The following is a 143,460-nucleotide window of genomic DNA, read 5'->3' on the forward strand; positions in this document are numbered from 1 at the left end:
TATCTTGCTCCTTTCCACCCCAGTATCTCCACTTGCACATTCATCTTTTGCACATCTATCACTCCAGTGTTTAATTGGTATATTGTAATTACTTCGCCACCATGGCCTATTTATTGCCTTACCTCCCTTATCTTACCTTGTTTGCATACACTGTATATAGACTTTTTCTACTGTATTATTGACTGTATGTTTGTTTATTCCTTGTGTAACTCTGTTTTGTTGTTTGTGTCGAACTGCTTTACTTTATCTTGGCCAGGTTGCAGTTGTAAACAAGAACTTGTTCTCAACTAGCCTACCTGGTTAAATAAAGGTGAAATATATATATATATATATATATTTTAAATCCCCTTTAAACTCCAGTGACCTCTGTGACCAGGCCACTTTTTTGCTGGGGTCAGGTGGTTGGTAGGGGGCTGGACACCTGATAGTCCTCTTGCCTGCTCAGGTCAGATCTGCCTCAGTCCCTCTCCAAGTGGACATGTGTGATGGGGTGAGTGGACAGAAGTGAGTTGGTGCTACTTTTGTAACTTGTGCATTTACTTTGTACAGTTACAATCTCTGTGTTGTTGTTCATAGTCGTTGGCTTTGTCTTATACAGCCCTTTGCTTATGCCACTATCATTTTATACAGTCAATATTATTATTGCTCTTCCACTATCGTATCTGGTTAACCATGCATTGCCATGCTATGTTTTTTATGTAAAGTATTTTCATTCATAGCACTCTTTGTAGGTTGGCAGTTATTGTCATGAATCTTGTTCTGGAGGCATCTCTGCAGAGTGGTCACTAGCTGGCACAGCCAGTCATAAAATCTGATTTTAAACCTAACCTTAACCCTAATCTTAACCACACTGCTAACATTAACCTTAAATGTTGACTTTGCAGCTGGCCCAGCTAGCAGAAATCGCCCAGTTCTGCCTCCAGCGCAAGATTCATGACAATAAACGTCAACATGCGAACCACGTCCTTCTCATATGCCCTCTGGAAACAAAGTTCCTTCTTGTGTGTAAATTCTCTGTGAGGTTGCCTTGTTCCTCTGACTGGGAAGGTTGTCGGTGAGTCACAGACCAGCCCAACTGGAGAGCCGCTCTATTTTAGATTAGTTGGCGTTATTCTTCACAGGTACTAATAGACAATCAGCTCTCATCTCTTTCACGGTCCCTCTCCCCCTCTGGGCTAGCTGGCCCAGTTTGACAGATTAAGCATTGGTTTCTGAATTAATGCTCCAGATTACATAACTCTGACTAGAAATGAATATACTGTATAAAGGATGTCACACAGACACATATACCCTTAACAACCACAAATCTAGGGTCAGGTTTTACTGTCATTTCTAATCATGGGAGGTGATCAAATGGACTTCTGATCTGCTGTGTGGGGCGACTGCTAGCCAAGCATGGCTTCAAATCCCATATCCTGTCTCTTTCACTATTCTTGTTCTCCTCCTGTCCTTCATCTGTTTCTTGCTCTACTAATTATTTATTGTTTATACCTTTTATTTATTACACAGGTATACAGAACCTAAATAAATAAATAAAAGAACATGATAATGGACTCCAGAGCAGACTGTAACAATTTACTCTATATCTGTAGACATTGATACTGTGTACCTGAAACTCCCTTTAAATGTCCTATATACCCCTCTCTCCCTCCCCCTAATTAATATGCCCATATGGATTTCCTGCTAAGCCCTCACTCCAACAAGAATTCAACATGACCCAGCTATGCCCATATTTGCAGTTCCTGCCAGATACAGACACACCTGATACAGTCACTCCTCTGGAATGCTGGAAATATCCCTCTGTGTGTGTGTGTGTGTGAGTGTGCCTGAAAACTGACAGTGTACTGACTGTTCCTCTCAGGAGGATCTTGTTCAACCTCTTATCTCTGCTTTGCATCTAATTCCCAACATGTCTCACTCCTCCACTCAACCTCACTCTCTATTTCACCCTTTTAGTCTGAGCTCTATTTGTGGCCTCTTCTCTCTCTCGCTGCCTCTTTCTCTCTCTCCCTCTCTCTCTGCCTCTCTCTCTCGCTCTCCTCTCTCTCTCCTCTCTCTCTCTGCCTCTCTTTCTCTCTCTCCCTCTCTCTCTGCCTCTCTTTCTCTCTCTTTCCTCTCTTTCTCTAACTCTCTTTCTCTCTCTCTCTCTCTGCCTCTCTTTCTCTCTCTCTCTTTCCCTCTCTCTCTCTGACTCTCTCTCTCCCTCTCGCTCCCTCTCTCTCTCCATTCTCTCTTGTCCCACTTTCCTCTCTCTCTCGCTCCCTCTCCCTCTCTCTCTCGCTCCCTCTCCCTCTCCATTCTTTCTTGTCCCACTTTCCTCTCCCTCTCGCTCCCTCTCTCCCTCCCTCTCTCGCTCCCTCTCCCTCTCTCCCTCCCTCTCTCTCTCGCTCCCTCTTCCTCTCTCTCTCCATTCTCTCTTGTCCCACTTTCCTCTCCTGCTGTTCTTCTCTCCACCAGAGGATGCCAGTGAACATCTATCTAGTTCATGTAGCAGGATATTCTATTCAGTTTATCATCTTTCATAGGAAAGTCATTTTGCATAAAGAAAGACCTGCTCACAGTTAATGCTGCTTCATTCCTGCACAGCAATGAACAAAGTGTTTTTGGCCAAGCATCATTGTGGTTGTTTAGGACTAGAATTCGTTTTACAGTCAGGAATTGAGAATACAGACTTCAGCAAACAAGACACAATTGATTGATGATGATGGTGAAGGTTGTGATGCCTTACTACTATTTAGGATGATCTTGATGAAGATGGTGGGTGTGATGGTGATGATGATACACAGTGATGATGATGCCCAAGGCTACCGTGGAAGAGATGCAGCAGGTCATTAAGTACTTACAGAACATAAAGACATTCTTCGTTTTATGGCACTTTAGCCTGAAGATACACTAACACTTAACCTAACCTTGGTTGGAGTATTTTTTTTCCTCATTCACACCAAGTGTGCGTGCGCGTGTGTGACATTGTGGGCGTCCCTGTTTCCAGGAGAACCGCCCGCCGCTCGGGCTGCTAGGCCACTCCCGGGGAGCGCGAGACTACACTGTTTCGGGGGCTCTTCTTGGCTCTCTCAGTGTGTATGCGAATGTGCTCGCTCGTGGAGTGTGTGTGAGTTTTCATCATTCGCCCGTGCAGGGGGCCGGTATAAAGCATGTAGTACCTGGATCACCTCGGGGTCTCGAGCCGTATTCCCACCGGGATCAAACGGAAAAACGGATTATATTACCCATTGTGGAATAGTATTAATGGACGCCTAACAGGGATCTAACGGGGGATTATAACGGCTGGAGGGGAGAGAGGGTTTCTCTTCTCGGTAAATGATCGGAGAGGAAGCTTCCATTTTGAGAGAGAATCATGGCGAGCGACTCCCCTGCCCGGAGCCTGGACGAGATAGACCTGTCAGCGCTACGGGTAAAGAGAGTGTGTGTGTGTTGATTGAGTGTTCGTGATAAAATGGAGACTGTATGAATGAGACACGGCGTCTCGAGCTCCTGCCCCATCCCCCGTTAACGACAGCCTCACTTTACCTTACTGACTGTGTGTGTGTGTGTGTGTGTGTGTGTGTGTGGTGTTGGCGTCCTCGAGCCATCTTTAACGGCCATGCACGCGACAACAACCGCTGATCAGATATAATTCATTTGGATCAACCGACGTCTGCTATAGCCTACTACAGCGATGCGACATAACAGCGATGCGACATAACAAGGAGAGGGGGGGTACAGGGGTAAAGAAAAGGAGTTGATGGTTTGATCCTCGTCTCTCCTCGGTAATGGCAACTCCCTCCCACGCGCTTTAGAACCTCGGAAAGCTTTTTTCCTCAACAATTGGAACGTGATGTAATGGAGCCCTGGGCCTGTGTGTGTGTGTGTGTGTGTACTGTAGTATAGCCCCCTCTGGATTTGGGGCAGATGTTCAACTGTCAGTCGTACAGCCTCACGCTGCCCCTGACACACACACACAGCCTACACACACACACACAGTTGAATAATATTAGAGATATCAGCAGAAGCAGTTTCCGCCATTTCGTGACATTGTGGGGAGTCGGTCACAGCGGCCTCATAGCACTAGTGTCTGTTGACAGCCTTTAGTCTTGCTGGGTGAGATGAGAGGCTCATTACAGGCAGGTCGTTACACAAGATGATCTTACCTGCAGTACCCGGATCAAGCCCCAACATGACCATGGCAGTTCTGTGTGTGTCTGTATGTGTGTTTGCTTGCTTGCATTTTCCCTAATATGGCAATGGCTGTGAATGATGCACATACTATGCAAATACATACACATTTGCGGAATACATTTACATTTAAGTCATTTAGCAGACGCTCTTATCCAGAGCGACTTGGACTGTGGAAATCTGGCACATCCATCAGCACACTGACTGATTCATCCTCTCTCTTGAGAAATGTAGCCAAACAATTTGCAGAGCTCTCTTTCTCCCAGCCTGTCTCCCTCACTAGTTATCTCTCTATCTCCTCCATCTACCTCTGATAGATGTATGACAGTTATTACACACACACACACCTGGCCTCTTTCTCTGAGCTCTTGTCCAGAGTCTGCAGCGTGACTGGAAATGAGGTCACAGAGAGGCAGAAAGCTGGGGAGGATTTCAGTGTTGTGCACATTACCCATGATCGATGGGCATTTACTCTTCCTGTTTGCCCTGGTCGGTCTCACTTCCCCTAGACCAGGGATGTCAAGCAAGACCTGATGAGAAGCCCTAGACAACCACGCAAAGGCACTATGGAGTTATTTTCCCTGGTTGACACAGACATGCTCAGGAAAGTGATATCACAGCTTAAGCCTTCTACCTGCCTTCTCAATCCTATCCCCACCACCTCCTTCAAAACTCTTGTTAATTGCATATCTGAAGAAGTGCACGCTATTATTATTATCTGACCCTGCTGGTCGTCTATGAACGTTTGAACATCTTGGCCATGTACTGTTATAATCTCCACCTGTCACAGCCAGAAGAGGACTGGCCACCCCTCAGAGCCTGGTTCCTCTCTAGGTTCCTTCCTAGATTCCTGCCTTTCTAGGGAGTTTTTCCTAGCCACCGTGCTTCTACATCTGCATTGCTTGCTGTTTGGGGTTTTAGGCTGGGTTTCTGTATATCACTTTGTGACATCGGCTGATGTAAAAAGGGATTTATAAATACATTTGATTGATCGTTAATTAATCCCTTTTCACAGGCACTTTCCCCTCTGCACTAAAAGCGGCTATGGTGAACCCGTTCTGAAGAAAGTAATCTAGAGTCTTCAGATCTTAGCAATTTCCGGCCAATCTCCATCCAACCAGTTCAGTTTATATATATTACCCCTTAGTAGCATTATCAGAAAGCACAGCATTGGCCTCCTGAGTGGCGCAGCGGTCTAAAGCACTGCATCGCAGTGCTTGAGGTGTCACTACAGACCCGGGTTTGATACCAGGCTGGTTCACAACTGACCGGGAGTCCCATAGGGCGGCGCACAATTGGCCCAGCGTCGTCCGGGTTAGGGGAGGGTTTGGCCGGTGGGGCTTTACTTGGCTCATCGCGCTCTAGCTACTCCTTGTGGCGGGCCGGGTGCCTGCAGGCTGACTCTGGTCGTCAGTTGAACAGTGTTTCCTTCAACACGTTGATGCAGCTGGCTTCCGGGTTAAGCGGGCGGGTGTTAAAACTTTTTAGGGATAGACCCTTTTTCCCCCAATTTTTGCCTAAATGACATACCCAAATCTAACTGCCTGTCGTTTAGGCCCTGAAGCAAGGAAGCACTTTCAAGTTTGTGGAAATGTGAATTGAATGTGGGAGAATATAACACAATAGATCTGGTAGAAGAAAATACAAAGAAAAAAACAACCAGTCTTTTTCAACCACCATCTTTGAAATGCTATCCAGCACTCTGGTTGTTATTCCGATAGTGTCCACAAGATGGCAGCAGTGTATGTGCAACGTTTCAGATGGATAATTTGAAGTATGAGTGAACTACAATACGTTTAGTGTTAAGTCCTCAGGTACATTTGGGCAAATCCTAAAGGAGACATTCATATTACATTTTTCTGCAAAAGTATCGTCAAATCTGTATACTTGGACTTTGATTTAGCTTTCCAAGTATTAGTAGCCATATTATAAGTTCAACATTTGCAAAACAACCAGTTTTCATAACTTCATAAATCTGAATTAGAGGTCGACCGATTATGATTTTTCAACAACGATACCGATTATTGGAGGACCAAAAAAAGCCGATACCGATTAATCGTACGATTTTATTTATATATATTTGTAATAATGACAATTACAACATGAAAAATGAACACTGATTTTAACTTAATATAATACATCAATAAAATCTATTTAGTCTCAAAAAAATAATGAAACATGCTCAATTTGGTTTAAATAATGCAAAAACACAGTTTTGGAGAAGAAAGTAAAAGTGCAATATGTGCCATGTAAAAAAGCTAACGTTTAAGTTCCTTGCTCAGAACATGAGAACATATGAAAGCTGGTGGTTCAATATTCCCAGTTTTTTAATATTCCCAGTTAAGAAGTTTTAGGTTGTAGTTATTATAGGAATTATAGGACTATTTCTCTCTATACCATTTGTATTTCATATACCTTTGACTATTGGATGTTCTAGTAGGCACTTTAGTTTTGCCAGCCTAATCTCAGGAGTTGATAGGTTTGAAATAAAAACAGCGCTGTGAAGCAAGCATTGCTAAGAGCTGCTGGTAAACGCAGTAAAGTTTGAATGAATGCTTACGAGCCTGCTGCCACCTACCACCGCTCAGTCAGACTGCTCTATCAAATATCAAATCATAGACTTAATTATAATATAATAAACAAAGAAATACGAGCCTTTGGTCATTAATATGGTCAAATCCGGAAACTATCATTTCGAAAACAAAACGTTTATTCTTTCAGTGAAATACAGAACCGTTCCGTATTTTATTGAACGGGCGGCAACCCTAGGTCTAAATATTGCTGTTACATTGTACAACCTTCAATGTTATGCCATAATTATGTAAAAGTCTGGCAAATTAGTTCGCAACGAGGCAGGAGGCCCAAAGTGTTGCATACATATACCCTGACTCTGCGTGCAATGAACGCAAGAGAAGTGACACAATTTCCCTCGAAAATATTGCCTGCTAACATTAATTTATTTTAACTAAATATGCAGGTTTAAAAATATATACTTCTGTGTATTGATTTTAAGAAAGGCATTGATGTTTATGGTTAGGTACATTCGTGCAACGATTGTGCTTTTTTCGCAAATGTGCTTAAATCATCACCCGTTTGGCGAAGTAGGCTGTGATTCGATGATAAATTAACAGGCACCGCATTGATTATATGCAACGCAGGACAAGCTAGTTAACCTAGTAATATCATCATCCATATGTAGTTAACTAGTGATTATGTGAAGATTGATTGTTTTTATAAGATAAGTTTAATGCTAGCTAGCAACTTACCTTGGCTCCTTTCTGCACTCGCGCGTAACAGGTGGTCAGCCTGCCACACAGTTTCCTCGTGGAATGTAATGTAATCGGCCATAATCGTCGTCCAAAAATGCAGATTACCTATTGTTATGAAAAATTGAAATCTTTACCAAAATGAAAAGGCATGCTGTTGTACAAGGTTTATAGCTACATTTTACGATATATACATGGTTTCCGGATACTCCTGTAAAGCCCAGCTCATTGGCTATCTAGCTAGCTTTGTTTGACCCCGATTGGTGCTTATTTGACAAAGAAACAGTCGTTCATGTGATAACCGCCCGCGTCATCGGCGTGCCATGAAGGCGTTGCTCTCTGACCAAATATGATGTCCTATAGGATATACAACACCCCTAATGATATAGTGAAGTCTTGATACCTTCTAGGATCTCTGAGGAATACATACGAACATGATTTGACTCGTTAAAACAACATTTAGGGTGAGATTTTCACAGATTCCTTTCTTTGCAAATTGAACGAGTGGAAATACAAACTCGATCGTGCATGCTATATGGACCTTTTTAGGATATGAAAAAGGATTTTATCTAACAAAACGAACACTTCATGTTTTCTCTGGGACCCTTTGGATGATAAATCAGAGAAAGAATTCAGAATGTACAGTTGAAGTCGGAAGTTTACATACACCTTAGCCAAATACATTTAAACTCAGTTTTTCACAATTCCTGACATTTAATCAGAGTAAAAATTCCCTGTCTTAGGTCAGTTAGGATCACCACTTTATTTTAAGAATGTAAAATGTCAGAATAATAGTAGAGAGAATTATTTATTTCATATTTTATTTATTTCATCACATTCCCAGTCGGTCAGAAGTTTACATACACTCAATGAGTATTTGGTAGCATTGCCTTTAAATTGTTTATCTTGGGGTCAAACGTTTCAGGTAGCCTTCCACAAGCTTCCCACAATAAGTTGGGTGAATGTTGGCCCATTCCTCCTGACAGAGCTGGTGTAACTGAGTCAGGTTTGTAGGCCTCCTTGCTCGCACACACTTTTTCAGTTCTGCCCACAAATTTTCTATAGGATTGAGATCAGGGCTTTGTGATGGCCACTCCAATACCTTGACTTTGTTGTCCTTAAGCCATTTTGCCACAACTTTGGAAGTATGCTTGGGGTCATTGTCCATTTGGAAGATCCATTTGCGACCAAGCTCCAACTTCCTGACTGATGTCTTGAGATGTTGCTTCAATATATCCACATAATTCTACTCCCTCATGATGCCATCTATTTTGTGAAGTGCATCAGTCCCTCCTGCAGCAAAGCACCCCCACAACATGATGCTGCCACCCCTGTGCTTCACAGTTGGGATGATGTTCTTCAGCTTGCAAACCTCCCCCTTTTTCCTCCAAATATAACGATAGTCATTATCGCCAAACAGTTCTATTTTTGTTTCATCAGACCAGAGGACATTTCTCAAAAAAGTATGATCTTTGTCCCTATGTGCAGTTGCAAACCGTAGTCTGGCTTTTTTATGGCGGTTTTGGAGCAGTGGCTTCTTCCTTGCTGAGTGGCCTTTCAGGTTATGTAGATATAGGTCTCGTTTTACTGTGGATGTAGATACTTTTGTACCTGTTTCCTCCAGCGTCTTCACAGGGTCCTTTGCTGTTGTTCTGGGATTGATTTGCACTTTTCACACCAAAGTTCGTTCATCTCTAGGAGACAGAACGCGTCTCCTTCCTGAGCGGTATGACGGCTGCGTGGTCCCATGTTTTTTTATACTTGCGTACTGTTGTTTGTACAGATGAACGTGGTACCTTCACGCGTTTGGAAATTGCTCCCATGGATGAACCAGACTTGTGGAGGTCTACAATTTTTGGCTGATTTATTTTGATTTTCCCATGATGTCAAGCAAAGAGGCACTGAGTTTTGAAGGTAGGCCTTGAAATACATCCACAGGTACACCTCCAATTGACTCAAATGACGTCAATTAGCCTATCAGAAGCTACTATAGCCATGACATCATTTTCTGGAATTTTCCAAGCTGTTTAAAGGCACAGTCAACTTAGTGTATGTAAACTTCTGACCCACTGGATTTGTGATACAGTGAATTATAAGTGAAATAATCTGTCTGTAAACAATTGTTGGAAAAATTACTTGTCATGCACAAAGTAGATGTACTTACCGACTTTCAAAAACTATAGTTTGTTAATAAGAAATTTGTGGAGTGGTTGAAAAACGAGTTTTAATGACTCCAACCTAAGTGTATGTAAACTTCCGACTTCAACTGTAAGTATACATTTCACCTTCAGAGGTGATTTTATCAAACCTATCGCGGTGAAAAAAGTGTTTTGTTGTTAGGAGCTCTCCTCAAACAATAGCATGGAATCTTTCCGCACTAATAGCTACTGTAAATTGGACAGTGCAGTTATATTAACAAGAATTTAAGCTTTCAGTCGATATAAGACACTTATATGTACCGACATTTGTTGTTTCTCTAAAATCTGCGATCTTGACAGAACACCGATCCTGAAGAAGTTCTAAGAAGCCCAGGTCATGTTCTGGAGGAGTTGCAGCGATGAAGCAAGATTTTAATTAGATCGCAATTGGATATCACGAAATTGGGGAGAAAAAGGGGGTAACATTTTTTAACTAAACACAGCATTAATTATCACTGCTACGCAGGTGATACACAACTTTACATTTCTGTGTCACCAGAGGATTTTAGCTCCACGGATAATGATTAGACTGTATTAGTGATTTAAATACTTAGATGGCTCACAACTTCAGCTAAATCAAACCAAGACCGAGATACTTATTGTTGGAGTGAAAGCACAGAGAGACAATCTGGCCACACATTTTCATTTGTGGGCAATAAAGATAAAACACCAAGTAAAAAACCTAGGTGTCCTTTTAGATTCTGAACTCAATTTCGAATCACACATTAGGAATGTGACCAAAATACGTGCTCCATGGCCAAGTGTGGTTGCTTTAAGTTGTGTATTTACAGTCTTTTATGTATCGCCTTGGAATCAACTTCAATTCAAAGATTCGTCCATTGTAGTTTGTTAAATGGCTTACAGAAATGAAGTATCAAAATGTAGACCTATCTTTGCTAAATATGTTAACTTGAACCCATTTGCAGTCTATGTAATTGCATGGCTTCAATAGCATTAGCACTGATATAGGGGCTATGCCTAATGTAAATTACATTATGGCTGAGCATGGACATGCCAAACATTGTCAATAAGCAAGATTCAATTCATTATTAATAAGGCCTAAAAAGAGAACAAATAATTAGAATTAAATTCTAAACAAAACAACTTTTTTTTTAATAGGCTATGTCACACTTACAGGCACCATAATGTCTCCCCGTGGGCATATCATATTAAAACAACGCAGACTATGGAGGATTACAGGCACCATCATTTCTCCCCGTGGTCATAGAATATTAAAACAACGCAGACTATGGAGGATTACAGGCACCATAATGTCTCCCCGTGGGCATATCATATTAAAACAACACAGACTATGGAGGATTACAGGCACCATAATGTCTCCCCGTGGGCATATCATATTAAAACAACACAGACTATGGAGGATTACAGGCACCATAATGTCTCCCCGTGGGCATATCATATTAAAACAACACAGACTATGGAGGATTACAGGCACCATAATGTCTCCCCGTGGGCATATCATATTAAAACAACACAGACTATGGAGGATTACAGGCACCATAATGTCTCCCCGTGGGCATATCATATTAAAACAACACAGACTATGGAGGGTTTTACGCACATCCAAACTTTCACAGTAGCTGGACAAAGATCCAATATAAATAAAATGGGAGAATGTCCACACACCGTTATACTGCTCCCATGTTTATGAACATAATCTGAACCATATTACAGATCAGATCACATTCAAACATCTCCAGAAGTTGCATTGCAAGAGCGCCACGGACGTTGTCACCATAAAACCAGGAAGGGGAATCATTCTAATATGTTTGGTTGTAATAAAATTCAACGAAAAACAAGTATTTTATTTAAAATACATTTAACGACAATAAATACATCTAAAATGTAATGATATCATAAAACCGGCAGGATGAAAAAGACAGTCATTGCTGTTGAACCTTCTTTATTGTAGGTCTAAGGGAGGGCTTGGGTTTTGAACATATCAAACAGAAAACAAGCCATTTTTTTCATGTTATAGATCATTTATAAATAAGGTTCTCATCTCTCCTTTCATGATGGGCATGGACACGTAGCCTACATCATGTTTTGGGGGGATTTATGCATATCCGAAACGGGACCTTGCTGGCTAAAATAATGTGGGGCTGCCTATAATGCATAGATAAAAAAGGGAATGTCAGCTCACTGTTTTACTCCTCTCAAACTTTATATTTTAATAAAGCTTTGATGATGAACAGTTATTTCCAAGCGGTCTCAGGAGCCAAACCCTTTATCAACAGTCTTGACTATACTTTGCGATTGCATTGGGCAGACAAAAAAAAAGCCTTCATTGGGCCTCCAGAGTGGAGCAGGGGTACAAAATAAATCAATCAGCTATGCTTGGTTTTGTATCAAATAATCAAATCAAATACAAAAACTAAAATACCACGTACATCAGGCTACTATAGTTATATGGGAAGTGTACGTCACAGCGGGATAGGCTGCGTTTCCTCTGTCAAAATTCATGCCATAACAAACTGTTACCGCTAAAACCAGATTTTGGTTGGTCTTAAATATCCCCATCAGCGCTGCCTAAAATGACCACTTTGGATCATGTTTTTAAGGACACATTCCAAATATTTCCACCCCTCCCATCTGAGCGTAAGCGAGCTGATATAAGACAGGTAAATTGACGAACCTGGCGTTAGGGCTAGAAAATGCCAGTTTTTACATGATGAAATGTAAACTAACGTGCGTTTGATACTAGAGCCACCTTAAGGCCAGCCGAAAATAGCACCCATAATCTCATATTTATGGTTTAATATCTAATGCTCTCATCTAGAGGGGTTAGTGACTAGGGCCTATGGGACGTGTCTGAGCCTTCACTCCCTGAGAGTTGTTTATATCAAGGGCCATTTAGAGATCAAGGATTAAATGAGGAGACTAATACATGAATCAGCTTCCAGACACCCTCATAACTTGAGTGGTATGAAACAAGAAAATTTGCACAATATTCATATTGACATTGCTATTAACGCACACATACACACGTATATGCATACACACTCACGCCAACCCATGACTCCAATGCTTTCCCCTTTCTCTCTCTCTCTCTCTCTCACACACACACACACACACACACACACACACACACACACACACACACACACACACACACACACACACACACACACACACACACACACACACACACACACACACACACACACACGTGTGAGGAGACATCTGTGTGTGGTGGTGCTAGTTTAAAGACAGAGAGGTTGTGTGTAGATGTCAACCTGTCTCTAGAGCAGTGTTCTAGGTTTAGAAGTGCTTCTGTTTGACCTTGAATAAAAAGGAATGTCACTTTTTTTTTGCAAATCCCATCTGGGAGTATGTGACTGATTTTCAACTCCACTATTCCCTGCTCTACCCCTATCTCTCTCAATCTCTCTCTCTTGCTCTCTTCACCTCTTTCGCTTTCACATACACACACTCTCTATGAGTCTATGTAGTCACAGTGTAGCGCTATAGATCTCAAGTCCTACTTTGTGTGTGTGTGTGGGGGGGGGTCAGATTCCACAGGGTCTGAATTCTTGAGTAAAGTTTCAATGCTTGACTAACTTCTCTCTCTTTTTCTCTCCTCTCTTCTCTCTTTCCTCTCCACTCTCTGCTCTCTCCCTCTCTCCACTCTCTGTTCTCTCCAGGACCCTGCTGGTATATTTGAGCTAGTGGAGTTGGTGGGAAATGGAACCTACGGGCAGGTCTACAAGGTAAGACACACCCCTCACCATACTCTCAACCTACAGCGTGCCTGAGGACGCCTCCCACTTGGGCTCTGCCACCAAAGACAGAAGCTAGGAAGATGGGCACAAACTGCTTTCCAATAGAAATCCCTGATCCCACTTGTAGGCGATGTTATGGCAATGTTGGCTAGCTAAGCTCGTCCGTAGAAACTAGATGTCGGCCGATTATGATTTTTCAAAACCGATGCCGATTATTGGAGGACCAAAAAAAGTTGCTACCGATTAATCGGTCGATTTTAAAAAATATATATATATTTGTAATAATGATAATTACAACAATACTGAATGAACACTTTATTTTAACATAATGTAATACATCAATAAAAATCTTTTTAGTCTCAAGTCAATAATGAAACATGTTCAATTTGGTTTAAATAATGCAAAAACAAAGTGTTGGAGAAGAAAGTAAAAGTGCAATATGTGCCATGTAAAAAAGCTAACGTTTAAGTTCCTTTCTCAGAACATGAGAACATATGAAAGCTGGTGGTTCAATATTCCCAGTTCTTCAATATTCCCAGTTAAGAAGTTTTAGGTTGTAGTTATTATAGGAATTATAGGACTATTTCTCTCTATACCATTTGTATTTCATATATCTTTGAATATTGGATGTTCTAATAGGCACTTTAGTATTGCCAGCCAGATCTCGGGAGTTGATAGGCTTGAAGTCATAGACAGCGCTGTGCTTCAAGCATTGCGAAGAGCTGCTGGCAAACGCAGGAAAGGGCTGTTTGAATGAATGCTTACGAGCCTGCTGCTGCCTACTACCGCTCAGTCAGACTGCTCTATCAAATATCAAATCATAGACATAATTATAATATAATAAACAAAGAAATACGAGCCTTTGGTCATTAATATGGTCAAATCCGGAAACTATCATTTCGAAAACAAAACGTTTATTCTTTCAGTGAAATACAGAACCGTTCCGTATTTTATTGAACGGGCGGCAACCCTAGGTCTAAATATTGCTGTTACATTGTACAACCTTCAATGTTATGCCATAATTATGTAAAATTCTTGCAAATTAATTACGGTCTTTGTTAGGAAGAAACAGTTCGCAAAGAGCCAGGCAGCCCAAACTGCTGCATATACCCTGACTCTGCTTGCACTGAACACAATTTCCCTAGTTAATATTGCCTGCTAACATGATTTTCTTTTAACTAAAGATGCAGGTTTAAAAAAATATACTTGTGTATTGATTTTAAGAAAGGCATTGATGTTTATGGTTAAGTACATTGGTTCAACAACAGTGCTTTTTTCGCGAATGCGCTTGGTAAATCATCACCTGTTTGTCGAAGTAGGCTGTGATTCAATGATAAATTAACAGGCAGGTAAGTTTAATGCTAGCTACGAACTTACCTCGGCTCCTTGCTGCAGTCGCATAACAGGTGGTCTCCTCGTGGAGTGCAATGTAATCGGCCATAATCGGCATCCAAAAATGCAGATTAACGATTGTTATGAAAACTTGAAATCGGCCCTAATTCATTGGCCCTAATTAATCGGCCATGCTGACCTCTAGTAGAAACACGTTATCTGGTCTAACGGTCATCTCACGTCAACATGTTAAGCTGTCTGTCCTGCAGCCTTATGCTGACACACACAGCCTGCACACACACGGTTGAATAATATTAGAGATAACAGCAGAAGCGGGTTCTGCCATTTTGTGTGTGTGTGTTTTGACAGCCTTTAGTCTTGCTGGGTGAGATGAGAGGCTCATTACAGGCAGGTCGTTACACAACATGATCTTACCTGCAGTACCCCGATCAAGCCCCAACATGATCATGGCCGTGCTGTGTGTGTCTGTATGTGTGTTTGCTTGCATTTTCCTTATATTCCTCATATCGTGAATGATACAGGTACTATGCAAACACACACACGCATGCACTACTGGTCAAAAGTTTTAGAACACCTACTCATTCAAGGGTTTTTCTTTATTTTTACTATTTTCTACATTGTAGAATAATAGTGAAGACATAAACTATTAAATAACACATATGGAATCATGTATTAACCAAAAAAGTGTTAAACAAATCAAAATATATTTTATATTTGAGATTCTTCAAATAGCCACCCTTTGCCTTGATGACAGCTTTGCACACTCTTGGCATTCTCTCAACCAGCTTCATGAGGTAGTCAACTGGAATGCACTTCAATAAACAGGTGTGCCTTCTTAAAAGTTAATTTGTGGAATTTCTTTCTTTCTTAATGCATTTGAGCCAATCAGTTGTGTTCTGACATGGTAGGGGGTATACAGAAGACAGCCCTATTTGGTAAAAGACAAAGTCCATATTATGGCAAGAACAGCCCAAATAAGCAAAGAGAAACAACAGTCCATCATTACTTTAAGACATGAAGGTCAGTCAATACAGAGCATTTCAAGAGATTTGAAAGTTTTTTCAAGTGCAGTTGCAAAAACCATAAAGCGCTATGATGAAACTGGCTCTCATGAAGACCGCCACAGGAAAGGAAGACCCAGAGTTACCTCTGCTGCAGAGGATAAGTTCATTACAGTTAACAGCCTCAGAAATTGCAGCCCAAATAAATGCTTCACAGAGTTCAAGTAACAGACACATCTCAACATCAACTGTTCAGAGGAGACTGTGTGAATCAGGCCTTCATGGTCGAATTGCTGCACAGAAACCACTACTAAAGGACACCAATAAGAAGAAGAGACTTGCTTGGGCCAAGAAACACAAGCAATGGACATTAGATCAGTGGAAATTTGTCCTTTGGTCTGGAGTCCAAATTTGAGATTTTTGGTTCCAACTGCCGTGTATTTGTGAGACACAGTGTGGGTGAACGGATGATCTCCGCATGTGTATTTCTCACCGTAAAGCATGGAGGAGGTGGTGTCATGGTGTGGGGGTGCTTTGCTGGTGACTCTGTGATTTATTTAGAATTCAAAGCACTCTTAATTAGTATGGCTACCACAGAATTCTGCAGCGATACGCTATCCCATCATCCAACACACCTCCAGGCTGTGTAAGGGCTATTTTACCAAGGAAAGTGATGGAGTGCTGCATCAGATGACTTGGCCTCCACAATCCCCCGACCTCAACCAAATTGAGATGGATTGGGATGAGTCGGACCGCAGAGTGAAGGAAAAGCACCCAACAAGTGCTCAGCATATGTGGGAACTTCTTCAAGACTGTTGGAAAAGCATTCCAGGTGAAGCTGGTAGAGAGAATGCCAAGAGTGTGCAAAGCTGTCATCAAGGCAAAGGGTGACTACTTTGAAGAATCTCAAATATAAAATATATTTTGATTTGTTTAACACTTTTTTTAGTTACTACATGTGTTATTTCATAGTTTTGATGTCTTCACTATTATTCTACAATGTAGAAAATAGTAAAAATAAAGAAACACCCTTGAATGAGTAGATGTTCTAAAACTTTTGACCGGTAGTGTACATACAAATTAGCGGTATCTTTGGAGTGCGGAAATCGAGAAAATTAGTAACAAAGAAAGAATTTTTCACTTCTCTCATTGACTTCTCAAACCCCAAACCACTGTTTTGTCTGCTTTGCAAGCGTTCCCGGAAGTATTGGGATGTAGCACCTGTGGGTTTACAAACTTCGTGGTGCCACCTTTCACTGACCTGTTAGAGCTTAACAGTGAGGTGCTGATGAGTTTTATTTGCCGACATGTTTTTCACTTCAGGGCCCAGTTGAGAATCAACTCCTGGCCCCTAAACCCAAGCACTTGTGTAGATCTGAAAACACAAAGTGTAGCTAGTATTTCTTACCTCTTCAATCTCCAAGAAACAATGGGTTTGGTGCTAGGGGTTGTTTTTGGACAGGGCCCAGGTATCGATGCACTCGGTTGCACTTAAAAAAAAGATACCTTTTTATTTAACTAGGAAAGTCAGTGAAGAACAAATTATTTTTTACAATGACGGCCTAGGAACAGTGGGTTAACTGCCTTGTTCAGGGGTTTTTACCTGATTTTTACCTTGTCAGCTCGGGGATTCGATCTTGCAACGTTTCGGTTACTAGCCCAACGCTCTAACCACAAGGCTACCTGCCGCCCCAAAAGCACTTGCTTTCTCTGCCAGTGACTTTTCACGTCAAATCGCTCTGATGCACTTGTTGTAAGCTAACTTGTGGGATTACAGCCAGGGTTGGCTGTATAGGGAGTCTTTTGCAAACTGTTTGTCAGACAGAGATGGGTAGGTTGGTGTGAAGCTGTAGGCCTAATTGTTTCCATGTTATCTATCTTTTCCCTGGAAGACAAATTTCTCATAGCCCCTTCTGTCCTTCTCTCTTCCTCTATCTCTCCATGTCTCCATGTCTCGTCTGTCTGTCTCTCTGTCTCTCTCTCTCTTGTGTGTTGGGTCTAATAAGTAGAGTAAAAGTACTCCAACAGATCAGGAATGTGAGGCGTGTCTGAACCAATGAGTGTTTTTATGCCTCAGGACACCTACAAAGGGAGCATTCTGTCCTTTTCTCTCCACACACACACATATCCCTACACACACACACACACACATACATACTGCTACACACACACCCCTACACACACACACACATTACCGCTCTATCCAGTTCAATTCTGTTTTATCCATTTCGATGTCTATTGATTCCAGTATTATTTTATCTGTGTTATACACTGAGTGTACAAAACATTAGGAACACATGCTCTTTCCTTGACATTGACTGACCAGGTAAATCCAGGTGATCCCTTATTCATTTCACTTGTAATATCCACTACAATAAGTGTAGATGAAGGGGAAGAGACAGGTTAAAGAAGGATTTTTAAGCCTTGAGATTCAGACATGGATTGTGTGTGTGTGCCATTCAGAGGGTGAATGGGCAAGACAAAAGACTGTGCCTTTGAACGGGGTATGGAAATGGGTGCTAGGCGCAGCGGTTGCTGGGTTTTTCACACTCTACAGTTTCCCATGTGTATCAAGATTGGTCCACCACCCAAAGGACATCCAGCCAACTTGACACAGCTGTGGAAGTCAACATGGGTCAGCATCTCTGTGGAACACTTTCAACACCTTGTCGAGAACAGAAGAGTCTGAATTTGAACAGTTTGGCTCAGCTTCTCTGCCTTTCAAATACATTCAGTGTGTCTGATGCAATACTAGGAAACAGATACGGTGTCTGTGTGTGTTGTAACCCCAGCTCACATGTCTGCCTGTCTGGACCACAGTGTAAAAATCCCTGTGACTAAACAACGTGCCAGGCCTGTTGCTAGGCTACCTCGAGGAAGTGTTTCTATGTGTTATGGCAGTGATGTGGGAATTCTTCCTCACTATAAAGGCAAACACTCTATCCGCATCTTATCTTACGTGATGTTTTTTGTATTATTTAACTTCCCTACTGTAAAGTAGCTTCCTCTGCTGGCAGCTGATATACAGCAGATCTAGATGGAGCCTTGTCAATGCGCATCAGAGGCAGCCGTTTGGGTTGACCTGCTGGCGGTCAGCCATCTTGGTCAGGCTGAGAGCTGGGTGACAGGCTGTGGCTCTGGGACCAAAACACACACATTACAGGATGGTAATGTTGGCAAAACTGATTTATTTCAGGCTCTCTCGCTCTGTCTTTTTTTCAGGGTCGGCATGTCAAAACAGGCCAGCTTGCGGCCATCAAAGTTATGGACGTCACTGGCGTAAGTCACGTGTGCGCTCACACACACATATAAAGAAAACTATCTCAAATTGTTCTCAACTGTGTTTGTATCACTATAAGGTGTGTGTGTGTGTTCCAGGATGAGGAAGAGGAGATTAAAGCAGAGATCAACATGTTGAAGAAGTACAGCCACCATCGGAACATTGCTACCTATTACGGTGCCTTCGTCAAGAAGAACCCACCTGGTATCGACGACCAGCTATGGGTACGTACGTGTTGGCATGACTGTGAGTTCTGTTCAGTTTGTGTGTTCATCTCTCCGTGTCCCTTTCTGTGTCTCTCTGTCTCTGTGTAGTTGGTGATGGAGTTCTGTGGGGCAGGCTCGGTAACAGATCTGATTAAGAACACCAAGGGGAACTCTCTGAAGGAGGAGTGGACTGCCTACATCTGCAGAGAGATCCTCAGGGTACCACCCTCTATCTAGAACTAATGCAATCAACACATTTGGAATGAGACCTAATGAAATAATCTCTTCTAATTACCAACCTCTCTCTATCTATTGCTAGGGTCTGACCCATCTCCACCAACACAAGGTCATCCACAGAGACATCAAGGGTCAGAATGTCCTGCTGACAGAGAATGCAGAGGTCAAATTGGGTGAGACAGGCATGCAGACAGACAGGCATGCAGACAGACAGGCATGCAGACAGACAGGCATGCAGACAGACAGGCATGCATGCAGACAGGCATGCAGACGGGCATGCAGACGGGCATGCAGACAGCTAACTGTTTAAACGTGTGTGTGTGTGTGTTCCAGTGGACTTCGGTGTGAGTGCTCAGTTGGACCGTACGGTGGGGAGGAGGAACACGTTTATAGGAACGCCCTATTGGATGGCTCCTGAAGTCATCGCCTGCGACGAAAACCCCGAGGCCACCTACGACTTCAAGGTACCTTAGCACACTGTGTGTGTGTGTTTGTTTCAGGGTTTAGTGTGTTTTCCCTTGTCATCTCCTCCATCCCTCCTAACTTCTCTCTCTCTCTCAGAGTGATCTGTGGTCTCTGGGTATTACGGCTATAGAGATGGCAGAAGGAGCACCGCGTAAGTACCAGCGCCAACCACAACACAGGCTGGCACAACACCGTGACATTAGACACTATCAGACGTTGTGTGCGTTGGTTGGGGGTGTTGTGGTTTGTTATTGGGGGTATCTTGAGATGGGTATTGTGTGTGTGTGTGTGTGTGTGTGTGTGTGTGTGTGTGTTAAGGCTCTGGTGTTAACCCTTTATTTTTCTCTCTGCAGCACTGTGTGACATGCACCCAATGAGGGCTCTCTTCCTGATCCCCAGGAACCCTGCCCCCAGACTCAAGTCCAAGAAGTGGTGAGTTACCAAAAACATTCACACTCACACACACACTCACACAAGCATTCACTATGTTGTCACTGTTTGTGTTCAGGTCTAAGAAGTTCCAGTCGTTCATTGAGAGTTGCTTGGTGAAGAGTCATGGTCAGAGACCCAACACAGAACAGCTGTTGAAGCACCCCTTCATCAGAGAGCTGCCCAACGAACGCCAGGTCCGCATCCAACTGAAGGACCACATCGACAGAACCAAGAAGAAACGTGGGGAGAGAGGTGAGACACACAACAGAGGGCTCAGATCCCACTGACGTGTGTTTGTAACTGCTTAATGTGTGTTTCTAACCGTGTGTTACAGATGAGACAGAGTATGAGTACAGTGGCAGTGAGGAAGAGGAGGAGGAACGGGACATGGGGGAACCAAGGTAGGGGGCCTGTGTTTTTTTTCTGTGCTTGTGCATGCGTCTTTGCTTCCAAATGAGATTTACGCTCATCAACCTTCCCTCTCCTATCTCTTCTCTCATTGGTCCTTGTCCAGCTCCATCATCAACATCCCTGGGGAGTCGACATTGAGGCGGGACTTCCTGCGGCTGCAGCTGGCCAATAAGGAGCGTTCTGAGGCTCTGCGGAGGCAGCAGTTGGAGCAACAGCAGAACGAGGAACACAAACGCCTCCTGTTGGCCGAGCGACAGAAACGCATAGAGGAGCAGAAAGAACAGAGGAGGAGACTGGAGGAGGTAGAGCTGTTGGGAAGACCAGCACCTGAACCGTACTCTGCTGCCTCAGATCCTTTCTGTTCACGTTGCCTTTTCCAGCACAGCTCAGCTTGATGACATATCTGGTGCCAGCTTTGAAAACCTATATAAAAAGATGCTGACACTATACCATTCATTCTCTCCCTCCCTCCCTCCATCTCTCTCTCTTTCTCCAACAGCAACAGCGTAGGGAACGTGAGATGAGGAAGCAGCAGGAGAGAGAACAGAGAAGACGCTATGAAGAGATGGAACAACTACGGAGAGATGAGGAGAGGAGGCACGCGGAGAGAGAACAGGTACACACACAGGTAACAAACACTCAGGTGCGCACACACCCACCCACACGCTCTCTTTCTTTCTCTCTCTCTCTCTCTCTCTCTCTCTCTCTCTCTCTCTCTCTCTCTCTCTCTCTCTCACACAAACACACACATTAAATACACACATCAACTAGGATTCACCCCATTCTGCCAGAGCTCTTTTGCAGACCAGATATATACTTACATAGACCAGTCATGAGGCTGACATTTAGGTGTTATGAGGCCAGGTGTAATAAGGGTCTGGGTCAACGATCTGGATGGTTCTCCTTCACTAATGTTTCTCTTTCACTCCATGTAATTCTCACTCTCTAAAACATCTTGTTTTTCTATCTTACACACTCGATTCAATACTAAATACTAAGTCTCTTTTTTTGGTAATGCTGTTTTCTTTTCTTACTGCTCTCTCTCTCACCCTCTCTCTCTCTCTCTTTTCTCCCTTTTCTCCCTCTCTTACCACGTCTCCTCTCTTCTATGTTGGTTTTAATCTTTACTTCTGGTTCTTTCTCTCTTTCAACAAATCTCCTTAATCTGTCCGTGTACAACCTCTCACACTTTCTCTTTGTCATCTTTTCTCTCCTTTCTCCTCCTCTCTCTACGTCACTCTATTTCTGCCTCCTCCGACTGCTCTGATGACTCACATGGCTGCTCTCCTACTGCTCTGATTGGCTGATATCCTGGCTGTCTGGCCTGTGATTGGTTAGGAGTATATCCGTAGGCAGCTGGAGGAGGAGCAAAGACAGCTGGAGATTCTACAGCAACAACTACTCCAGGAGCAGGCTCTACTGATGGTAACCTCTCACCCCTGAGTCCTCAGCCTATCACTGCTAACCCTTCACTCAGTGGCGTATCCAGAACATTTTAAATGGGGTGGCCAAGGTGGGGCACAGACCCAGTTTAGGGGGGCCATAACATTTTGAACCTTAATCAATGCGAGGTGGATTTTTTCCAATATAATTAGGATGGTTCAACACCAGTGGAGGGTGCTGCTTTGAAAAACTGATGAGGACGCACCACACAGACTGCAAAGCTTGTTTTAAAAACTGTCTAAGACAAATCATTTTAACCTAAAACATTTATTAACGGCATTTATAGTAAAATATTATGGGGAATGGGGTAAGGAAAGTTCGTCTAGGGAGTAGCACTGCAGGACAGGCTCATCATGGACGGTGATGAAGAAGAGCTCAGCTCTTCCACTTATGACAGGCCCGTGGGCCTCCCTCTAGACATGCCACTTCTTCACAATGGCTATCTAGCTCTCTACTACTCCACATCTCCGTGTAGCCTCCACAACAACCCCATAGCTCTCTACTCCTACACCACATCTCCGTGTAGCCTCCACAACAACCCCATAGCTCTCTACTCCTACTCCACATCTCCGTGTAGCCTCCACAACAACCCCATAGCTCTCTACTACTCCACATCTCCGTGTAGCCTCCACAACAACCCCATAGCTCTCTACTACTCCACATCTCTGTGTAGCCTCCACAACAACCCCATAGCTCTCTCTACTACTCCACATCTCTGTGTAGCCTCCACAACAACCCCATAGCTCTCTACTACTCCACATCTCCGTGTAGCCTCCACAACAACCCCATAGCTCTCTACTACTCCACATCTCCGTGTAGCCTCCACAACAACCCCATAGCTCTCTACTCCTACTCCACATCTCCGTGTAGCCTCCACAACAACCCCATAGCTCTCTACTCCTACTCCACATCTCCGTGTAGCCTCCACAACAACCCCATAGCTCTCTACTACTCCACATCTCCGTGTAGCCTCCACAACAACCCCATAGCTCTCTACTACTCCACATCTCCGTGTAGCCTCCACAACAACCCCATAGCTCTCTCTACTACTCCACATCTCTGTGTAGCCTCCACAACAACCCCATAGCTCTCTACTACTCCACATCTCCGTGTAGCCTCCACAACAACCCCATAGCTCTCTACTACTCCACATCTCTGTGTAGCCTCCACAACAACCCCATAGCTCTCTACTACTCCACATCTCCGTGTAGCCTCCACAACAACCCCATAGCTCTCTACTACTCCACATCTCCGTGTAGCCTCCACAACAACCCCATAGCTCTCTACTACTCCACATCTCCGTGTAGCCTCCACAACAACCCCATAGCTCTCTACTCCTACTCCACATCTCCGTGTAGCCTCCACAACAACCCCATAGCTCTCTACTACTCCACATCTCCGTGTAGCCTCCACAACAACCCCATAGCTCTCTACTACTCCACATCTCCGTGTAGCCTCCACAACAACCCCATAGCTCTCTACTACTCCACATCTCCGTGTAGCCTCCACAACAACCCCATAGCTCTCTCTACTACTCCACATCTCTGTGTAGCCTCCACAACAACCCCATAGCTCTCTACTACTCCACATCTCCGTGTAGCCTCCACAACAACCCCATAGCTCTCTACTACTCCACATCTCCGTGTAGCCTCCACAACAACCCCATAGCTCTCTACTACTCCACATCCCCGTGTAGCCTCCACAACAACCCCATAGCTCTCTACTACTCCACATCTCCGTGTAGCCTCCACAACAACCCCATAGCTCTCTACTACTCCACATCTCCGTGTAGCCTCCACAACAACCCCATAGCTCTCTACTACTCCACATCTCCGTGTAGCCTCCACAACAACCCCATAGCTCTCTACTCCTACTCCACATCTCCGTGTAGCCTCCACAACAACCCCATAGCTCTCTACTACTCCACATCTCCGTGTAGCCTCCACAACAACCCCATAGCTCTCTACTACTCCACATCTCCGTGTAGCCTCCACAACAACCCCATAGCTCTCTACTACTCCACATCTCCGTGTAGCCTCCACAACAACCCCATAGCTCTCTACTACTCCACATCTCCGTGTAGCCTCCACAACAACCCCATAGCTCTCTACTACTCCACATCTCCGTGTAGCCTCCACAACAACCCCATAGCTCTCTTGTGGCGCCAGCATATACATTGTGTTGTTGCGTTCCTCTCCTTGTAAACCGTGTGTGTGTGTGTGTGTGTGTGTGTGTGTGTGTGTGTGTATCTACAGGAGTACAAGCGTAAGCAGATGGAGGAGCAGCGGCAGGCTGAGCGTCTCCAGAGACAGCTGCAGCAGGAGAGAGCCTACCTGGTGTCCTTACAGCAGCAGCAGCAGGAGCCACGGCCACAAGACAACAAACAGCTGTACCACTACAAAGACACAGCCCCCAATAACGACAAGCCTGCCTGGGCCAAGGAGGTACTGTTGATACACACAGCACTTGTGCACAGGTTCAGGTCATGTGGTTGCACCAGCAGTGTAGTTTGCAACGCTGACATCGTCTCCTACAATGATCTCTCTTTCTCGCTTCCAAAAGCAGGATTGATGTTTTCTGAAGAATTGGAGCCCTGTAGCATTGCTATGTCTGAACTTTAAGATATCTGACAACATCTCTCTCTTACTCAGACACACAGCGTCTCCGTCATGGACAGATCCTCTACTGGTTTATGTGTTTGAAAAGTCTTCTTCAGGTTCTGCCATGGTAATGTGTGTGTGAACTGACAGTATGTCCACCTGTATGTGTGTGTGATGTTCTGTATGGCGCCCCCTGTCTCTAGGTGATGCGTCGAGCCCAGAGTAACTCCCCTCGTATACCTCCCAAGAAGCACCACTCCTTTAACCTGCCTGGAGACACCAGCCTATCACACCTCCTCCTGCTCCCTGGTTACAAACCCCGCTCCCGCCCCCCCTCCTACCCTGCCCAATCAAGTCACTCCAAGGAGAGGCTCCTCCAATTTGAAGGCAATAATGTGACTGTTCCGTGTATACGTGTGTCCTGCGCCTCTGATCCTGCCCCTGACTTCCCTTATCCAATCCTGCATCATCCTGAGGCCAGAAGGAGGAGCCCTGAGGGAAGAGTCCAGGAGTCTAGGGGGAGGAGTCCAGGTCGACTGGTCAGTCAGGGAGACATACCCACTTCCTGTTTGTCTAACACACTTCCTCCCCCTCTCTCTCTCCAGAGGTGGACTAACATTACTCGACTGGTGTGTCTGGGGAAGCTCTCTCTTTTCCTTCCCTCCTTTCTTCTGGACGTGACTTTCCTGTCCCTATTAACAATTTTCTCTTCCCTTGCACCAGGAGATGGACTCCTGAAAAAACCTTGCCTGGAATGTTCTATGTTCTAGAATGGTGGCTGGTGTTTTCTAGAACAACTTTTTTACCTCTCTATGTTCTGGAATGGTGCCTGGCATCTTTTAGAATGGTCATAGATGTACTTTCAGAGACTAACAGACTTGTCATTTCTAGATTATCGTCTGTAACTGTGCTATGAACCCCTTCCTCCCATCTGGCTCTTCATCTAGTCTTTACACCCTGATCGGTCTCCTTCAGAATCTCAGCTCTTCAAACGGAATGTTTTAGTCTGCTTCATGTTCAGGCACCAGGCTTCTCCCAGGGACACACTGCGGCTCCTGATTTAGCCTGATCCAGGCCACACACCACCAGGCTTGCCCCCCAGTGGCCACACACCACCAGGCTTGCCCCCCATTGGCCACACACCACCAGGCTTGCCCCCCATTGGCCACTGTGGGCTGATGTAGGCCAGCCGTGGCTATATCTGTCTCAACACACATGGGTGTATCTGCTTCCCTATGGACACACATACACCGGCACACACACACACACACACACATACACCGGCACGTACACACACACACATGCACACTGTAGTCAAGTTTGTCTCTGGGCTTCTCCTCCATGGTAACGGCTCTGAGGGAAACTGGAGGTTTGACACACGTCACACAAGACACACAAACATACATTGATAAATCAGTCACTGACGGCCAATATAAATGATTGTGCTCTAACTTTGTGTGCGCTTGTATGTGCGGGTGTGTGTGTGTGTGTGTCAGGTGGAAGAGCGTTCCAAGCTGAACAGACAGAGTTCTCCAGCGCTGCAACATAAAGTGTCCAACCGTATCTCTGATCCATCCCTGCCCCCCCGCTCAGAGTCGTTCAGCAGCGGGGGCATACAGCAGGCCCGAACACCCCCCATGCACCGCCCCGTAGAACCACAGGTGTGTGTGTGTGGGGGAGTGGACGTGTGTGGGTGCATGTGTACAGTGTATGTAGGTGCACGTTTACCCTTTATGATGTTTGTTTCTCCTCCTTTCATTTTTCCTTCCCCTCCCCCTCTACTTTCCTCACCTCCTTCCCCTCTCCCCTCTACTTTCCTTACCTCCTTCTCCTCTCCCCTCCCCCTCTACTTTCCTCACCTCTTTCCCCTCTCCTCTCCCCCTCTACTTTCCTCACCTCCTTCCCCTCTCCCCTCTTCTTTCCTTACCTCCTTCCCCTCTACCCTCCCCCTCTACTTTCCTTACCTCTTTCCCCTCTCCCCTCCCCCTCTACTTTCCTCACCTCCTTCCCCTCCCCTCTACTTTCCTCACCTCCTTCCCCTCCCCCTCTACTTTCCTCACCTCCTTCCCCTCCCCCTCTACTTTCCTTACCTCCTTCCCCTCTACTTTCCTCACCTCCTTCCCCTCCCCTCTACTTTCCTCACTTCCTTCCCCTCCCCCTCTACTTTCCTTACCTCCTTCCCCTCTCCCCCTCTACTTTCCTCACCTCTTTCCCCTCTCCCCCTCTACTTTCCTTACCTCCTTCCCCTCTCCCCTCCCCCTCTACTTTCCTTACCTCCTTCCCCTCTCCCCTCCCCCAATACTTACCTCCTTCCCCTCTCCTCTCCCCCTCTACTTTCCTCACCTCCTTCCCCTCTCCTCTCCTCCGGCTCCTCCTCTCTTCCTCCTCTACACCTGCTCCTCTACCTGCCTGGTCCTGATGTATGATCCTGCTCCTCTATCTGCGTGGTGCTGATGTATGATCCTGCTCCTCTATCTGCCTGGTGCTGATGTATGATCCTGCTCCTCTACCTGCCTGGTGCTGATGTATGATCCTGCTCCTCTATCTGCGTGGTGCTGATGTATGATCCTGCTCCTCTACCTGCCTGGTCCTGATGTATGATCCTGCTCCTCTACCTGCCTGGTGCTGATGTATGATCCTGCTCCTCTACCTGCCTGGTCCTGATGTATGATCCTGCTCCTCTACCTGCCTGGTGCTGATGTATGATCCTGCTCCTCTACCTGCCTGGTGCTGATGTATGATCCTGCTCCTCTACCTGCCTGGTGCTGATGTATGATCCTGCTCCTCTACCTGCCTGGTGCTGATCTATGATCCTGCTCCTCTGGTCTTTTATGGTCTGGTCCTGGTCTGGTCTTGTCAGATGGCCCACCTGGTACAGGTGAAGTCCCATGGTCTGTCTGGGTCCCAGTCTCTCCACGACCCTTCAGGGGTCACAGGCCTGTCCCCCTCCCCATCCTCCGGCCGCCCCCCCATGCCCCGCCAGAACTCTGACCCTACCTCAGACACCCCTCCTTCTATACCTCTCCCCCGCCTCGCTCCCCCCCTCGACAAACTGGACCGCAGCTCCTGGCTACGAACGGACCTAGACCTACCTCCTAAGGTCTGCATGACAATGTCTGTTTGTCTGTGGCTGGAATGCAATGTCTCAGAACTTTTGGGGCCCCTTACGATTGTTAGGACATCTACTTTGTGCATGACACAAGTCATTTTTCCAACAATTGTTTACAGACAGATTATTTCACTTTTCACTGTATCACAATTCCAGTGGGTCAGAAGTTTACATACACTAAGTCGACTGTGCCTTTAAACAGCTTGGAAAATTCCAGAAAATGATGTCATAGCTTTAGAAGCTTCTGATAGGCTAATTGACATAATTTGAGTCAATTGGAGGTGTTCATGTGCATGTATTTCAAGGCCTACCTTCAAACTCAGTGCCTCTTTGCTTGACATCAAGGGAAAATCTAAAGAAATCAGCCAAGACCTCAGAAAATAAATTGTAGACCTCCACAAGTCTGGTTCATACTTGGGAGCAATTTCCAAATGGCTGAAGGTATCACGTTCATCTGTACAAACAATAGTATGCAATTATAAACACCATGGGACCACGCAGCCGTCATACCGCTCAGGAAGGAGACGCGTTCTGTCTCCTAGAGATGAAGGTACTTTGGTGTGAAAAGTGCAAATCAATCCCAGAACAACAGCGAAGGACCTTGTGAAGATGCTGGAGGAAACGGGTACAAAAGTATCTATATCCACGGTAAAATGAGTCCTATATCGACGTAACCTGAAAGGCCACTCAGCAAGGAAGAAGCCACTGCTCAAAAAACGCCATAAGGAAGCCAGACTACGGTTTGCAACTGCACATGGGGACAAAGATTGTACTTTTTGGAGAAATGTCCTCTGGTCTGATGAAACAAAAATAGAACTGTTTGGCCATAATGACCATCGTTATATTTGAAGGAAAAAGTGGGAGGCTTGCAAGCCGAGGAACACCATCCCTACCGTGAAGCACGGGGGTGGCAGCATCATGTTGTGGGGGTGCTTTGCTGCAGGAGGTACTGGTGCACTTCACAAAATAGATGGCATGATGAGGGAGTAGAATTATGTGGATATATTGAAGCAAAATTTCAAGACATCAGTCAGGAAGTTAGAGCTTGGTCACAAATGGGTCTTCCAAATGGACAATGACCCCAAGCATACTTCCAAAGTTGTGGCAAAATGGCTTAAGGACAACAAAGTCATGGTATTGGAGTGGCCATCACAAAGCCCTGACCTCAATCCCATAGAACATTTGTGGGCAGAACTGAAAAAGCGTGTGCGAGCAAGCAGGCCAACAAACCTGACTCAGTTACATCAGCTCTGTCAGGCGGAATGGGCCAACATTCACACAACTTATTGTGGGAAGCTTGTGGAAGGCTACCCAAAACTTTTGACCCAAGTTAAACAATTTAAAGGCAATGCTACCAAATACTATTTGAGTGTATGTAAACTTCTGACCCACTGGGAATGTGATGAAAGATATAAAAGCTGAAATAAATCATTCTCTCTACTATTATTCTGATATTTCACATTCTTCACCACACTTCAAATAAAGTGGTGATCCTAACTGACCTAAGACAGGGAATTTTTACTCGGATTAAATGTCAGGAATTGTGAAAAACTGAGTTTAAATGTATTTGGCTAAGGTGTATGTAAACTTCTGACTTCAACTGTACATACAGTTTAGCAAACTTAGTTTGCGATTGAGAATACAGTATGTGATCTACTCAGACACTCTGTGTCCCACTTAGACCTTTTCTAACTGATTTTTATTGGTTGTCTCTGTGTGTGTTTTTTTTTTTTTTTTACTATCGTTGTGGGGACTAGAAGTCCTCACAAGGATAGTAAAACAAGTAAAATTCAGACAAATTTCGCCGGTCCCCACAAGTAAAAGGCTATTTCAGGATTAGAATTAGGGTTAGGGGTTAGAGAAAATAGGGTTTTGAAGGAGAATCAATTGTTTGGTCCTCACAAGGATAGTAAAACAAATGTGTGTGTGTGTGTAGGTGCCCCAGAGGACCACGTCTATCTCTCCAGCCCTGGTCAGGAAGAACTCTCCTGGGAACGGACCTGGGGGCCTTGCTCCTAAAGCTGGAGCACACCTGATACGGGCCAGGTACACACACATATATACTATACACACACTCCATGTTCCTTTGTGAATCAGGCAGTTTAATGTTGTTTGTGTGTGTTGCTGTAGTAACCCAGACCTGCGGAGGACTGATGTCCCAATGGAAACTCCCCTGAAGAGGAAGAGCAGTGGCAGCTCCTCCAGCTCCTCTACCCCTTCCTCCAAGGGGGGCAGCAACGAAAGAGGTACACACACACACACACACACACCACCACACACAGATTTCCATGTGTGTTACTGTAAATATTTCAACCCTTAACACTCTATACAGTCAGAGAGAAGATGTGATTTGTTGACTATTTAGTGAGCAGAATGTGATTGGTTGACAGGGGCAAATCAAGCGGAGGGTTCTGGGGCACCAGCCCAGGAGACCAAAGAAGAAAACAGAGATGTGACGCTGACACGACCTAGCAGGCCCGCGGTAAGTGCAGACGCACAGAGAAAAAACACAACCCATTCTCTTCTCTGAACTAACCAATACGTGTCTCATCTCTCTCATCTTCTCTCGTCTCTGTCCCTCCCACATTCCTTTTTTATTCTCTCCCTCCTCTTTCCTCTCTCTGCGTTTCTCTCCAACCTCTTTAGAGCTATAAGAGAGCTGTAGATGAGGTTAGTGGCATTTCTCCTCACCCTTTCTCCATCTCTCTCACCCATTCACTTCCTAGCTCTTTCACTCATTCACTCACTCAGGTATTTACTCACTCTCCACCCCCCCGTCTAGGGCTGTTGCGGTGACCGTATTACCACCATACCGGCAGTCATGAGTCATGACTGCAGTAAAATTGAGTCACGGTAATCTCCACTTTTGCACTCAGGACATGCGTTGTTAGTACCCAACTCACTAATGACCATCAGGTCCTAATGGTCTGGTCGCAGTGCTTGAGGCGTCACTACAGACCTGGGTTCGATCCCAGACTGTGTCACAACCGGCCGTGACCGGAAGTCCCATAGGGCGGCGCACAATTGGCCCAGTGACGTCTGGGCTAGGGGAGGGTTTGGCCGTGGGGGGCTTTACTTGGCGTTCTAGCGACTCCTTGTGACGGGGCGGGCGCCTGCAGGCTGACTTCGGTCGTCAGTTGAACAGCACATTGTTGCAGCGGGCTTCCGGGTTAAGCGGGCGGGTGTTAAGAAGCGCTGTTTGGTGGGTCATGTATCGGAGGACAGATGACTCGACCTTCACCTTTCCCAAACCCATTGGGGAGTTGCAGCGATGAGACAAGATCGTAATTCGATCGCAATTGGATATCACAAAATTGTTGAGAAAAAGGGGGTAAGAAAGGGGGTAAGAAATATATATATATATATATATATATACATATACATACATATACATATACATACATACATATACATATACATATATATATATATATATATATATATATATATATATATATATACACACACACACACAGTACCAGTCAAAAGTTTGGACACCTACTCATTTCAGGGTTTTTCTTTATTTTTACTATTTTCTACATTGTAGAATAATAGTGAAGACATCAAAACTATGAAATAACACATATGGAATCATGTAGTAACCAAAAAAGTGTTAAACAAATTAAAATATATTTGAGATTTGAGATTCTTCAAATAGCCACCCTTTGCCTTGATGACAGCTTTGCACACTCTTGGCATTCTCTCAACCAGCTTCATGAGGTAGTCACCTGGAATGCATTTCAATTAACAGGTGTGCCTTCTTAAAAGTTAATTTGTGGAATTTCTTTCCTTAATGCGTTTGAGCCAATCAGTTGTGTTGTGACAAGGTAGGGTTGGTATACAGAAGATAGCACTTTTGCACTTGCAAAAACGATCAAGTGCTAGGATGAAACTGGCTCTCATGGGGACCGTCACAGGAATGGAAGTCCCAGAGTTACTTCTGCTGCAGAGGATAAGTTCACTAGAGTTACCAGACTCAGAAATTGCAGCCCAAATAAATGCTTCACAGAGTTCAAGTTCAGACACATCTCAACAATCAACTGTTCAGAGGAGACTGTGTGAATCAGGCCTTCATGGTCGAATTGCTGCAAAGAAACCACTACTAAAGGACACCAATAAGAAGAAGAGACTTGCTTGTGCCAAGAAACACGAGCAATGGACATTAGACCGGTGGAAATCTGTCCTTTGGTCTGATGAGTCCAAATTGGAGATTTTTGGTTCCAACCGTTGTGTCTTTGTGAGATGCAGAGTAGGTGAACGGATGATCTCAGCATTTGTGTTTTCCACCATGAAGCATGGAGGAGGAGGTGTGATGGTGTGCTTTGCTGGTAACACTGTCAGTGATTTTATTTAGAATTCAAGGCACACTTGAACAACATGGCTACTACAGCATTATGCACCGATATACCATCCCTTCTGATTTGCGCTTAGTGGGACTATAATTTGTTTTTGAACAGGACAATGACCCAACACACCTCCAAGCTGTGTAAGGGCTATTTTACCAAGAAGGAGAGTTACGGAGTGCTGCATCAGATGACCTGGCCTCCGCAATCACCCGACCTCAACCTAATTGAGATGGTTTGGGATGAGTTGGACTGGAAAAGCAGCCAACAAGTGATCAGCATATGTTGAAACTCATTCAAGACTGTTGGAAAATCATTCCAGTTGTAGCTGGTTGAGATAATGCCAAGCGTGTGTAAAGTTGTCATCATGTCAACTTTGAAGAATCTCAAATATAAAATATATTTGCATTTGTTTAACACTTTTTTTGGTTACTACATCATTCCATATGTGTTATTTCATAGTTGTGATGTCTTCACTATTATTCTACAATGTAGAAAATAGTAAAAATAAAGAAAAACCCTTGAATGAGTAGGTGTGTCCAAACATTTGACTGGTACTGTACATAAAAAAAACCTCTCTTTTACTGTGATTGATCAATCTGAATAAATTACTTCAAACTGGTTGAAACTGAGTGAAAAACATGGTCTTTGTGGATGTTGTTTAAAAGCATAACAACGAAATGGACAGCGCTTTCAAATGTGATGATTAATTCAAAACACCCATACGCATATTAGAGCTGATGCATAGGCCTATATGTGAGCCCAAGCCCATTAAAATGATGATTGTTCCATTATACAAGACATAGTCTTACAAGACAGAGCCCCTGTGTGTCTGTGTGGTACGAGTGTTTGTCTATCGCTCTGTATGTAGCCAGTTGATGTGATAACCTTCTTGTGGTTTGACAGAAATACTTTCCCCAAAACCTTCTCAATTAAAGGTTAACTGTAAAGTAGGCTTAATTTGCAGGAGTATATCATAATTATATAATTTGTATGTTATATGTTATTTGCAGACTTTACCATGAAATGAGCAGCAGCAGTACAGAACCATCACTAGACCAGCACATTAGATGGCACATTCCTCACTCGCTAGATGTGCAATTAAAGAGGAATTACACTCAATCTATATCTGTTATTTCAGACCCCCAATAAATGGTCTTCTGATGTGATTCAAGCGTTGTTATGGACTCAGAACATCCAATTTCGTTGTTTCTCTGTGAGCAATTGTAATTTTGAAAATCTAAAACCAGGAAAAATAAAACCGAAAACATAATTTGGGAAAATATAACAGAGATTATATAGGGCCCCCCCTTAGAGTTGTTTATTAACCAATATTTTAGCAGGTGTATTGACAGAAAACAGTGTACAAGAGAAAGTAGTGCAGTAAGGATCTGAGGAAGATTTGCAGGGGAGAAGAGTGTGCCTATTTGAAAGCTAGAAAACAATAAGTAGCTCGCGACATGTTTAATTTTTTAAAAGTAGCTCCCGTGCTAGAAAAGGTTGGAGAACCCTGGTCTATCGCATATTACGCACGGCAGAAAAACAGTAACAAAATTGCTGAATTAAGTTGTCTTTGGTGCATAATTGGTCTAGCCTATACTCATAAATTGAACATATTCTTGTTATCGCCTTTGAGTGTGGAATCTATTAGTGTGCTTACTGGATGGACTGGTTACCTTGTGCTATGCTCCAAACTTTATATCCGTGAGTCTGGGAGAGAACGTATAGGCCTAGGCAATGCTTTTAGTTCATTGATTGTGCAGGGCAGCTTACAGAATGTTAGCCTATAGTGAATATGTATTTCACTTTAAATAGCCTAGTAATAAGGTATTTTCATAATAGATTGACCCATTACCTTTAACTACGGAAAATCTCACCGTGTTTCCATCTCCTTCCCTCTCACCTTCATTCTGTTCTCGAGTGTGCAGAGAGAGGGGCTGTCAACAGTTTAATCAAATAGTTTTTGTGAAAACATGCTACTATTGATGTTCCCCAACATATTTCATGTGGTTTCCCAAAAGAAGCACTAGATGGCAGCAGGAACAGGGTTAGAGAGCCCATGCCATACAGAGCACTAGATGGCAGCAGGAACAGGGTTGGAGAGCCCATGGCATACAGAGCACTAGATGGCTGCAGGAACAGGGTTGGAGAGCCCATGCCATACAGAGCACTAGATGGCTGAAGGAACAGGGTTGGAGAGCCCATGCCATACAGAGCACTAGATGGCTGCAGGAACAGGGTTGTAGAGCCCATGCCATACAGAGCACTAGATGGCTGCAGGAACAGGGTTAGAGAGCCCATGCCATACAGAGCACTAGATGGCTGCAGGAACAGGGTTGGAGAGCCCATGCCATACAGAGCACTAGATGGCTGAAGGAACAGGGTTGGAGAGCCCATGCCATATAGAGCACTAGATGGCTGCAGGAACAGGGTTGGAGAGCCCATGCCATACAGAGTACTAGATGGCAGCAGGAACAGGGTTGGAGAGCCCATGCCATACAGAGCACTAGATGGCAGCAGGAACAGGGTTGGAGAGCCCATGGCATACAGAGCACTAGATGGCAGCAGGAACAGGGTTGGAGAGCCCATGCCATACAGAGCACTAGATGGCAGCAGGAACAGGGTTGTAGAGCCCATGCCATACAGAGCACTAGATGGCCGCAGGAACAGGGTTGTAGAGCCCATGCCATACAGAGCACTAGATGGCTGCAGGAACAGGGTTAGAGAGCCCATGCCATACAGAGCACTAGATGGCTGCAGGAACAGGGTTGGAGAGCCCATGCCATACAGAGCACTAGATGGCTGCAGGAACAGGGTTGGAGAGCCCATGGCATATAGAGCACTAGATCAAATGTATTTATAAAGCCCTTCTTACATCAGCTGATATCTCAAAGTGCTGTACAGAAACCCAGCCTAAAACCCCAAACAGCAAGCAATGCAGGTGTAGAAGCACAGTGGCTAGGAAAAACTCCCTAGAAAGGCTAGAACCTAGGAAGTAACCTAGAGAGGAACCAGGCTATGAGGGGTGGCCAGTCCTCTTCTGGCTGTGCCGGGTGGAGATTATAACAGAACATGGCCAAGATGTTCAAATGTTCATAGATGACCAGCAGGGTCAGATAATAGTAATCACAGTGGTTGTCGAGAGTGCAACAGGTCAGCACCTCAGGAGTAAAGGTCAGTTGGATTTTCGTAGCCGATAACTCTAGATAGCTGCAGGAACAGGGTTGGAGAGCCCATGGCATACCGTTTGGGAGGAATATCACTTGTCGCCCAGCGAGAGGCTGCATGGTCCTCCAACAGTGGTTGATGCCTGGAGTGAAATAACCAGAATAGCCTGCATGATTGAAAAACGAACAGGCCATAAAATCGGCCTCCATTTGCTATTCGAGTGCATACTGCTGTCGTCTTTTTTCCCCCTGTCCTTGTTCCTGCCCATTTCATAATGGACCATTCTAAATCGAAACCACTTTTACTTATTAGTAAAGACAAAATTTAATTGAGAATAGTCTGATGGGTGGAAATATGATCACTTGGTGAGAGAACAGCGTGAGCAGCCGGAGGCAAAGAATGGAAGGCAAGCTTTTTTTTGTGACTTTCTCAAATCATCAATAGCCAGACGCATCATGCAGCCCATATGTGTTTTGATTTCTAAGATATTCTAAGGTTTGTATCATTCACAAATAAAGTTGGCAAATAAGTCTATATAACGTATAGGACCTGTTTCAAATGATCACTTTTACTCTCAACATAGCCACTTCATATGCACACTCGCTCCGGAATGGGAAAATATACTTTCTATTTTATTCAGCTAAGTTATTATATTACTTACTATAAAATCATATAATATATAATAATGGCACAGGACTTATAAGCATATCTTGTCAGCTAAATGAACAAGTCTACAGCCTATGGCATGACGCACAGCCAGATAACATACAGTAGACCAACTCATATTCTGTTCTTCTGAAATACACTGAACAAAAAATATAAACGCAACATGTAAAAGTGTTGGTCTGATGTTTCATGAGCTGAAATAAAAGATTCCCGAAATTGTCCATTTTGACCCCCCCCTTTGTTTAGGGACACATTATTCCATTTCTGTTAGTCACATGTCTGTGGAACTTGTTCAGTTTATGTCTCAGTTGTTGAATCTTATGTTCATACAAATATTTACACATGTTAAGTTTGCTGAAAATAAATGCAGTTGACAGTGAGAGGATGTTTCTTTTTTTGCTGAGTTTAGTTGTATTCCCAGTCAAGGTGCACCTGTGTAATGATCGTGCTGTTTAATCAGCTTCTTGATATGCATCACCTGTCAGGTGGATGGATTATCTTGGCAAAGGAGAAATGCTCACTAATAGGGATATAAACAAATTTGTGCATTTATTAGACTTTTTTTTAAATGTAGATGTTCCAAAGGCACACATCAGCGGCTTGTATGTGTGAAGGAATGGAAATGCTAAACATGTTTGTTAAATAACGGTCAGTTAACGTAAGACTGGCAGTCTTTTGCATGACAAACGGCTGACAAAATGTCATAACCGCCACAGCCTTATCTCTCTCTCTCTCTCTCTCAAAATCTTTCTCTTAGAGTTCAAAGGTTTGTGTATCCCTGCAGTAGTTATAGCTTCATTCTTACATCTCTCTCTCTCTCCCCTTTTCTCTCTCTTATTGCCTCTCTTTCTCACTCTCGCTCTTCCTATATTTTCTCTCCCCCTCTATCATCCAGGAGGAGTTGGTAAAATATCTATTGATCCCCATGTGCACGCTCATATCCACACTGTCCCCTCTTTTCACATGCACGCCCAGGGCCGGATTAAGAAATCATAGGCCCCGAGGCTTAGTTTTTTTTTTTTTATAGCCCCCCCTTACCCCTTCCCGGCACACAAATCATTTGGTGTAAACAAGTCTGTGCACCAAGATGCAATTCGATGCGTGTTAAATTTACTGTTGGAAGAGTAATACCCTTTATAAATAAAGCCATACTAACGTTTGCCATGTGGCATAGGCTATTAATTGAGCAGAGGTATTTTTAGGATTACCTAACGAGATTACAGAAGACATTGACTGAACATTTTTTAATACCACACAAATGACAGAAATGAGTGGCTACTCTGACACTGACAAACTGAGATCAATCTGGTCTTTAATTTAAACAAACAATAGCCCAGGTCAATGAAGTGACACAGATTGTACAATATTAGGAGGCAATATACATTACCAGTCAAAAGTTTGGGCACACCTACTCATTCAAGGGTTTTTCTTAATTTTTTACTATTTTCTACATTGTAGAATAATAGTGAAGACATCAAAACTATGAAATAACACATATGGAATCAGGTAGTAACCAAAAAAGTGTTAAACAAATCAAAATATATTTTATATTTGAGATTCTTGAAATTAGCCACCCTTTGCCTTGATGACAGCTTTGCATACTCTTGGCATTCTCTCAACCAGCTTCATGAGGTAGTCACCTGGAATGCATTTCAATTAACAGGTGTGCTTTGTTAAAAGTGAATTTGTGGAATTTCTTTTCTTAACCTTTCTGGCGCAGGCGTTCCGCTAGCGACCCACCTCGACAACATCCGGTGAAATTGCAGAGCGCCAAATTCAAAATACAGAAATAGTCATAATAAACATTCATAAAAAATACAAGTGTTATACATTGGCTTAAAGATTAACTTCTTGTTAGTCCAGCCGCTTTGTCAGATTTCAAAAAGGCTTTATGGCGAAAGCATACCAGGCGATTATCTGAGGACAGCACCCCGCTTACAAAAGCATACAAACATTTTACAACCAAGTAAAGGAATTACAAAAGTCAGAAATAGCGATAAAATTAATCACTTACCTTTGAAGATCTTCATAAGGTTGCAGTCACAAGAGTCCCAGCTACACAATACATGTTCGTTTTGTTCGATAAAGTCCCTCTTTATATCCCAAAAACTCAGTTTTGTTGGCGCGTTTTGTTCAGTAATCCACTGGCTCAAAGGCGGTCAAAACATGCAGACGAATACATCTTAATAGTACCGGTAAAGTTCGTTGAAACATGTCAAACGATGTTTATAATTATTCCTCAGGTTGTCAATTGTCTAAATAATCGATAATATTTCAACCGGACAATAGCGTATTCAATAGAAAGGAAAAACAACAAGGGCGCGCACTCGGTCACGCGCGCAAACCAGCACTGCATGATTCTACTGTCCACTGACAGAAAGGTCTCATTCTTCTTCATTTTTCAGAAAACAAGCCTGAAACAATGTCTAAAGACTGTTGACATCTAGTGGAAGCCATAGGAACGGCAATCTGGGTCCTAACCCATTAGATACTCTATAGGCATCAATTGAAAATACCCACATCAAAAAAATCCCACTTCCTGGATGGATTTTCCTCAGGTTTTTGCCTGCCATATCAGTTCTGTTATACTCACAGACATTAGTTTAACCTCTATGGGCTAGGTGGGACGTTAGCGTTCCACTCTATTCAACAGCCAGTGGAATCACGTTGCGCAAAATACAAATACCTAAAAAATACAATAATTTCAATATTTCAAACATACGACTATTTTACACCATTTGAAAGATAAGACTCTCGTTAATCTAACCACATTGTCCGATTTCAAAAAGGCTTTACAGCGAAAGCAGAACATTAGATTATGTTAGGAGAGTACATGGACACAAATAACCACACAGCCATTTTTCAAGCAAGCATATATGTCACAAAAACCCAAAACACAGCTAAATGCAGCACTAACCTTTGATGATCTTCATCATATGACACTCCTAGGACATTATGTTATACAATACATGCATGTTTTGTTCAATCAAGTTCATATTTATATCAAACAGCTTTTTACATTGGCGTGTGATGTTCAGAAATTGTATTCCCACCGAAAACTTCCGGTGAATTTACTAAATTACTCATGATAAACGTTGACAAAATACATAACAATTATTTTAAGAATTATAGATACAGAACTCCTTTATGCAATCGCTATGTCAGATTTTAAAATAGCTTTTCGGCGAAAGCACATTTTGCAATATTCTGAGTACGTAGCTCAGCCATCACGGCTAGCTAATTTGACACCCGCCAAGTTCGGAGCAACCTAAACTCAGAATTACTATTAGAAAAATTGGATTACCTTTGCTGTTCTTCGTCAGAATGCACTCCCAGGACTGCTACTTCCACAACAAATGTTGTTTTTGTTCCAAATAATCCATAGTTATGTGCAAATACCCCCGTTTTGTTCGTGCGTTCAGGTCACTATCCAAAGGGTAACGCACGAGCGCATTTCGAGACAAAAAAAAATCAAAATGTTCCTTTACCGTACTTAGAACCATGTCAAACGCTGTTTAAAATCAATTTTTATGGTATTTTTCTCGTAAAATAGCGATAATATTCCAACCGGACAATGCTGTATTCATTGAAAAAGGAAGAGAAAAAATGGCGAGGTCTCGTGAACGTGCATTTCCCATCTCTTAGCCACCAGGCAGTCCACTGACAAACTGTGCTCCTGTACTCTGCCCGGAGACAGGAGACGCGTCAATCCGCTTTCTGAACGCTTTAGAGAGCCAATGGAAGCCTTAGAAAGTGGTACATAACCCCACGGGCACTGTAGTTTCGATAGAGAAGCAAAGGGAGAACTACAAAATCGCAGACAGGCCACTTCCTGCTTGGAATTTTCTCAGGTTTTTGCCTGCCATATGAGTTCTGTTATACTCACAGACACCATTCAAACAGTTTTAGAAACTTCAGAGTGTTTTCTATCCAGATCTACTAATAATATGCATATTCTCGTTTCTGGGAAAGAGTAGTAACCAGTTTAAATCGGGTACGTTTTTTATCCGGACGTGAAAATACTGCCCCCTAGACCAGACAGGTTAACAGTTTTGGAAACTTTAGAGTGTTTTCTATCCAAATCTACCAATTATATGCCTATCCTAGCTTCTGGGCCTGAGTAACAGGCAGTTTACTTTGGGCACGCTTCTCATCCAGACGTCGAAATACTGCCCCCAAGCCATAAGAAGTTAATGCGTTTGAGCCAATCATTTGTGTTGTGACATGGTAGGGGTGGCAATAGCCTATCTCCAAGATAAGCTACTTTTAAAAACAGTGCTGCTGTTAGCTAATGTATGTTTATATTGGTTCTACAGATAGACTAGTCTTCTCTCTTCAGCAGTAGGCATTTTCTTTCCAAACTGTACGTTTTTCCTGCCATTGTATTTTGAAATCTTCAAAAGGCAAACCGACAGCTGCAATCAACCATAGAAATATAATCCATAGATGGCAGTTCCCATTCAAGTCAGGACTGGCATCCATTGCTATTGTTCCTGTGAGTTTAACAGTCAAATTGCCAGGGTAAGTGGTTACATTACCCTTCTATGGATTATATGTCTATGGCCACAACATGCAACAAACTGTACCTATATTTGGCGTGCATGCTGCCCAAACTGTGGCCTTCCCGACTGTTGGCATACTGGTAACTGCCAAAATAAAGAAAACAACACTTGAGTAAACAAGGGATACAAAGTATATGTTATGGTGTGGGGGGCATGTTCCTGGCATGGTTTAGATCCACATGTGGAATCTATGCTGAAGCTGTTCTAGCAGCTCATGGTGACGCAACACCCTTTTAAGACACTTCATGTTAAAATACACTTTATGTTGGTGTTTCTTTCATTTTGACCAATACCTGTATGTGCTTGGGATAAAGTTAACCACCATTATTAAAAAACAATAAAAAATCCTCTGTGGCTAAATTATTCTTTCTGATGCATTTTGAACATTGAGAGCGGACTTATTTGGTTGGATAAAATTATAATAATAAAAACAATAACGTAATTTCCCTCTTGGGCCCCCATGGGCCTGGGCCCCTACATTAATCCGGCCCTGTGCACGCCTCTCTCTCCTCTAGCTCACCTGTTTTGCTCTACCTGTGCCGTGTGACAGAGGCAGACTGGGGAGCGTTGGAGCTGTGTTTCCCCTTAAACAGATATAACCACTGACCATAAGGGTTGAGTTCCCAGAACCCTAACCCTTCTGTTAGTGACCTTTCCTGACTGCGTCCTGACTGAATCCTCATTGTTCCTCACACTCTGAGGAAGGAGTTAGCTGCTGAAAAATGTATGTTTAAAATGTTGTGCCAATAAAATGTTCCCCATAAATCAAAGCAACTGTTACTGCACCCATGACGTGAGTGCTGACCTTTTATAATATCCTCTACTGACCTTTGACCTCCTCACCTACAGGACCTGACGGCTCTTGCCAAGGAGCTGAGGGAGCTGCGTCAGGGGGAGGAGCCTAATCGCCCGCCCGTCAAGGTGACGGACTACTCCTCATCCAGTGACGAGTCACAGAGTGACGAGGAGGGAGAGGGAGGAAGTAACGACGGCTCAGTGTCTGTCAGCGACATCCCACGCATCATGTGAGTGTGTGTGTGTGTGTGTGCGTGTGTGTGTGTGTGTGTGTGTGTGTTAGAAAGGGTGAGTGTGTATCTGCATTTTAGCTATGCATTTATTTTATTGTAGCTATGTATTTTAAATCTGTAATATGTAACTTTTTGGCAACCCGACCAAATCCACATAGAAATGTGAGTTATAGATCTGTAATTCCATTGAAAGCAAGTCTAAAAAGCGGTAGATCTGTTCTACAGTATGTGCACTATTTGCTTCTTTTACTTTGGGTTTTGTACACCAGTTTCAAACAGTTGAAAATACAATATTGTTGGTTCTGGAAACCATATTTCAGTGGTTTAAATGGGACAATGATTCTCTACACTATACTTGCTTGTTTTGCCACATACACTTAAATTACTATTAGAATTTTAGCAACCAGGAATGGCAGAGCGATGTCTGCATAGGGCATCTTTTAGTATTTTAAACGTGTGTATGTGTGTATTGTGTCAGGCCGGCCGCGGGGCAGAGTAGTGGTGAGGTGTACGGTGTGATGGGAGGACATAATGATTCCTACGGCAACAGTTCCCAAGACAGCACCCTGATGATGAGAGAGGTCAGTCACCTTTCACTTTTAACCCCTGACCCCTGGGCTCCGCTCGGCTTGCTTAATACACAACTCAGCATCCTGGCATGCACTCGGCTCTGCGTGTGTCTGTGTCTGTCTGTGTAGAATGAGTCTCTGCATTGTCACCAGCCGTCGCTCAGCTTCTTCAATCCTTTGGGTTTACCCACCTTCCACATCAGCGGCAGAACGTACCCCTTAACCACAGATCCAGATGAACCTCCAAACCCTAAACCTAACCTTAACCATTAGATTCCAACCTTAACCTTACCTTAACCACAAATCTAGAATCATCTTACCTTTCCCAAATCCTACCCATCACAAGGAAATACATTAATCTGAACTTAGATCAGTGTGTAGAGTGGCCCACACTCTCTCTCTGTTCCAGACCTATGGGGACAGGAGGCGGAACTCCGCTCTCGCCGACAGCAACGGTTTCCCCGGAAACGCCAATCTGCCCGATCTGGTGCAGCAAAGCCCCTCCCCCATGGTCTCCCCTGGTGATGGCTCTGGGCGCAGCCACCCCAAAGTAGGTTCACTAGACCCCTACACCCTAACTGCTTACGCCCTTGCACCCTACACCCTTACTTGCTAGCCCTCTACACACAAACCCCCTACATGCTAGCCCTGTACACACAACCTCCCTACTCCCTAGCCAGCAGATCCGACCCTCTTGCTTACAGCTGCATTAAGGTCGGACAGGCTTCCTGTGTAGATTAAGACACCATGGAGCCAGTGCGAGATATGGCTCTGAAACGTAAATGTCAAAAATGTTATAAATTGATTTGCATTTTAATGAGGGAAATAAGTATTTGACCCCTCTGCAAAACGTGACTTAGTACTTGGTGGCAAAACCCTTGTTGGCAATCACAGAGGTCAGACATTTCTTGTAGTTGGCCACCAGGTTTGCACACATCTCAGGAGGGATTTTGTCCCACTCCTCTTTGCAGATCTTCTCCAAGTCATTAAAGTTTCGAGGCTAAAGTTTGGCAACTCGAGCCTTCAGCTCCCTCCACAGATTTTCTATGGGATTAAGGTCTGGAGACTGGCTAGGCCACTCCAAGACCTTAATGTGCTTCTTCTTGAGCCACTCCTTTGTTGCCTTGGCCGTGTGTTTTGGGTCATTGTCGTGCTGGAATACCCATCCACGACCCATTTTCAATGCCCTGGCTGAGGGAAGGAGGTTCTCACCCAAGATTTGACGGTACATGGCCCCGTCCATTGTCCCTTTTATGCGGTGAAGTTGTCCTGTCCCCTTAGCAGAAAAACACCCCCCAAAGCATAATGTTTCCACCTCCATGTTTGACGGTGGGGATGGTGTTCTTGGGGTCATATGCAGCATTCCTCCTCCTCCAAACACGGCAAGTTGAGTTGATGCCAAAGAGCTCCATTTTGGTCTCAGCTGACACAACACTTTCACCCAGTTGTCCTCTGAATCATTCAGATGTTCATTGGCAAATTTTAGACGGGCATGTATATGTGCTTTCTTGAGCAGGGGAACCTTGCGGGCTCTGCAGGATTTCAGTCCTTCACGGCGTAGTGTGTTACCAATAGTTTTCTTGGTGACTATGTTCCCAGCTGCCTTGAGATCATTGACAAGACCCTCCCGTGTAGTTCTGGGCTGACCCTCCCGTGTAGTCCTCACCATTCTCATGATCATTGCAACTCCACGAGGTGAGATCTTGCATGGAGCCCCAGGCCGAGGGAGATTGACAGTTCTTTTGTGTTTCTTCCATTTGCGAATAATCGCACCAACTGTTGTCACCTTCTCACCAAGCTGCTTGGCGATGGTCTTGTAGCCCATTCCAGCCTTGTGTAGGTCTACAATCTTGTCCCTGACATCCTTGGAGAGCTCTTTGGTCTTGGCCATGGTGGAGAGTTTGGAATCTGAATGATTGATTGCTTCTGTGGACAGGTGTCTTTTATACAGGTAACAAGCTGAGATTAGGAGCACTCCCTTTAAGAGTGTGCTCCTAATCTCAGCTCGTTACCTGTATAAAATACACCTGGGAGCCAGAAATCTTTCTGATTGAGAGGGGATCAAATACTTATTTCCCTCATTAAAATGCAAATCAATTTATAACATTTTTGACATGCGTTTTTCTGGATTTTTTTTGTTGTTATTCTGTCTCTCACTGTTCAAATAAACCTGCCATTAAAATTATAGACTGATCATTTCTTTGTCAGTGGGCAAATGTACAAAATCAGCAGGGGATCAAATACTTTTTTCCCCTCACTGTATCTACAGAAGTAAGACAGATCCTGCTTCTGTTGTCTGTTTGAGTGTGTGTTTAATAGCCTATTGATTCCGTGAGCACCAAGCTTCACACAGCAATTTCACAAATTCATCTGATTTTAATTTTCGCTGTAGTAAAGGCTTTACTTTTTTTCTTTCTTTGGTAGAACAGCCTCTCTGGTATTATTTCTAATTTATTTTGTGTTTACACTTTCAAATTGTTAGAAAAATTATATTTATAATAATAATAACGCATATTTTTCTTGATCTCCTTGAATAATTAGCTTAAACAATAAATAAACCGGTCCATTTCGGAAATTGCATTCACGAATGAATGCTACTGTTTAGTCTTTGCTGTAATAAAGACTTAACAAAACAAAAACAAAACTTTTAACAGACTCTCTGGTACGCTTATACTTTATTTAGTGTTTTTTTACATTGTTCCAAATAGTCAGAAAAATGACATTGTGATCTATACAACACCTGTTAGTCACACATAATATGCACGCAGCGCTTGCTCCTTGTCTTCTTTTTCTTGATCTCCAGTATATTCCACAACTAGTCACATTTATTCCACACATCGGACTTCCCCTTTACCTCCTGAGCAACCTGGGAAATATTCCCCCGTTTCGAGTTTATTTGTCACGTCCTCTGCATCCATTTTGAGTTCGTATGTGTTACGTTGTTCAGAGTTTGTTATAACCAATTAATTGATGTGATTGGGATATGTTATAGGCACGGCCTGCCCGCTCATTAGGCAGCAACAACACATCCAACAACAACACATCCTTCAACAACACATCCAACAACAACACAAAACCTCACATAATTCTGCCCAAAAACAATGACAATTTCTCTCAACCAGTGACATATGGGCTCTTTTGGTGAGGGCTGATGCCGATCTTTGATAAGCATTGGCCACTTTGTCAAGGGCAGGGACTCAAAAATATTTTGCTTGTCCATTCCCAGCGTGCCTCTCCAAGGTGCTGTTGGAGAGACACATCTCTGCAGCGCTGCACCAACGTTCAGTAAAAAAAATGATCTAACGTAAATCATGTAGCAGATACAGGATATGGAAGAAAGAGTATCAAATTGTATTTGTCATATACACATGTTTAGCGCCTTTTCCTAGAACGTGTTGCTATGTGCATAATAGCAAGGTGGTTTCAAGTTTGTATCCGTCAATTTTTTGACAAGCTGATCATAGTGAAAAAGAAAATACTTCTGCATTTCCCGCTGTGTAAACATATTGGAAATAGGCAATAACTCCTGATAAAGTTTGATTGCTGATATTCAGAGCTTAAATAGCCATTGATTGATTAGTTACAGAAATCAGGACTAATAAAGCCAATGCTATGGCCTGTTTTACAAACGGTGGGCCTGCCACATTGATGGGCATTCATAAAATTCCATTGAGGGCCGACATGGTAGGCTACACTCTAGTAAGCACGAGCAGACGTCTTTTGGATGTCTTTTTTTTTGTCCTGTCCGGACGTCGTTTTTTGGTGTTTTACCAACAGTAGGCTTACCACAGACGGGCATTCATAAAATTGAATTTCAGGCAAGACTGTAGGCTACACCTCCATAAGCACAGACCAACTCTGTTGCCTTTTTGGACGTCTTTTTTTGGCGCAGTTCCGGACCGGCCTTGATTTCCACATCCACAGACATTGGTTTTTGGTCCGGTCTGGCCCAACTCTAAGGATTTTCAACTTTCATTCAGAACCAATAATGAAACTGATTTCAACGTCCAGAAAAGATACCTTTTCAGCATCCTGGAAAATATATATTTTAAACATACAGAAAACACCTTTTCATCTTTCATTCAGAACCTAAATTGAACCTAAGTTCAAAGTCTGGGAAATACTTATTTTAGTCTTTTCAACTTCATTTTGCTTACTGGGACGAGTCTAGTTTTGCAGGGGGTGGCATCTTTTGGTCTCGCCTATGTCGGCAGAACGGCAAAGACCGGCCCTGGCTATAGGTCAGGCTCTATTGAGCCATGTTCAGACGGAATTAGTTTTACTGGGGGGTCGGGTTATGTAATTATGTGCACGAGCACAAAACACCACATCCCGTCCTAGTCTGCCGTGGCAGTAATTTTTACATGGCAGGAGAGTAACATTTCCAACCAGAATAACCTATTGTTTTTTGGCGAACTCCAAGATTCTCTGATTATACTAGTCCGGTGCGAACACGGACAGCGCGATAAACACTTTGATGTTCTGTGGTGGTCGCTGCAGCACGGAGGAGAGAGAGACAACGGGTGCTAGTTACAGTAGCAGTTGTTCAATCTTCTCGGCGTAATATTTGGGATAATGGGACAATTCGGAATACAACGCATTTCTCGTCCCTGAATTGAGGCACGGTCCGAGCCATATCTCGCACCAGCTCTGTGGTGTCTCAATCTACACAGGAAGCCTGTCCAACCTTAATGTAGTTGTAAGCAATAGGGTCAGATTTGCTGGCTACCTAGCCCTGTGGCTCTGTGCCCTTGTGCTCTCTCTGCATCCTGTACTAAAACAAACAAAAAAACTCACCCTCTGTCAAGTCTGACTTGGACCTAGATGCTGAGTCTGTCTGGCTCGCAATTAAACCCACTCTAACCTAGTTTAACCCAGTCCATAACCATTTCTTCCATACATTATCTTCCTTTTTTGCTGGTCACATTCTCTGCTCTCTCTCCTCTGCATGCTGTGTGTTTGCATGGCAAACCAAGCCTAATGTTGCTCAACACACTTTCCGCTCTGGCAACCCGTAAGTGTATGCTGAAAACTCTCACCACCGGGCAACCTGTTACCTCAGGACAGAAATCGGGGTCTGGAGTTTTTCTTGTTTAGATGGTCAGAGAAAACTCTGAACCCACCTATAATACTCTGAGGTCCCGATCTCACCCCCTCTCTCTGATTTGCAGTACGGCATGGGCAGTGGGAGTGGCTCCAAGTCCTCCTCCTTCACGCCATTCGTTGATCCACGAGTCTACGGAACCTCCCCCACCGATGATGATGATGAAAACTCTGCCTCTGGTGAGTCAGTTATCTTGTCAATCTTCTGTCATCTTTGCTCTAGCTCTTGTTGCCAGTAAATTGCTTAGGAAGGAGGAGGTTGCATGGATGTTGCTCTAAAGTTGTAATGTTGTGTGAACATACTGTGCAGGGTGTCCTGTTGTAAGTTTGAAAGGTTGTGTGAACATTAGTATAATGTTATCCTGTGGTTGCAGCTCTCTTTGCAAATGAGCTGCTGCTTCAGGAGCAGGAGCAGGCCAGACTGAACGAGGCCAGAAAGATCAGTGTGGTCAATGTGAACCCGACCAACATACGACCTCATAGTGACACGCCTGAAATACGCAAATACAAGAAGCGCTTCAACTCTGAGATACTGTGTGCTGCTCTCTGGGGTAAGACACTACAAATATACATTATATATGTATGCACACGTGTGTGTGTGTGTAGGTGCTTTCTGTGTCCATATATCCATGACTTTTGTATCTAGAAGTGTCCATATATCCATGACTTTTGTATCTAGAAGTGTCCATATATCCATGACTTTTGTATCTAGAAGTGTCCATATATCCATGACTTTTGTATCTAGAAGTGTCCATATATCCATGACTTTTGTATCTAGAAGTGTCCACATATCCATGACCTATGAAATCTTTGAATCGTTGTTGACTGTAATGTGATTTGTGGATTGAAATAAAGTATTTAATATGTGTGTGTGTCTAGGTGTGAACCTGCTGGTGGGGACAGAGAACGGCCTGATGTTGCTGGACCGTAGTGGTCAGGGGAAGGTGTATAACCTGATCAACCGCCGACGCTTCCAGCAGATGGACGTTCTGGAGGGCCTCAACGTCCTGGTCACCATATCTGGTAGGACTGATAGCAGCAAGACAGCTACTTGAACACAGTTAGACTTTAACAAAGGGTTCTGTGGCCCCATCGAGGAAGATTTATGGTGTGTTTCTGTTTTTGACTGGTTTTAACTGTCTGGCCCCAAAAGGCAGACTTGTGTTTCCTAAAGAGCTGGAGGCAGTGGCGATTCTAGACCATTTCAACTGGGGGGGCCAAGCTGGGGCCAGTTGTACTGTTAGAGGGGCCAGTTACATTAATAACGGATGTAAAAAAAGAACGATAGCAAAAATTTGTTATGTAAAAATTATTTCATACTCCACATTTAGGGGGGACACAATGGGATCCAAAATTGTTGTCACAGGGGCACTGCCCCCCCCCCCCCCCCCCCCGAACCGCTAGTGGCTGAAGGCCTGTAGCATTGCTTTGTTCAGATTCTACGATCACTCTCAAATAGTCAACAGGCTTAAGACCTTTCCCTCCCTTTCCTCTCCCCTCTCTCCCTTTCCTCTCCCCTCTCTCTCTCCCTTCTCCCCTGTCTCCCGTCTCCCCTCTCTCCCTTCTCCTTTCCCCTCTCTCTCCCTTCTCCCCTGTCTCCCGTCTCCCCTCTCTCCCTTCTCCTCTCCCCTCTCCTCTCTCCTCCCCTCTCTCCCGTCTCCCCTCTCTCCCTTCTCCTCTCCCATCTCCTCTCTCCTCCCCTCTCTCCCTTCTCCATTCCCCTCTCTCTCCCTTCTCCCCTCTCTCCCTTCACCTCTCCCCTCCTCTCTCTCCCTTCACCTCTCCCCTCCTCTCTCTCCCTTCTCCATTCCCCTCTCTCTCTCCCTTCTCCCCTCTCTCCCTTCTCCCCTCTCTCCCTTCTCCTCTCCCCTCTCCTCTCTCCTCCCCTCTCTCCCTTCTCCATTCCCCTCTCTCTCCCTTCTCCCCTCTCTCCCTTCTCCTCTCCCCTCTCCTCTCTCCTCCCCTCTCTCCCTTCTCCATTCCCCTCTCTCTCCCTTCTCCCCTCTCTCCCTTCTCCTCTCCCCTCCCCTCTCTCCCTTCTCCTCTCCCCTCCCCTCTCTCCCTTCTCCTCTCCCCTCCCCTCTCTCCCTTCTCCTCTCCCCTCCTCTCTCTCCTTTCTCCATTCCCCTCTCTCTCCCTTCTCCCCTCTCTCCCTTCTCCTCTCCCCTCCCCTCTCTCCCCTCCCCTCTCTCCCTTCTCCTCTCCCCTCCCCTCTCTCCCCTTCTCCTTTCCCCTCTCTCTCCCTTCTCCCCTCTCTCCCTTCTCCTCTCCTCTCCCCTCCCCTCTCTCCCCTCCCCTCTCTCCCTTCTCCTCTCCCCTCCCCTCTCTCCCTTCTCCATTCCCCTCTCTCTCCCCTCTCTCTCTCCCTTCTCCTCTCTCTCTCCCTTCTCCTTTCCCCTCTTTCTCCTCTCTCTTCTCCTCTCTCTCTCCCTTCTCCTTTCCCCTCTTTCTCCTCTCCCCTCCCCTCTCTCTCTCCTTCTCCATTCACCTCTCTCTCCCTTCTCCTTTCCCCTCTCTCTCGCTTCTCCTTTCCCCTCTCTCTCCTCTCCCCTCTCTCCCTCCTCCAGGGAAGAAGAATAAGTTGCGTGTGTACTACCTATCCTGGCTGAGGAACAGGATATTACACAACGACCCTGAGGTGGAGAAGAAGCAGGGCTGGGTCACTGTAGGAGAGCTGGAGGGCTGTGTGCACTACAAAGTCGGTACGTGTGTTTGGACTGGGGGCATGACGTTTAAGCCTGGGTGTCTGTGTGTTGCATTAGCCCATTAAGCTAAAGCCAAGGCATTATCACGGGGCACTAACACAAGTGATTGACTCTCCTGTGTGTGTGTGTGTGTGTGTGTGTGTGTGTGTGTGTGTGTGTGTGTGTGTGTGTGTGTGTGTGTGTGTGTGTGTGTGTGTGTGTGTGTGTGTGTGTGTGTGTGTGTGTGTGTGTGTGTGTGTGTTTCCAGTGAAGTATGAGAGGATCAAGTTTCTGGTGATCGCTCTGAAGAACTCAGTGGAGATCTACGCCTGGGCACCCAAACCCTACCACAAGTTCATGGCCTTCAAGGTAACACACACACATATTATCTTATTTCCTCCCCTACCAGTGTGTTGCTCCCACCTACTCTCACCTGGGTGATGCCACAGCAGCCATTTTGTAGCTGAATGTTCTCCACAATATCTCTCTCAATAATGTCTATCTTTCTCTCTATTCTCCACGGTCTCTCTCTCTGTCTGTCAGTCGTTCACCGACCTACAGCACCGCCCCCAGCTGGTTGACCTGACAGTGGAGGAAGGTCAGAGGTTAAAGGTCATCTATGGCTCCAGCGTTGGGTTTCATGTAATCGATGTCGACTCTGGCAACCCGTATGACATCTACATCCCCTCCCACGTAAGGCTGCGTGTGCATGCTTGTGTATGTGTGTGCGTGCGTGGTCAGAGAAGGACTACTGAACCAGGTAACATCTGATTTCTGCACTCTGCTGGTGAGAAGTTGGTTTCCCTCTGAACTACTACCTTTTAAAAGGTAACCGTACCTACCGTGTGGCGGTTCTGGTTTCAGGACTCAAATACCATGACAGTTACCATTTATGTTGTTGAAACCATGACAAGGCTGTTTTGTTTACATTGTGTGTTACCATGGTGATTGTGTGACTGATGGAGCGGGAGATTCCATTGTTGCAGCAGTTTCTCATCGCACAGGGGGGTGGGGAGCTGGCCACAAGACAAGGAGGGAGGGAAAGAAGGGCGAGAAATAAAGATTTGGAGATAGAGGAGTTGCGGGGGTCGTGCTCTGTGCCCGCCAGGCTGACACCAGCCCCCCACCCCTCCACTGTGTGGTATCTATCGCCCCCGGCAGATTCAGAGTCAGGTGACGCCCCATGCCATCGTGGTGCTGCCGCGGACCGACGGGATGGAGATGCTGCTGTGTTACGAGGACGAGGGCGTCTACGTCAACACCTACGGACGCATCACTAAAGACGTGGTGCTGCAGTGGGGAGAGATGCCTACATCTGTTGGTAGGTCACACACACACTATATACACAACTCTCACTGCCACCCTCACAAACACTTCTATGCCTCTTACACCCCTCAATACCTCTCACTAGTCCCTCTCTAACCTTGGCTACCCCTCTCCCTCACTATTCCACACAACCATGCACTACCCCTCTATACTCCCTCTCTATCCCCCTCTGATCCACTAGTAAGGCTAGGACTCCTAGTCTTTTCAGCTTCCAACCCCAGACTCAACTCCAGCCCCTGCTCCCCAGCTCCAGCCCCTCCTCCTCCAGCCCCTGCTCCCCAGCTCCAGCCCCTCCTCCCCAGCTCCAGCCCCTCCTCCCCAGCTCCAGCCCCTCCTCCCCAGCTCCAGCCCCTGCTCCCCAACTCCAGCCCCTGCTCCCCAACTCCAGCCCCTGCTCCCCAACTCCAGCCCCTCCTCCCCAGCTCCAGCCCCTCCTCCCCAGCTCCAGCCCCTCCTCCCCAGCTCCAGCCCCTCCTCCCCAGCTCCAGCCCCTGCTCCCCAACCAGGGCCAGCTCCAGAATGAATCAGTTTCTAAAGGCGGGCACATTTTTTCACTGGACCTCCTATATGTGCATGCGCTTTTCTATTCCCCATTTTTTTTAGGAGTGTTATAGTGAAGACTATAGGCAGTTTGTGAGTTTCAAGGTTGGGGAAGCTACAGTTTATCCTACCATCTCTACCGATCTGCATGCCAGTTATGATTATTTTTATATGCGCATTTTCGTGTAACAGTTTCATTTCACTAATAACGTTTTTGTTTATCAAAATCAGTGTTACATGGTTAATCATGAATCTGAAGTAAAACAATAAAAATCTAAAAGTTCAAATTCAACTAAAGCGAGAGCATCAGCCTCTGCCATATGGACACATTAATACACTGTGATCCATTGGCGGCTAAAGAAGTGAGAGCATAGAACTCAGAGAGCCTTCAGGCCAATGCAGTAAGCCTATCACTTAATCGTCAACTAAGTAAAATACATTGGCCTAAAGTCGACAATTAAACATTTTCGAAAATATTTCACATTCATCTCTCTACTCCACCTCTCTGCCTCCCTTTTTATCTGTCTTGACTTGAGCTATTGCTGGTGTAGTGCAACATTGTATCAAATCATCACTGGGTCCAGGGAAGCTGTCTCTAGGGAACTTGCAACATTATATCAACTAACCTATTCCAGGTCTTCAGAGTTTCCTGTGCCAGTGAGCTCAGGACAGACAGCTGTTTTTTTATGACATTTCCACTAGATATATTATTATATATATATTTTTGTAATTATTTAACCTTTATTTAACTAGGCAAGTCAGTTAAGAACAAATTCTTATTTACAATGACGGCCTACTCCGGCCAAACCCGGACGACGCTGGGCCAATTGTGTGCCGCCCTATGGGACTCCCAATCACGGCCGGATGTGATACAGCCTGGAATCGAACCAAGAACTGTAGTGACGCCTCTTGCACTGAGTTGCAGTGCCTTAGACCGCTGGGCCACTCGGGAGCCTATGGATAATATGGAATAATCAGATCAAGATATTCTGTTATTTTACACCGAGGCATGATTATCGAGGCTGGGAGTGTTGGAAAGATTTTTCAAATACTGAGGAACTGTCATTCACAAAAACAGACTTTGTTGACTTACTGTGTGAGGTGAAGAAAAAATGACTGAGAGGCTCAGTTTATTATTGGTGGATGTGGTCAGTTATAACAATCAAAAATCAGACATTGCCAAATGGGTACTTAACTACTTTTGCACGCAGCAGGCCAGGTAGGCCTACCTCTGTGTGTGCTCAGGCGCGTGCACTCCCTCAACTTTATCAGGAAATAGAAACCAGACACATGCTCATTGCTCACATGGAGCACTCCAAACAAAAGACAATGAAACAATTGACAAATCTCGTAATTGTTAATAAATAAACCAAAACTTGTTTCTCACAAGTGTAGCAGGTTGTGAACTCCGCAAACAACGTTTCCAGTCTGATAATAAGTATGGTAAATCACTGTAATTAATACATGAACAGAAATTCATGCAACCAAATGACAGGGGATTAACGGTACGTCTACTAGACCTGCTGGTGATGTGTTATGGAGAATTACTCCAAAAAATAATACAATCTGCCTCCCGAGTGGCACAGCGGTCTAAGGCACTTCAGTGCTTGAGGCGTCAGTACATATCCAGGTTTGATTCCGTGTTGTGTCGCAGCCGGCCTTGACTGGGAGACCCATGAGGTGATGCACAATTGGCCCAGCGTCGTCCGGTTTAGGGGAGGGTTTGGCCGGCCGGGATGTCCTTGTCCTGTGGCGGGCCGGGCGCATGCACACTGAGGGGTAAAAAGTGGAAGAAAAAAAATATAACAAAAAAATTAGCAAAGGGCAAACAATTCATACAATAAAACTATGAATCCACAAGAATTGGTGGGAGACAGCTGAGCGCATTCTGGAGAGCTGAGTGCATGCATTCTGGAGAGAGACGTGCCATATCGTTGCCACACCCCTCCCCTTGTTGCAACATGTAAATATTATACTCAAGACACATCTAGAATCTAGATGCTTTTCACTGACAGCCGCAACTCAATCAGCTAGACCTATTGCCAGAGGCATTAGCCAAATTGCAGGCTTCCCAAATAGGCCTAGGTCAACACACACGTGATTTGAAACAATCCACAACTTGTTATTTTTTTAAGAAGCTAATGATCCTCTGTGGCTAAGTCATGCTCTCTGGTGAAGTATTTTGAATTATTTTATTTAGACTGGAATAATTATAGCCTATAATTTTAGCGAAACATCAATTTACTTTAGGGGAATCCAGCATCCTAACAGTGCACTGTGCACCTGCCAACGTTCCTCCCCAATTTGCAAGAGGCTGAAACCAGAGATATGTATACAATGATGAGGTGCTCATGTCTCCGCCCTAACAATGGGAGTCTTTGTCCCAAAGGTGCGAAGGAAGGCGACAAGCTTAAGGCTGCATATTATGCCCATAGAAACGCATTGTGCTTATTCTGGACAGATTTTGGTGAGAGTAAACCCTCTCGCTTGGCCTCTTCCTCTCTGCTGAAACTATATCACCGGAGAAAGCATCAGAGCGAGCGAAACAGCACTCCTCTATATGTTGCCCAAGTATCTGATGCTGTCTGGACAGAAATATTATGACATGCCACACTCTTTTGGTCCAGACAGCATTAGATACATGGTCTACACATACTGAGACAGAGGGGCGCTGTTTCACTGTCCAGACAGCATCAGATACATGGTCTACACATACTGAGACAGAGGGGCGCTGTTTCACTGTCCAGACAGCATCAGATACATGGTCTACACATACTGAGACAGAGGGGCGCTGTTTCACTGTCCAGACAGCATCAGATACATGTCTACACATACTGAGACAGAGAGGTGCTGTTTCACTGTCCAGACAGCATCAGATACATGGTCTACACATACTGAGACAGAGGAGTGGTGTTTCACTGTCCAGACAGCATCAGATACATGTCTACACATACTGAGACAGAGGGGTGCTGTTTCACTGTCCAGACAGCATCAGATACCTGGTCTACACATACTGAGACAGAGGGGCGCTGTTTCACTGTCCAGACAGCATCAGATACATGGTCTACACATACTGAGACAGAGGGGCGCTGTTTCACTGTCCAGACAGCATCAGATACATGTCTACACATACTGAGACAGAGGAGTGCTGTTTCACTGTCCAGACAGCATCAGATACATGTCTACACATACTGAGACAGAGGGGTGCTGTTTCACTGTCCAGACAGCATCAGATACATGGTCTACACATACTGAGACAGAGGGGCGCTGTTTCACTGTCCAGACAGCATCAGATACATGTCTACACATACTGAGACAGAGGGGCGCTGTTTCACTCGCTTGGATGCTTTAACTGGATTCATGTCTTTCTGTCGGTGCGCGTCTCTGTGAAATAAATTAGTAATATTAAAATGTGTTATTTGGACGGGCAAGGAGGTGCGGTAGGGTGGGCCAGGCCCCCTAAGGCCCGCCCATAACGCCAGACCTGTCTCCAACCCCTGCACACCAACCCCTGCACACCAACCCCTGCACACCAACCCCTGCACACCAACCCCTGCACTCCAACCCCTGCACTCCAACCCCTGCACTCCAACCCCTGCACACCAACCCCTGCACACCAACCCCTGCACTCCAACCCCTGCACACCAACCCCTGCACTCCAACCCCTGCACACCAACCCCTGCACACCAACCCCTGCACTCCAACCCCTGCACACCAACCCCTGCACTCCAACCCCTGCACACCAACCCACACCAAATACCTCATAGTAGTTTTACATGTAGCATTCCCATTCCAAATGCAATATAATAACACACACACTTGCAACCCATAGATTGACAGTTACAGACACTCTGCATGCTCCTACAAGTGATGCCCCTTGACCTGGACTTCTCACACTCCTTACCCCTAGAGTACTGCCCACCCTCAGCACAGGGAGGAATGTTTGTGTGTCTGTTTGTCTGCTACTTTATGTTATACATGTTATTTTTGTGTTGTTTGATTGACAACCAGATGATACTGAAATCTAATGGATATCTACCTGTACATTAATCTATCTACCTGCCTACCCAGGTCTAGGATCTGTCTGTCTAGCCAGGTCTATGATCTGTCTACCTGTCTCTCTGGGTCTAGGATCTATCTAACCTGTCTATCCAGGTCTAGGATCTGTCTACCTGTCTATCCAGGTCTAGGATCTGTCTACCTGTCTATCCAGGTCTAGGATCTACCTGTCTATCCAGGTCTAGGATCTACCTGTCTATCCAGGTCTAGGATCTACAGTTGAAGTCGGAAGTTTACATACACTTAGGTTGGAGTCATTAAAACTCGTTTTTCAACCACTCCACATATTTCTTGTTAACAAACTATAGTTTTGGCAAGTTGGTTAGGACATCTACTTTGTGCATGACACAAGTCATTTTTACATCAATTGTTTACAGACAGATTATTTCACTTATAATTCACTGTATCACAATTCCAGTGGATCAGAAGTTTACATACACTAAGTTGACTGGGCCTTTAAACAGCTTAGAAAATTCCAGAAAATAATGTAATGGCTTTCGAAGCTTCTGATAGGCTAATTGACATCATTTGAGTCAATTGGAGGTGTACTTGTGGATGTATTTCAAGGCCTACCTTCAAACTCAGTGCTTCTTTACTTGACATCATGGGAAAATCAAAAGAAATCAGCCAAGACCTCAGAAAAAAATTGTTGACCTCCACAAGTCTGGTTCATCCTTGGGAGCAATTTCCAAACGCCTGAAGGTACCACGTTCATCTGTACAAACAATAGTATGCGATTATAAACACCATGGGACCATGCAGCCGTCATACCGCTCAGGAATGAGACGCGTTCTGTCTCCTAGAGATGAACGTACTTTGGTGCGAAAAGTGTAAATCAATCCCAGAACAACAGCAAAGAACCTTGTGAAGATGCTGGAGGAAACAGGTAGAAAAGTATCTATATCCACAGTAAAATGAGTCCGATATCAACATAACCTGAAAGGCGCTCAGCAAGGAAGAAGCCACTGTTCCAAAACCGCCATAAAAAAGCCGGACTACGGTTTGCAACTGCACATGGGGACAAAAGATTGTACTTTTTGGAGAAATGTCCTCTGGTCTGGTCAAACAAAAATAGAACTGTTTGGCCATAATGACCATTGTTATGTTTGGAGGAAACAGGGGGAGGCTTGCAAGCCGAGGAACACCATCCCAACCGTGAAGCACGGGGGTGGCAGCATCATGTTGTGGGGGTGCTTTGCTGCAGGAGGGACTGGTGCAATTCACAAAATTGATGACATCATGAGGATGGAAAAGTATGTGGATATATTGAAGCAACATCTCAAGACATCAGTCAGGAAGTTAAAGCTTGGTCGCAAATGGGTCTTCCAAATTGACAATGACCCCAAGCATACTTCCAAAGTTGTGGCAAAATGGCTTAAGGACAACAAAGTCAAGGTATTGGAGTGGCCATCACAAAGCCCTGACCTCAATCCCATAGAACATTTGTGGGCAGAACTGAAAAAGCGTGTGCGAGCAAGCAGGCCAACAAACCTGACTCAGTTACATCAGCTCTGTCAGGAGGAATGGGCCAACATTCACCCAACTTTTTGTGGGAAGCTTGTGGAAGGCTACCTGGAACGTTTACCCAAGTTAAAACATTTAAATGCAATGCTACCAAATACTATTTTAGTGTATGTAAACTTCTGACCCAATGGGAATGTGATGAAAGAAAAAAAAGCTGAAAAAAATCCTTCTCTCTACTATTATTCTGATATTTCACATTCTTAAAATAAAGTGGTGATTGACCTAAGACAGGGAATTGACCTAAGACAGGGAATTGACCTAAGACAGGGAATTGTTACTCGGATTAAATGTCAGGAATTGTGAAAACTGAGTTTAAATCTATTTGGCTAAGGTGTATGTAAACTTCTGACTTCAACTGTATCTTCCTGTCTATCCAGGTCTAGGATCTATCTATCTGTCTCTCTGGGTCTATCTAACCTGTCTATCCAGGTCTAGGATCTATCTATCTGTCTCTCTGGGTCTAGGATCTATCTACCTGTCTATCCAGGTCTAGGATCTATCTAACCTGTCTATCCAGGTCTAGGATCTATCTAACCTGTCTCTCTGGGTCTAGGATCTATCTAACCTGTCTATCTAGGTCTAGGATCTATCTACCTGTCTATCCAGGTCTAGGATCTATCTATCTGTCTATCCGGGTCTAGGATCTATCTAACCTGTCTATCCAGGTCTAGGATCTATCTATCTGTCTCTCTGGGTCTAGGATCTATCTACCTGTCTCTCTGGGTCTAGGATCTATCTAACCTGTCTATCCAGGTCTAGGATCTATCTATCTGTCTCTCTGGGTCTAGGATCTATCTACCTGTCTATCCAGGTCTAGGATCTGTCTCTCTGGGTCTAGGATCTATCTAACCTGTCTATCCAGGTCTAGGATCTATCTATCTGTCTCTCTGGGTCTAGGATCTATCTAACCTGTCTATCCAGGTCTAGGATCTATCTATCTGTCTCTCTGGGTCTAGGATACATCTACCTGCCTCTCTTTAGGATGGAGACACTTTCTGTTTGTCTTTATGTACGTATATCAAAAACATTGTCTTTATTTACTGAGTGTACAAAACATTAGGAACACCTGCTCTTTCCATGACAGACTGACCAGGTGAATCCAGGTGAAAGCTATGATCCCTTACTGATGTCTCTTGTTAAATCCACTTCAATCAGTGTAGATGAAGGCGAGGAGACGGGTTAAAGAATGATTTTTTTTTTTTTTTTTGCCTTGAGACATTTGTGTATGTGTGTCATTCAGAGGGTTAATGGGCAAGACAAAATATTTAATAGCTTATGGTAGTAGGTGCCAAGCGCACCGGTTTGTGCTTGGCACCTACTCAACAGTTTCCCATGTGTATCAAGAATGGTCGACCACCCATAGGAAATCCAGCCAACTTGACACAACTGTGGGAAGCATTGGAGTCAACATGGGTCAGCATCCCTGTGGAACTCTTTCAACACCTTGTAGAGTCCATTCCGACGAATTGAGGCTGTTCTGTGGGAAAGGGGGGGGGGGTGCTACTCAATATTAGTAAGGTGTCTTTAATATTTTTTGTACGCTCTGTACATTCGTCAAATACTTTCAAGTACATGAGTTGTGCTTGATTAAGTTTCCTCTGTGCCATGGACTAGCTCCAACGGCGTCAGGTCCAAGCTAAATCAAGCTCACCTCATGTATTTGACCCGGGTCTATTAACGACGCCCATCACATCTTTAACTAATTAACAAAGCTCAGGGTCAGTAACAAGGATCTTATTGCTTTAATCCCACTAGATCTAGAATGGGTATTGATAGATCCCTCTGATCCCTTTAGATCAGCTCTGCTTCTCTTCTGTCTCTCCACTCTTAATACCAAGCCTCAGTTTATCATGTCTGTCTGGTTGACTAGTTCTGTTGTCTTTTGGCTCGTTCTGTCTTTGTCTGAAACACTGTGTTTGTGTTGTTGTATTTTGAGACTGCACTCAGTCCTAGGAGCTTCTACCCCTGAGTTTATGTCTCGTTCTTTTAAAGGCATCTCCACCCCGGCCCCAACACATTCAGCCCCAAGCCACCCAATACAAACCAGTACACACACACACGTTCACACACGGACTGGCACACACACCCACACGCTCACACTCCAGTCGGTTGGCCAGCTCACTCCCTGAGCACAAAGGAGCTGGATGACAGAACTGGGAGGTAAAATCACCCAATCATCATCATGCTGCTACTACTGTAACCATCCTCACAGCATAGTCATCAGTCACCTGCAGAATCTCTGCTACAGTACAACCACCCAGGGGTAAACCCAGGGCAGGGTTACCGTCCACGTCAAACCACTATACCAGAGTCATCACAGTCGACCCTCAGATGGCCTTCTCTCCCAGTAGCGCTCTACGGTTGACTTTGACTATACCCCCGTAAATCTGGGCATCTCTCTTATTAGCGTTATCCCTGGGTCTGTATGAAACTGCCCTCCCATCCCCCCTCGGGTGGACAGCTCAGGTGTTTGAGTTTTTTCCTTCGTTCAGAATCAGATACAGAAACTGCTGCAATGATTTCCTCCCGGAGGCGTGGCCTAGGGGTGTGATCTGTGACTGGCTTGAGTGAGTGCTCTCCTGTCCAATCCCCTGTCTGTGTGTCCCTGTCCCTCCCCCAGCCTACATCCACTCCAACCAGATCATGGGCTGGGGAGAGAAGGCCATTGAGATCCGCTCCGTGGAGACGGGACACCTCGACGGAGTTTTCATGCACAAGCGAGCTCAGCGACTGAAGTTCCTGTCGGAGAGGAACGACAAGGTGTGTGTTAGCACGAACACATGTACATGTATACAAGCACAAGAGCACACACACATGCTGCAAAGCCTAAATTTATAAGCCAACACACATGCTTACTCTCCTCACTTCCCATGATGCTTTGTGCTGTGTGCAGGTGTTTTTCGCCTCTGTGCGTTCCGGGGGCAGCAGCCAAGTCTTCTTCATGACCCTGAACCGGAGCTCTATGATGAACTGGTAACCCTGGCAACCCCTTCTTACATCCTCCCTCCATACTGTACATGCCTAACCAGAGGACAGGATGGAGGGATGAAAAGAGAGAACTGAGACAGATGAGTGAACACAGAGCGGCTGCGGCTCAGTGGAGACGGGAGGAAGAGAAAAACCGTCTTCCATCCAACTCTCATCGCCAGCCAGCCAGACGTCTGCAGTACTAACCTCCCTCCACCAGAGGAACTAGAGAGGAGCTCTCCATCAGCTCTCCAGATTACGCTCAGACAACACTCTGTGGTGCGTTTAGTTTCTCTCAGGCACCGTCCAAGATGACCTGTATTCCCTATACAGTGCAATACTTTTGGCCAGAGTAGGGAATAGCGTGCCGTTTTGGACGTAGCCTCAGTGTTTTTTGTTTTTGGGAGGTGGTTACAAGAGGTGCTGGTGTCGTCTCCCTCATGGGGTCAGGGGTCAGTGACTGAGGGTGTTGTCATGACCCCTGACCTGTGTGCGTATATACGCGGTGGGGCTGAGTGTATATTCTTAACTGCAGGAACACTTGAAAAAATACAAATATTGTCACCAGTGGTCACAAAAAATATATATACTCTTGCCATTCTTGTTCTAGTTCACCTGTGCTCCCCTCTTTCTCTGTGACTTCTATTTGCCATATTTATATTCTGTGTGTTTCACATCTGTAAATACACATTCTATGATCTGAAACGGAGCGGCTTCCCCATCAGACACTCTTACACTGAGACGGAACAACAGAGGACAGAGAAAAGGAGGAGATAGAATGAGAGCAGTCTGAGTTTGTTTAGTTCATCTTCCTCCTGTAGAAATTTCATTAAAAAATGTGTCATGCTTCTTCATATTAAGGACTGCGAGAGAGGGAGAAGTGATGGAGAGACAGACGCTTGGGTTGGTTAATTGTCAGGCTTCCTCCTACACCACCTCTTCTCATCTCTTCCCCCCTCTCATTAGTTTACCTGCTCCTCTACATTTGCATAGTGACACCTATTCCACTTATCGTCATCACTTTTGACTTCTAAACTAAGGCAATACACAGGTGTGGTCTGACATGACAAATGCGTGGTTGGAAAGATTTAACTTTCCAAAATGAGACCCACCATGTTATAGTCAGTCAATACCTTAAACTGGGGGTGGGGGTGTAAATGTACTCAAAATAGCTTTAGATGGCCAGGTGGAATGACCACATTATGAATCTCAACCGTTAAGTTTAATCACATTTAGTCTTCTAGGATACTGTGTCTGACACTACCTACAAAGGTAGTAGAAGGTTGAGGAGGGTGTCTGTGTTTACTGAACCAATGATGATAGACTACTGATGTGGGTTGTATGTAATAGAAATGAGCCTACTCCATCCACTAATCCCTTACCTCTTCAGTCATTATAGATCTGAAATGACTGGTTAAATATAAGTGTGACCTACTGGTGTTTGAACCTGGGTCGGCAGCCATCTTGCTTTCTCCTATCTAGTCCTGTTAGATCTTTGAACACTGCAGGGGTATAGGTTAGAGGAAAAGGGGGTTGTTTCCAAGAAACCGTAGGGTAAATATGATAAAGCATTTGATTATGATATCTAATGGATCATTTAGAGAAAGACCACCATCATGTTCATACTATAAGGCTTTCTACAGAATAGAGAAAATGGTTTCTACAATATGTTTTTATCGTGTTTTTGTTGTTATAAGTATCAGACTTTGAACATGTGTGCAATAACAGTACAGAATTAAACTGCCACTGTTAGGTGTGTGTGTGTGTGTGTGTGTGTGTGTGTGTGTGTGTGTGTGTGTGTGTGTGTGTGTGTGTGTGTGTGTGTGTGTGTGTGTGTGTGTGTGTGTGTGTGTGTGTTTTCACTTCGTCTGAATCACTGGAATCAATAACCCGCCCCCCAGACTGGTACTCCAGTCAACTGTGTTGTTGAAGCGTAACTGTCCTTGTACAGAGACATGATTACAGAGACGTCCTCCACTGCTTTACTTCTCACTCTGTGTCTGGATGTGTGTGTCTGACATGTAAAGTACACGGCAGCCCTATCTCACACTGTTGGCCACATGGTTTCCCCTGCCCCTTTGTCCCCCATGTTCAGCTCCATAACACACACAGACACACACACACACACACAAAGAAACAAGCACCTGTGTGACATACTAAACATTGGGATCATGTCCTGCTCTGTATGGGATCATGTCCTGCTCTCCATATGATTTCATTGTTTGAGAGCTAATCTCAGTTGTGATTTACATGTTCTTTTCTTGAATTAGAACCAATGTCAATACTGCTGTACGTAGATCTGGAGTCATAGAGGGCTCTGTCTTTGGCTCCATGGGATTAGCTGTGTGGTCTGCTGTGTATGGTAAACTACCCAAGGTGCTTCACCTCCATGATCTGTGTTTTTGTGACAAAGTGCTTGAAGTGGAATGAAATAGGTACCAGTACTTATTTAAATTCTACAGTACAGGTAATCTCGACACCCAGAACCAAATCTCAGCTGTTAAGGAGACTATAGTACATGGGTTCATATTTTAGAGCCAATATTCTGTAAGAGGTCCAGTACTCAAGCAGTAGCATATCAGAGGAGGCTGTTCTCCGTACCGATCAGGACCGGCCCACTGGTCTGAGAGCACTTCTCTAGTGTTCTTTTCTGTCTGTCTGCATGTGGAGGTGTGGGGAGAGAGAAGCAGGGCAGACTGCAATAGGCTTACTTACAGCTTCTTTAGACTTTGGGCCTCCGAGTTTGGCACATCACAAATATGTATATTTTAAATATAAGTGAGTAGAATTGGATTAAACATTGATTATAAGAGAACAATGTTGGGATGGTATCTGTACACTGGATCCTAGCTTCCTTAGTGTTTAGCAATAAAGAGCACTAGCTACTGACTTTAGTCTTCTGCTGTTACTTCTCTGTGTCACCATGACAGACACAGAGTTGCAGAGGGAGGTAGGGTGTATGGGTGATGAGCATGGATACATGTGATTATTGATGGTGATTAATTCATGTGACTGGAGGCATTTTGTTTAGGACTTTTCCATGTAACCTATTCACACACTTCATGTTTCCAAATGACATGCATTAAAAATGTGCTGTTTTTTTCTTAAATAAAATAAGTTAAACATGAGCTATGTGTGAAATATCTTGTCTGTACTCCTCTCTCTCTTATCATAAAATTATTTAGTTATTATGAGCCTACCAGGGCTGTGGTCAATTCAGAAAGTACTCTAAAATTCCAATTCTCTTCAATTAGTATTTAAAAAAATTTAATTGGAGTTTGGTTCACTTTCTGAATTGACATGGAATTAACCCCAACCCTGGAGCCTATATTCCCTTTCATCTAGTGTCATGCAGTGCCTTCAGAAAGTATTCCCCTTGACCTTTTCCAAATGTTGTTGTGTTACAAAGTGGGATTTTAGTCACTACATTTTAGTCATTTAGCAGATGCTCTTATCCAGAGCGACTTACAGTAGTGAATACATTCATTTCATGCATATTATTATTATATTTTTTTTGTACTGGCCCCCCGAGGGAATCAAACCCACAACCCTGGCGTTGCACACACCATGCTGGCGTTGCAAACACCATGCTCTACCAACTGATCTACAATGATCTACACAAAATACTCTGTAATTTCAAAGTGGATGAAAAATGTCAACATTTGTAAAACAAAATATATGTATATTTAATAAAAAAGATATATCTTGATTTGATAAGTATTCAACCCTCTGAGTCAATGCATGTTAGAATCCCCTTTGGCAGTGATTACAGCTGTGCCTTTCTGGGTAGGTTTCTAAGAGCTTTGCACACCTGGATTGTACAATATTCTTTAAAAAATTATTCAAGCTCTGTCAAGTTAGTTGTTGAACATTGGCTATCAAGCATTCTCAAGTTTTGCCATAGATGTTCAAGCCTATTTAAGTCAAAACTGTAACTAGGCCAGTCAGGAACATCTTCAGCAAACAGTTATCATGCTGTTTTATTTTCATTAACCCCACACTACTGAACCAAATGTGTTGTAGTATTAGCTGAACACTACATTAGGACCATAGCAGTATATTTTATTATAGGGGTATGTTGGGAGAACACAGAAGAAAATCTTTGGACTACCGCTTTAAGGAAACCATTTAAACGTTCCTCCGTCTACGTATGCCGCAGTTAAATTGGGCGCGCTTGCGCAGTCCTATTCTTCTTTTTCTTGGAAGGTAAGTGGTGCATGCAGCGTGCTTCTGTTCACGGGGGAAAATTGACAACTTTTAGTAGTTTTATGTCAGTTTATTTTTGACTGGACAGATTCCTTTTAGGTTTTGGTAGTGGAAAGCAAAGGTCAAATTTAAGTTTGCTTCACGAGTGTAGGTGCATTCGGCGAGAGGGTGTGGGTCCCATGTTTCACGTTTCTGGATCCACCGATCTAACGCTAATGGAAAAAGAGGCATGAGGCCTTCTGCGCGCTTGTTGGAAGTTGCTAGTCATGTCTTGCTAGCCTAGCCTGCTAAACTAGCCGAATGTTGATAACTAACTGCACTAGGAAAACTAACAATGTCGTAATGTACGTTACATTGACATGAGACAATTTAACAAAGATGGCAACTTTCTTTATTTTTATAAATGGTTATCACTTCTGAATTAAAATGTTTGTTTAGATAAAGTATTGTGATGAGGTTGCTAATTGCTACGTTAGCTAGCTAACATTAGCTAATTGGCTAGGTAATGCAATGTGTTCGTAATACAAATCTGGGAGGTTGTGTGGATTTAAAATTACCCCGAACGTTTCTACAATGAACTTCTCGCTAATGGCACGGAATTGTCGTCGTACTAGTAACGCTAGTTAACTATCGCGTCTTTCAATCTAATGTAGCCATCTGGTTAGCTGGCAATACATTATCGCTTCTATTTATAATTCAATGAGTCTCTTGATAATCAATACTATTTGGTATGGTAGTTAACGTTGTCTTTTATATTCCGTAGTCAGTGTTTTAAAAACATTTTTTTATCCCAATGTTAATTCTCAAAGCTAGTTACAATAGATACACAGCGTGTAGGCCGGGCCAGTAGCTAACTAGCTTATTGTTAGCCTCTTTTTGCTAAGCTAGCCAAACTTGTGTGAAGTTGGCTGAACGGTATCACTGGTGCTTGTGTGAATAACATTAGCAATCTGACGTTAGCGCAGAGGAAGTTGTCTAGCCAACAATGGTAATAAATGTTGTCGGCTACGAGCGTCCCGGGCCAGGCTCCCGTTATTTACCGGGGCACTATAATGCGGCAGGTTAATCGTGACGTGAGGCAAACTCCCGTTCTGCCTCCCTAGCAAAGGCGCAGGCCAAACTGGGACACGTGGACAGGGCGTGGGGATGATCGTTAACATGACCAGCTCGGGCCCTGATCCAGTCTTTTGGGCTGATTGGTGAAATAGATTAGCAGTCGCCTGTTAAATTTGACTGAGGTCCACGTGTGCTGAGACGTCCATTATTCCCACGTTGTCACCCACCGCATGATGTTGATTATAATAATGGGCATGAGTACGGGAACTGATGTCAACGATCTTTAACCAGACTAGTGAAACTGTTTCGTGGAATAGCTTTGTGGTTGCATGACCACGAAGTACAATTTTGACCCCGAATTATTTACATTGCGTTGACTAGTGTTTTCGTGATGCACACCGAAAAAGCCAAGCATTTCCCCGTCTCACGCCTCATGTCCACCAAATGTGTCAACTCTTTGCGTTCTGACGGAAGTCGTTCGTTTTCTATGGAGCAGTCCGCAATGCGGGGCAATCCGAGTACCGCATGCCTTCAGTATTTTCAACTCCGTTTTGTTTGTTGTTCAATGGTACAGAAGTACAGACTCCAACTAGCTAGGTTAAAAGTTATTCACATGTGCGTCAAGTACGAAAATGCAGGCTGGTCCTCCTGTAAAACAAAACGCATATGGTGTCACTCGCTCCATTGCAACTGTTCCCATTAGGCCTACAGATAGATACGGATAAAATACCCAAGCTACATCCCGTGCCAAATTCAAAATGGGCTGGTTGAAGTAGGGAAATGTTCCAACTAGCTTCGGTTCTGGAATAAATACTTCCTGTCTATTCCACTTAGTTTATTTGTGAACTGTTAGTGGCATGTAGAATTGGCTAGGCTATAACCCCAACACACTTAACATATTCAGACATTAGTTTAATGAAGATACTACATCAGGATAATTTTTTTACCATTAATTAAGTTGGCAAGTTAATTATGAACAAATACTTATTTACGATGATGGCGGAACCCTAACCTGGACTACGCTGGGCCAATTGTGAAATCTAACCAGGGTCTGTAGTGACGCCTCTAGCACTGAGATGCAGTGCCTTAGACCGCTGCGCCACTCAGGAGCCCAGGGCCTACTCGCCAAACGGATGTTGTGGCTCTAAACCATCACCATGTGGAATTGTCAATCCTTTTGCTAAATACCAAATGGGCAGAATAAACAAAATGTAACATCTGTATATCGGGTGTTTTTGTTTAACCCTGAATTCTTTCAACTTGCTAAATTGAGCCCTGTTTTTAAAGGATCACTAAATAACTGTTCCAGGCGTGAGATGCAACTTTTTTTTTTCTTTTCATTTGGATAATATTCTTTTGTAAAATTGCTTTCTTGACTTTGATAAGGGTTTGGGAAATAAGTATTTTCTGCTAAATTAACAAAACAAGGCTATGCCATATGCTTCTACAAGCAAGCACCAGTGCTGAGGTTACTGTCTTCTGTAATCTGTTGGCATAGATAAATGTGCTCTGCCATCTCCTCATTGCCAAAGTTATGGTAGTTTGCCTAATTTCTGTTTGAAGTAAGTATAGTGTAGAGAATATTTTTTTATTTAACTAGGCAAGTCAGTTAAGAGAGAAATCGTATTTACAATGACTGCCTACCGGTGAACAGTGGGTTGCAACTGCCTTGTTCAGGGGCAGAACAACATATTTTTACCTTGTCTGCTCTGGGATTCAATCCAGCAATCTTTCGGTTACTGGCCCAAGGCTCTAACCACTAGGCTACCTGCCGCCCCTACACAGCTGTGAATTATCTTTACCATTACCAAAAATATTTTATTTTCATCTGTTTGAAGCTGGTGTACTAAACTGATCTACCGCATCTTAGACTTGCTTTCAATGAGTGACATCGATAATGAATTTCTGTGAATTTGTTCAGGTTGCCCATGAAGTTACATATTTCACCTTTTTAAACATGTCCAACAATCTTATGAATTTCACAAAAGACGATAACAGAGCAGACGGGTCTAATTCTAGCCTAGGCTACGTATCATGTTCTTTATCAAGAACTAGTCACAAGCTGCTACTGCTAGAATTGGGACATTTGCTTATCTTTTGACAACAAACAGTAGGTAAATGCAATGGCTGTAATGTTTCTAATTAAAATGATTGCGGGGAGTTACTGTAAATTGATACCCTAGCAATATTGCCGGCAACTGAGTTGGGTAGGAGACTGGAGCATTGAGCAACATGAATAGATTTCATGACTCCAACATAATTTCCAAATTTCTTTACTCATCTCCTATACCTTGACTACCACGTCTGTACTGGAATATATCAGCTAACAAACAAGCAGCTGAGGCGTTGCCCCTGCCTTGTTCATCCGCTCGACCTACTGCCAGTCAAGTCAGTGTTTTTACTAAACAATTCTAAGCAAACCATCTAGTTAAACATACCAAAATCTATTTAAATTGGTCCGTTTGTCCCATTGACATGGCATGGATATCAGTTGGCCTGCTAAACATGACAAATTGAACAGAGTAAGGTATCATGATCAAATATTGTAATGAAGCAACATATGATATGCGAATGGCCAACATTTCTCCATAATGGATGTGAGACAGGGCTCACTACATAACAGCAGCTACTGCACACTTGCGCAAGATGCTCCCTGCGGAAGGATGTGCGCTTAAAGGGTCCGTACATTGAAGAAATGGAGATGCGCTTAACGGCATTCATTTTTTTGACACCGTTAATGTTTTACTCATTGACTTTGACAGCCCTAGTATTCATACAGGGAGTTAATTTGGCAGTGCTGTTGCTGTAATTGCCTGATCTAACCGATACATGTGTTCCTCTGCAGTACCCCCTAATCCATCGCACCATGGCAGATCCCGAACTTGACTTCACCACCGGAGAGTCTGGTGCCTCCGCCACCATTCCTATGCAGTGCTCTGCCCTGCGAAAGAATGGTCACGTGGTGTTAAAGGGACGCCCATGTAAGATTGTTGAAATGTCCACCTCCAAGACCGGAAAGCACGGACACGCCAAGGTAGGGGATTGCCTAGACACGCATACAAATACTACATGCCCTAGGGATGCCTCTGCTAGATAGTGGCAGCAGCATCAGTATTAGGGAATTTGCGGGGCCAGACTTGGTGTACATGCGTTGTCCACGTCTGACGTAATTGACCCAAAAATGCTTTGTCGGAATTCTCCAAGCATAACTTGACTCGTCAAATTAGGTTTTACTTAACTTGTTATGACTGTTATTAGTGGTGTGGCTTAACTCTGTTCTCTAAGTTGATGTTTATACCTCTTTTAGGTTAACATGGTGGGCATTGACATCTTCACCAACAAGAAGTATGAGGACATGTGCCCCTCCACCCACAACATGGACGTGCCCCACATCAAGAGGAATGAGTTCCAGGTCAGTGTGACCAGGGTGGGAAATGAACACCTGCCAAATGCGGGTAGATTTTTGGCAATGTCGTGATGCCTATTTCACCAGCCACATTGGCGACTGGTCATTTTATTAAAAGCCTAAATATAGAAATTGGTCGACTTGCCCTGAAAGAGTATTACTGGAACTTTATCCTTGTGTTTCTTGGCTAGTTGCATCGTTTTGTACACATGCTAGGTTGTTCAATTAGTTTGAGTTGGCTGCAATGGTCTGCTGATGAGATACTCAACTCTGATGGACACCGTGTGTTACCATGGTAATGGCCCTCCGCTCAAAAGGGAGAAGCTGAACATTTGTCTTACCTTGTGACTCAAATGTTTGGGGGATACATTGTGCTTGTTTGAGAATGGGACACAAATGCTTTGATTAGCTTTCAGTCATTTCTTATTAAAACACTCAAATTGAGGTCACCAATTTTTTTTCTCTTTGTTTTAAATATCAACTTAAGTACTCCTTGTAATAAATGTTATTGTTCGAGCCCTGAACTAATAAATCTATCACTCAGCATTTTGTGACAAGGCAGGCACTTGGATGTTCAGTTGTAGAACATTCAACTTATTACTATTTTATCTAAATTATTTATTTTAGCATTGGTTAAGACTGGGGTCAAAATGAGATTGACTTGGGCAATATACCTCATTACTACTTCTGTTTCATTATGGCTAAAATATTTCAGCTGGTAAATTGGCATGGCTAGTAGATTTGACATCTACCTGCCACAGTTGCTGGTGGACCAAAGAGTTAATTTCCTGCCCAGAGTGTGACCTCACTTCCTGTCAGTGCACATTCCATTGTGCCAGGGTTTCCCAAACGTGTTGGGTGCACATTTTGTTTTTTGACCTAGACAGCTGACTCAAATAACCAACTCATCAAGCTTGGGTTTTTAAGCGGCTGTGTAGTGCTATGGCGGAAGGTGCACCGAGGTGCCCAGGACAGATTTTGGGAAACATGCCCTATGTCACAAGGGTTCTCTTATCCAACTTGTTCCCACAGAGTTGGAATGATACCAGTTGACTGTACTAATTCATGTGAATTGGTCATTACTATCAGGACACTACTTTCCAAGAGACTAGTAAATCCATTCAACACTGTTCAGTCACTGGCTGTCAATCCAACCACTGTCAAGACTAGACACTTTCCTAGAGGGCTGCCTGCTCAGTCCTGTAGTTGGTCAGTTTTCAGTGTGTGGAGTAGTGAGAATGGCTCTACATGCTCCCAGTCTGGCCCGCTTTCAGCTGTGAGGTGGCGCAACGTGATTCTCCAGTCTCCCCCCCCCCCCCCCCAAAGGTCATATGGTCTTGATCTCCCAGGCATGTCATCCTTGTCCAGGGAGCATGTTTTCATTGAGCTTCACTGCTCTGATAGTTGCTGTTAAGGCATTGAAGTTACTTTCCACAACCCTTTGTTTACTGACGTGTTGACAAAGTTTACGCACTTTGCTACATTTCCTGTGGGTAGACTTAGGCCTCAAAGCAGGATCAAATGTGCTTGTATGTGTTGGGGCTTAAGCCTGGTCAATTGGGTGACCTCATAGTTTCTCGGTACATAATTCAACTGCCTTGGGAGTAACGCTGTTGTGCTGATCACAATGGCTTTCTCTTTCTGGGAACCATGTGTGCACAGCTTGTTCCTCTGCTGTCAGCACTGGCCCCTGATTGGGTCACAGTAATATTCCCCTTTGCAATGTCACCTTTTCTTTTTTCTTTTTAAACACTTTGATTACATTTAACTGTGAATTTGGTGTTGGAGTGTTCCCCTGTGTTAATGCATGACGATCACCCAGCACTGTGCCAATACCCGTGGCGTGAGTGTGAATGGTTCATGCTACAGAGATCTCCTTGGAGATGGCTGTTACACCAGAGTGATCAGATCACAAACCTCTGATGCGATTGCTAACAATACAAATGCACATTTTCTCTAACATACTCATCTCACACATCGTCATGCAGTTTTCTGCTTATTTCCTTCTCATCTGTACAGCCTGACTGACATTAAGACCACCTGGAGCGTGCCTTTGTCTGACTAACCTGTTTGTTTTCAGCTGTTGAATATCACTGATGGGTTCATGTCCCTCATGGGTGACAATGGTGATGTGAGGGAGGACCTGCGTGTGCCTGATTCAGACCTGGGCAAGGAGATCGAGCAGAAGTTTGCTGCCGGTGAAGATATCCTGGTGAGTGGCTGGCACAGTGTTGGCTGGGGTGTTGTGACGTTTGACAGTTTATTTTGAGTGGTGCCTACGAAGAATATTAACCACCTCTCTGCCTGCAGGTCTCTGTGCTGGCCGCTATGGGGGAGGAGTGTGCTGTGGCCGTTAAGCAGATGACCGGTGGCAAATAGAAAGACCAGACTGGGCTGCCCAGGCAACAAACTCCACCCACAACCAGTCTAGCATTCTTATTGGTTCTTCTGTCACTAAAGCGACGGCCTTCAGACAACTTCAATCATTCTGTTGTGATTCCTTTTTTTCTGTATTTTTTTTTTTTTTTGGTTTTCTCTCTCCGACGCTGTCGGACTGTCCCACCGTTACAGCGGCTTGCTCGCTGTCGGGTGGCATTCTGCCGGATCACTGAGGTTTAGTTATACATAATCTACTATATAAAGAAAAATACTTAAAAAATATAGATTTTCTTTTTTGACTTCCTCATTCCTGTTTATTTTTGCCTTTGAGATGTTTTGGTCTTGCCACATACATTCCAGAATGTTTAAAATAATGATGGGATCCAGCTTTTTGTATGATTATTTTTTATATTACTTAGATTGAATAGAACAGGTCTGATGCCTTTTAAGGGGGGAGGGGGGGCTTTTTGACTGGTGGGAGGAGGGGGCTGGAGGCCCCTTTTACTGACCAACTCTGTTGGGTTGTCCCTCTCTGGCCGCCTTCCTGCTGCTTCCCAGCATGGCCTCTGCTCTGGCAGATCAGACAACTCCGATGCTTTTCTCCCAAGCCACGGGAACGATGGTGGCTAGTGCTTAACGAGCAGTCTTAACAGTCCCACCCCAGCATTTAAATAAACCTTCGATATCAAGAAAAAGAGAACATTAGTGAAGATGCTAAATATGAAACCAAACTTCAGTGATTTCTCTTGTCAATGCCGCTCTGTCTGTTTAGGAAGCTGAGGGCCCTGTGCGCTTACCTCTATTGTCATCACGGCAACCTGGCCCCACCCCGGCTGCCCTGGGCATCCCATAATAGTCGATTCTGAGGTGTTGGTGTGGCAGCGTGGGCTTCCGGAATGTTCTGGAAGGCAGTTTGCAGTGAGGTGTGTATGAGGGCAGGGGGGGTGGAGTTGCAAACTTTTTTGTTCACTCGAGGCCTTTGTCACCTGACTGGAGATGGCAAAAAATAAAGTTAAAACGAATAGAAAAACGTTTTCTTAGTTGTGGTGGTTTGTTTTCTCGCTATAATGTTCCACTGTCCAATGCCTGACTGAAGTAAAATAATGATACAGGAATGGATAGGCTTGAGCTTTGGTAGGGAACTCTGCACTCCAAGTTGCCTGGAACCATATGGTATGCTACTCTGTATATGCATAGTACACTGAACAAAAATATAAACGCAAAATGTAAAGTGTTGGTTTCATGAGCTGAAATAAAATATCCCAGAAATGTTCCATATGCACAAAGCTTACTTCTCTAAAATGTTGTGGGCATTTGTCCTTTGCCAAGATAACGCATCCATCTGACAGGCGACATCTCAAGGGTACCTTGTGTAAAATGTGCAGTTTAGTCACATGCTACAGAAATTGCAAATGGGATGCTGATAAGGAATATCCACCAGAGACTTGATTGTCCAGTTCTCTACCATAAGCCAAGTCAATGACTTGAGAATTTGTCAGTATGGTGTACCGGCCTCACAACTGCAGAATACGCGGAGCCACCCCAGCCCAGTACCTCCACGTCCAGCTTCACCTGCATTGTCTGAGACCGACCACCCGCACCGCTGAAACTGGGTTTGCACAACCTGAGAATTTCAGCACAATGTCAAACGGTCTTGAGGAAGCTCATCTGTGTGCTTTCTCTAACTTACGTTGTAACTAAAGTAGGTAGTTGGCCACTGACATGCTGAAAAATTGTGCTCTTCACGGATGATTCCATGTTTCACCTGTACCGGGCAGGTGGCGTGGACGAGCGTTTTGCTGATGTCAACGTGAACAGAGTGCCCCGTGGCAGTGTTATGGTATGGGCAGGCATAAGATACGACACAATTGCATTTTATCGATGGTAGTTTGATTGCACAGAGAATGTAACGAGATCCTGAGGCCCATTGTCGTGCCGTTCATCCACCATGTTTCAGCATGATAACGCACAGCCCCATGTCGCAATGATCTGTAGGCAATTCCTGGAAGCTGAAAATGTCCCAGTTTTTCCATGGCCTACATACTCACCAGACGTCACCCGTTGAGCATGTTTGGGATTCTCTGGATCGACGTATAATAGCATGTTTCCAGCAACTTCACACAGCCATTGAAGAGTGAGAAACATTATACCCCTACTTTTAAGGTATCTGACCATGTGAAATCCATAAATGAAGGCCTAATGGTTTTATTTTAATTGATGGTTTTCCTTATGAACGAACTAAGTAAAATCTTTGTTAGACTGCGTTTATCTTTGTTCGGTGTGTATCAATTTGATCCCTGGCAACTGGCACATCCTGTAATGTGGATTTGTCATATTTTCTGGGTCTGGTAAGCAGAATGGTGTAGTCTTTGATAGAGGAAGCCTCACTGTTGAATGCTTGATCTTCATCCTTTAGGGCAGTTTGCTATAGCTGTTTTTAGGCACTTGTACAGCCTGGGTTTGATACCTGATGCCCAGTGACGTACTCACTCCGCTGCTTCCTCTGCCCTTCTGGCCCATTGCCCAGACTAGAGTACGCTGAAACAGAGGCAAAGCACTGCATATGCCAGTGTTCAGGGCTCAGCTAAGACTCAATGACTGAGCGGAAGTGACTGTGTTTGAGCCAGGATGAAGCCCTGTCCCTGCAGGGCCTGTATGGCTGCTAGAGCCACACCCTGCCTGAATGCCTGCCACTGCAGTGTGAAGATGACATTCTTCTCACACACAGCATTCTCACGCATACAATTGTACACAACCCATCTGCATGCTCTCAGAAACCTGGACAATGAGTCAGATCAGTCTAACACTAGACCAATACATATAGAAGAATTAGGTAAAGGAAAGAACTGTAAGGTTGGTGTGTTCAGGTCACTCAGTAAGCATATTGGCAACAATACAGACCATTACATCAGTAAAGCCACGAACTTGCTGTTGTAGTTGTCAGTCGGATTAATGCAGGTGCTTAACAGGGCTCAAGCCTGTGGGGGGCCCAATAGGAAGCTAAAAAGGATATATATATATATATATATATATATAATAAACTGGGTGGTTCAAGCCCTGAATACTGATTGGTTGACAGCTGTAGTATATCAGACCGAATACCACGGGTATGACAGAACGTTTTTATTCTAATTACATTCGTAACCAGTTTATAATACCAATAATGTACCTGAGGGGTTTGTGATATATGGCCAATATACCATGGCAAACGGCTGTAACCAGGCACTCTGCATTGCGTTGTAAGAACAACCCTTACCCGTAGTATATTGGCCAAAAAAAACAAAAACCTTGCCTTATTGCTTAACTTTTGGTAGTGTATATAGTTTACACCTACTCATTCAAGGGTTTTTATTTTTTACTATTTTCTACATTGTGCATTAATAGTGAAGACATCAAAACTATGAAATAACACACATGGAATAATGTAGTAACCAGAAAAGTGTTAAACAAATCAAAATATATTTTGTTTGAGATCCTTCAAATAGTTACTTTAACTTGATGACAGCTTTGCACACACTTTGCATTCTCTCAACCAGCTTCACCTGGAATGCTTTTCCAACAGTCTTGAAGGAGTTCCCACATATGCTGAGCACTTTTTGGCTGCTTTTCCTTCACTCTGTCTCATCCCAAGCCATGTCAATTTTGTTGAGGTCGGGAGATTGTGGAGGCCAGGTCATCTGATGCATCGCTCCTTGGTCAAATAGCCCTTATTCAGCCTGGGTGTGTTGGGTCATTGTCCTGTTGAAAAACAAATGATAGTCCCACTAAGCCCAAACCAGATGGGATGGTGTATTGCTGCGGAGTGCTGTGCTAGCCATGCTGGTTAACTGTACCTTAATCTAAATATATCAGATAGTGTCACCAGCAAAGCACCCCCACACCATAACACCACCTCAATGCTTTATGGTGGGAAATACACATGCGGTGATCATCCATTCACCCACACTGCATCTCACAAAGACACTGGTTGGAACCATAAATCTCCATTGCTCGTGTTTCTTGGCCTAAGCAAGTCTCTTTTTATTATTGGTGTCCTTGAGTAGTGGTTTCTTTGCAGAAATTCAACCATGAAGGCCTGATTCATGTAGTCTTCTCTGAACAGTGGATGTTGAGATTTGTCTGGTACTTGAACTCTGTGAAGCATTTATTTGGGCTGCAATTTCTGAGGCTGGTAACTCAACTTATCCTCTGGGTCTTTCATTCCTGTGGGGGTCCTCATGAGAGCCAGTTTCATAGCGTTTGATGGTTTTTGCGATTGTACTTGAAGAAACTTTCAAAGTTCTTGAAATTTTCCATATTGACTGACCATGTCTTAAAGTATTGATGGACTGTCGTTTCCCTTTGCTTATTTGAGCTGTTCTTGCCATAATATGAACTTAGACCATAGACCTATCTGGTAAAAGACCATCTTCTGTATACTACCCTACTTTGTCACAACACAACAGATTGTCTCAAATGCATTAAGATGGAAAGAAATTCCACAAATTTACTTTTAACAAGGCACACCTGTTAATTGAAATGCATTCCAGGTGACTACCTCATGAAGCTGGTTGAGAAAATGCCAAGAGTGCAAAGCTGTCAAGGCAAAGGGTGGCTACTTTGAAGATTCTCAAATATAAAATATATTATGATTTGTTTAACACTTTTTTTGGTTACTACATGATTCCATGTGTGTTATTTCGTATTTTTGATGTCTTAACTATTATTCTACAATTTAGAAAATAGTAAAAAAATAAATAAAGATCAACCCTGGAATGAGTAGGCGTTCTAAAACTTTTGACCGGTAGTGTATAGACGCACGTATGTGGACACCCTTTCAAATTAGTGGAATCTGCTATTTCAGCCACACCTGTTACTGACAGGTATATAAAATTGAGCACACAACCATGCAATATCATTAGACAAACATTGTCAGGAGAATGGCCTTACTGAAGAGCTCAGTGACTTTCAACGTGGCACCGTCATAGGATCCGACCTTTCCGAGAAGTCAGTTTGCCAAATTTCAGCCCTGCTTGAGCTTCCCCGATCAACTGGAAGTGCTTGTAAAGTGGAAACGTCTAGGAGCAACAACAGCTCAGCCGTGAAGCGGTCGACCACACAAGCTCACAGAACGGGACCGCTGAAGGGCGTAGCGCATAAAAATACGATTTCTCAGTTGCAACACTGACTACCGAGTTCCAAACTGCCTCTGGAAGAAACATCTGCAGAAATTTTTTTGTCTGGAGTTTTTTGAAAGGGGTTTCCATGGCCGAGCAGCTGCACACAAGCCTAAGATCTCCATGTGCAAGGCCAAGTGTCGTCTGGAGTGGTGTAAAGCTCACCGCCATTGGACTCTGGAGCAGTGGAAATGTGTTCTCTGGAGTGACGAATCACGCTTCACCATCTGGCAGTCTGACGGACAAATTTGGGTTTGGCTGATGCCAGGAGAACGCTACCTACCCCAATGCATAGTGCCAACTGTAAAGTTTGGTGGAAGAGGAATAATGGTCTGGTGCTGTTTTTCATGGTTCGGGCTCGGCCCCTGAGTTCCAGTGAAGGGAAATCTTTATGCTTCAGCATACAATGACGTTCTAGACAATTCTGTGCTTCCAACTCGGTAACAGTTTGAGGAAGGCCCTTTCCTGTTTCAGCATGATGCCCCCGTGCACAAAGCGAGGACCATGCAGGAATGCTTTGTCTATCGGTGTGGAAGAACTTGATTGGCCTGCAAAGAGCCCTGACCTCGACCCCATCAAACAGCTTCGGGATGAATTGGAACACAGACTGCAAGCCAGGCCTAATCACCCAACATCAGTGCCCGACCTAACTAATGCTCTTGTGGCTGAATGGAAGCAAATCTCTGCAGTAATGTTCAAATATCTAGTGGAAAGCCTTCCCAGAAGAGTGGAGGCTATATTGTAGCAGCAAAGGGGGGGACCAACTCCATATTAATATCTGTGATTTTGTAATGAGATGTTCGAGCAGGTGACCACATACGGTTGTTGGGGAAAAAATACAAAATGTATACAATTGACTGTGTACACTACATGACCAAAAGTATGTGGACACCTGCTTGTTGAACATCTCATTCCAAAATCATGGGATGAAACAATGAATGCACAAGAATTGGCAGGAGACAGCTGAGCGCATTCTGGAGAGCTGAGTGCATGCATTCTGGAGAGAGACCTGCCATATCGTTGCCACACCCCTCCCCTTGTTGCAACATGTAAATATTATACTCAAGACACATCTAGAATCTAGATGCTTTTCACTGACATCTACTCAATCAGCTAGACCTATTGCCAGAGGCAGTTTGGAACTCGGTAGTGAGTGTTGCAACCAAGGACAGAAGATTTTTACATGCTACGCGCTTTAGCGGTCCCGTTCTGTGAGTTTGTGTAGCCTACCACTTTGCGGCTGAGACATTGTTTCTCCTAGACGTTTCCACATCACAATAACAGCACTTACAGTTGACCGGGGCAGCTTTAGCAGGGCTGAAATTTGGCTAACTGACTTCTCGGAAAGGTCGGATCTTATGTCGGTGCCACGTTGAAAGTCACTGAGCTCTTCAGTAAGGCCATCCTACTGTCACTGTTTGTCTATGGAGATTGCATGGCAGTGTGCTCGATTTTTATACACCTGTTAGCAACGGGTGTGGCTGAAATTGCCGAATCCACTCATTTGAAGGGGTGTCAACAGACTTGTGTACAGTCGTGGCCAAAAGTTTTGAGAATGACACAAATATTAATTTCCACAAAGTTTGCTTCTTCAGTGTCTTTAGATATTTTTGTCAGATGTTATTATGGAATGCTGAAGTATAATTACAAGCATTTCATAAGTGTCAAAGGCTTTTATTGACAATTACATGAAGTTGATGCAAAGAGTCAATATTTGCAGTGTTGACCCTTCTTTTTCAAGACCGCTGCAATCTGCCCTGGCATGCTGTCAATTAACTTCTGGGCCACATCCTGACTGATGGCAGCCCATTCTTGCATAATCAAATCTTGGAGTTTGTCAGAATGTTGTTATTTTTTTTGTCCACCCGCCTCTTGAGGATTGACCACAAGTTCTCAATGGGATTAAGGTCTGGGGAGTTTCCTGGCCATGGACCCAAAATATCGATGTTTTGTTCCCCGAGCCACTTAGTTATCACTTTTGCCTTATGGCAAGGTGCTCCATCATGCTGGAAAATGCATTGTTCGTCACCAAACTGTTCCTGGATGGTTGGGAGAAGTTGCTCTCGGAGGATGTGTTGGTACCATTCTTTATTCATGGCTGTGTTCTTAGGCAAACGTGAGTGAGCCTACTCCCTTGGCTGAGAAGCAACCCCGCACATGAATGGTCTCGGGATGCTTTACTGTTGGCATGACACAGGACTGATGGTAGCGCTCACCTTGTCTTCTCTGGACAAGCTTTATTCCGGATGCCCCAAACAATCGGAAAGGGGATTCATCAGAGAAAATGACTTTACCCCAGTCCTCAGCAGTCCAATCCCTGTACCTTTTGCAGAATATCAGGTGTGTCCCTGATGTTTTTCCTGGAGAGAAGTGGCTGCTATGCTGCCCTTCTTGACACCAGGCCATCCTCCAAAAGTCTTTGCCTCACTGTGCGTGCAGATGCACTCACACCTGCCTGCTGCCATTCCTGCGCAAGCTCTGTACTGGTGGTGCCCCGATCCCGCAGCTGATTCAACTTTAGGAGACGGTCCTGGCACTTGCTGGACTTTCTTGGGCGCCCTGAAGCATTCTAGACAACAATTGAATCGCTCTCCTTGAAGTTCTTGATGATCCGATAAATAGTTGATTTATGTGCAATCTTACTGGCAGCAATATCCTTGCCTGTGAAGCCCTTTTTGTGCAAAGCAATGATGACGGCACGTGTTTCCTTGCAGGTAACCATGGGTGACAGAGGAAGAACAATGATTCCAAGCACCGCCCTCCTTTTGAAGCTTCCAGTCTGTTATTTGAACTCAATCAGCATGACCGTGATCTCCAGCCTCGTCCTCACTCACAAGTGTGTTAACGAGAGAATTACTGACATGTCAGCTGATCCTTTTGTGGCAGGGCTGAAATGCAGTGGAAATGTTATTTTGGGATTCAGGGATGCATGGCAAAAAGGGACTTTGCAATTCATCTGATCAGTCTTCATAACATTCTGGAGTATATGCAAATTGCCATCATACAACCTGAGGCAGCAGACTGTGAAAATTAATATTTGTCATTCTCAAAACTTTTGGCCACGACTCTGTATGTATTTATACTGTATCTGCCAAAATAAAGGAAACACCAACATAAAGTGGTGTTGGGTCACCACGAGCTGCCAGAACAGCTTGAATGCGCCTTGGCATAGATTCTACATGTGGGCCTAAACCATGCCAGGAAAATGTACCCGCACCCCACACATAATATATATACTTTGTATCCCTAGTTTACTCAAGTATTTTCTTTATTTTGGCAGTTGTCGGTATGCCTACAGTTGTGTTGTGGGCATAGACATAATCCATAGAAGGGTTTTGTAACCTCTTATCCTGGTAATTTGACTATTAAACTCAAGGGGTACAGTAGCAATGGATGACAGTCCTGACTTGAATTGGCATCTATGGGTTATATTTCTATGGTTGGTTGCAGCTGTCTGTTTGTGTTTTGCAGATTTCAAAATACAAAAAAAAAATGAACTCCTGGGGCCTGTGATTTCTTAATCTGGCCCTGCTGTCAATGATTGACCACTCTCCAGTTTGGGTGGGTGCTGTCTGGCTGCTCTTTGGACCCAACTTGGCCTTTGGAGTGGAATTTTTTTTTTAAAGGCAATGCCATGATAACCAGTGAAAGCCTCCCTTTTCTAACTAATAATACATTAGTAGATTTATCACAATAGATGCAAAGTTAAAATATAGTACCTCATTCATGGTAAATGATAATGGTGAATTTCACAACTATACAACACCAGTGATCTATGAATAAAAAATGAAATGTATGGAATAGTATTTCATCCATTATATAAGTGTACTGCAGAATACTGAAAATTGAACTGTAGAACAGGGTCCCCCAACTGACGGCCAGCGGGATGGTTTTATTTGCCCCTGCAAGCTTTCTGAGGAAAAAAATATTCAGATTTATTTGGTTGGACATAAAACTTTAAAAAAAACACCAGGAAATCAGCTCCAAGTGATTTTAGTCCAAGAAATCTGTTACCAAGTATTGTTCACACCTAATAGAGAGAGACACGTGATCATATTCAAACGTAAGCAATGTTTAAAAAGATAATGTTTCAGTCAAACATATATGTTTTGGCGTCTTGCGGTCAATTTGCAGTCTACAAATTATTTGTAATTTTGTTCCGGTCCCCTGATCATCTGCTCAAGAAAAAATCGGCTGGCGGCTGAATGTAGTTGACGATCCCTGCTTTGGAATATCCCACATTCCAATTTGGAATGCAATTCACTGAACCATGACCATATTAGGTAAGGGGCCTGCGCAACTTCCGTTATACTCGGATCACTCAACATGGCACCGGTATGTGAAAAGAGCTCTTAAGAACTTTTTTTAATCGTTACTTTTACTAAACAAAATGTGTTAATTACTTTACATTATGCTATATAATACATTTCATTGTGATTTCTGGGTTTATATTATTAAATAAAGTATAAAACTACTCCCCATTCATTTGTAGTCGAGGTTTAGCTAGTTTACGTCAGCTTGGCTTGGTAACGTTACACATGTTCAGTTTCAAAGATGGCAATTACTGTAAAGTAAGTTCAAAGCATAGATTCAAGATGGCTATTTGTTTTCACAATTGATACCACTTTTTTTTATATAAGTATGCAATTTGCAGCCTCTTCACTAGCAATGGCATAAATACGTTTGACCTAATTTTGGATTGTCGGTCAGTGTGAAATTAATTGGATCCATTGTGCCTAATCAGAAAGGGGGAATTTGCTATTACAGTACTCAAGTCTGGGGACAGCAGAATCATGTAAACTAGATCCCTATTCTAATCTCTGAGAGACGTGGTTCAGGAGAAACATTACATTGAGGAAAGCTTGTCATGGCTCTCTGACCCATAGTAGCTCAAATTGAATTTATCACATGACGAACAGTGAAATGCTTACTTCCGGGCCCTTCTCAACATTGCAGAGAGAGAAAAATATAGCAATAATAAAGTAATAATGAGTAATGATTACTTGGCGAAATACACAGTTTACCAGTTCAGAGTCTGTGTTTTTTTTTTAATGTAACCTTTATTTAACTAGGCAAGTCAGTTAATCTTCTTCAGGATCGGTGGGTCCCCTGGGGGACGGTTGAGCTAACGTCGGCTAATGCGATTAGCATGAGGTTGTAAGTAACAAGAACATTTCCCAGGACATAGACATATCTGATATTGGCAGAATGCTTAAATTCTTGTTAATCTAAGTGCACTGTCCAATTTACGGTATATATTACAGTGAAATAATACCATGCTATTGTTTGAGGAGAGTGCACAGTTTTGAACATGAAAAGTTATTATGAAAAATTGTTATTTACAATTACGGCCCACCCCGGCCAAACCCGGACGACGCTGGGCCAATTGTGCGCTGCCCTATGGGACTCCCAATTACGGCCGGATGTGATACAGCCTGGATTCAAGCCAAGGACTGTTTTTGAATCCACCTCTTACACTGAGATGCAGTGCCTCAGACCGCTGCACCACTCAGGAGCCCATACGAGGTAATTGAGGTAGATATGTACATATCACTAGGAATAAAGTGACTTGGCAACAAGATGGATAATAAACAGTAGCTGCGGCGTATGTGTCAGGGCCGTCATTATATGCTCAAATTGTCCCCCCCAATATATTGATATAAACATTTTGCTACGGTACGATAGGGAACCACGCACCGCCGTCCGGAATAATCATTAGCAAATGTAATCGTAACTAAACTTAACAAATTGCCCTTATTATTACTACTGGTTCTAATATTACGGTGTACTGCAGTTCTGCGTGTGGTTTGTCCAAGTAGTTTTGCCTTACCCAAGCAGAAGCCGTTGCGCGACTGCTGTGGATTGGTACAGTCAATGTCAAACACTGCTGTCTCTCTATTTCATTACTTTCAAATGTATTAAACATTTGAAAACAATAATGTAATATGAGCGTTATGTAGGCTATATCACTCTGCATTGTGATAGTTTTAATGTCAACACGTCGTTTTGCGCTGGAACGGTAATTGTGGAAATAAATAATATTTTGCTAAAAAGTGTCAATATTTGCATGGAGTGGAAACAAACGTTTTTGGTGAAAACGGGCCGATTTGCGAGTGCTAATCAATCAACCATCACTAACGTTAGCTATCATAGCTCATTTACCTGGACAATTAATTTGCCGCACATTCTCCCAGGGACCAACAATGGTGCTCACGGGCGTATTCAACTAACGTTAATGTCTTTATTACGTTATATTTGTCAGAAAGCCCAAGTGAAGTCTGAGTAAAGTGTCAATCATTTATGTTGCGCTGTATGTGTAATTTATGTAAACAGTAGTAGCTTTAATGTATTGCATATTCGCATAGCTGTACTTGCTTATGATAAATATAATTATTAGTGTTTGTTTGATTAAAGTGCAAGCAGTTTTATTACAGTCAGCTTTCATTCACAGTGAGTGTCATCTGAGCAGAGGAAGGGTGGCAGTGACATTCATCAGTTTTTTTGGGCAGTCTCAGAATTTGTAATTATTTTATTTTATTTAACCTTTAACCTTTATTTAATAACCTTTATTTAACCAAGTATGCCAGTTGAGAACAAATTCTCATTTACAACTGTGACCTGGCCAAGATAAAGCAAAGCAGTGCGACAGAAACAACAACACAGAGTTACACATAAACAAACGTACAGTCAATAACACAATAGAAAAATCTATATACAGTGTGTGCAAATGTAGAAGATTAGGGAGGTAAGGCAATAAATAGACCATAGTGGCGAAATAATTATAATTTAGCAATTAAACACTGGAGTGATAGATTAGCAGGAGATGAATGTGCAAGTAGAGATACTGGGTTGCAAATGAGCAACAACAAAAAATAACAATAGGGGGATAAAGTAGTTGGGTGGGTTATTTACAGATGGGCTATGTACAGAGTGCAATGATCTGTAAGCTGCTCTGACAGCTGATGCTTAAAGTTAGTGAGGGAGATATGAGTCTCCAGCTTCAGTATTTTTGCAATTCTTTCCAGTCATTGACAGCAGAGAACTGGAAGGAAAGGCGGCCAAAGGAGGAGTTGGCTTTGGGGGTGACCAGTGAAATATACCTGCTGGAGCGCGTGCTACGGGTGGGTGCTGCTATGGTGACCAGTGAGCTGAGATAAGGCGGGGCTTTACCTAGCAAAGACTTATAGATGACCTGGAGCCAGTGGGTTTGGTGACGAATATGAAGCGAGGGCCAGCCAACGAGAGCAAACAGGTCGTAGTGGTAGGTAGTATATGGGGCTTTGGTGACAAAATGGATGGCACTGTAATAGACTGCATCCAATTTGCTGAGTAGAGTGTTGGAGGCTATTTTGTAAATGACATCGCCGAAGTCGAGGATCGGTAGGATAGTCAGTTTTACGAAAGAAGAATAAGTTGAGAGCAGTGAGAAAATGAGTACCAGTCAGATGATAGAAGTATACAGTAGTACAAGAGATGAGTCAATGTTTCTTGATATAATAATCATTGCCATTCAGATCAGAAATGGTTAGTAATCCATTCCTGAACATCATGGCAAGAAACACCATATATTCTGATAATATTTATTTCATGTTCACTCTGGTGTGTTCAGAGTAAGGAGAGAGCATGAGGATGCCAACAGGGCAAGGAGAGCAGGTGACATGGAGGTGAGTGAGAAAAGGAGTAAATATTGATGACTGATCTGATATCGCTGTGTTGGTGTTGTTCCTACGACATCATAATTAATGTTGGCACAACTGAGGTTAGGTTTAGGCACAGGTGTCATTGAGGTTAGGGTTAGGTCAAAGGGTGGGTGGCAGATGAATATTCTGTCTTTGGACTGGGGTAACCAACTAACTACAGGTCAGCTGCAATGATGGTCCTGGAGCAACATTAATTATGATGTCGTAGGAACAACACCAACACGGTGATATTAACTCTTAACCAAAAAGGACATCACAACAGTCTAACCCTAATGTATAGAATCCTGTTGGCCTCCATATGTGTATCAACATGGTTTCTAGTCATTAGTTTACTGATAATATTTCTTTCATGTTCACTGGTGCGTTCAGAGTAAAGAGAGAGAGCACGAGGATGCCGACAGGACAGGGAGAGCAGGTGACATGGAGGTGAGTGAGAAAATAAGCAAATATTGATGGTTAAGACCGAATAAGGACATAACAGCAGTCTAATCCTAATGTTAATTTAAACTGAGATATTCCTCTAAGTATGGCTTCTTAATGTGTATTTCAGATAATACAATCAAGCAATCTTATGAAGATTGTTGGGGGTTTGAAGTACTTGGTGCGGCAAGGTCAGGCTTTTCAGCCAGCTTCTAAAGTACAAGGCAGTGGGTGATGCAGAGCTGACCACCTGGCTGAAAGGTCACTTTGATTTCACCAGTCCCCAAATGCAAAAACGAAATTTTGAAGCTGGTGGGCAATACAATCGTCAAAGAAATTCTGTCGGAAATAACGTCAATGCCAGTGGTCCAATTCACACTTATCATTGATTGCACCCAGGATATATCAGGAGTTGCTCAGGAGTCAGTATGTTTGAATGCACCCAGGATATATCAGGAGTCAGTATGTTTGAATGCACCCAGGATATATCAGGAGTTGCTCAGGAGTCAGTATGTTTTAATGCACCCAGGATATATCAGGAGTTGCTCAGGAGTCAGTATGTTTGAATGCACCCAGGATATATCAGGAGTTGCTCAGGAGTCAGTATGTTTGAATGCACCCAGGATATATCAGGAGTTGCTCAGGAGTCAGTATGTTTGAATGCACCCAGGATATATCAGGAGTTGCTCAGGAGTCAGTATGTTTGAATGCACCCAGGATATATCAGGAGTTGCTCAGGAGTCAGTATGTTTGAATGCACCCAGGATATATCAGGAGTTGCTCAGGAGTCAGTATGTTTGAATGCACCAAGCATATATCAGGAGTTGCTCAGGAGTCAGTATGTTTTAATGCACCCAGGATATATCAGGAGTTGCTCAGGAGTCAGTATGTTTTAATGCACCCAGGATATATCAGGAGTTGCTCAGGAGTCAGTATTAGAGGTCGACCGATTATGATTTTTCAACGCCGATGCCGATTATTGGAGGACCAAAAAAAAAAACCTGTACCGATTAATCGGCTGATTTTTATATATATGTGTGTGTGTGTGATAATGACAATTACAACAATACTGAATGAACAATGAATACTTATTTTAACTTAATATAATACATAAATAAAATCTATTTAGTCTCAAATAAATAATGAAACATGCTCAATTTGGTTTAAATAATGCAAAAACACATTGTTGGAGAAGAAATTAAAAGTGCAATATGTGCCATGTAAAAAAAGCTAACGTTTATGTTCCTTGCTCAGAACATATGAAAGCTGGTGGTTCAATATTCCCAGTTAAGAAGTTTTAGGTTGTAGTTATTATAGGAATTATGACGCGTCAACTATTTTTCTCTATACCATTTGTATTTCATATACCTTTGACTATTGGATGTTCTAATAGGCACTTTAGTATTGCCAGCCTAATCTCAGGAATTGATAGGCTTGAAGTCAAAAACAGCGCTGTGACTGAAGCATTGCTAAGAACTGCTGGCAAACACAGTAAAGTTTGAATTAATGTTTACGAGCCTGCTGCTGCTACCACCGCTCAGTCAGGATGCTCTATCAAATATCAAATCATAGACTTAATTATAATATAATAATCACAGAAATATGAGCCTTTGGTCATTAATATGGTCAAATCCGGAAACTATCATTTCGAAAACAAAACGTTTATTCTTTCAGTGAAATACGGAACCGTTCCGTATTTTATCGAACGAGTGACAACCCTAAGTCTAAATATTGCTGTTACATTGCACAACCATCAATATTATGTCATCGTTATGTAAAATTATGGCAAATTAGTTCACAACGAGCCAGGCGGCCCAAACTGTTGCATATACCCTGTCTCTGTGTGCAATAAACGCAAGAGAAGTGACACAATTTCCTTAGTTAATATTGCCTGCTAACATGAATTTCTTTTAACTAAATATGCAGGTTTAAAAAACGATACTTCTGTGTATTGATTTTAAGAAAGGCATTGATGTTTATGGTTAGATACATTCGTGCAACGATTGTGCTTTTTTCGCGAATGCGCTTTTGTTAAAACGTCACCCGTTTGGCGAAGTAGGCTGTGATTCGATGATAAATTAACAGGCACCGCATTGATTATATGCAACGCAGGACACGCCAGATAAACTAGTAATATCATCAACCATGTGTAGTTAACTAGTGATTATGTGAAGATTGATTGTTTTTTAGAAGGTAAGTTTAATGCTAGCTAGCAACTTACCTTGGCTCTTTGCTGCACTAGCATAACAGGTAGTCAGCCTGCCACGCAGTCTCCTCGTGGAATGCAATGTAATCGGCCATAATCGGCGTCCAAAAATGCAGATTACCGATTGTTCATCGGCCATGCCGATTAATCGGTCGACCTCTAGTCAGTATGTTTTAATGCACCCAGGATATATCAGGAGTTGCTCAGGAGTCAATATGTTTGTGCTTTGTATATGCATATCTACAACCAAAGGAATAATTCCTGGGACTCTACGAAATGTCATCAACGGCAGGGCAAAATATAGCCAAGATGGCATGTGATGTGATGATGCGTATAGGCCTTCCTCCTTCCCAACTTCGAGGACAAACCTATGACGGTGCCGCAAACATGGCTGGACGATTGCAGGGGGTGCAAGCCATTTTAAGGAAAGAACAACCCCCAGACCCCCCTACAGATTTGGTCCCCCCCAATGTTGACTCCATGGCTATGGCCTTATGTGATAAGTCAAAGTTAGTGCAAAAAGTGTCAATGCAGATACTCTGGTAGCTATTTGGTTAACTATCAAACTAACAATTTAGCAGTCTTATGGCTTGGGGGTAGAAGCTGTTCAGGGTCCTGTTGCTTTCAGACTTGGTGCATTGGTACTGCTAGCCGTGCGGTAGCAGAGAACAGTTCAGGGCTCTACATTCTTAACATTGTACTCGCATATTCTCCTAAATATTTTGCTGTGCAACCAGTCCCCAAAAAATTAAGGATTCTAGCTTTATTACCTCAAATATTTGTCATTGCTCCTTTGAAAAAAAGGTCAGCATAGAGCCCTGCAGTCTAGGACTTGGTGGCTGGAGTCTGACCATTTTTAGGGCCTTCCTCTGACACACCGACTGGTATAGAGGTTCTGGATGGCTGGACCTTGCGGTCGGATGCCAAGCAGTTGCCATACCAACCGGTGATGCAGTAGGGCTGAGCGATATGCCTGAAACTCATAGCTCACCTTTTATTTATTTTTCTTATGAGCGATTCTTGATAACATCTTGATTTAAATATATATATATATATATGTGTATGTATGTGTGTGTGTGTGTGTATATATATATATATATATATATATATATATATATATATATATATATATATATATATATATATATATATATATATATATATATATATATATATATATATATATATATATATATATATATATATATATATATATATATGTGTGTGTGTGTGTTTTCTCTAATCTAAGTTGTACAATTTAAAGGTCAAATCCACTTCTTCATCCTTCTGTCCGTCCCCAACTCTTTGAACAGCATGCTAGCCTGTCCACTATATTCAATGTTTAAATCAAGTGGCTTACCTTATTTCTCAGAATGAGAACGAGTTGCCAATTCCTTTATAATTGTTTTATGCTTATTGCACATTTATAAATGACTTAACAGCTAGTATAACAATCTTTATTTGACTAAAATGCTGCTAGCGATATGTGGTACCATAATGCGTGTGACAAACTGAGCATTTTCCAGAATTGGTTCATTGGTACATCTGTTTTAGTTTAGTCTGCTCTGCTTGAATTTTGAGGAGTTGAAACATAAACAGGGTATGGTTCGAAAGGTCAACTTCTCCTCTATTACAGTAAAATAATGTCTCCATGTGTTTCTGTGTCCATATGACCCATACTGTTGGACCAAACCACAAATGCGAATAGCAAGTTGAAACCTTTTGTCATAGAGTGATCTCTATGACAAACGGTCTCTCATCTTTGTTGTTGTGAGTGGTAGGGAGAGGGGCTTGGGTGTAAGAGGCGAATTGAAATCTGTCCAAAATAAGCACAATGCGCTTATTTTGAACCTTAACTTGTCACCTGCCTTCCCGCCATTGGGAAAACGACTCACATTGTTAGGGCGGAGACATGAGCATTATATACAGGTTTCTGGTGTAAATGGGAAGGTATTCAGACCCCTTTTTAAAATGTTGTTACGTTACAGCCTTATTCTAAAATTGATGAAATAGTCCCCCCCCCTCAATCTACACACAATACCCCATAATGACTGAGCAAAACCTGTTTTTTAGAAATTGGTGCAAATTTATAACTTCAAAAAAACTGATATCACATTTACATAAGTATTCAGACCTTTTACTCAGTACTTTGTTGAAGCACCTTTGGCAGTGATTACAGCCTTGACTCTTCTCGGGTAGGACACTATATGCTTGGCACACTTATTTGGGGAGTTTCACCCATTTCTCCGTTCATCTTTCCCTCGATCCTGACAAGTCTCCCAGTCCCTGCCGCTGAAAAACATCCACACAGCATGCTTCACCGTAGGGATGGTGCCAGGATTCCTCCAGACGTGGCGTGTGGCATTCAGGCTAAAGAGTTCAATCTTGGTTTCATCAGACTAGAGAATCTTGTTTCTCATGGTCTGAGAGTCCTTTAGGTGCTTTTTGGCAAATTCTAAGTAGGCTGTCATGTGCCTTTTACTGAGGAGTTGCTTCGATCTGGCAACTCTACCATGAAGGCCTGATTTGGTGGAGTGCTGCAGAGATGATTGTCCTCCCATCTCCACAGAGGAACTCTGGAGCTCTGTCAAAGTGACCATCAGGTTCTTGGTCACCTCCCTGACCAAGGCCCTTCTCCTCCGATTGCTCAGTTGGCCGGGCAGCCAGCTCTAGGAATGATGGATGCCACTTAGTTGGTGGGGACCTTCAATGCTGCAGAAATGTTTCGGTACCCTTCCCCAGATCTGTGCCTCTGACACAATCGTGTCTCGGAGCTCTACGGACAATTCCTTCGACCTCATGGCTTGGTTTTTGCTCTGACATGCACTGTCAACTGTGGGGCCTTATATAGACGTGTGTGTGCCTTTCCAAATTATGTCCAATCAGTTGAATTTACCACAGGTGGACTCCAATCACGTTGTAGAAACATCTCAAGGATGATCAATTGAAACAGGACGCACCTGAGCTCAATTTTGAGTCTTATAGCAAAGGGTCTGAATACTTGTGTCAATAAGGTATTTCTGTTTTTTTTAAATGTGCAAAAATGTCTGAAATCTGTTTTTGCTTTGTCATTATGGGGTATTGTGTGTAGATTGATAATTCATTCAAATATTGAATCCATCTGAGAATAAGGCTGTAACGTAACAAAATGTGGAAAAAGTCAAGGGGTCTGAATACTTTCCGAATGAAGTGTAAATCGCCCAGCCCTATAAAGCAGTCAAGATGCTCTCAATGGTGCAGCTGTTTAACTTTTTGAGGATCTGAGGGCCCATGCCAAATCTTTTCAGCCTCCTGAAGGTGAAGAGGCGTTGTTTTGCCCTCTTCACGTCTGTGTTGGTGTATGTGTACCGTGATCAATTCTTAGTGATGTGGACACCGTGGAACTTGAAGCTCTCGACCTGCTCCACTACAGCTTGTCGACGTGAATGAGGGCGTGCTCGGCCCTCCGTTTTCTGTAGTCCATGATTAGCTCCTTTGTCTTGCTGACGTTGAGAGAATCATTACACTCCTTTATATTTCTATGATCTGAATGTGTCCCCTAGCTGAAGCACAAGAAACAGACTGTGGTCAAGAGCGCCAAGAAGGGGGTTCACCCTGGACCTGACCCACCCTGTGGAGGACAGCATCCTGGACTCTGCCAACTTTGTAAGTTACCGGCCCCGCTTCACCGGACACCATAGGGCTACTGCCCATGGTCTTCATCATTAAACAGGCTAGGGATATTATGCTTCATCATTGTGTAATGTTTGTCTAACTCTGTGTGTGGACTATGGTAACATTCCCTAGCTGACTAGAGTTCTCTTCCCTAGTCACTGCTCTTTCCAACAGGAAACCTTTCTCAAAGAGAGGGTAAAAGTCAATGGCAAGACAGGAAATCTGGCAAATGCAGTCGAGATCGACCTTCTGAAAAACAAGATCCACGTCACAGAACCAGCTTTCCAAGAGGTAAGCTATTGGTGTCGATAGTCTACTACTAATAACTCCATTGAGTGTGCCTTTTTTAACTAGGAGTAGGTTTGATGAACTCTCTGGCCTCAACCCTTTAGGACAGGTCTGAGGTGTACTCCTCCCCTTCTTAGACATCAAACTCCTCCTCTCCCATTGGTCCACAGTTACCTGAAGAAGAACAACCTCCGTGATTGGTTGAGAGTCGTGTTGTCGGACAAGGAGACCTACGAGCTGAGATACTTCCAGATCAGCCAGGAAGAGGAGTCGTTGGACAATGACGAATAGAGCCAAGCTCCGCCCACCTGCCCCAGCATGCAGGACTGGAGACTGGCCAGTCCCTCACATTTGTCACTTGTTTGTGAGGGGGAAAGTCTTCTGTGAGAGACATTTGTATTTGTCAGTGGATAGACTGTAAACTTCAGTGTGTCATCATGTCTCTAGTTTTGATGGGAGAATAAATTAGATCAAGAAAACAGCCCTGGTGTGTTCTGCTTGAATATTTTGTGGGTGCATGACTGTTTCAATGAGTATGAAGTTCAGTGAGAAATGATTGTCAAAGAACTTCTCAGATCATAGGTGTAATTCCCAGTATGTCCACCTGATGTCACCAGACGCTGTGTTACTGCGTCCTGCCCTGCTGTTATATTGTTATAGTCTGTGCAAATCAGGACCGGTAATGGCAATGCTGGCTAAACTGGAAGGTTTACAATGGAAAATAAATAACCTCACTGCTGCACTACTCTATGAAGCTGGAGTATGTGATTATCATACTATAAGCAGAGCACAAACCCTACCATACCATCTTTGCTTTACCCGACCCCAGTGTACATACCCCAGTCTCCGCAGCCTTCAGTTCACTATAACCCAAACAAATCTTTCTAACCAGCAAACTGTTTGTAGCAGCACTCTGTATAAGGTATGTTTAACTGAGTCCGATTCAGAACCGCAGGTGGTTTTCCTGTTGTCCCATTGTGCTGCCAAGATACTTTTGTATATATAGTGTATGTAGACACCCCTTCGAATTAGCACACAGCCATACAGTCAACATAGACAAACATTGGCAGTAGAATGGCCTTACTGAAGAGCTCAGTGACTTTCAACGTGGCACAGTCACCTTTCCGAGAAGTCAGTTCGCCAAATTTAAGCCCTGCTAGAGCTGCCCCGGTCAACGGTTAGTGCTGTTATTGTGAAGTGGAAACGTATAAGAGTAGCAACGGCTCAGCCGCTAAGTGGTAGGCAACACAAGCTCACAGAACGGGACCGCTGAGTGCTGAAGGGCGTAGCGCATAAAAATAAGACTGTTCTCAGTTGCAACACTGACTACCGAGTTCCAAACTGCCTCTGGAAGAAAGATCAGCAGAAAAACTGTTTGTCCGGAGTTTTTTTTAAATGGGTTTCCATGGCCAAGCAGCTGCACACAAGCTGAAGATCACCATGCGCAATGCCAAGCGTCGGCTGGAGTGATGTAAAGCTCGCCTGGAGCTTGGACTCTGGAGCAGTGGAAATGCGTTCTCCTGAGTGATGAATCACGCTTCACCATCTGGCAGTCCAATGGACGAATCTGGGTTTGGTGAATGCCAGAAGAACACTATCTGCCCCAATGCATAGTGCCAACTGTAAAATTTAGAGTAGTAAGAATGGTCTGGGACAGTTTATGGTTCGGGCTAAGCCCCTTCGTTCCAGTGTAGGGAAATCTTAAGTCTACAGCACAATGATATTCTAGAAGATTCTGTGCTTCCAACTTTGGCACCTGTTTGGGGAAGGTCCTTTCCTGTTTCAGCATGACAATGTCTCTGTCCACAAAGCGAGGTCCATACAGATCGGTGTGGAAGAACTTGATTGGCCTGCACAGAGCCCTGAACTCAACCCCATCGAACACCTTCGGGATGAATTGGAACGCCGACTGCGAGCCAGGCCTAATCGCCCAACATCATTGCCCGACCTCACTAATCCTCTTGTGGCTGAATGGAAGCAAGTCCCCACAGCAACGTTCCAACATCTAGTGGAAAGCCTTCCCAGAAGTGTGGAGGCTGTTATAGCAGCAAAGGGGCGACCAATTAACGCCCATGATTTTGGTAATGTAGTTTATGTTCTGGACAAAACGGTGAGAAGCTCTCCTTCTCCGCTCCTCTTCACTATGTGGTAGCAGTTGGCTCCTCTATCCTTTATAGTGTTTGTGTTAGATTGGCAGTGAATTTTCTAAAGCTGTTATGTAATATGATCGTCTACCTTGGCTGTAAATGTCAGTAAATGTTTTATATTCCCAGGAGCAGAGCAACGTTTTCCTGGGACTGTTCCCACCCTTTCATCTGTGGGAGTGTGTATATTTCTGTGTGTAAATGTGTTAGTGATCTTTGTCGTGTTGGAGACTAGTGTGTGGAACCGTTCACAGTAACGGCTTGTTTGGAGGCGGCCTGGGTTCAATACCTGGTTAGTTATGTGTGTCTGAGTGTGTGTGTGGATGCATGGGTGTATCTGGACCTGCTTCCCACTCTCTGATCTGCTCTCTCATCTGCTGTGGATAAAACGCACTGCCTCAGGAATGCCCATTTCACCCTGCAACATCCCACTAGTGTGTCCATCTGTAATCCCTAGTGAAAGTCTACACACCCCTTGTGTAACAGAGTAAGAACTTATATCCTGTTGTATTTGTGGAAGTTTGCCCAAATTAGTTAGTTTCACAAATTCAATTAATGTTATTGAGTTCCTGTAAAATATATCTATAGTTTCATTTATTTATATTGACATGTTTAATTAATGGGTAATTGACTGACATCCTGTGGTTGGTTGACGATATTGCACCCCATCTTCTCTATTATTTTTGCGCACCATTTTCTGGAATTAATGGTAGATCGGAAATCCTTCTCCACTCCATGCCCAGTTAAAAGCACTTTTTAAAAATATATAATTCCGCCCAAACTGTCACAGGATTTGTATTAACTAATGTACAAAGTATTAACATGTAGTTTGTCATAACGGGAAGTGTATTATGGTTTTAACCGTATTGTCATGCTAACTTGTTAGCTATGCTAGCGCTCGTCCTGTTAGCTATGTCAGAGATATTAGAGAAAGGAGTTATAAATCCCAGTTGCAATAAATGGAGGAACGTATAACGTCCCACCCAGCAGACTGTCGACCAATTGCGTTCACGTAGTCATTCGGCGTTACACAATCCATTTTCAAAGTCAGGGTACGAGTTGATTAACTTGCCTATTCTACTCGAATGTACGTAATATCACGATTCCAATGACATACAATATTATAGATAGAAAGTTAATTATGTGACATTTTTGGAAAATATTTGTAATGCTGTACTTATTGTCGACGAAATTCATAATAATGTTGGGTTTTTGATCTAGCGCCCTCCTTGTCCCAGAATCGCCCAGAATGCACCGCATGGCCCATTGAGGTAACATGGGCAACGTACACAATGGGCCTTAATACGATTCCAGTGGAGTTTCCCATCTCTTCAAAAGTATTTCGGGCCATGTACATGTAACAGTCTAGCCTCCGTCCCTCTCCTCGCCCCTACCTGGGCTCGAACCAGGGACCCTCTGCACACATCAACAACTGACACCCCACGAAGCATCTTTACCCATTGCGCCACAAAAGCCCGGCTCTTCCACGCAGATACACACGCCCAGGCTGGCTCCTCGGTGATGAATAATATATATGTTTCGGATCAAATGAACCGGCTTCTGAATACCGTAATTTCCGGACTATTAAGCGCACCTGAATATAAGCCTCACCCACTGAATTTAATTATTATTATTTTTTTGAACATAAATAAGCCATACATGTCTATAGGCCGCAGGTGCCTACCGGTACATTGAAACAAATTAACTTTACACAGGCTTTAACGAAACACGGCTTGTAACAAAAATAAATAGGCTTTAACAAAACACGGCTTGTAACAAAAAATAAATAAATGAGCAGTAAGCTTTAGTTGTCTTTTTGCACTGAGTCAATTCCTCACGCTGCTGTTTCCAACGTCTTATCATCGACTCATTAAGACCAAGCTCCCGTGCAGCAGCTCTATTTCCTTTTCCAACAGCCAGATCAATCGCCTTCAACTTGAAAGCTGCATCATATGCATTTCTCCGTGTCTTTGCCATGATGAGGGTGACAAAATGACTACCGTAATCAGAATGATGGGAAGTTTGAGAGCGCTCGATTTAATCTAAACAGTAAACAAAAAAGTTGTTTGACCTTAACCCGTTCGGCAATTTCATTGGTCTAATGAAAGCTTCATGCCGCCAAAAAACTGAGTACGTCACAGAATGTGTTATTTTATTTTTTAAATTGAAAGCAGGAAAAATCCATATATTAGCCGCGTCATTGTTTAAGCCGCGAGGTTCAAAGCCTGGGGAAAAAAGTTGCGGCTTATAGTCCGGAATTTACGGTAACTTCCAGTCTGTCCTTGGCTGCTCTCTACAGAGGACAGGGAACCAGTGGCGATTTTAGCATGGGACAAACAAAAAAAACAGAAATTCATGCCAGAAAAGCCACTACACAACACTAAACAATACATTAATTGAACTATAATGGTGACAAACTGTACCCACCAACTGTTAGGGCCTACATAAAGCTGTCCCAACAGCAGTCCCAACACCTTACCACTGCTACACCTGGCTTTCAGCGGCGCCTTGTCTGGCAGCAAAACAGTTCATTCAGTGTCATTTACTGCCTTTAAAAAAACATAGCTGATATGGCTGACTTGCTTAAACAAATGTGGTTTCCACTAACAATTGAGATGTACAAACTATGGCGTAAAGGGACGACAAGCGGATAAGAGTCAATCCGTAATATCTATTAAGACATTAATGAGTGAGCTAGGACAGACGTAGTCAATATAACTATTTGTTCAGCACTTTTGAAATGTATGGCGACAGAATTCAGAACATGGGCCGTTCTTACAGTGTTCTACCTGTACACCAAGTCAGAACCGTAGGATAAATAAATCGAACATATAAGCAGACAATGAAAGCGCTTACAAAATTCAATGATTACATTTCTCTAAAACAGGTTATAGGCTACATGTGCAACAGCAAGTCAAAACAGTAGGCGAAATTAAGAGGGGTAAATAGACCAAATTATTAGGGTGAGGCAAATGGGCTACTAACATCTTACTACACAACATACACTTAGTATTACTTTCTTAGCTACAGTATACATATTTCCCTGGCATATTACATTATTTATGCAGAAGAATACAATACATTTTTGGACTCACCTTGTTGTGATGTGCTCACTTGAACAGGAAGGACCTTCGAGGGCAAATTTTGTCATCAAAGTGGCATTCTCTGGATTTATGGTGCTTTCAAAACAACTGGGGAAAAAAAACAAGGTCGAATCATGATGACGTCATTTATCTTTAGGTCGTAGCTCTAGAAAGAGGCCGGATTTACAATTCCAAGTTGGATGACAGTTCAAAACGTATTTTCCCAGTCGAAACTTCCCAGTTGTCTTGAACTCACTGAAGTCAAGTTTTCGCAGTTCCAAGTTAAGTTGTTTTGCGCATGGCACAAATCATGCTTCATTGACAGCATGGCAAATGTTGAATGTTTATCATTTTAAACTTGGAAAAGAGCCCCTTAATCCCAGATTTGGGACCACATGCCACGCCACTGAATAGCAGGCTAGTGATTAGTCACGGATTCCTTCCAAACCATTAATTGTTGAATTTGTGATTTCCAACTTGTTGTGTAATGTTAATGTCCAATGGCTGATGAGCACCAATACGTTTTATTTATAATTTCTCTTCGTTATTTTTCTACGTATGGCAAGGATTACATAGGATTTGCCAGTAGATTGTCGAGCTAAGATTTTGAAAGTAGGATGTTGACTGTCCAATCAAAGCTACTGTAGATATAACGTGATTTGACCTCATTTTATCTGTGGCCAATGACCTTCAGCCTTCTTGGATGGGTACTTCTAATGTAACTCTATGGCAGCACCCATGAGGCTTGAATTTTCGAGCTCTACCGTTAGATTTGGCGGTGACGTAGTGTCCCCATGAGTGACAGAACACTGAGCCAATCACTGCGCAACTAGAGGACATTACTAACTCCTACGCTCCATATTTTCCGCTGGCTGCCCCACCACCACAGAAAGCACTGAGCTAGGCTGAAACATCTGCATTTTGGAGCTGCCTTACTCAAGAAAGCAAAAAAGAGACCGTGTTTGTATGCGGCTTTATTAACTCAATGATTTAAAACTGATATGTGACACGTATTAGTGCCAAAATAACATGCAAACAGGCAACCCCTACCCCCCCCCCCAAAAAAATCCCAAATAATATATATATATATATATATATATATATAAATGTGGGGCTCATGACAGGTGGGGCACTGCATGGAACCAAGTTAAAGCTCCTCTATCTGCCGAATCCTCTGAGAAAGCACCAAACGGGTGAATGTTCATTCTCGGTCCTGTGTGTGTGAGATGAAAAACTAAAGATGTGTTTTACTGTGTGTATCGTGTTACTCACCTCTCTGTTGTGGCCTCATATGCCTGTCAGTCACCTGTAGGTTCTTTATCATGAAGCAGCAGCCTACATATGGAAACCTGTTTTTTATTCTATTTTTTCCCTCAGGGTAATTTAACTTGTTTAAATCCTTTAATAATGGAATTGTCTGTAGTGTAAGTTAGAGTTGTAGACTGAGGGTAGTTTGTTGTCAGCTGAAGTTGGTGTAGCTCTCCAATGTGATAGGGGATCAGGTGCTGTCTGATTAATGTTTTAGAAGGAGTCTCATTCTAGTGTGAGAGGAGAAAATATGACGCCTGGGTATTCTAATGTTCTAGTTATAGTCTTACTGGCATCACCTATAACCCACTCACAAATGCCCAATTGTCTGTCTCTCCATCAATCTGTCTGACTAACATTTACAACCACAAAAGTGGTTTTCTGTCTTTTTACATAGAGACCTCAGAGCAAACTTCAACTCCAGAACAGTGTGGACTGAAGCTGTCATGGTCAGTGGTGGGAAAAGTATCGAATTGTCATACTTCAGTAAAAGTAAATAGAAAATCACTCAAGTAAAAGTGAATATCACCCAGTAAAATATTACTTGAGTAAAAGTCTAAAAGTATTTGGTTTGAAATATACTTAAAATATATATATATATATATATATATATATATATATATATATATATATATATATATATATATATTTCACCTTTATTTAACCAGGTAGGCTAGTTGAGAACAAGTTCTCATTTGCAACTACCACCTGGCCAAGATAAAGCATAGCAATTCGACACATACAACAACACAGAGTAACACATGGAATAAACAAAACAAACAGTCAATAATACAGTAGAAAAAAGAAAACAAAAAGTCTATATACAGTGAGTGCAAATGAGGTAAGATAAGAGAGTTAAGGCAATAAATAGGCAATGGTGGCGAAGTAATTACACTATAGCAATAAAAACTGGAATGGTAGATGTGCAGAAGATGAATGTGCAAGTAGAGATACTGGGGTGCAAAGCAAAGGAGCAAGATAAATAAATAAATACAGTATGGGGAGGAGGTAGATAGATGTGCTGTTTCCAGATGGACTATGTAAAGGTGCAGTGATCTGTGAGCTGCTCTGACAGCTGGTGCTTAAAGCTAGTGAGGGAGATATGAATCTCCAGCTTCAGTGATTTTTGCAGTTCGTTCTAGTCATTGGCAGCAGAGAATTGGAAGGAAAGGCGACCAAAGGAGGAATTGGCTTTGGGGGTGACCAGTGAGATATACCTGCTGGAGCGCGTGCTACGAGTGGGTGCTGCTATGGTGACCAGTGAGCTGAGATAAGGCGGGGCTTTACCTAGCAGAGACTTGTAGATGACCTTTAGCCAGTGGGTTTGGCGACGAGTATGAAGCGAGGGCCATCCAACGAGAGCGTACAGGTCGCAGTGGTGGGTAGTGTATGGGGCTTTGATGACAAAACGGATGACTTAAGTATCAAAAGTAAATGTAATTGCTAAAATATATTGAAGTATCAAAAGTAAAAGTATAAATCATTTCAAATTCCTTACATTAAGCAAACCAGACAGCACCATTACATTTTTTTATTAAATTTTTTACGGCTAGTCAGAGGCACACTCCAACACTCAGACATCATTTACAAACGAAGCTTGTGTGTTTAGGGAGTCCACCAGATCAGAGGCAGTAGGGATGACCAGGGATGTTACTTTTTTCCATCAAAGTAATTGTCTGCATCATTTCCAACCCCCATATACAGTGCATTTGGAAAGTATTCAGACCCCTTGACTTGTTCCACATTTGTTAGGTTACAGCCTTATTCTAAAATGTATTAGCTTTTTTTCAATTTGACATACCCAAATCTAACTGCCTGTATGTAGCTCAGGACCTGAAGCAAGGATATGCATATTCTTGATACCATTTGAAAAGAAACACTTTGAAGTTTGTGGAAATGTGAAATAAATGTAGGAGAATATAAAAACATTAGATCTGGTAAAAGAAAATACAAACAAAAAACATGCAGTTTTTTTTCTTTCTTTGAAATGCAAGAGAAAGGCCGTACTTTCAGATAGGAGTCTAGGTGTAATTTAGATTTTGGTCAACAGATGGCAGCAGTGTGTGTGCAAAGTTTTGGACCGGTCCAGTGAAGAATTCCATTACTGCCCAAATGTGCCGAATTGGTCAATTGATACATTTTAAAGTACATAACTATAGAGAACATACAAAAATGCTATGGTAATAAAAAATGTAAGTTTACACTCTCCCAGGAATGTCACACATGATGGATCATTAGCTTATACACTAACTTTCACACATCTAGATGGCCGGGTGGGGTGGGTGTGGAGCCAGAGACAGCAGTGGGGTCAAACTGTAGACCCCAGTTCCTACATTTGAACTTAAAAATTTATTTTATCACACAAAACTATGCTACATTTTATCTCTGGGGCCCTCAGGATGACAAATCAGAGCAAGATTACTGAATGTAAGTACATTATTTACCTTCAGAGGTGAATGTATCAAACCAGTTGCTGTGATAAACGTTTTTTGTTGTTGTGCACTCTCCTCAAACAATAGCATGGTATTTTTTCACTTTAATAGCTACTGTTAATTGGACACTGCAATTAGATTAACAAGAATGTAAGCTGTTGTATACAACATCATTCTAGTCACACATTAGCCCCCGGTTTAGGGACACCCATCCCGATTTTCCCTCATCAATCTACACACAAAACAAAACAGGTTTTTAGACATTTTTGCATCCCAGAGTTGCCTCTTCACTGTTGACGTTGAGACTGGTGTTTTGCGGGTTCTATTTAATGGAGCTGCCAGTTGAGGACTTGTGATGTGTCTGTTTCTCAAACTAGACACTAATGTACTTGTCCTCTTGCTCAGCTGTGCACCGGGGCCTCCCACTTCTCTTTCTATTCTGGTTAGAGACAGTTTGCGCTGTTCTGTGAAGGGAGTAGTACACAGCGTTGTACGAAATCTTCAGTTTCTTGGCAATTTCCCGCATGGAATAGCCTTCATTTCTCAGAACCAGAATAGACTGTCGAGTTTCAGAAGAAATGTCTTTGTTTCTGGCCATTTTGAGCCTGTAATCGAACCCACAAATGCTTATGCTCCAGATACTTACAGATCATTGCACCTGTACACAGCCCATCTGTAAATAGCCCATCCAAATACCTCATCCCCATATTGTTATTTTTGTATTTTTTACAATTTTTGCTCCTTTGCACCCCAGTATCTCTACTTGCACATTCATCTTCTGCACATCTACCACTCCAGTGTTTGATCCCTAAATGAGAGGGAAATATTGATAAAGGATGAATACATAAGAAAGGAGGAAACACACACCCCTCCCCTGTTCCCACCGCTATGGCAGAATGGCTGAGGCGTGTGTCGTGAGGCAGTGCATTACAGCCTGTACTCCCGCCTGCTCAGGACCAAACCTGTTGGCAGGATGGGGCAGGGTCAGAGTTCAGCGATGATATCACAGAGGTGGGTGGGCTGGGTAGGGTCCTGACGACAGCTTACCTGGTGTCGGTAGGGGTGGGGAGTTGCATTGGCACGAGGATGTACGTGGTTGCTGGGCTGGTTGCCAAGGATATGACAGGGCTGGGAGGGATCCTGTCCTTCATCATTGCTGCTGTGGCTTCTATACTGTCAGGTCAGACATGCACACACAAACACTGCTGTGGCTTCTATACTGTCAGGTCAGACACACACACACACACACACACACACACACACACACACACACACACACACACACACACACACACACACACACACACACACACTCAGACACACACACACACACACACACACACACACACACACACACACACACACACACACTGCTGTGGCTTCTATACTGTCAGGTCAGACATGCACACACAAACACTGCTGTGGCTTCTATACTGTCAGGTCAGACACACACACACACACACACACACACACACACACTGCTGTGGCTTCTATACTGTCAGGTCAGACACACACACACACACACACACACACACACACACTGCTGTGGCTTCTATACTGTCAGGTCAGACACATACACACACACACACACACACACACACACACACACACACACACACACACACACACACACACACACACACACACTGCTGTGGCTTCTATACTGTCAGGTCAGGGACACACACACATATTAGTGTTTGTCGTAGTTTGACGTGTATGTGTTTAACCTGGGTCAAATGTGTGTCTCTCCTCAAGGTGTGTATTATGCAGAATTCCTCATGTGTGTCCCTAAAACAATAGTCAGCCTACATCTATAGCTACGTCACAGTGGGGGAGTGTTTTTCATTGACTGGAATCTGATCCTCGGGTACCTGATTGGTACAGAAACACCTGGGGACACTAAGAGGCCTGGGTGAGTGAGTGAGTGAGTGAGTGTGGGTATGTGTGTGTGTTTGTACGACCAGATTGGATGGAGGATCAGACTCATTGATCTTTGATCCTGATAGCTCCAGCTATCAATCGAGCGGTGTTGCAAGTGAATCTGACAAGTCTGGTAGCTTCCACACAAGCCCTTCCTCGCTGTTGAAGAGGGTTCTGGGTTGGGGTTACTCCACCCTGAGTGTCTGCCTGGGGATTCCCAACGACTCAGTCCGTACCACCTCGTCCTCCGGTCTCATGGTGACACACTCCTCCTCTTCCTCCTCTCCTCTCCTTTCTCGTCTGGGCCACCGTCATCTTCAGCGTGGAGCGAGGGACCAGAAAGTGCGACGCCGTTTCAGGGATTGTAGCGGGAAAAATTACAACCCTACTGGTGGTGGTTGTGCGCCAGCTGGAGAGTGGTCGGAGCCTGCCCTACTTGGCATCATGCGTGCCATTCATTCCCGCGGTGTCCATCTTGGTAAACTCTTACCTGATGTTGAAACTGTAGCCTCTCACCTGGGCATGCTTCGCTGTCTGGTGCACTCTGGGTATGTTACGCTGTGTCACTTCTACACTTGTCACTTTCTTCATGTGGAGAAGAGAGCTTCCTCTATCCCCCCTCTCTCCCTCCATTCCCCCCCTCTCCCTCCATCCCCCCCCTCTCCCTCCATCCCCCCTCTCTCCCTCCATCCTCCCTCTCTCCCCCCTCTCCCTCTATCCCTCCATCCCCCCTCTCTCCCTCCATCCCCCCTCTCTCCCCCCTCTCCCTCTATCCCCCCTCTCTCTCTCCATTCACCCTCTCTCCCTCCATCCCCCCTCTCTCCCTCCATTCCCCCCTCTCTCCCTCCATCCCCCCTCTCTCCCTCCATCCTTCCTCTCTCCCCCCCTCTCCCTCTATCCCCCCTCTCTCCCTCTATCCCCCCTCTCTCCCTCTATCCCCCCTCTCTCCCTCTATCCCCCTCTCTCCCTCTATCCCCCTCTCTCCCTCTATCCCCCCTCTCACCCTCCATTCCCCCTCTCTCCCTCTATCCCCCCTCTCTCCCTCTATCCCCCCTCTCTCCCTCCATTCCCCCTCTCTCCCTCTATCCCCCCTCTCTCCCTCTATCCCCCTCTCTCCCTCTATCCCCCCTCTCTCCCTCCATTCCCCCTCTCTCCCTCTATCCCCCCTCTCTCCCTCTATCCCCCTCTCTCCCTCTATCCCCCTCTCTCCCTCCATTCCCCCTCTCTCCCTCTATCCCCCCTCTCTCCCTCCATCCCCCCTCTCTCCCTCTATCCCTCTCTCTCCCTCTATCCCCCCTCTCTCCCTCTATCCCCCTCTCTCCCTCTATCCCCCCTCTCTCCCTCCATCCCCCCTCTCTCCCTCTATCCCCCCTCTCTCCCTCTATCCCCCTCTCTCCCTCCATCCCCCCTCTCTCCCTCTATCCCCCCTCTCTCCCTCTATCCCCCCTCTCTCCCTCTATCCCCCCTCTCTCCCTCCATCCCCCCTCTCTCCCTCTATCCCCCCTCTCTCCCTCTATCCCCCTCTCTCCCTCTATCCCCCCTCTCTCCCTCCATCCCCCCTCTCTCCCTCTATCCCCCCTCTCTCCCTCTATCCCCCCTCTCTCCCTCTATCCCCCCTCTCTCCCTCCATCCCCCCTCTCTCCCTCTATCCCCCCTCTCTCCCTCTATCCCCCTCTCTCCCTCTATCCCCCCCTCTCTCCCTCTATCCCCCTCTCTCCCTCTATCCCCTCTCTCCCTCTATCCCCCTCTCTCCCTCTATCCCCCCTCTCTCCCTCTATCCCCCTCTCTCCCCCCTCTCTCCCTCTATCCCCTCTCTCCCTCTATCCCCCCTCTCTCCCTCTATCCCCCTCTCTCCCTCTATCCCCCCTCTCTCCCTCTATCCCCCCTCTCTCCCTCTATCCCCCTCTCTCCCTCTATCCCCCCTCTCTCCTCTATCCCCCCTCTCTCCCTCTATCCCCCCTCTCTCCCTCTATCCCCCCTCTCTCCCTCTATCCCCCCTCTCTCCCTCTATCCCCCTCTCTCCCTCTATCCCCCCTCTCTCCCTCTATCCCCCCTCTCTCCCTCTATCCCCCTCTCTCCCTCTATCCCCCCTCTCTCCCTCTATCCCCCTCTCTCCCTCTATCCCCCCTCTCTCCCTCTATCCCCCTCTCTCCCTCTCCCTCCATTCCCTCTCTCCCTCTATCCCCCCTCTCTCCCTCTATCCCCCCTCTCTCCCTCCACCCACATGCATCTCTCTTTCCCCTTATTTTTCAGTATGAAGATTGCTCCCAGTACCAGAATCAATGAGGTTACTACTCCGGCCCTCAGAGCTCCACTAGGGGACCCAGGGGACAAACCAATCAGGGCTACACAGATCCAGGGACAAACCAATCAGGGCTACACAGATCCACAGGAAACCGAGGGCTCCTCTTATGAGTGACTGCTGCAATGGAACACACCCACTTCCTGGGTACTACATTCTTTGAAAGAAAAGTGCTATCTAGAACCTAAAACAGTTATTCGGCTGTTCCCATACAGTAGGATAACTATTTGAAGAACCCTTTTTGGTTCCAGGTAGAACCCTTTTGGGTTCCATGTAAAACCCTTTCCACAGAGCATTCTACATGGAACACACAAAAGTTCAACCTGGAACCAAAAAGGCTTCTCCTCTGGGGACAGCCGAAGAACCCTTTAGGAACCCTTTTTTGAAAGAGTGTAGAGGAGAGGAAGGGTAGAGGGCTCTTGAATCCCTCATCAACCCCTAGCCCTGCCCCTTACGATGTACACCAAAGGCACTTGAGTAGACCTGAGAGGACAGGACAGGTGATCAATATGGCAATGATTCCACCTGGACTATCAAAGGGCAAAATATTGATACCTATCCAATCCTCTTAGATCTACAGTAGTGCCTAGAGGGTCGATTTCAGGGGAAGCGAGAGAGGGAAGAGAGAAGAGAAACCCCCTCATCATGCTAGGGATGGACAGATGAGATGATTCATTAATGAGTGAGTGAGTGAATGAATAAACTTTATTGCCTTTTACAGAGATTACTCTTACATATTGAGTTTTCTGGTTGGAAAGAGTAAAGTTTATTTAACACTGCATTATTAACATACATCCAACATGCTGTGCATAAAATCAATCAACCAATAAATTATACTAGAGGAAGCATGCTCTCATAATACCTAATATTCTGACACCTCTGGTGTTGCATGGATGAGTTGGTTGAAAATATTTTTAGAGTTTGATAAGATGATAATTCAAAAATGAAAATATTTATTGTCGAAGAGTTGTAATGTTTGAAGAAAGAGTGACAGTGATCTGTGTTTTGCTGTTGCCTGATAAACTGTCAATAAAACAGTGAATAAAGTGAATAATTCGGAGAGAACAGCTGTCTGTTTTCCCTCACCACAGTACAACACTAGAACACAGAACATCAGTGGTGGAGATGAGGAGTGGAATTCTAGTGAACAGGAAGGGAAAAGGTGAGGAGGATGGTGCAACCTGGCCAGATTCCTGTCTGAGAGGATGTGAAGTCTCCGTCGACAGGATGAGGTCATGGTCAGGCCAGACATGTGAATGTCCAGATAGTGGATTATAAATTCTCTGCAGTTTACACTCTTCTTTACCTTCTGTTCGAGTTCCTGCCCGACTACATTGAATTGCATCAACCAATAGTTGGGTGCCATCTCATCGACTGTTCAGTTGGGCACCAGATTGCAATATCATATGATGTGGTTAGCTGATACACTACATTACCAAAAATATGTGGACACCTGATCATCGAACATCTCATTCCAAAATCATGGGCATTAATATGGAGTTGGTCCCCCCTTTGCTGCTATAACAGCCTCCACTCTTCTGGGAAGGCTTTTCACTTGTTGTTGGAACATTGCTGCGGGGACTTGCTTCCATTCAACCACGAGCATTATTGAGGTTGGGTACTGATATTGGGTGATTAGGCCTGGCTTGCAGTCAGCGTTCCAATTCATCCCGAAGGTGTTCGATGGGGTTGAGTTACGGGCTCTGGGCAGGTCAGTTAAGTTCTTCCACACCGAACTCGACAAACCATTTCTGTATGGACCTCGCTTTCTGCACGGGGCATTGTCATGCTGAAACAGGAAAGGGCCTTCCCCAAGCTGTTGCCACAAAGTTGGAAGCACATAATCGTCTAGAATGTCAGTGTATGCTGTAGCATTAATATTTCCCTTCACTGGAAGTAAGGGGCCTAGCCCAAACCATGAAAAACAGCCCCATACCATTATTCCTCCTCCACCAAACTTTACAGTTGGCACTAGGCGTTCGGGCATGTAGTGTTCTCCTGGCATCAGCCAAACCCTGATTTGTCCATTGGACTGCCAGATGGTGAAGCGTGATTCGTCATTCCAGAGAACGAGTTTCCACTGCTCCAGAGTCCAATGGCGGCGAGCTTTACACCACTCCAGCCGACATTTGGCATTGCGCATGGTGATCTTAGGCTTGTGTGCAGCTGCTCGGCCATGGAAACACATTTCATGAAGCTCCCAGACGAACAGTTCTTTTTACTCGCTTCAGCACTTGGCAGTCCCGTTCTGTGAGCTTGTGTCCTACCACTTCGCGGCTGAGCCGTTGTTACTCCTAGACGTTTCCACTTCACAATAACTGCACTTACAGTTGACCGGGGAAGCTCTAGTAGGACAGAAATTTGATGAACTGACTTGTTGGAAAGGGGGCATCCTATGACAGTGCCATGTTGAAAGTCACTGAGCTCTTCAGTAAGGCCATTCTACTGCCAATGTTTGTCTATGGAGATTGCATGGCGGTGTGCTCAATTTTATACACCTGTTAGCAACGGGTGTGGCTGAAATAGCCGAATCCACTAAATTGAAGGGGTGTTAACAGACTTTTGTATATATAGTGTATGTTAAATAACTATGGAGGCGTTGTTAGATCTGGCATGCGTCTGCAATGTAGTTGTCCTAGAACTCCAACACTCACAAATGCACATTCTTACACATGTGCGCTCTTGGCGTGGTTGCCCGTGACTACGGCGGTAGCGGCAAGGTTGATGGGCGTGTCGGCGCCCCCTGCCTGTCTGGAGTAGTAGTAGCTGTTCTGCTGCCTCTGGGGGGTTGCCGAGGGGTCGTCACCGCAGCAACACAAAATCATGAAGCTCCCCAGGAGGCAGAGGGCGGAGCCGACCCATCCGGTGTACAGTGAGATGCCGAATGACATCAGACCCTCCTCTGCGTGAGCACCAATAGGAAACCAGATGGTCGACACCAATCCACAGAGGGCTGGGGAGAGAGAGGGCAGGAGGAAGAGGGAGAGGAAGGAGAGAAAGAGAGTTGAGTCAGCTTTTGTCCCTCAACGGGGTCTGTCAGTCACAAGGCTGCTGACAGGGACTTCCTGTCCCACACAGGAAGCAGGAAGAGAGAGGGTGATCTGAGGTCGTTACTAGTTACCACAGCAACAAAGTCATAAGCCTATTTCTATAATTTCTCTTCTTAAAATCTGATTTGAAACCTTAGCCAATTTTGACTTTGTGGCTGTGGTAACTAGTGACAACCATGATCCGGTCCCATAGCCTCACACAACATAATTAATCCATATAGGATAACATTAAGTTGTGCATATGTGCATGTGGAATGTGTGTGTCTTTGTGTCTCACTCACCCACGATAAAGGTGAGAGCACCCCCGACCATGCCATGGCGTAGTTTGGTAGCGGGGATCTCATCTCCGAGTCTGACACAGGGCATGGACATCAGCACCAGCCCCATCGCAGGAAGACCCATTAGGCACGCACACACCATCAACGCACGACATGCCTGGATGTATGCTGGAGGGGGAGGGGAGAGGTAGAGAGAGATCACAGCGATACCTGCCAGTAAACATTTTTTAAATGTTGACTTTTGCATTCATAAATTGTTGAAAACCCAGAAATAACATAAGAGATATGCACAGTTTCCAGTAAGCCTTTATTGACTTACTTTTATTGAAGTCTGCAGGTTGGCTACAGATGTGGCCCATCTGCACACACACACACACACACACACACTCTCTCTCTCTCTCTCTCTCTCTCTCTCTCTCTCTCTCTCTCTCTCTCTCTCTCTCACCTGGCAGTGTGAGGATATGGTTGAGCGTGACACAGTGGTAGAGTGAGGGAGAGATGACACACTCTGCCCAGAGGCCTCGCGCGCCCAGCTCATCCATGCGCACACAGGTGGTGACAGTGTAGTCGCAGGTGCGCACCCAGTCGTTGGTGGCCGTGGCGATGATGATACCTACCCAGCCTGCAAAGCTGGCCCCGCTCCCACTCAGCTGTCTGCACACATGTGCCATGAAACACACTATCACAGGGATGCGCAATCAAAAATAAATCACTTTCTTTTTTCTTTTTTTTTTAAGAAAATTATTTTTTTAAATCCAGGGGAAAAAACTGAACTAACCCAAAATATAGGTCTGTGAAAAATTTCGAAAAATATGAACTAATAAATGAACCAAGTAAAATGTGAAAGAATAAATACATTAAAACCAATTCATCACTAATTCAATTACTAATACATTCCGGAGAGGTTATAAGTTGTATAGTTCCACCTGGGTCCAACAGTGCGAGAGGGGTGTGTGAGGAGGACTGAACTTCAGAGAAATGCGCAGATTGAGTTTTATAGTAGAGGAAAAAAGTCTCAACCCAAACTTTCAGCCAATCAGAAGAAGGTATGTGGCGGCTAATGTAAACCAGAGACTGATGGATGCTAAGATGGTAAACTGCTGTGTATTTCTGTGTGTGTGTGTGTGGGGGGGGGGGGGGGGGGTCTTCATGATTTATGATGCAGTTTTAGTCTTAAAAACAAATTTCAGCAGTGTTGAAATTCACTCTGGCTCCTGATTGATTTGGCATAAACACAGGTTGATTTAGCAATAATATGGCTGTGCTGCTTCAGAATTGTTGTCATGTCTGAACTTAGACATTGTTCTCCAGAGAAGCATCAGTGATATTAATATTAATAATTCATTTATCTTGTTCATTGTTTCCACACGAATAATGCAGCAGCAGTCTATCTATTAGCAAACCTGAATCATCAACTCCATCTAGTGGCTGAAGTTAGTAGTGAGATGGGTAATTTGTGAGCACAAAATATCACAATACCAAAACCCAGGCAATAAAACAATGTCCATAAGTTAATTTGATTTATTACAGAGTTTGAATAGGCAGGATAAGAGAAAAAATTAAATAATCTCACAAAACGACATGTTTTGTCAGATCATATATAAAACGTAATAATTTCTTTAGTTAAGACCTTATTTTCCACACAGTGATACAAACACTCTGTGTATCAACTGTGTATAATCAAAACAGATTTTACAGTTTTCATGTGACACCACATTCTAAAATAATTACCAAACAGACAAATACATACTGTATATTACAATCCTTCATGAAAATGTTTAAGATTTACACCCAATAGACTACATTATAAAATATGTACATAGACACAACAGAATATAACAAAATCCCCTTTCCTCTCTCAGTCGATAATCTCTTGAATTAATCTCTTGTTTCCCCCCCCCTTCTCTGCCCCCTCTCTCTCATCCTCTCTCTTTTCTTTTGTTTTGTTTTTTACCCTCTTTTCTTCCCAATTGTGTGATATCTAATTGCGATCCAATTACGATCTTGTCTCATTGCTGCAACTCCAAAAAGGGCTCAGGAGAGGCGAAGGTCGAGTCATGCGTCCTCCGAAACATGACCCACCAAATCGTGTTTCTTAACACCCGCCCGCTGAACCCGGAAGCCCGCTGCACCAATGTGTCGGAGGAAACAGTTCAACTGCCTGCAAGCGCTCGGACCGCCACAAGGAGTCGCTAGAGCAAGCCCCGCCGGCCAAACCCTCCCCTAACCTGGACGATGCTGGGCCAATTGTTTGCCGCCCTATGGGACTCCCGGTCAACGGCCGGGTTGTGACACAGCCTGGGAACGAACCCGGGTCTGTAGTGACGCCTCAAGCACTGCGATGCAGTGCCTTAGACTGTCCCCCCACCCTTCCCTTTTTTCCTCTCTCTATATTCTCCTCCACCCACCCTCCCACCTCACCTCCATCTCTCCCTCTCTATGTGTGTCTGAGTGTGTTGATGTGGGCACAGATCTTGAGTGCTGGTCCCAGTTTGATGTTCATGCTGGTCATCAGGTGGTCCTCAGTGAGCAGCAGCAGGGCCTGGCCGTCTATCTCCTGAACACGGAACGCCTCTGCAACCTCCACACAACCTAAAGACAACATACACACACAGGCTATAACCTCCCCACAACCTAAAAACAACACACTCACAGGTTATAACCTCTCCACAAACTAAAACAAACACACACACACAGGTTATAACCTGCCAACAACCTATAGCAGGAAGATGGGTGAATGTGTGTCCTTTTGTATATGTGTTTTACCTGGCAGTGTGTGTATAAAGTCCCAGACTTGCTCTACACTCCACTGTGCAGGTGTGGATTCAGTAGAGGTCACGATAGGGTTACTAGGGGTCATCGCTGGCTCTGATGCCCTCCTTGCCCTCCGTGCCGCTCTGCGCTCCAGCCTGGTCGTTATGGGAACAGCATGCCCTTCTTCCCCTTCGTAGTCACGGCGATGGGCGCTCCATATTTCGCGGGGCTAAAATAGATCATGTTACAGGAGATGGAACATGTGTGAACAGCTAGGTTTGAATTATAAAGGTGTATAAATGGTTATAACATGTTATAAAGCATCAAACCTGTATCACTGAGTGGTATTTGTTAAAAGTTGCAGCAATGTCAGAGTTGTAACTGTAACTGACCAGTCGCAGTAAGAGTGGCTTCCCAGGAACAGACTCCTCCTTGTTTATCTCAGAGCGCCGCCCCTCTGGCTGGCTGCCTGCACTCAGAGCTCGCACACGTTTAGACATCCCTACATTAAGCCTAGAGAGAGAGAGAGAGAGAGAGAGAGAGATAGAGAAAAGAGAAGAGAGAGAGCGAGAGAGAGAGAGAGGAGAGAAGAGAGATGATGTGTCCTTTCTCTGAGCACTCTGGGGTTAAGATTTTCTCATATCTCACATCCTGTCTGAGCACCAACACCTGACCACATCCTGTGTGTGAGGGTGTGTTTGTGTGTTTATGAATGTGTGTACTGTACACATTTAGTAAATAGACTATGCTGTGTCTAGACAGAGAGAATACCTCATCTGTCATGGTCTTGTTTCTGTGTTCGGCCTATGGGAGTGTGACTCACCTGCGGGCACAGGAAGTGGAGCAGTATCTTTTGGAGCGGTGGAAGGAGTGGGCATGGCCTCTCTTCCCACAAGACTCACACTGTAACACCCCCCTCTGTCTCGCTCTGTTGCCTAGTGAAGTTTGGATTCAGAGGGAGAATTGAACTGAATATTGAATCGAATATTGATTCAGAAACAGGAGATTAAGGTGGCTTACCTGTCAGCGGGTCATCTGTGGCCACACCCACTTGTTCTGATTCGCTGGAATGTTCCGGTGGCTCTGGTGTGTCCGTCAATGGTAATAACTCCGCACCCTTTGTGTTCCCATTCTGGAAGACACCCTCCTGCCCTCCCAACAACAGAGATGAGCGGTTCACCTGCACAGGTACACACACACACACACACACACAGGTTATATATACTGTTAATGTCTAAGTATATGACACCAACTAGGCACCAGCTATATCCCGTGTAGGAAGAAGTATTTTACTCTAAAGTGTGTGTGTGTGTGAGTGTGTGTGTGTGTGTGTGTGTGTGTGTGTGTGTGTGTTTACCGGGAACGCCTGCAGCCCCTCCTGTATGACGAACCCCTCCACCAGGTGAGTTAAGACACGCCTCCCGCCCTCTGGCCACACCCTCTGTGTCCAAGGCTCGCGCTCTGATATTCTAAGGGTCTCAGAGCGGCTCTGTGATAGGCTGAGGGTCTCTGAGTGGGAGGGGCTAACAGGCAGGAGAGGAGGAGGGAAGTCAGATGGAGGGGTGAGGCAGGGTGAGGCAGGGGGAGACTGAGAGGAGAGACTGGACAAGACTGGGGGGAGGAAGAGAGAGGAGGAAGAGTTCACAACACTTGTTAGTTTCGAGTTCATTAATAGGCCAAGGCTAAAGGAAATGGTGTGTGTGACAGGAGGACAGCAGAGAGAATCTGGTACCTGAGTGGTTGTCAGACTGAGTGGACATGTTCTCACAGAGGTCCTCTTGGTCCTTGTGGGGTAGGTCTGGGGGTCGACCTATGGGACAGTCCGATGGTCTCTGGAGGTCTATGGGGGAACCTGAGGGAGGGGGTGTGTCGTTCTGAGTGGTGGGGTTATGAGGTGTGTGTGAGAGGGCATGGAAGTGTATGTGATTCTGAGTAGCCGGGTCTGCATTGGGGTGAGGATCTATCAGACTGTCCTGGTCAATGGTAGTCCCCACCTCCTTCTCTCCTTTCATCACATCTTTCTGTCCCGGCTCCTCCTCCTCTACCTCCATCCTCTCCCTCTGCTCCTCTCCCTCTATCTTCATCCTTTCCTCCCCCTTCTCCTCTATTCCTGTCATCTCTCTCAGTCTCTCATATTGTTTACCTCTCTCCATCCATTCTTCCTCTCCTCCAGCCTCTCCTTTCTCCTTTCTTGTCAGCAGTCCCTTCTCTCCCACCCTCTCTCTATCTCTCTGGTCCTCCTTCTCTCTATCTCTCTGGTCCTCCTTCTCTTTATCTCTCTGGTCCTCCTTCTCTCCCACCCTCTCCGCTCTCTTCTCAACAATCCCTTTTTCCTCTCCTGTTACCATTCTCTCTCCTGCCACCCTCTCTTTATCCCTCTGCCCCTCTTCAATTTCCCCCATCTTTTCTTCCTCTCCCCCCACCCGCTCTCTCGCCTCCCTTACCCCCTGTCTACCCACTTCTCCTTTTGACTGAATGTGTCTGGCCTGATAATGGGGGTATGGTAGGGGTGAGTTGGCTTTGTGGATGGAGGAGGTGGGAGGGGTAGAGGCGTGGTCAGAAGTCCTCTGTGGTTGGGCATCGAGCTGAGGAGGTGGGGACTCAAGAACCAGACACTTTGATTGGACAGAAGCTGGGGTGTGTGTGTTGGCCGCAGGCCGTGTTTGGCTGCTGAGGCGGCTGGTGGAGCCAGCGGAGAGGGCAATCATTTGCAGCTGCCTTGATGCCGGCGGTAACCGATCAAAACAGGAAGAACCCAAGGGAAGGGGCCTAGAGCCTGAGTTGAGCTGTGATTGGCCAGGGGTGGACTGTGTGGGCGGGCTTTGAGATGACAGACTGGTGGCTGGTACTGTACACTGTCTGCTGGGTAGGGCCTGATGGGCAGCAGCAGCAGCGAATGGTCGCATGGCGGGGCTGTGTCTCGGGGGCACCACTCTGTGGCCATTTGGAGAATGAAGTCTGGGTCTCAGAGGGACAGAACGCACAGAAGTGTAGAGAGCTGGAGAGAAGAGAAAAGAGAGAGGGATTGAATGGTTTTATTGGACACACTATAAATCACACCTCATTCTTCCTGAACATTCTACTCTTATCACATGTTTATGACTCACTTGGAGGCGGGACTGAGAGGCGCCGGGTAGGTGGGGTCTGTCTGTCTGTTGCCATGGAACTGGGCTGGGGGCGCGGCCGGAGAGGGGGGAAAAGGGGTGTAAGGGGACGAGAGATAGGAGAGAGGGAGGAGGAGGGAGGTTTGAGACGTAAAGAGGGGGGGATTGTGAGAGTGCCGGGAGCAGAGGGGCGCAGGGTTAGACTCTGGAGCTAAGGGGGGGGAGGGAAGGAGAGAGGGGGAGAGGGGAGGAAAAGAAAGAGGGAGAGAGTGGGGTTTGAGAGGGAGAGGGAGTGTAGTTAAACTTGTGAGACAATCACAATCTACACTAGTGGCCTCTCACACACCTAACACACACCTGCTGAACTGCTCACCTGAGCGGAGGCAGGGTGAGAGGAAGAGGAAAAGACAGGCCGTACCGTAGAGGTGAAAATCAGCTAAGAATGAGAGAGATACAGACAGATAGACAGAATACAGACATAGATAGATAGATAGATAGATAGATGATAGATAGATAAATAAATAGATAAATAGACAGAATACAGACATAGAGAGAGAGGAATGTTGAACTGAGGAAGCTTGAAAAAGGCCAGTCTCAGGGTTAAGCTTCAGGAGTTTGAAGTAGGGCTGAGAGTTGTTGGTGTGTGTGTTGTTACCATCTGGGCCCTGAGCAGCATCTGGTCTCGGCTCGAACAAGGACTCCGACCCAGGAGCAAGGCCTGCTGGGATACCCTTGGTCTAACAGGCGAGATGCTCTGATTTGCTTGCACCAGAGTGGGCGTACCCAGGGGGCGAGGAAGAGGGACCTGAAAAAGGGAGAGGTATTTTTAGGGGGGTATTTTGAATACTGTACTCTAGGTTAAAGGAATGTAAACCAATTGATCCAGGAAGGGACGTGGTTGTCTGTGTAGTCAATTGCTGTGTGCCTGTGTGAGTATCTGAGTGTGTGTGTGGCTGGTTACATAGTGTGCTGCTATATGGTCAGTTACCTGTCTGCTGGCTGGGGTATGGAAAGGCGTGATTGGTGGAGAGGTGGGCGTGGTGGGTGTCCTTGCATTCCCATTGGTCAGGAAGAAGGAAGGCCCAGGAGCAAAGGACATTTTGCCATGGGTTACAGAGAGGGGCAGAGACGGGATGGCAGATATAGTGGGGGAGGGAGGGGAGGGAGAGGGGGTGAGTAGAGGGGCAGTAGGGGTGAGGGTGGGGGGAGTGAGGGGGAGAGGAGCAGGTTTGTGAGTGAGTTGAGTAGGGGAGGGAGACGAGGAATGCTTGAGTGTTGGTAGAGAGGTTGTGAGTGTGGGGAGAGTAGGGCTGGGGGTGAGTATTTTAGAGGTGAGGGGGTTGGGAGTAAGTGAGGGAGAAGTAGGTGTAAATGTTGGAGTGGGGTTGAGTACTGTAGAGGTGAGGGAAGGGGGGGTTTTACGGGTGAGTGTAGGAGGGGATGAGGGGGTGGGGGTCAGTTTAGGTGGATTGGGGGTGGGCGTAGAGGAGGAAAAGGGTGTGAACGTAGGGGTGAGGGTGAGTTTAGGAGGGCAGGAGGAAGTAAGCTGAGGGGGAGTAGAGGTGAGTGCTGTAGGAGTGTGCGTAGCTGTAGACCTATTGGGAGACAGGGGGCTGGGCCTCGTGATGGGTCCCTCTCGTGTCTCCTCTCCCCCTGTCTCTGCTCTGCTCTCAGTGCATGTCTCCAAGGCAGGGTCTGTCTCCATCCCTCTAGGTTTCAGCACACTGCAGGAGGACACACACACACACACACACAGTATCAGACCGCTGTCTCTGTTTTACAATGTAGTTCATGATTGACTACATTGTAAGTTGTTAGCCAAATCAGCAACCGTTTACAAAATCTTTCCACAGACCGTTAAACTTTAGACTTATATGCACTTCAAGTTGTTGTACCAAAGTAATGGTAAAACTCACTAATCCTAAAACTTCATTTATAATGGAGATATATGGGGACCATCGCATCAGCAGGTGCCACCCAAGCACGGCAGATGCAAACATCTGGATCTAGAGACTATTGTGCCTTGCCTTTAATCATGTTTATGATGACGATGCATAGCCTATTTTGTCAACAAATATCCTGCCAAGAAAATTCCAACCTATTAAAAATGTGGCTGTGATGAAATGTTCTATCCAAAACCACCAAGAGTAGTCTACATACCTAGGCCTACCCCAAACCAGCTGTGACGCATGTAGCCAAGTCTATTCTCTCTGTCCGTCAGCGAAGAGAAAACGCATATTAGTTGATCTATAGGCTCCTCCTTCTGTCACAGAAGGAAGGCTGATCTGCGTTTCAGGACAACATTGCAAATGAGTCAGTAGGGTAAAAGGGGCGTGCTCGAGACACCTTGCGCGCTCCACTTCCTGGTATGAGAGAGCGCAGAAAGTGTATTGTACAGAAGCGCGTCATAACATCAACCCCGATAAATGATCTGTATGCCTTTGCCTCGCTTGTGATAAACCTGCTAATGAAAGTACAGTATCCTAATCAAACGCGGATGCTTCAAAAACGAGTGTGAAACATATGCTACGAATATTCCAGAGCCGTTTATGTGAGTTTATGATTAATAGAAATAACTTACGAACCATAGGGTTTCCCCCCCTGTGCTCCCTTCACTACCTCCATCCCTTCATACCTGCCAGGGGTCTGTGTGTCGGCAGACTGCTCAGGGCGACCAGAGAGACGGCTGCGATGGGCCAGTCAGTCCGCCAGATGGGAGGAATGGAGAGAGAGCAACCTACTGTAGCGTAGAACTGTGACGCTCAGACAGAGAGAGAGGGGCGAGACAGCACAGCACCACGCACAGTGCAGGAGGACTGCACACAAATTAAATATGTGTGGTCCCCCGCCCCATTCCCCCCCCCTCGTCTCTTTTGACGTGTTCAAAACAACTGGGCAATCGGAAAAAATACGAGATCAAATCATGACGTCAGTGATCTTCAGGTCGGAAAGTCGGAGCTCCAGTAAGCGACCCGAGTTCCCAAGTTGGAATTCCGAGTTGGATGATCATTCAAATCGATTTTCCCCAATCGAAGCTCGTTTTTTCCGAGTTCCCAGTTGTTTTGAACGCACTGAAGTCGGGGATTTCCGAGTTACCAGTTGTTTTGAACGCGGCATCTCTCTCTCTCCACCCATCTTTCTCTTTGGTGGATACACATTTCTTCTTGTTTCTGAATAGAGGCAACAAAAAAAACGTATATTCTGTCTAGTTCTCACTACAAGGTCCAGGATCTTTTGTGGATTCCAACAGGTCAGTAATCGGAACATCGTAGAACGATGGAACATAATTTGCACTGGCAGGCTTCGCGCGGCACGGGATTCCATTCCACTGTCTACAAGCCGTGGTTTCCACTAGTTATCACATCCACAATGTCAAAATTGCTATATCATACAAATTCATGAAAACAAAAATGTATTTAAGGTTAGGGTCAGTGGCGATTTTAGCGTGTAAGTCTTGGTGGGGGGAAGAAAAAAAAGTGGGATGCATACCAGCAAAGCCACTACACAACACAACACTAAACAATACATGAATTGCACTATACCACTGCTACACCTGGCTATCAGCGAAGCCATGTCTGGCAGCGAAACAGTTCATTCAGTGTCATTTACTGCCTTTAAAAAAAAAAACTTATATGGCTGACTTGCTTAAAGAAATGTGGTTTCTACTGACAATTGAGATGTACAAACTATGGCATAAGGGGACAACAGGCAGATAAGAGTCAATCCGTAATTTCGATTAAGACATTAATGAGCGAGCTAGGACAGACAGTCAATATAACTATTTGTTCAGCACTTTTGAAATGTACAGCGACATAATTCAGAATATGGTCCGTTCTTTCAGTGTTCTACCTGTACACCAAGTCAGAACCGTAGCATAAATAAAGGGTTCATATAAACAGACAATGAAAGCTCTCACAATATTCAATGATTCAAATCCTCAAAAACAGGTTATTGGCTACATGTGCACCACCAAGTCAGAACAGTAGGCTCAATTAAGAGGTGAAAATAGACCAAATTATTAGGGTGAGGCACATGGGCTACTAACAGCTTACTACACAACATACACTTAGAATTGCTTTCTAAGCTACAGTATACATATATCCCTGGCATATTACATCATTTATGCAGCAGCAGCATACAATACATTTTTGGACTCACCTTGTTGTGCTGTGCTCACTTGAATAGGAAGGTGGCGCAGAGGTCTTTCGTGGACAGATTTTGTCATCAAACTTTGTCATCAAAGCCTGGCATTCTCTGGATTTATGGTGCTTTCAAGACAACTGGGAACTCAAAAAAAGGGTTGAATCATGATGACGTCAGTGATCTTCAGGTCGTAGCTCTAGAAAGAGGATGAAAGTTCAAGATGTATTTTTCCAGCCGTAGCTTGTTTTTCCCGAGTTCCCAGTTGTCTTGAACTCACTAAAGTCAGATTTTTGCAGTTCCGAGTTAACAGTTGTTTTGATCGCGGCACAAATCATGCTTCATTGACAGCATGGCCAATGTTGAATGTTTATAATTTTAAACTAGGAAAAGAGACCCTTAATCTTAGACTTGAGACCACACAGCCACAGCTACTCCACTGAATAGCAGGCTAATTATCAAATAAAATAAAATTGTATTTGTCACATGCGCCAGATACAACAGGTTTCACCTTACAGTGAAATGCTTACTTACAGGCCCTTAACCAACAATGCTTTAAGAAGTTAAGAAGAAAAACATGTTAAGTTAAAAATAGATAAGTAAAAAAATAAAAAAAATAAAAGTAACAAATAATTAAACAGCAGCAGTAAAATAACAATAGCAATAGCGAGATTATATACAGGGGGTACCAGTACAGAGTCAATGTGCACCGGTTAGTTGAGGTGATTGCTTTGCAATGCTTGCAGTTAGCCACTGATTCCTTCCAAACCACTCATTGTTGAATTTGCGATTTCCAACTTGTTGTGTAATGTTTATGTCCAATGGCCGATGAGCACTGATATGTTTTATCTATAATTTCTCTTCATTATTTCTCTTCATATGACAAGGATTAAAAAGGATTTCCCAGTATATTGTCGACTTGATTCATAAAACTGCTAGCTAAGATTTTGAAAGTATGATGTTGACACCAGTCCAATCAAAGCTACTGTAGATATAATCTGATTTGACTCGTGCATGTGCGTGCGATGGGGTCTCAAGTTTTGTACCACGCCTTTTTTTGCAATAGCTAGTCAAACAGTTTGAAAACCATTGGGATACATGATATTGGTAACAAATTGACTTGGGTTGTATTTTTTACAAACTTCTATTTTGACTGGAATTGTGTTGGTCATTGTTAATTGTGAATCGCTCTAAAAAATGATATAGAAAAGTATTTTGTATTTTGAAAATACAAGTACAGCTCTTGAAAGTATCTTGTTACAAAATACATTAGGGTTAGACATAATGTTAGCAGTGTGGTTAAGGTTAGGTCTTAATTTAAAGTTAGGGTTAGGCATGAGGTTAGCAGTGTGATAAAGGTTAGGGTTAGGTTTAAAATCACATTTTAAGAAGATAAATTGTAGAAATATGCGGGGTGTATGTGGCTGTGTAACTACTGATGATCACAAGCCAGGTGAAGGCAGACAAGCCAGAGGTGCATTCCACTGCAACCAGCACCGCATAACAAATAATTATAGGCCCATAATAGCCAAATGATCTGACGATTTGATTACAGACCAGAGAACGATGACACAACCGAATCTATGACTGACAAGTTGAGATGAGGTGCGGGATAACCTAAGGAATTTATTTGGAGCCCTTTGACCTATATTTTTGTAAGGGTCATCAAGAAGCCTGTTGTTGAAACGTGTGATAGGAGAGCGAGATCAACCTCCACTGTTTCGAAATCAGCTGTGCTCTGTCCAAAAGCAACGATAACTTCTTCAAAGTCTTAAGAATCGGCTCAGGTGGGGCAGAAAGAAGAATGGACGTCGAGACCCAGGACATACTATGCCATTCAGAGGTGAGAGGGACAGCATAACAATTTTTTCTTTCTCAAAAAGGACCTATGGATACTAGTCGGACAACACAGAGATGCTTGTTCTAGGTCCCAAGAAACAAAGAGATCTTCTGTTGAATCTGACAATTAATCTGGATGGTTGTACAGTCGTCTCAAATAAAACTGTGAAGGACCTCGGCGTTACTCTGGACCCTGATCTCTCTTTTGAAGAACATATCAAGACTGTTTCAAGGACAGCTTTTTTCCATCTACGTAACATGGCAAAAATCAGAAACTTTTTGTCCAAAAATGACGCAGAAAAATTAATCCATGCCTTTGTTACTTCTAGTTTGGACTACTGCAATGCTCTACTTTCCGGCTACCTGGATAAAGCACTAAATAAACTTCAGTTAGTGCTAAATACGGCTGCTAGAATCCTGACTAGAACCAAAAAATGTGATCATATTACTCCAGTGCTAGCCTCCCTACACTGGCTTCCTGTTAAGGCAAGGGCTGATTTCAAGGTTTTACTGCTAACCTATAAAGCATTACATGGGCTTGCTCCTACCTATCTTTCCGATTTGGTCCTGCCGTACATGTCATGTCCTGACCAGCAGAGGGAGTAGTTGTGTAGTATTTTGTTCAGGACGTGGCAGAAGAAGTCTGTGTATGTGTTTTCTGGTATGTCTGTTTCTTTGTTGGTCTGTGTGGCTCCCGATCAGGAACAGCTGGTTATCGTTGTTCCTGATTGGGAGTCATATATTAGGAGTGTGTTTTTCACCTGGGGTTTGTGGGTTGTTGTTTTAGCACTGCTTTATGTTAGCCTGCTAAACTGTTCCTGTCGGTCTATTGTTTCTTGTTTTTTTTCTTAGTGTTCACATTAAAATAAAATATGATGAGCACGCAACCCGCTGCGTATTGGTCCACTTTTTCCGACAGCGATTTCTCCATATCTTCAGACGAAGAGGAACGTGACAGTACATACCTACACGTACGCTACGGTCACAAGACGCGGGCCTCCTAATTGTTCCTAAAATTTCTAAGCAAACAGCTGGAGGCAGGGCTTTCTCCTATAGAGCTCCATTTTTATGGAATAGTCTGCCTACCCATGTGAGAGACGCAGACTCAGTCTCAACCTTTAAGTCTTTACTGAAGACACATCTCTTCAGTAGGTCCTATGATTAAGTGTAGTCTGGCCCAGGGGTGTTAACGTGAACGGAAAGGCTGTAGCAACGAACCGCCCTTGCTGTCTCTGCCTGGCCGGTTTCCCCTCTTTCCACTGGGATTCTCTGCCTCTACCCCTATTACAGGGGCTGAGTCACTGGCTTATTGGTGTTCTTCCATGCCGTCCCTGGGAGGGGTGCGTCACTTGAGTGGGTTGAGTCACTGACGTGGTCTTCCTGTCTGGGTTGGCGCCCCCCTTGGGTTGTGCCGTGGCGGAGATCTTTGTGGGCTATACTCGGCCTTGTCCCAGGATGGTATGTTGGTGGTTGGAGGTATCCCTCCAGTGGTGTGGGGGCTGTGCCTTGGCAAAGTGGGTGGGGTTATATCCTACCTGTTTGGCCCTGTCCGGGGGTTTCATCGAATGGGGCCACTGTGTCTCCTGACCCCTCCTGTCTCAGCCTCCAGTATTTATGCTGCAGTAGTTTATGTGTCGGGGGGCTAGGGTCAGTCTGTCACATCTGGAGTATTTCTCTTGTCTTTTCCGGTGTCCTGTGTGAATTTAAATATGCTCTCTCTAATTCTCTCTTTCTCTCTTTCTTTCTCTCTCTCGGAGGACCTGAGCCCTAGGACCATGCCTCAGGACTACCTGGCTTGATGACTCCTTGCTGTCCCCAGTTCACCTGGCCGTGCTGCTGCTCCAGTTCCAACTGTTCTGCCTGCAGCTATGGAACCCTGACCTGTTCACTGGACGTGCTACCTGTCCCAGACTTGCTGTCCCAGGCCTGCTGGAACCCTGACCTATTCACCGGACGTGCTACCTGTCCCAGACCTGCTGTTTTCAACTCTCTAGAGACAGCAGGAGCGGTAGAGATACTCTCACAGATCGGCTATGAAAAAGCCAACTTACTCTTGTGTTACTGACTTGTTGCACCCTCGACAACTACTATGATTATTATTATTTGACCATGCTGGTTATTTATGAACATTTGAACATCTTGGCCATGTGCTGTTATAATCTCCACCCGGCACAGCCAGAAGAGGACTGGCCACCCCTCATAGCCTGGTTCCTCTCTAGGTTTCTTCCTAGGTTTTGGCCTTTCTAGGGAGTTTTTCCCAGCCACCATGCTTCTACACCTGCATTGCTTGCTGTTTGGGGTTTTAGGCTGGGTTTCTGTACAGCACTTTGCGATATCAGCTGATGTAAGAAGGGCTATCTAAATAAATTTGATTTGATTTAGTCAACCCTGGTCCTGGAGAGCTACTGGGTGAACATGTTTATAGGCTACTCCAGCCTCCATCCCTACTCCGACACACTAGATTCCCTTTGATTAGCTGCCTCTACAGCAGGGTTGGAATTAAAGCCTGCACACCCAGGCACTCTCCACGAGGGTTGGCCACCCATGTCCTATTATATGACTCCTATACCTCAATACTCCAGCTTTATATGAATAGTTATTTGCAGGTGTAGGGCTACAGCTGGTGGCTGGGAATGGCTCAGTCTTCAGCTCCAAGCCATCTGAAGCCCGTTGTATAATCCACTACCAACCGCAGGCACGCAGGTGTTATGTCAAATTCTGTTCCCTCACCAGATCCTGTTACCCCTTTATAGTTGGATATGCAAAAAACACATTTCCAATTCATACATGCTTATTAATACACACTTGTGTGAAATAGGACAAATAGAAGCAAGCACCCACCAAATGATTTATTAGTATTAGTAGTAGTAGTAGTAGTACTACATGTTACAAATTGATCTTTAGACAATTGTCATTGGAATTTTGGAGTAGTGTAGCCACAAGCCTATAAAACTTGATGATTTACTGGCATGTAGCCAAGGCAGCCTATAGTGGACGCTAAATCTGCACTATCGTCTCGGATTGATGTGCATTCCCGATAATACACTCGTGTCCCCTGTTGACCGGCTCGGACATAAAGCATCATCCATTCAGGCTGCAAAGGCATTATTTTCCTCCTTAACTCCTTAACTAACTTTTTTGGGCGAGCCGCCGGATTTAATTATTGAAAAAAATTAAACAAACATTTTCACCACCATTTTCTGATTTTTTGACAATTTTGGATGTTGCACACAGAGTTCAGCCAAGGGTGTGCAATTTCCTAAATTATCTGAAAATCTGAAAATGGTGTTGGAAAATTGTGATTAATACTACAAATATTTCCATTTGTTTTCACCAGTGGCTAGCCATTAAAGCTCAACCTGGTCTCAGAGCATTTGCTATTATTCTGTACGTAAAGCAGAGACACTTCATTTAGTGTGATATGTTGTTACGTTTTGTATGTATTCATTTCTGGATGTCCCTCATCCATTTCCTATGAAAATGTACTGTTGGCCACCTAGCTAACGTTAGCCACAACAACTTACAATTCTTATGATATGTTAGGAATTTGCTAAATGTACATTATGTTCCGAATTTGTGTGGCCAAAATCAACTACTTCTGTTGAAAGTATTTGAAAGTATTTATTTTTCGTGGTACCCAATTGGTAGTTACAGTCTTGTCTCATTGCTGCAACTCCCGTACTGACTCTTCAAATGGATGGGAGTTTTTGTATTTGAAAATACTCTGTGTATTTGACATGCCAATACTTTCCAAGTGTATTTCCAAATACATTCCAATATTCAACTACTCTATTTACCAAAAATATACATCTAAATACTTACTTAATTAATGTATGTGAAAGTAATTGAAATAGTATTTGAACCCAGGTCTGTGGGAGTAGTATGCTTCACCACAACATGCTTAATCACAACCATCATGCTCTTCCTCGGTGGATCACTGTCTGGAGACAGCACTATGTCTGTCAGTAGATGTATCTGCTGTACTTCTGTTTATAGCCACAAGGGTGCACCATGGTACAACTAGTTGTTATAGCTTACATGAGACTGAGGTGGATTTCATAAAATTGTGTGTGTGTGTGTTTAGTATGTGTCTGAGTCTGGAGGAGGTGAGGCTTAAGCAACAGCAGGAGCTGCAGACCAGGAGGAGTCTGAGACGGGTGAGACACACACACACACACACACACACACACACACACACACACACACACACACACACACACACACACACACACACACACACACACACACACACACACACACACACACACACACACACACACACACACACACACACACACACACACACACACCATCATACCTGCTGTAGTGGGAGATGTTGCAGGGAGTGTTTGAATTGGATGTAGACAGAGACATACTTGGTCATTTTATTTATTTATTTTATTTCACCTTTATTTAACCAGGTAGGCCAGTTGAGAACAAGTTCTCATTTACAACTGTGACCTGGCCAAGATAAAGCAAAGCAGTGCGACACACACAACAACACAGATTTACACATAAACAAATGTACAGCCAATAACACAAAATAAGATAGAAAAGCTATGTACAGTGTGTGCAAATGTAGAAGAATAGGGATGTAGGCAATAAATAGGCCCTAGAGGTGAAAAGAATTACAATTTAGCATTAATACTGGAGTGATAGATGTGCAGATGATGATGTGCAAGTAGAGATACTGGGGTGCAAAAGAGCAAGAGGATAAGTAATAATATGGGGATGAGGTAGTCGGGTGTGCTATTTATAGATTGGCTGTGTACAGGTACAGCGATCGGTAAGCTGCTCAGACAGCTGATGCTTAAAGTTAGAGAAGGAGATATAATATTTTTGAAATTCGTTTCAGTCATTGGCAGCAGAGAACTGGAAGGAAAGGCGGCCAAAGTAAGTGTTGGCTTTGGGGATGACCAGTGCAATATACCTGCTGGAGCGTGTGCTACAGGTGGGTGTTGCTATGGTGACCAGTGAGCTGAGATAAGGCGGGGCTTTACCTAGCAAAGACTTATAGATGACCTGGAGCCAGTGGGTTTGGCGATGGATATGTAGTGAGTGCCAGCCAACGAGAGCGTACAGGTCGCAGTGATGGGTAGTTCATATATTGTTTCAGATGAAGAAGTATATGTTGGACACAACACCAGTTGTGCTGGGATGAGGACTGAGACACAAAGAGCTGAAGCTATGATTAATGTGCAGACTTATATGGTGTTCATGTGGATGATGGTTATTGCCCGCGTTGGGATCACACATTGTCTACGATGTCTGTGTCACTCTGCATTATTATTAACGTGACATGTCCATTTGGAGTCGTATTCTTTTATCCAAGACTGATGGTTTATCTGGAATCGTTTATCCAAGGCGGGTTTTTTCTTCTAATAACATCAAAAAAGGCAATTCTGTTATATTTATTTTGAGGAATAAAACGCATACTATTCGAAAATCTCAATTAGTGAAAGACTATAATCATAGAGGTTTACAGGCTGTTGATTTTGAGTCGTTAGTAGGTATTTTAACATTTAATGGTTGACATTATGTCTGTCTAATCCTACCTCTATGTGGTATCATATCCCTAATAATCTGTTTAATAAACTTGGTGGACTTGAATTCCTAATGAAATTTGTTAGACAACACTGGGGAGTTTCTGTCGTTTGATGAGTTCATTGGTAAATTTCAAGTTAATATTGACCATATATTGAATATTCACATATTCTATATGAAGGTTTGCAAAGCAATTCCACTTCCTTTACTTGGACTTATTTAAGAACACTTTGTTATATTATGAGGTTGTTCCCACTTTTCCAAGTTTACCAATTAATTACTTTTGTATAAAAATTTCAACAATAAGTGGGTAGGATTGACAGTTAATTAAGTCATATTTTGCTATGGAAGTGATCAACCCATACTATGGTCAAAAGCGACTACCTTTTATTTTAATTGTCCAGTTATCCCAAAAGTTAAAGAATTTTTTTTACAAATATTTTCTTCCATTTACCCTGTTAATGATTTCTTGCACAAAAGGTTCAATTTTGACAAAACTCCTTGTGTTTTTGCTCATTCAGAATCTATAGAGCATTTATTTATTTTTAATGTCGCCATTCTAGTAAACTATGGATTGAAATTCAGCATTGGTCGTGTATATAATCTCCTAAATTACCTATGTTTACCTTTTTGATGATGTTAAATGGCATTATGCTTATCCTTGTAATTCTGATCATAACTATTTATTAACATTGCTATTCTCCAAATATTATATCCACAAATGTAAATGGGTGGGAAAATACCTTATTTTGTTTATTTTTTTAATTGAACTGTTACAATTTTATAAATCCCTCAAACTTGTGAAACTTAAAAAGTTGGAATTATTAGAAGTCATGTCTGAATGTCTGTTAATGTCTCATTGCCTTGTCCTGAATTATTCTTATTATTTTTTGGAGGTTGGGAGTTCGCTGGGGGGGTCGCCTGGTGTCTTGTACATTTATTTTTTCATTGTATACACAGGAATGTCCCTGTATTCATGTGTAATATTGGTATTATTGTTGCAATAAAAAATACATTATTTCATATTTTTCTATAACACGTTTTTATTTACTCTGTGGTAGTTTTATTTAGAGGCCAGAAACAGAGAAATCTGCCTATTTTTCTTAACTTCTTAAAGCATTGTTGGTTAAGAGCTTGTAAGTAAACATTTCACTGTAAGGTGAAACACCTGTTGTATTCGGCGCATGTGACAAATAAAATGTGATTTGATTTGATTGGTACTTAGCACAGTAGGAGGCCGTTCCTTCTCTTGCTAGAACAAAATACATACATGCTGCGTACAGACCTGGTACCGACAAACACGCTATAATCCATCCCCTTTTCATCAGAATTGTTCCAACTAAAACAATAAAGCTGCATCATAAATATTTTTACCAGTGCAAGTCTTTATATCTAGCTAAGAAGTGTTGTGCTTGAAGAAGGATTTTTTTGTTAGGTTGGATAATGTGCACTAGCTCATTAGTTAGAAAGTTGACGTTAGCTTGCTAACTGAGCAAGGCCGTCACACACACTTATGAAACGAGTGGGGTGGCAAATGCAACACAATGCACAACACTAAATGCACAACACTAAAGATGAAGACCATTTAATTCACTCTCCATTATTCTATACTGCCAGTGTGCTTGCTAGTTAATGTTAGCATCGCCATTTGCCAGTAGGACAAATTACTCTGCAGCTTACATGCAGCTGCTTCATTCAAAAACGAGTCAATTGTGATTTAATTATGTTGCTAGCTACTTAACTAACACTAGCAACAACATTAGTGTAGCTGGCTAGCTATCTACAGCAGGCGCAAGGCAAACAACATTAGTGCAGCTGGCTAGCTATCTACAGCAGGCGCAAGGCAAACAAGATACTACCTACCACCTTATGGTCTGGAATATTTTAACTATTGGCTCAGTGGTGGATATTTTCTATGTGAACAACAAAGTTAATTGGCAACACTGGGAAGAGGTGCTAAGTTCCTTTCAGCAGTCAGTATCCTTGGTGTGTCTGAGCCCTTGTTATTAGTTTGAATTACAAAATTCAAGAGTACAACAGAAAGCTCAGCCATACAAAGTGTTTGTTCTAGCCATCTGTGCTTTAGTGAATCACACACAGAACTGTACAGCTGCTGTTATTCTGATATCCTGAATTGCTACAGAACAGGTATTGTTTCACTTTTAAAATACATTTTCTGTATCCTCATCATTCTAACTTTGTATATTTATAAAGTCCCATTTGTGATTAAAATCCTGGGATTCTCCTCTGGAATGGCTTCTAAAATGTACTTTCACATTAATGTAGTGTAGGTAGGCTTATGTGATTGTAGCCTACGTATTGTTTACATTAACACTAACTTTGAGACTTGAGTTGTTACACATTCTTTATTTCAGCACAAGAAAATCAAAACAGAAATCAGCAGTAAAAAACATGTAGAAAAGGGATGAAGAGTGGTGCATCGAGGGGGTGGGGTTTCTTGTTTCACAGTCTTCTCCCAGGAGAAGAGTTTGGATGTGAAATGGAGACAAAGGAGAGGTGGAACCGTGGAAGAGATGAAGGAGGAGGGGGGGGGGTCAGTGAAGAAACACTTTATGCCTCGGTACATTCACCTTCAATACAGAGGGAGAAAAGAGTGAGCAGATTATTTCTACTGAAGCACACGCGATTGTCGTAATATTGTATATTCAGTAAGTATATCTGTGTGATCTTGCATGTATGCGTGTGTAATGTCATACCATTCTTGGGCAGGAAAGCAATGTTGTCAGAGATGATTCCTGTATCCAGAGAGAACTGCATGAACTTCTGCCGCAGTGCTGTGCTCACCTCTGGAGTGCGACCTGCAACCACACCAAGTTAACACCAACAGGTTAACACAACACCACCAGGTTAATACAATCAATCAATCATATTTATAAAGCCCTTTTTACATGAGCCAATGTCAAAGTGCTATACAGAAACCTAGCATAAAACCCCAAACAGCAAGCAATGCAGATGTAGAAGCACAACATCACCAAGTAAACACATGACAAGTCTAAAAAAACAGACCAAAGAACTGTGATTAATTACACACACACACACACACAAAACCTGAACATCTTTAAAAGCTTCAATTCATTTCAGAAATGTAGACAGACAGACTTACTGTAGAGCTTGTTGAGCACCTCAGGTACTCCGTCTTTGGTCTTGATGGTGTGGATCAAAGCAAAGTCATCATACTGGACAGCCACCACACGCATGTCATTTTCATTGTTCCAACCTGAGAGGGAGAAGGGGAGAGAAGTTAGGGAGGTGGACTTATGTTGACTGTGTGTGTGCGTGCACATACTCACGCTGGCTGGTGAAGGTGAAGCGGCCTGGGATGTCAGTCTTCTTGGCCAGATGTGTCATCCTCCAGCAAGTACCATCAGCGCTGAGAGAGAAAGAGCAGAGTCATTGTGACACAAGTTCTATGGACACAAACACACACCGACGCACACAATGTGCTCTCTCACACACTGACTTCAGGTTGGTGTAGGTGAGGTCTAGGTCTCCTCCGGCGGTGGGCAGCATCACAGAAGTGCCCATCTTCATGTCAGCCTTATGGCTCACAAACCAATGGGCGTTGGTGGCAAAGCCCACAATCCACCACCTACCAGCCATCTGGGGAGCGTGAGAACGATATAGTTAGAAACAGAATAAGAACGACATATCATTCATTCTCACAATTCAAATTGATTCCATAGTCATTGCAGATTACACTGTGTCCTCTGCTCGACTCTGACCCCATTAAACCTCAGAATCTCTTGTACACCTTTCCTCTCAGCTTTTTGCCTGTGCTTTCTCTATCTCATTTGTTCTCTCAGTGTGTTTCTTTCTGTTGCCCTCTCTCTCTCTCTTACCTTCTCCAGGTTGAAGTCTTTCTGGGGCATGACATCGACGCAGGCGACCAGCGCAGCGCACAGCAGAACTCCCATCATCCTCAGCATCATGGTTACAGATCGGTGTGTGCGACTGATCAACTCTCTAGGGTGTGTGAGGAGAGTGAATGTCCTTATATCCTCCAGCTTGTACCACCCCTCCTCTACTCCTCCCCTCTCCTAACCCCTTGGCTCCAGTAGTTAGTCCCACCCCTCTCCATCCCACAAAGATATGTAAATGTCACTCTTACACAACTGCACATGGAGGAGGTGGGGGTCTACACTGTAAGCAGAATGATTTATCCCTCTCCTCTCCTCCCCCCACAATGATAGGACTATTTATTTAGACAACTCGTATTCCTGATCACTACAACTTCCGCCATGAAATGCATATGTTAGCATGAAGACACACGAGTATGTACACACATGCACAAATATACATGCACTGACACATACACAGTGTCCTCAGAGTGAGCCGGTAAAGCAGTCCTCATGACCGCGAGGGCTGCATGCTTGTGAGTTGTAAAACTAGTTAGTAAATGTAACAGTTTGCAGGACAGAGCATGACTTTAGACCTCTGTGAACCCATGTTGGGGTTTGGGGTGAATTCCTCCTAAAGTATACATACTGTTGAGGTCTGAAAGATAACTTTGAGGGATACATAATGGCCCTGAACTCTCTTTTTTCTGAAGGAGGCAGGCAGAGTCTTGTAGGCAGGGAGTTGGTTACATAATACACACACGTGCACACAGCCTCTCTCTGGGATGTTTAGGATGGGGGCTAGGGGTTTGCAGACCCCCGTTTTGTAACTAAACCCCCTGGCCCCTCCAGGCTACATCTGGGACTCATTATCATGCGAGAGAATTCCCTAAGTAGGCCTATCCAGAGAGGAGATTCAGTAGTGAGTACAAAAAACAAGCACACATAAGCAATTCAATCATTTTAATATGCCATGTATTGCAGGCTCTTGAAATCTTCCTCAACATATTGGCACGCAGTCTGGGAAGGAGAGATGAAACAAGCTCAGACATAAACTCAAACTATACGAAGTAAATTAAGTTAGACAAAAATAAACATGCCCATTTATTTATGCAAATCTGTTTCTATACTATAGATTTGCAGACGCGTTTTCAAAATGAGGTAACAGTTAGGTAAACTTGTTAACGGAATTTATCTAACTGACCGTTGTGCAAGTACATCCACACATGCCCTGCGAAGGAGTAAACGTGATGTTTTTTTCAAAGTTAAAGGGGGTTGGATGCCATTCCACCAATCTGCATCTGTTGAATCCCAAATCACCCCCTTCCCTTTGCCTCTCTCCATTTGCTCCGAGCCTACCAAAGATGAGGGAGTGAAAATCATAGAGGGTGTATGGGCTAATTAGGCTTCAGCCTTCAGAGCAAAGTGCTGTCCCAACATGCACTGTAAACGCCTGTTTGGAGTTTGCCAATTTAAAGGCCCAGTGCAGTCAAAAACGTGATTACCTGTGTTTTACATATACAATATATTTTGATTTGTTTAACACGTTTTTGTTTACTACATGATTCCATATGTGTTATTTCATAGTTTTGATGTCTTCACTATTATTCTACAATGTAGAAAATAGTACAAATAAAGAAAAACCCTTGAATGAGTAGATGTGTCCAAACTTTTGGCTGGTACTGTATATTTCCACACTATGTTGTAATAATAATGGGAAATTGTGATAATGCCCTTTTAGTACAAGAGCAGTTTGAAAAGACGGCCTGAAATTTCAGCCAGTTTTGGTGGAATAGAGTTTTGGCCTGCATGGTGACATCACCATTATTTAATAGACCAAGAAAGAAAGAACCTCTGCCAATAACAGCTAGTTTTCAGTTCTCCCCTGCCCACTTAGACCACTCCCAGACAGTCCTAGCAAAAGTCTTGCTTGAGAAATTGCACTTAGCTAAGAATATATTTTTGTTTGTTTTCAATTAAAATGGTACAAAAATAATCACAGTAAGGTACTTAATTTTTACCAGTCAATTATTTGATATTGAGATAAAAACGGCTGCATTGGACCTTTAATACAAAAGAATGGCGCTGCACGCCTAATTATATGCCACGTGTATTTGTTTATGTCTGATTTCGAGACTTGACGCTTGTAACATGCAATAACTCCTAAATAAATATTTTACTTTACATCTTGTAAAACGACTGGTTGGATTTGTTCATTTAATTTCATGCTTGTTTTATTATTTAATTATCATTACATCATTCAAGTCTTAAGTATGTTCCGAAGATGATTGGTTTATTGATCACTTTGCCACTCTCTGGAAGTCACACGGAGTTTTATCACCAACGCGTGACAACGGAGGGCCCTCCGAGCTTGTTGGTAGGGGCTAGGGGGTGGTTTAGGATTCTTGTTTTATTTGTAAAAATTATTTAACTAGGCAAGTCAGTTAAGAACAAATTATTATTTACAATGACGGCCTAACCCGGCCAAACCCTAACCCAACGACACTGGGTCAATTGTGCGCAGCCCTATGGGACTCCCAATCACAGTCGGTTGTGATACAGCCTGGAATCGAATCAGGGTCTGTAGTGACGCCTCTAGCACTGAGATGGAGTGCCTTAGACTGCTGCGCCCCTCGGGAGCCCGAAAGAGAAGTCACCTCATCCAGCTGGTTCTTGTCCTTCTACAACAGATGATTCTGAAGCGTCTACATTTATATTGATGTAGTCTATATTTGGACAATTCCTTTATTTTGCCATTTTAGGTCCACGATGCCCCACATCAATGGTTTAACAAATGTTTGAAATGGTATACTCACTGATCACATGGTCCTTATCCACAGACTCGCAGTGACCTGTATAGATTGGAAACAATTTCATTTTAAGTATGTATGCAGACTGTGGTAGAGATGTAGTTATGGCAGGCTGTGTGAGTTATGATAGAGAAGTTCCTACTGTAGTTGGGGAAGGCAAACACATAGGCCAATCCCAGACCCTTTTTCTCAGCCAGGTCCTCAAACTTATCCAAGATGGCTTCTGAAAGGGTATCCTTGGATCTGCCTGTAGAGAAAACACAACAGCCTCCTTGAAACATTCTCAGTGACTTCAACATTGATGTTTCTGTAATGGTTTACTGAATGTGGTTTGGTGAACCATATCTCCCAGAAGTAATGCCTAGGCTTTAGCTCTGCTGGCTAACAGAGTCTTGTCGTGCTCAGAAGACCTGGCTTCAAACCGATATATTGTCCCATACTGTTGGCTTGCAGCATGTTGTTAGTACAGGGTATCAATCAGGTTGGCAGCATACAAGCCGCAGACTGACCGTAGAGCTTCATGGTGAGCTGTCCCTGTTTCTGGTAGTAAAACACAGCGTAGGAGTTATAGTCTGACTCTCCAATCACTATATCAGTGTTCAGCAACGGTCTACTACCTACATGGAAAACAATAATAGTTAATAATAATAATACAGTAATATCAATAACTTTGACACAAGATCAAATTTGCACCTCATTCCAAACTAATGTAATTTGAATATGAGCATGAATTCTCTTCTGGTGTTCCTTTGAAACACACATAGTAAATATATCACAGTGATTATTCCCAGACTATAACATGTGATTTGCATACTTTGAATGAAAAGCCAATCAGTTTAGAGCAGTGGAATGTTGGGGACACGGGGTTCCAGCTGCAATTTTAAAGAGACAAAGCAGTGCTCTCAGAGATATAGCTGGAGGAGACTGCCGGGTGGAGGAGGAGACGGCCGGGTGGAGGAGGAGACGGCCGGGTGGAGGAGGAGACGGCCGGGTGGAGGAGGAGACGGCCGAGTGAAGAAGGGTGTCTATAGCCAGTTAACAGGGCTGTAAGGCATGTCTCTGTGTGTGTGACAGGACTCTTACCATTGAGTACAAGGCGTCCTGGGGTGGGGGTGATGGTGTACGCCTGCAGGATCTCCCAACACTGGTGGTTACTGTGGAGGGAGAGGACAAAAACATACAAAGTTAGACAGATCAGCGGAGTTATTTATTCACGTAGCTTTAACATTGCATAAGACTGTTTGTGTGCGTGTGTGTTTGTGGGTATGTGTGTGTGTGGGTGTGGGGGGGGTTGCACGTGTGTGCATGTCTGTGTGCATGCAAGCATGCGTGAGAGAACTTGCAACCATTTTGCAACTTGCACAACCAACTATTTCCTCTGGTTCAGCCAGATTAATTATATAACAAGTCAAAACAGGCAAACATGTTCAGTTCCCCAGTACAGGATCAATGTCTATAGAGCCAAGACTGTCTTTTTCAGGTAAAAAGTGTTGTGGAGTGGTGTAGTTTACTGTGTTTACTGACACTTTGAGTAAGGTTGACTTGACATAAGAGACAGAGAGAAAAGGAGAGAGAGAGAGCTGAGAGAGAATGTGAAGAGATAGAGGTAGATAGCGAGAGAGAGTGCTCTCTGGTGGTAGACTTGGGTACTCTCTGAAAGAAAGGACTTGAAGAGCAAAAGGAAGGAAGAGCTTTAAAGAGGGTGCAGAGAGAGAGAGAGAGAGACAAACAAAGAAAGAAAGAGGTATGGAAAAAGAGAGAAATGGAAAGAGAGTGAGAGAGCGAGCGACAGAAGCAGAATTCTGCAAAAATATACTTTGTATATTTCAAGCAGAGCAGAATGAGGACTATACCGGCTAGTTATCAAAATCCAGGAAATAGTTGTTAAATTCTACAACCACTTAAAAGGAAGCGATGCATACACACTCAGGCTCTGTTCACAAATACAAACAGACCCCACAGAGCCCCAGGACAGCAACACAATTAGACCAAACCAAATAATGAGAAAGCAAAAAGCTAACAATGACACTGGAAAGAATCAACCAAAAAAACAGAGCGAACTGGAACGCTATCTGGCCCTTAACAGAGAGTACATAGTGGCAGAATATCTGACCACCGTGACACCCAAAACAAAGAAAATCCTTGACTATGTACAGACTCAGTGAGCCTTGTTATTGAGAGAGGTCACCACAGGCAGACCTGGCTCTCAACAGAAGACAGGATATGTGACCACTGTCCACAAAATGAGCTGCAAACTGAGCTGCTCTTCCTAACCTCCTGACAAATGTTTGACCACATTAGAGAAACACATTTTCCACAGATCACACAGACCCACAAAGAATTTGAAAACAAATCAAATATTGACAAACTCCCATAGCTGTTAGGCGAAAGATTGCAATGTGCAATCACTGTAGCTTGATTTGTGGCCCGTTGCCATGAGAAAAGGGCAACCAGTGGAGAATAAACAACATTGTAAATACAACCTATATTTATCTGTCTATTTATCTTCCCCCACTATTCGTACTACAACTACTTTCACGTTGCTAAAACACTTTACATAGCTGATAATATAACACTTGAAATAACACTGAGTGTAACTCACAGACGTGTGGTAGTGCTAACAGAGAGAGGAGTGTGACTCACAGACGTGTGGTAGTGCTAACAGAGAGAGGAGTGTGACTCACAGACGTGTGGTAGTGCTAACAGAGAGAGGAGTGTAACTCACAGACGTGTGGTAGTGCTAACAGAGAGAGGAGTGTGACTCACAGACGTGTGGTAGTGCTAACAGAGAGAGGAGTGTGACTCACAGACGTGTGGTAGTGCTAACAGAGAGAGGAGTGTAACTCACAGACGTGTGGTAGTGCTAACAGAGAGAGCAGTGTAACTCACAGACGTGTGGTAGTGCTAACAGAGAGAGGAGTGTAACTCACAGACGTGTGGTAGTGCTAACAGAGAGAGGAGTGTAACTCACAGACGTGTGGTAGTGCTAACAGAGAGAGGAGTGTAACTCACAGACGTGTGGTAGTGCTAACAGAGAGAGGAGTGTAACTCACAGACGTGTGGTAGTGCTAACAGAGAGAGCGGTGTCTGGGAAGGAGGGGGGCGTCAGGGTCATCACAGTAGCCTCCACCTTCAGACCGTTCTTCATCAGGAAGTTACACTTAGACGCTGCGTTGACCAGGTACCACGGCCCTCCCATCTACAACACACACACACACACACACACACACACACACACACACACACACACACACACACACACACACACACACACACACACACACACACACACACACACATGATACAGCAGGGTTTCAACATTGACAACGTCAAGGCACGTCCGCCACTGGCTGTGTTTGTGCTGTAGTTGTGAGATCATGTTTGCACACACACACACACAAACACACACACATACAAACACACTCTTGTACCTACCTGTTGTATGTCAATGTTCTGAGCTGGGAGGGTTTCGTCAATGGGGTTCACCTTGGGCTTCTTGGGGGGTCTCCTCTGGGGTCGTGGTCGGCTCTTTGCTCCCCCAATCGCCTCCGCCAACCCCCATAGACACACACACACCACCATTAGCATGGTAACACACTGCCACACCCTGGTCATCTTAGCACTGTCCCCAAAACACTCCCAACACCGCTCTCTGCTTCTTCCTTCTGCTGTGTCTGTCCCACAAGGTGGTTATCACGATGCTCGTGTAATCTGATTGGTTCTGCCTGGATCCTTGCTAAATGATTATGTCTAGTGTAATACCAGAACTGAGGAAAAAAATGACCCACTCCTCCCTCGATTTATCTTTCCCTCTGTCTTGTGTCCGACCTTCACTTTCTCTGTGCTGCCTCTTTCTGGACAAATGTTGACACACACACGCACACACACAGAGGGGGTGATGACCTCTTGTTGTGTTTATCATTAACAGCCCTTTACTGGCAGTGGGCTGGACTTACCAGTCAGTGCAGTGTATGCTTCTGACAGAGAGGGGGCGATGTTGATATCATTGTTGTAACTACAGTGCATTCAGGTATTAAGACTCCTTGACCTATTCTAAAATGGATGAAAAAAATATATCCTCATCAATCTACACACAATACCCCATAATGACAAAGCGAAAAAAAGTTGTTTTTTTCTACGAAAAACAATTTCGTAGAAATTTTTGCAAATATATTTAAAAGAAAACTCAAATATCACATTTACATAAGTATTCAGACCCTTTACTCAGTACTTTGTTGAAGTACCTTTGGCTCTCGAGTCTTCTTGGGCATGACGTTACAAGCTTGGCACACCTGTATTTGGGGCGTTTCTCCCATTCTTCTCTGCAGATCCTCGCAAGCTCTGTCAGGTTGGATGGGGAGCATCGCTGCATAGCTATTTTCAAGTCTCTCCAGAGATGTTTGATCGGGTTCAAGTCCGGGCTCTGGCTGGGCCCCTCAAAGACATTAAGAGACTTGTCAAGAAGCCACTCCTGCGTTGTCTTGGCGGTGTGCTTAGGGCCGTTGTCCTGTTGGAAGGTGAACCATCTAGTGATAATTTCATTACTGAGAGAGACTTGGACAATTATTCAAACAATCATCGATTAATTATTGCAATAATGAAACCGTCGACCGCAAAAGTTGTGAAGCTGAGAGCTTCCCTAATAATGAAACACAGACATCTTATATAGGACACGAAGTCACCCCTCTGAAGCAGATCAAAGAGCATCATAAGCCACTTTGGGTTCATCCTGTCGTTAACAACACATGGTGTTGTTCTAACCCCAACCCTGGCTTAATTTACCTGATGCCACCTCTAGTAAAACACATTTCCTCAACACACAGACCAGTTTCTGCAGGAAGCTAGAGTGGACACCATAAAAACTCAGCATTAGCAGGCCAGTCTTACTCTTAGTTAAATATATAATTGTTTACTGTTAATATCAAACAAATCAGGTAAGTATGTAATTGTCCCCTGACAACCTTCGCCCTAGTCTGAGGTCCTGAGCGCTCTGGAGCAAGTTTTCATGAAGGACCTCTCTGAACTTTGCTCCGTTCATCTTTGCCTCGATCCTGACTAGTCTCCCAGCCCCCTGCCGCTGAAAACATCCCCACAGCATGGTGCTGCCACCACCATGCTTCACCATAGGGATGGTGCCAGGTTTCCTCCAGATGTGACGTTTGGCATTCAGGCCAAAGAGTTCAATTATGGTTTCATCAGATCAGAGAATCTTGTTTCTCATGGTCTGAGAGTCCTTTAGGTGTATTTTGGCAAACTCCAAGAGTGCTGTCATGTGCCTTTTACTGAGGAGTGGCTTCCGTCTGGCCAGTCTACCATAAAGTCCTGATTGGGAGAGTGCTGCAGAGATGGTTGTCCTTCTGGAAGGTTCTCCCATCTCCACAGACAAACTCTGGAGCTCTGTCTGAGTGACAATCGGGTTCTTGGTCACCTCTCTGACTAAGGCCGTTCTCCCCCAATTGCTCAGTTTGGCCGTACGTCCAGCTCTTGGAAGAGTCTTGGTGGTTAAAACTCTTTCCATTTAAGAATGATGGAGGCCACTGTGTTCTTAGGGACCTTCAATGCTGCAGAAGTGTTTTGGTACCCTTCCCCAGATCTGTGCCTCGACACAATCCTGTCTCGGAGCTCTGCGGACAATTCCTTCGACCTCATGGCTTAGTTTTTGCTCTGACATGCATTGTCAACTGTGGGACCTTATATAGACAGGTGTGTGTCTTTCCAAATCATGTCCAATCAATTGAATTTACCACAGGTGGACTCCAATCAAGTTGTAGAAATATCTCAAGGATAATCAATGGAAATAGGATGCACCTGAGCTCAATTTAGAGTCTCACAGCAAAGGGTCTGAATACTTATGTAAATAAGGTATTTATGTTTTACATTTTTAATACATTTGCAAAAAAAACTTTTTTTTCGCTTTGTCATTATGGGATATTGTGTGTAGATTGATGAGGAAATGTTTTTATTGATACATTTTAGAATAAGGCTGTAACGTAACAAAATGTGGAAAAAGGGAAGGGATCTGAATACTTTCCGAATGCACTTTATACTGTATTTTACAACTGATTTCTCTTTTTAAACCAACACAAAAACACACTAGGCTATTTTGTCAACTGAACACAATAGAACACTTTCCAAACACACAAGAAGAAATACACATTTTATTGACAGAATATGCTCCATGTTGAAGGGTTCATATGACAGTAGGTTCTACCACAGACACAGACGAACTGTACACAAGAGCAGACACTAAGGGCTCGATTCAATGAGCGGTCAAAAATACTCCTTACCTATCAGTTAGAAGCAGTTAAAATTACGTTTTCCTGTGTTTTGTATCATATTGTACAACAGCTGATGAAACTAACACTGTAAGAATTGTTGCTAGATAAATTGATTTTGCTAAAAAGCAATTTTTGTGTCTTTTGGACCATTTTAACGGAAAACTATTACAGTAAGGTACTTCATTTTTACCCAGAAATGATTTGATATTGAGATAAAAACCACTGCATTAGGCCTTTAACTCTCAGAGCGACCCAGTGACTATGATTGAAGACCCTTTAATATAATGGACAGACATAAAAATGTGACCATATGAAACACATGATCCCCTTTACCCCCTTACCCCTATAACATACTGTACCGTAGTTTGGGCTAGGGTTAGGCTGGGAACAGATGTAAATACAGTCAGGTAAATATTACAGGTTCATCTATGATCAGTTACAGAAAGATACAGACATAGAAAACAGTATTCCTGATGCCGAGGTCAGGAAATCAGGAAAATTCCATCTATGGTCAGTGTTAGGGATCCAGGTGTCAGTTCTGTTGTGTTTTACTGGACCTTGGGTTTGTGTTCTCTGGGTTTGAAGGTTTGCTCTGGTCAGGCCTAGGTGGTTTTAGACGGTTCTAAGTGGTCCTAAGGGCTCCACTAGTCTTCGGGTGTGAGATCTCTCAGTCTGAAGTTAAGAGACTGGCTGTTGATGCAGAACCTCTGTCCTGTGGGGTCTGGTCCATCTTCAAACACATGACCCAGATGGGCATCACACTGTAGCACACACACACACACACACACACACACACACACACACACACACACACACACACACACTGCAGGGTAAAAATAATACAGTAGAGGAGACAGAACACACACCACACCAACACATCTCTCTGCATTATTACCCAGAATGCAACTCACATGTTTACAGAGGACCTCTGTCTCGGCACTACCCATGGTGTTGTCAGGGCGACGGATGATGGATGCATGGCTCTCATCGCGCTCCCACGTCCCATGAGCTTCTTTGAACGCTGGCCAGCCTGTCCCAGAGTCATATTTTGCCTCTGAACTACAGAGAGAAAGAGAGAGACAGAGAGAGAGAAAGAGAGAGACAGAAAGAGAGACAGAGAGACACAGAGAGAGAGAGAGAGAGAGACAGAAAGAGAGACAGAGAGACACAGAGAGAGAGAGAGAGAGAGACAGAGTGAGAGACAGAGACAGAGAGACAGAGACACAGAGAGAGAGGTCTAGTAAGAGGTTTAGTCTAAACGCTCATATTCGGGTTAAATTAAGATGTTAGGGGTTAGAGTGAATTCGGGTTAGAGTGAAGTCAGGTGAGGTGTTAGGGAGGTATAGGGGGTTTAGATGGTTACCTGAGTCAGGTGTTAGGGAGGTATAAGGGGGTTAGATGGTTACCTGAGTCAGGTGTTAGGGAGGTATAAAGGGTTTAGATGGTTACCTGAGTCAGGTGTTAGGGAGGTATAAGGGGGTTAGATGGTTACCTGAAGAGGGGAGTATCGCAGCACACACAGTGGTACATTCCCACCTCACTATGGTTCAGATAGAGACCGCTGAAGGGCTGAGGACACAAATACACACACCTGGTTAACACACAGTAAACACACTATATGTTGTCTTTCTTGTCATTATTGAAGCTTTCAGATCAGTGCAAATGAAGGATTCAGCCCATATGTCATTCTTTAATCAACTGCTCTTATCTTTCACTCTGAGGAAGATTATAAACAAAGAACAAAGTCCATACAAAACTGCACACTGAACCCACTGACATTTATAAAGGAATGCCAGTCAATGGTCACTGAGGCTGAGGACAGGCAAAGTGTGTGTGCATGTGTGCTGTGTGTGACTCACCATCTCTGTCCCCTTTTCCCTCGTGACCACATACTGTTCAGGGGTAAGTTTTTTCTGCCAGTCTGTCGTCTCATCATAACGAGTCAGAGATCCCGAGCCTGTAAAGCACACACTGATAAGCAAAATGTGTTGAGCGTTTTGTTGCATTTTGTTTATTTGTCGTCATTGAAAAAAAATATCAATTTCTTTGTTCTTTTCATTTCGTCACTTTAGCCTAATTAGATTTGAGCACAATGGATTTCTGCTCTTTGGAGCAAATGTGACCCCCAGGAAAAATGTGACAGTAAGCATGTGACAGATGGCTGTCTGGCAACTTCCACTGGTCTTTTCTGCATCAACCTATTACATAACATGACAAAAATACTTGTTCATTTCTTTAAAATTATAGATACACTATGACCTGGTTTTCTTAAAATGGTATCTAATAAACTTGTGTTGAAATTCAACTTCATTTTAATAAACTTAATTTTAACTGATAGACAAAGTATCCTATCCAGATGCAAGCTATGTAATTACATTCTATAAAGCCTTATTCGATTCTAACAGAATAGCTCAAACCTGAACTAGTGGAGACAGGACGGATGAAAGCAGGAACCCTGGTCTTGGGCAATAAGACGGACTTGGCAGCCACTCTCTGAGAGATGACGAGCGAAAGTCGGACGATAGAACGAGACATGTTCCCTCCTGCAGTATTTGGCTGTGCGCTACAGTCCTCCGTGCAGAAAGTGGTCTGTATCGAAGTCAAGTGCAGCCGTTTACGTTTGCGCTGCTCTGACCTAATCTGCGTTGATCGAGGACTTTCAACGCTCCAGCGAGTTCCTGCCGGTCCCTGCCTGACGGTTTCCTTCCCTAGCCCGCCCTGCTGTCCAGTATTCGGTAGGCTACTGGGAAGACCCGGTCACAAACTAGATATATTATATAGGTCAGAGTTGATAAGGAAGATAACAGTGACAGTGGACTATTCCTTCTTTTGTTGTTGGGCTGGATGGTTAAAATACTGTATTTCCCAACCTATCCAATAAAGAATTATCCAATATATATACAGTATCAAAAGTTTCGACACAGCTACTCATTCAAGGGTTTTTCATTATGTTTTACTATTTTCTACATTGTAGAATAATAGTGAAGACATCACAACTATGAAATAACACATATGGAATCATGTAGTAAGCAAAAAAGTGTTAAACAAATCAAAATATATTTTATATTTGAGATTCTTCAAAGTAGTCACCCTTTGCCTTGATGACAGCTTTGAACACTCTTGGCATTCTCTTAACCAGCTTCACCTGGAATGCTTTTCAACAGTCTTGAAGGAGTTTGCACATATGCTGAGCACTTGTTGGCTGCTTTTCCTTCACTCTGCGGTCCAACTCATCCCAAACCACCTTAATTTGGTTGATTGGGGAGGCCAGGTCATCTGATGCAGCACTCCACCACTCTCCTTCTTGGTCAAATAGCCCTTACACAGCCTGGAGGTGTGTTTTGGGTCATTGTCCTGTTGAAAAACAAATGATAGTCCCACTAAGCGCAAACCAGATGGGATGGCGTATCGCTGCAGAATGCTTTGGTAGCCATGCTGGTTAAGTGTACCTTGAATTCAAAATAAATAACTGACCGTGTCACAAGCAAAGCACCCAAACACCATCACACCTCCTCCTCCATGCTTCACAGTGGGAACCACACTTGCGGAGATCATCCGTTCACCTACTCTGCGTCTCACAAAGACAAGGCAATTGAAACCAAAAATCTCAAATTTGGAGCAGATTTTCACCGGTCTAATATCAATTGCTCGTTTTTCTTGGCCCAAGCAAGTCTCTTCTTATTATTGGTGTCCTTTAGTAGTGGTTTATTTGCAGCAATTCGACCATGAAGGCCTGATTCACACAGTCTCCTCTGAACAGTTGATGTTGAGAGGTGTCTGTTACTTGAACTCTGTGAAGCATTTATTTGGGCTGCAATCTGAGGTGCAGTTAACTCTTATGAAATTATCCTCTGCAGCAGAGGTAACTCTGGGTTTTCCTTTCCTGTGGTGGTCCTCATGAGAGACAGTTTTATCATAGCGCTTGATGGTTTTTGCAACTGCGTTTGAAGAAACTTTAAAAATTCTTGAAATTTTCCACATTGACTGACTTTCATGTCTTAAAGTAATGATGGACTGTCATTTCTCTTTTCTTATTTCAGCTGTTCTTGCCATAATATTTTTTATTTTATTTATTTCACCTTTATTTAACCAGGTAGGCTAGTTGAGAACAAGTTCTCATTTACAACTGCGACCTGGTCAAGATAAAGCAAAGCAGTTCGACACATACAACAACACAGAGTTACACATGGAATAAACAAACATACAGTCAATAATACAATAGAGAAAATCTATCTACAGTGTGTGCAAATGAGGTAGGATAAGGGGGTGAGGCAAAAAATAGACCATATTGGCGAAATTATTACAGTATGGCAAATTTAACACTGGGGTGATAGATGTGCAGAAGATGAGTGTGCAAGTAGCAGTACTGGGGTGCAAAGGAGCTAAATAAATAAAATAAATAACAATATGGTGATGAGGTAGTTGGATGGGCTATTTACAGATTGGCTATGTACATGTGCAGTGATCTGTGAGCTTCTCTGACAGATGGTGCTTAAAGCTAGTGAGGGAGATATGAGTCTCCAGCTTCAGTGATTTTTGCAGTTCGTTCCAGTCATTGGCAGCAGAGAACTGGAAGGAAAGGTGGCCAAATGAGGAATTGGCTTTGGGGGTGACCAGTGAAATATACCTGCTGGAGCGCGTGCTGCGGGTGGGTGCTGCTGTGGTGACCATTGAGCTGAGATAAGGCGGGCTTTACCTAGCAACGACTTATAGATGACCTGGAGCCAGTGGGTTTGGCGACGGATATGAAGTGAGGGCCAGCCAACGAGACCATACAGGTCGCAGTGGTGGGTAGTATATGGGGCTTTGGTGACAAAACGGATGGCACTGTGATAGACTGCATCCAATTTGCTGAGTAGAGTGTTGGAGGCTATTTTGTAAATGACATTGCCGAAGTCAAGGATCGATAGGATGGTCAGTTTTACAAAAGAAGAATAAGTTGAGAGCAGTGAGAAAATGAGTACCAGTCAGATGAGTCAATGTTTCTTGATATAATAATCATCATTTGGCAGCATGAGTTTAGGATGCTTTGTTGCGAAATAGGAAACCGATTCTAGATTTAATTTTGGATTGGAGATGCTTAATGTGAGTCTGGAAGGAGAGTTTACAGTCTAACCAGACACCTAGGTATTTGTAGTTGTCCACATATTCTAAGTCCGAACCGTCCAGAGTAGTGATGTAGGACTGGTGGGTAGGTGTGGGCAGCGATCGGTTGAAGAGCATGCATTAAGTTTTGCTTGCATTTAAGAGCAGTTGGAGGCCACGGAAGGAGAGTTGTATGGCATTGAAGCTCGTCTGGAGGTTAGTTAACACAGTGTCCAAAGAAGGGCCAGAAGTATACAGAATGGTGTCATCTGCGTAGAGGTGGATCAGAGAATCACCAGCAGCAAGAGTGACATCATTGATGTATACAGAGAAGAGAGTTGGCCCAAGGATTGAACCCTGTGGCACCCCCATAGAGACTGCCAGAGGTCCGGACAACAGGCCCTCCGATTTGACACACTGAACTCTGTCAGAGAAGTAGTTGGTGAAACAGGCAAGGCAGTCATTTGAGAAACCAAGGCTGTTGACTCTGCCGATAAGAATGTGGTGATTGACAGAGTCGAAAGCCTTGGCCAGGTCGATGAATACAGCTGCAAAGTATTGTCTCTTATCGATGGCGGTTATGATATCGTTTAGGACCTTGAGCG

General features: G+C 44.0%; 7 protein-coding genes and 1 pseudogene across 21 annotated transcripts; 3 read left to right on the forward strand and 5 right to left on the reverse strand.

Annotated features, from left to right (window-relative positions):
- The first annotated feature begins 3,031 nt into the window (after positions 1 to 3,031).
- LOC115151882 (TRAF2 and NCK-interacting protein kinase) lies at positions 3,032 to 63,584 on the forward strand. Of its 13 annotated transcripts, none has more exons than XM_029696204.1 (34): positions 3,032 to 3,412; positions 13,303 to 13,368; positions 18,957 to 19,013; positions 19,113 to 19,238; positions 19,329 to 19,439; positions 19,540 to 19,630; positions 19,791 to 19,921; positions 20,019 to 20,073; positions 20,276 to 20,354; positions 20,431 to 20,606; positions 20,689 to 20,755; positions 20,869 to 21,067; positions 21,265 to 21,393; positions 22,104 to 22,190; positions 24,464 to 24,652; positions 25,012 to 25,347; positions 26,305 to 26,469; positions 27,669 to 27,908; positions 29,854 to 29,963; positions 30,048 to 30,163; positions 30,308 to 30,399; positions 30,564 to 30,587; positions 41,506 to 41,681; positions 42,163 to 42,265; positions 42,663 to 42,803; positions 47,425 to 47,536; positions 47,731 to 47,907; positions 48,236 to 48,379; positions 49,924 to 50,058; positions 50,309 to 50,409; positions 50,584 to 50,733; positions 51,202 to 51,361; positions 60,110 to 60,249; positions 60,383 to 63,584. In XM_029696204.1, the coding sequence occupies exons 1-34, from the start codon at positions 3,356 to 3,358 to the stop codon at positions 60,464 to 60,466; spliced, it is 4,326 nt and encodes a 1,441-aa protein (XP_029552064.1). In that variant the 5' UTR covers positions 3,032 to 3,355; the 3' UTR covers positions 60,467 to 63,584. The 13 variants fall into 13 exon arrangements, with proteins under 13 accessions (XP_029552064.1, XP_029552073.1, XP_029552123.1 ...); XM_029696213.1 differs by having other exon boundaries at positions 21,265 to 21,381; XM_029696263.1 differs by lacking the exon at positions 51,202 to 51,361.
- A 4,985-nt stretch (positions 63,585 to 68,569) lies between these two features.
- Positions 68,570 to 72,533, forward strand: LOC115151943 (eukaryotic translation initiation factor 5A-1-like). Its single transcript, XM_029696312.1, has 4 exons — positions 68,570 to 68,752; positions 69,026 to 69,130; positions 71,205 to 71,336; positions 71,435 to 72,533. The coding sequence occupies exons 1-4, from the start codon at positions 68,585 to 68,587 to the stop codon at positions 71,501 to 71,503; spliced, it is 474 nt and encodes a 157-aa protein (XP_029552172.1). The 5' UTR covers positions 68,570 to 68,584; the 3' UTR covers positions 71,504 to 72,533.
- An 8,452-nt stretch (positions 72,534 to 80,985) lies between these two features.
- LOC115151949 (60S ribosomal protein L22-like 1) lies at positions 80,986 to 91,408 on the forward strand (annotated as a pseudogene).
- A 15,268-nt stretch (positions 91,409 to 106,676) lies between these two features.
- On the reverse strand, positions 106,677 to 108,425 carry LOC115151964 (claudin-11). 2 transcript variants are annotated; one of them, XM_029696350.1, is made up of 4 exons: positions 108,223 to 108,425; positions 107,890 to 108,098; positions 107,448 to 107,612; positions 106,677 to 107,069 (listed from the first exon to the last, which is right to left on the reverse strand). In XM_029696350.1, exons 1-4 carry the CDS (start codon positions 108,300 to 108,302, stop codon positions 106,783 to 106,785), a joined length of 741 nt encoding a protein of 246 aa, XP_029552210.1. In that variant the 5' UTR covers positions 108,303 to 108,425; the 3' UTR covers positions 106,677 to 106,782. The 2 variants fall into 2 exon arrangements, with proteins under 2 accessions (XP_029552210.1, XP_029552218.1); XM_029696358.1 differs by having other exon boundaries at positions 107,890 to 108,123; positions 108,223 to 108,312.
- Positions 108,426 to 109,873: 1,448 nt separating this feature from the next.
- Positions 109,874 to 112,320, reverse strand: LOC115151976 (polyhomeotic-like protein 2). 2 transcript variants are annotated; one of them, XM_029696381.1, is made up of 7 exons: positions 111,931 to 112,320; positions 111,556 to 111,809; positions 111,219 to 111,345; positions 111,022 to 111,133; positions 110,591 to 110,711; positions 110,211 to 110,427; positions 109,874 to 110,036 (listed from the first exon to the last, which is right to left on the reverse strand). In XM_029696381.1, the coding sequence occupies exons 1-7, from the start codon at positions 112,313 to 112,315 to the stop codon at positions 109,882 to 109,884; spliced, it is 1,371 nt and encodes a 456-aa protein (XP_029552241.1). In that variant the 5' UTR covers positions 112,316 to 112,320; the 3' UTR covers positions 109,874 to 109,881. The 2 variants fall into 2 exon arrangements, with proteins under 2 accessions (XP_029552241.1, XP_029552230.1); XM_029696370.1 differs by having other exon boundaries at positions 111,219 to 111,378.
- Positions 112,321 to 127,176: 14,856 nt separating this feature from the next.
- On the reverse strand, positions 127,177 to 128,841 carry LOC115151993 (lipocalin). Its single transcript, XM_029696407.1, has 6 exons — positions 128,686 to 128,841; positions 128,307 to 128,446; positions 128,137 to 128,216; positions 127,950 to 128,063; positions 127,543 to 127,644; positions 127,177 to 127,416 (listed from the first exon to the last, which is right to left on the reverse strand). The coding sequence occupies exons 1-6, from the start codon at positions 128,773 to 128,775 to the stop codon at positions 127,397 to 127,399; spliced, it is 546 nt and encodes a 181-aa protein (XP_029552267.1). The 5' UTR covers positions 128,776 to 128,841; the 3' UTR covers positions 127,177 to 127,396.
- A 787-nt stretch (positions 128,842 to 129,628) lies between these two features.
- c8g (complement component 8, gamma polypeptide) lies at positions 129,629 to 135,359 on the reverse strand. The gene is made up of 7 exons (XM_029696395.1): positions 134,928 to 135,359; positions 134,546 to 134,691; positions 132,576 to 132,646; positions 132,002 to 132,109; positions 131,635 to 131,739; positions 131,499 to 131,534; positions 129,629 to 129,702 (listed from the first exon to the last, which is right to left on the reverse strand). Exons 1-7 carry the CDS (start codon positions 135,105 to 135,107, stop codon positions 129,683 to 129,685), a joined length of 666 nt encoding a protein of 221 aa, XP_029552255.1. The 5' UTR covers positions 135,108 to 135,359; the 3' UTR covers positions 129,629 to 129,682.
- Positions 135,360 to 137,630: 2,271 nt separating this feature from the next.
- On the reverse strand, positions 137,631 to 140,519 carry msrb2 (methionine sulfoxide reductase B2). The gene is made up of 5 exons (XM_029696420.1): positions 140,188 to 140,519; positions 139,630 to 139,727; positions 139,263 to 139,339; positions 138,682 to 138,829; positions 137,631 to 138,531 (listed from the first exon to the last, which is right to left on the reverse strand). Exons 1-5 carry the CDS (start codon positions 140,303 to 140,305, stop codon positions 138,415 to 138,417), a joined length of 558 nt encoding a protein of 185 aa, XP_029552280.1. The 5' UTR covers positions 140,306 to 140,519; the 3' UTR covers positions 137,631 to 138,414.
- Between the last annotated feature and the right edge of the window lie 2,941 nt (positions 140,520 to 143,460).

The sequence above is a fragment of the Salmo trutta genome, chromosome 2, assembly GCF_901001165.1.
Source record: "Salmo trutta chromosome 2, fSalTru1.1, whole genome shotgun sequence".
Classification (NCBI taxonomy): domain Eukaryota; kingdom Metazoa; phylum Chordata; class Actinopteri; order Salmoniformes; family Salmonidae; genus Salmo; species Salmo trutta.

Bases quoted from the DNA above. Each gene is read 5' to 3' on its own strand.
- msrb2 (XM_029696420.1), bottom strand. From the start codon at position 140,305: ATGTCTCGTTCTATCGTCCGACTTTCGCTCGTCATCTCTCAGAGAGTG. The intron at 139,728-140,187 runs GTTTGAGCTATT...TGTGCTTTACAG, and splicing joins TCCTGTCTCCACTAGTTCAG to GCTCGGGATCTCTGACTCGT. The intron at 138,532-138,681 runs GTGAGTTGCATT...TGTGTGCTACAG, and splicing joins CAGAGGTCCTCTGTAAACAT to TGTGATGCCCATCTGGGTCA.
- LOC115151993 (XM_029696407.1), bottom strand. From the start codon at position 128,775: ATGATGCTGAGGATGATGGGAGTTCTGCTGTGCGCTGCGCTGGTCGCC. The intron at 128,217-128,306 runs GTCAGTGTGTGA...TTTCTCTCTCAG, and splicing joins CTCACCTACACCAACCTGAA to CGCTGATGGTACTTGCTGGA. The intron at 128,064-128,136 runs GTGAGTATGTGC...TCTCCCTCTCAG, and splicing joins CTTCACCTTCACCAGCCAGC to GTTGGAACAATGAAAATGAC.
- LOC115151976 (XM_029696370.1), bottom strand. From the start codon at position 112,315: ATGACAGGAATAGAGGAGAAGGGGGAGGAAAGGATGAAGATAGAGGGA. The intron at 111,134-111,218 runs GTAAGCCACCTT...AAACTTCACTAG, and splicing joins CACAGATGACCCGCTGACAG to GCAACAGAGCGAGACAGAGG. The intron at 110,037-110,210 runs GTAAAACACATA...TGTTGTCTTTAG, and splicing joins CTTTATACACACACTGCCAG to GTTGTGTGGAGGTTGCAGAG.
- LOC115151943 (XM_029696312.1), top strand. From the start codon at position 68,585: ATGGCAGATCCCGAACTTGACTTCACCACCGGAGAGTCTGGTGCCTCC. The intron at 69,131-71,204 runs GTCAGTGTGACC...GTTTGTTTTCAG, and splicing joins TCAAGAGGAATGAGTTCCAG to CTGTTGAATATCACTGATGG. The intron at 71,337-71,434 runs GTGAGTGGCTGG...CTCTGCCTGCAG, and splicing joins CTGCCGGTGAAGATATCCTG to GTCTCTGTGCTGGCCGCTAT.
- c8g (XM_029696395.1), bottom strand. From the start codon at position 135,107: ATGACCAGGGTGTGGCAGTGTGTTACCATGCTAATGGTGGTGTGTGTG. The intron at 132,647-134,545 runs GTGAGTTACACT...CTCCCTCCACAG, and splicing joins GTTAGCACTACCACACGTCT to TAACCACCAGTGTTGGGAGA. The intron at 131,535-131,634 runs GTAGGAACTTCT...CAATCTATACAG, and splicing joins GTTTGCCTTCCCCAACTACA to GTCACTGCGAGTCTGTGGAT.
- LOC115151964 (XM_029696350.1), bottom strand. From the start codon at position 108,302: ATGTATTTATTCTTTCACATTTTACTTGGTTCATTTATTAGTTCATAT. The intron at 107,613-107,889 runs GTGAGAGAGAGA...CTCCCCCTCCAG, and splicing joins CCATATCCTCACACTGCCAG to CATACATCCAGGCATGTCGT. The intron at 107,070-107,447 runs GTGAGTGAGACA...CTCTCTCCCCAG, and splicing joins TGCTCTCACCTTTATCGTGG to CCCTCTGTGGATTGGTGTCG.
- LOC115151882 (XM_029696204.1), top strand. From the start codon at position 3,356: ATGGCGAGCGACTCCCCTGCCCGGAGCCTGGACGAGATAGACCTGTCA. The intron at 42,266-42,662 runs GTCAGTCACCTT...TCTCTGTTCCAG, and splicing joins GCACCCTGATGATGAGAGAG to ACCTATGGGGACAGGAGGCG. The intron at 48,380-49,923 runs GTAGGACTGATA...TCCCTCCTCCAG, and splicing joins CGTCCTGGTCACCATATCTG to GGAAGAAGAATAAGTTGCGT.